Genomic DNA, 129,054 nt, shown 5'->3' on the forward strand with positions numbered 1-129,054 from the left:
ACAGAGAGGTCTATTAACACATAGTGAGTGAGAAAGGTGACTGGAAAGGAAAAACTCAATGCATCATGGGAATCCCCCGGCAGCCTACATCTATTGCAGCATAACTAAGGGAGGATTCAGGGTCACCTGGTCCAGCCCTAACTATATGCTTTAGCAAAAAGGAAAGTTTGAAGCCTAATCTTAAAAGTAGAGATAGTGTCTGTCTCCCGAATCCAAACTGGAAGCTGGTTCCACAGAAGAGGGGCCTGAAAACTGAAGGCTCTCCCTCCCATTCTACTTTTAAATACTCTAGGAACAACAAGTAGGCCTGCAGAGTGGGAGCGAAGTGCTCTAATAGGGTAATATGGTACTACAAGGTCATTAAGATAAGATGGGGCCTGATTATTTAAGACCTTGTATGTGAGGAGCAGGATTTTGAATTCAATTCTGGATTTAACAGGAAGCCAATTAAGGGAAGCCAAAACAGGAGAAATATGCTCTCTCTTTCTAGTCCCTGTCAGTACTCTTGCTGCAGCATTTTGGATTAACTGAAGGCTTTTCAGTGAGTTTTTTGGACATCCTGATAATAATGAATTGCAGTAGTCCAGCCTGGAAGTAATAAATGCATGAACTAGTTTTTCAGCATCACTCTGAGACAGGATATTTCTAATTTTAGAGATGTTGCGCAAATGGAAGAACGCAGTCTTACATATTTGTTTAATATGTGCGTTGAAGGACATATCCTGGTCAAAAATGACTCCAAGGTTCCTCACAGTGTTACTGGAGGCCAAGGTAATGCCATCCAGAGTAAGAATCTGGTTAGATACCATATTTCTAAGCTTTTCAGCGCCGAGTACAATGACCTCAGTTTTATCTGAGTTAAGAAGCAGAAAGTTAGTGGCCATCCAAGTCTTTATGTCTTTAAGACATTCCTGCAGTTTAACTAATTGGTGTGTGTTATCTGGCTTTATGGACAGATAGAGCTGGGTGTCATCTGCATAGCAGTGAAAATGTATGCTATGTCTTCTAATGATGCTGCCTAGGGGAAGCATGTATAATGTAAACAGAATTGGTCCTAGCACTGAACCCTGTGGAACTCCATAATTAACCTCAGTGTGTGAAGAGGACTCTCCATTTACATGCACAAATTGGAGTCTATTAGATAGATATGATACAAACCACTGCAGTGCAATACCTGTAATACCTACAGCATGTTCTAATCGTTCTAACAGGATATTATGGTCAACAGTATCGAATGCTGCACTAAGGTCAAGAAGGACAAGCACAGAGATGAGTCCACTGTCAGAGGCCATAAGAAGATCATTTGTAACCTTCACTAAAGCTGTTTCTGTGCTGTGATGAACTCTGAAACCTGACTGAAACTCTTCAAATAAACCATTCCTCTGCAGATGATCTGTTAGCTGTTTGACAACTACTCTTTCAAGGATTTTTGATATGAAAGGAAGGTTGGAGATTGGCCTATAATTAGCTAAGACTGCTGGGTCTAGAGATGGCTTTTTGAGTAAAGGTTTAACTGCAGCCACCTTGAAGGCCTGTGGTACATAGCCGATTATTAGAGATAGGTTGATCATATATAAGATCGAAGAATTAATCAATGGCAGGACTTCTTTGAGCAGTTTTGTAGGAATGGGGTCTAAAAGACACGTTGATGGTTTGGAGGAAGTAATTATTGAAGTTAACTCAGAAAGATCAATTGGAGAAAAAGAGTCTAACTTAACATCAATGGTACTAAGAGTAGCTGTAGATAATATTACATCTGTGGGATGATTATTGGTAATTTTTTCTCTAATGATAAAAATTTTATTTGTGAAGAAGTTCATGAAGTCATCACTAGTTAACGTTAAAGGGATGGTTGGCTCAAAAGAGCTCTGACTTTTTGTCAGCCTGGCTACAGTGCTGAAGAGAAACCTGGGGTTGTTCTTATTTTCTTCAATCAGTGATGAGTAGTAAGCTGTTCTGGCTTTGCGGAGGGCTTTCTTATAAAGCAACAAACTATTTCTCCAGGCTAAGTGATGATCCTCTAAATTTGTGACACGCCATTTCCTCTCCAGATTACGAGTCATCTGCTTTAGGGTACGTGTTTGAGAATTATACCACGGGGTCAGGTACTTCTGATTAGAGACCTTAGTTTTCACCGGAGCTACAGTATCCAGAGTCGTACGTAGTGAGGAGGTGAAATTATTAACAAGATAATCGACCTCTGTTGGGGTAGCGTTCAGATAGCTGCTCTGCTCTGTGTTGGTACAGGGCATTGACGATGATAACAGTGGCTGGATTATATTCTTAAACTTAGTTACAGCGCTTTCAGAAAGACATCTACTTTGATAAAGTCCACTCTCCACTGCTGCGTAATCAATTATTGTAAATGTAAATGTTATCAAGAAATGATCAGACAGGAGAGGGTTTTCAGGAAACACTGTTAAATGTTCAGTTTCTATGCCATATGTTAAAACAAGATCTAGAGTGTGATTAAAGTGGTGGGTGGGTTCTTTTACATTTTGAGAGAAACCAATTGAGTCTAACAACAGATTAAATGCCATGTTGAGGCTGTCATTTTTAGCATCAACATGGATGTTAAAATCACCCACAATAATTATTTTATCTGAGCTCAGAACTAAATTAGATATAAAGTCTGAGAAATCAGACAGAAACTCTGTGTAAGGCCCAGGTGGACGATAGATGATAACAAGTAAGACTGGTTTCTGAGTTTCACAGCTGGGGTGGACAATGTTAAGCATCAGGCTTTCAAATGAATTAAAAGTCTGTCTTGGTCTTTCATTAATTAATAGACTGGTGTGAAAAATTGCTGCCAAACCGCCCCCTCGACCTGTGCTTCGAGATTTCTGATAGTTAGAATGACTCGGGGGTGTTGATTCATTTAAACTAACATAATCATCCTGCTGCAACCAGGTTTCTGTAAGGCAGAGTAAATCAATTTGTTGATCAATTATTAAGTCATGTACTAACAGAGACTTGGAGGAGAGAGACCTAATATTTAATAATCCACATTTCACTGTTTTACTCTTTGGTTCAGATGTGGATACTGTATTGTTCTTTCTTTGTAAATGTTTAAGTTGTTTGTTGCTGGTTTTCAGTTTGTTTTTTGTCTTTTTGGAAGCAGACACAGTCTCTATGGAGATGGGTTTTTGGGGGGGTAGCAGGAGGAGAGAAGCTGCAGAGAGGCGTGTAAGACTGCAACTCTGCTTCCTGGTCCCAACTCTGGATAGTCATGTTTTGAGGGGTTTAATAAATTTGTCGATATTTCTAGAAATGAGAGCTGCTCCATCCAAAGTGGGATGGATGCCATCTCTCCTAACAAGACCAGGTTTCCTCCAGAAGGTTTGCCAATTATCTATGAAGCCCACATCATTTCTGGGACACCACTCAGACAGCCAGCAATTTAAGGAGAACATGCGGCTAAACATGTCACTCCTGGTCTGATTGGGGAGGGGACCAGAGAAAACTACAGAGTCCGACATTGTTTTGGCAAAGTTACACACCGATTCAATATTGATTTTAGTGACCTCCGATTGGCGTAACCGGGTGTCATTACTGCCGACGTGAATTATGATTTTACTGAATTTACATTTACCCTTAGCCAGCAGTCCAACAAGCGCATCCAAGAATAACATGCAGCTTATCTCAGAACTGTCGGTGAAAATTATTCTTGGAGCTAAGTTTAATTGAGCTGCATTTTTATAGAGGTGCAATTTCACAATTTGTGTATATTTTCTAAGTTCACTATTTCGTCATGTGTTGAGAAAAACAGAGATTTAAAAATCACATGGTCTAATATTTACAGTTAGCATATAACTGTAACATTCTTTTTTTTCGTTTTTTGGTTTTTTAAAGACTCGAAAGGACTCGAAATTCAAAGTTTCAGACTTGTGACTTTACTCGGACTTTTACACCAGTGACTTGAGACTCGACTCTGACTTGCCTGACATTACTTGAGACTTGACTTGTGACTTGAGGATAAAGACTTGAGACTTGCAAAACAATCTCTACTTTTAAGATTAGGCTTCAAACTTTCCTTTTTGCTAAAGCATATAGTTAGGGCTGGACCAGGTGACCCTGAATCCTCCCTTAGTTATGCTGCAATAGATGTAGGCTGCCGGGGGATTCCCATGATGCATTGAGTTTTTCCTTTCCAGTCACCTTTCTCACTCACTATGTGTTAACAGACCTCTCTGCATTGAATCATATCTGTTATTAACCTCTGTCTCTCTTCCACAGCATGTCTTTTATCCTGTCTTCCTTCTCTCACCCCAACCGGTCGCAGCAGATGGCCCCGCCCCTCCCTGAGCCTTGCTCTGCCGGAGGTTTCTTCCTGTTAAAAGGGAGTTTTTCCTTCCCACTGTCGCCAAAGTGCTTGCTCATAGGGGGTCATATGATTGTTGGGTTTTTCTCTGTATCTATGAAGCGCCTTGAGGCGACTTTTGTTGTGATTTGGCGCTATATAAATTAAATTGAATTGAATTGAATTGAATGACTTGGTCCCACCTCTGCTTCATAGAAAATAAAGTCACTTTGAGTTGGATTCAAATTCAGAGGAAATGTTTGGCCTCTTCATTTTGTTTTCACAGCCTATGAATTCTTTCTACATAGTACCGACAAAATTCAACACAAGCAAACAAACACTCAGAGATCAGAGAGAGGGTTTTTATGTTTGAGTAGAATTTGCAGTACCTTCTGCAAATACAACACATGTATATACTGTGTTTAGTTTTTATTGTTATTTATTGAATTATGTTAAAAAAAAAGATCGCCATCATCCTTTATTTATTCTAGGATTAAAAAAAGCTCTTCTGACATTCTATGTTGGGTGATTTCACACCCAGCAACTGCAGTCTTAAAATATCAGTGTTATTATTCAGTATCAGCCAAACTGTGGTGTTTGATTTACAGTGACCCCACCCTCTAGTTTCCAGTTGAACTGTCATCTATTGGAATGTATTAATAGGCTGGAGCGCACACTTTCCGGGTGGGAATGCCACAGGGTGGAACACAGACGACATGTTCCTTGTGGAGCAGCGGAAGAGGTGATAAAAACATTTCAGATAAGAAGTGCCCAATGTGTGTGGCACAGCTGTTTTTCTTCAGAATATCTAAATGACTTTATAAGTGTATTAATAGTGGGACCTTCTGACACCAGTAGGTGGGGATGTGGGTTCACTGTTGACTGAGGAGCCAGCGCTCCGACGTGTGACGGTGTTACTGACGTGGACAAACGCACGCTGACACTGTGCCCTTTTATTGACAACGGTTTGATCATCAGTCAGTTTACAGATACAAATGTACATGCTGTGTGAGGCTGAGTCAGTCCTGCACACCACACAGGAAATTGTCTCGTGTGTAAAAGAGAATGTGGTTTTTACCCTGAGATAATTACACAGTCAAATAAAAAAGATGCATCTGGTTACAAACTAAAGAGTATAACATGAAACAATAAAATGTAACCTCCTCTATAATAATACTGTCAGTGCTAGAATGACATCATCACTATTTTTTTGTGTGTTTTGAACTCATTTGATCAGATCACATATTCATAAATAATATACACAACGCTATGGAGGTCCAAAACGGGCAAAATAATAATGAAAAAAAAACCCTGATTACATTAATTTACGTAGTTTTGCTTTTAGTATATTTTATGAGATGGGAGAAAAACTTTTTTCTTTCTTTTTTTTTAATTGGAGAAACGCTCCATTTCCCCTTTGTGTTGCCCAGCTCTGTGGATATGTCACTAACATTTATCATTTACATGTGAAATATGCCAAATCACAAAAAATACCAAGTGAAATAAGCATACGATACCAAAATAAATATCCTTTATTTGATTTTTTTAATCTAAAACTATTGAAAGATTATTTTTTAAACTACACAAATAAAGGTTGAAATTGAACGATTTATACTGCTTCCTAGACTTCTGAGAATATTTGTTCTCATATATTCATTTTGTCAGTTTTGGACCTTATCTATGGAAAAGTGGCCACTACGCATCGTGTGATGTCACCACAGCCACATCACCATCCTGGCCGTTGTAGCATCTCCCTCTCTGTAATGTGAAAATCTCTCAGCTCCTGTGCTGACATATCAGTGAAGTGAGAGGAAAAAACAACACAATCTTACAGTTGTATCTTAAAGCCAGCCGAAGGTGCGAAACATCACCAAAAGGGTAATGAGGGAATAAACCAATAACCGAGACCAGCCAACGTCTACACACGCAGTTGAACAGACACTAATAGTGCGAGTGTATAAAAGCTAAATTATGTTTGCTAGAGTGAAGCTGAAAAATACATACGTAGAAATACAAGGTTTTTCAGGAAACATTACTTTCAAGGAAACACAGCAGAGAGCCTGCCATGATAGGAATAATTCAATCTTTGGCAATATTCTACAAGATTCCTAAATCATGCTTTAACCTTTAGAGGCATTACAAAAATCTAAACGCCACAAATGTTTAGCACCATATGAAATGTCTAGTCTCTGTCTGTCTCTTTGGCTTTACATAGTGCTGGTTGTTATGAAGACGTGAATCTTGGCCAAGAATGAAGTCAACGTCCCTTGCCTCACCAGCTTCATTTCCACGTCTATCAGGAAGTCTTTGGGCTCGCGGACCTTTCTCTGCAGGTAGACGGCGCCTGTGAAGCTGTTCAGCTTGCGTGTGCTGAAGTATCCCTCTTCATTCCCCTTCCTGATGCTGATGACAATATGATCTCCGGAGTAGGCCGGGTTAGGGCCAATTCGGAAGATCTGAGCTGGAATGATGATGTTGGTCTCATATGTGAGCTGGTAGTGAGTGATCCACAAGGGAGAGTTCTTACAGTCTAAGGAACTGACGGGACAGTTGATCCGCTCACAGCGTCTGAAAATGAGCCAGGGAAGATGGTGAGAAGACGTAAGCAAAACAATGTTTGGACACTGTGCTGCTCGCTGAACACTCAACACACAAAATGTCTTGACATTGCTTTTGTGAACTGGCATCAAATAAATAGAAGTGATCCTATAGAACCGATTCTAGATAACGCATCATCTGTGCAAGGGTGGAAAAGGGATATAAGACGGGAAGAGATGCCATTTCTACTGATGGCTTCTTGTTTATCATCACAGACCATCGCTGTGTCCCAATTCAGGGTCTGCACGCTTGAAGTACGCATTTTAAGTGCGATTACGTCACCGCCACGCGACGACGGCTGTCCCAATTCGAAGTGTACTTCAAATGCGTACTCCAAATGCGCCGTCGATTTCCCCAAATATCAAGCGTGGTCCGGTGCACGCTTCGTGGTCCCATATATCCCACAATTCATAGCGCGGCGGTGGGTGTGGATAATTTTGCCGCAAAATACGGCAGAAGGGAGCGGCCGAAAAGTGAACTGTCAAAAGTAAGTACTGAATATGACGTCACTTAATTATGCGCGAATGTTTAATAACGAAGAACATTAAAACATTGCTGTTGGCAACATGTCGGCAAAGTTATGTGACACTAGTGATGTTTGTACTTTCAGCATTAACTTGGTTTTATATATATGTATGTATGTATATATATATATATATATATATATATATATATATATATATATATATATATATATATATATCATAATAATCTGACAATACTATAATATTGGCCATATTATATTTACATTACCACAGTGAGATGATTTTAGTCTCGTGACCAACATCAGCTAATTGTTATTTACTAACTAATCTTTCTGTTCAGTACAGAAATGAAGCCCTTGAATCATGTTTTACAGTCCTGTGGTCTCAGCCTCAGATACTCAACTAATCACAGTGATGTCATGACAAAAATGAATGACCAACAAAACATTTTTCTCCTTCATTTCTGTCACACAAAGCTGTATGAAACGTTTCGCGCGGTTAGTAGCTATCATGGTTGCTAGGCAACCTGAACAGCGCGACGAAGGCTAGACCGTCCCATTTCACAAGCCTCTCACTTCTCGTATTTATAGTACGCACCGTACGTAGTACGCATAGTGCGCGTACTTGAAGCGTGCGGTCTCTTAATTGGGACACAGACCATGTCAGTAAGCTACAGCAGCCTCTGGGTTTTCAAGACTGTGGGGGCCCATAGAGGTGAAACTCAATGTAAGAAACCAGCAAATATAAAAATACTACAAAAGCACATAAAACACAGCAAAATTTGAAGAAAACAATGGAAGTAGAAAAAAAAACAAATGTCACAGAAGACAACTGCCATGTTTTTGGGGACGTGACGGACCACCTGGGAAAGTGACACAAGCCATATGAGGGATCCCACTGTGCTTTAACTACCTGATTCATATATGACTGTAGATATATGTTTGCTATGAGCTGTTTGCTGTCAGCTTGCCACATCTGCAGCTGTTCCATCACCTCAAAAACACTTTGTTGTGTGGGGTGTTTTGTGAGAGCTTTTGCAGCATTTTTCTTCTTCTGCATTTGCTGCAGTGCCTTTCCCCTCTCTACACTCCCTGAACATTTTGAACCGAGCTGCAGCGTGATGCAAAATCATTTGCTTCTTAAAGCACATGTGATTTTTCCATTGCTACTGGAGTGCTATTGAAAAGAGGTAGCATGTAGCAGCACTGCTCTTTCACATCACTGCCCCCTGCTGCAAGGATTCCATAATAACATAGATGAAGACTGTGGATGCCAGTGAGTTTGTGGGTCTTTCCCACAGTGCAATCTGAAGCTCTGTGACTGTTTATCCATCACACATCAGAATTTACAGCCTGGAGTTATCGTTGTAGTGCACCGTAATATTTGCACAACTCACATCAAGACAAGAGCGCCTAGGAACCTAATACGGGAAGACCAAGACACATTTTAATCTCAGCTGTCTGTCCGTGACTGCCAAGTCTGCTCATGAATGAAAGATGTCTCTCCATGGGGAGCCAAGAGATGTCACACTGAGGGTAATAAGGTGTCTCTAGGTAACACTGATAAGATGTCTCTTGTGGGCCGACAGGGGAGTGTGTGTGTGTGTGTGTGTGTGTGGTGTTGCTGTTCAGTGGAGCGTAGAGCAGGGAGAGCTGCAGAGACGGCTCTGGGAAGCACCGAGCTGATCAAAGCCATCTGACTTCTTCACACAGCGGATGTGAATCATGTTCAGTTAAACAAGCTCACAGCTAACAAGGCCCTTCTGTGCAGAACGCTGCGCTGTAAGCACATCGATGTATAACGTTTCACAGCCTGAGAGGATCTGGACAGAAACCGTATACACAGATATAGGCCAATGCAGCTGGAGACTGCTAATTTTATTGGACCTGTTTACAAAGACAGCTCAAATATGGAAACTTATAATACCAGATGTTCTAATGAGCCTTAACCTCTGAATACTTTGATGTAGTAAAAACCTGACTCTGAGCTAAAAGCGTAAAACTTTAGCAGAGGAGAAAATATAAATTTGACTCACGTGTTTGACACTTTCTTGTAGTGTTGAGGGCAATCAAAGGAGAGACACCTGAAGCCTCCCTGAAGGTTGTAGCAGGTCTGCCCAGTGGAGCAGTTGTGGGTGCCAGTTGTGCACTCATCAATATCTGGAAAAAGAGCCAACAATAAATCTAATAAACATCATCATTTTGATATGATAGGCTTTAGTGACCCAATCTGAATGATGCAGTGCCGTGCAGTGGTCAGTGGTTGTGGTTACCTCTGATGAACATGTCCAAGAATCCTCAATAGGAGACAGACAGTCTAAATGCAACGTGTCTGGATACACTCATTGTTCAGAATGACCTGCACTACTCTGAAACTGTGTGGGTGTCCTACTGGAACAGCCGCATGGCTGGGTGTTGGTACCAGTGCAGGCTGGAGCACCCCGTCCAGTCCCATTACCACCAAAAATGATCACAGTTGCAAATCTGCATCAACAGCCCAACCTCAGTCAACTTCAGTCAGTTGCAGCACGGTGATGTTGATGTTAGACTACAATGACTAAAACCAATCATAGAATAGATTTGGTTTTTCTACACAATGAAAACAATGCAGTGAGAAATGCATCTGATCAGCAGAGACTAAACATGTTTATGACATAAAACAGTGTTGTTATCTGTCATTGATGATGATTGGGATGCAAATACAGGCATCCCTGTATTTGCAGCCCCTTGGCACTGTGTATGTAATCATAAAGTGGGAAAACTTTGAGTTTGGTCTGCTGTCAAAATTCCACAAGAGTAACAAAAATTCCATTAACTTGGCAAGAAAGCAAATTTCCATAAATGTCTAACACCAAATTGAACCATTGTTACACATGTCAAACAATATCAGTTAATAAGGGCTAAAAAAAAGTTATACAGTAGTGCAGTTTGAATTTAAGGATTAATAAGTTAAGTGAAAATTAGGTAGAAAAGGGAGAAACTCATTAAACCCATTGGTATGCATAGGTAGAGCAGTAAATGTTCTCTCCCAGATTCAGATTTAGTGTGCTGCTGTTTGCGTAGGGCAGCGCGGTGGCGCGGTGGTTAGCACTGAGAAGAGTTTGACCAACTAGCCGGGCCTTTCTGGAGCTTGCACGTTCTCCCCGTGTTTGCGTGGGTTCTCTTCAGGTACTCCAGCTTCCTCCCACAGTCCAAAGACATGCAGTTAGTGGGATTAAGTTGATTGGAAACTCATAGGTGTGAATGGTTGGCAATTTCTATGTGTTAGCCCTGCAACAGACAGGTGACCTGTCCAGGGTGTACCCTAGCTCTCGCACTGTGGGTAAGTAGAAGAGAATGGATGGATGGATGCTGCAATTTGCTCAATCTATTCTTTAACAGCCTGTCACACTACGTGTACCCACTGCATTTCTATTAATGTAATAGTTACTACATGCATATAACAGCACTGACAGAAAGGTTTTCAATGCTCCAGTCAAACAGTACAAAAATGTAACCTGCATCAAGTCCAAGAAGACAATTACTGTATATATCAGCCTCACCTTTGCAGGTGCGTCCGTTGGCAGCCATGACATATCCATGAGGTGGACAGGCACACTGATAGCTGCCTGCAGTGTTAACACACTGGAAGGCACAGAGGTTCCCGATGCTCTGGGAGCACTCGTCAATATCTGTTTAAAACACACACACGCACATCTCGTCACTGCGATTAAACTGTGAGGAAAGAAAGGTTCAAAAGCAGTCGGGCTTTTCAGCTTTATCTCGAGCATTGTGTGTGTATCTTATTAGGGCTGGGTTTCGTCACTGATTTCTAGAATCGATTCAATTCCGATTCACAAGGTCCCGAATCGATTCGATCCACGATTCGATTTAATTCGATTCGATTCACTTCGATTTGAATCTGGGAAATTTTTTTACAGCCAGAAATATTATAATTCAGATCAGTGCATTTACATATTTTTGTATCTATAAAAAGGAAGCTGACACACGCAAGACTTTACCAAAGGTGTGAGCATCACAGCAGAGGCCTTTGTGTCAAAGTAGCTGAAGATAAAACACAGAAAAACATGAAGGCGATTTTCCTGGCCTGGATTTTATACAAATATTCTGCAGTACATCAAAAACAAAAGAAACCCATTAATCAACACATGAACATTACCTCTGAAGTTACAGCGATTTTATTAGAGACACGGCTAAGCGTTTTGCATTTTGCATAATTTTAGAAAGTTTAAATTTGTTCAGTATTGAACGGCAGAAATTAGGTTTTGTTTTCGGAAGTATATAAAACGAAAAAAAAAAACAACGGTCGACTTGTGCGTAACAAGCAAGCGAATAATGCAGAAAACAGTACAGAGTATGTGAAGCATAGTTTGGATCTTCTTTTGCTGCTGGTTCGGTCAATAATGTTTGGAGAGACATCAAACTAACAGCTTTAGAATCAGCGTAAAAAGGGAACACAAAGCACGGACCTGCCAACAGATCAGAATCAGCGAGCTGTCGGCTTTCAGCCCCGATCGTGAGAAAGGCGACATCTAACTGATTCTGATCCGCGGGTTTTGTCTTTGTGCAGAATCCGTGTTCTCATTTACTGTCTTAGCTGTTTGGTGGTTGTTGAAATTTTGTGAGGTTTCACCTGAGATTCTGGCATTTCGGGCAAAATAAATTTATATTAAAAAATCGATTCAGGATTTTAATGAATCGATTTTACGTAATCCAAGCCAGAATCGATTTTAATCGATAAATCGATTATAAAAACCCACCCCTATATCTTATGTGGAACATCAACTACAACTTGGCATCAGGAGAAGTTCTCCGGAGCTGGAACATCAGCTTTATACCAGCACATTTACCTCTGTTTTATAGAAAACCGTTCCTGGGTAGGTTATTTTGGTATTGATTGTCCCGTCTAATTTCATACATCACTCATCCGATTTCTCTACTGTGAAACTTACAGCAAGAGAACGACAATCTAATTTTAAAGGTGGTCTATGTATTCATCATTTGAAGCATGTTTTTCTGTTGTTCGCTTTCCTGAACCAGCAACTGCGTAAACCACTATAATGCAGCTATAGTGTATTATATATGTAAGTGCAGTCTGTGTATGGTTTTGGATAATAGAAACACTTCAGTAAATGCAGCTGAGGTTCACAACTCTCTGACTGAGTAAATCACAAGTGTTTGTGGGTAACTATTTGTTAAATTTCACACATGTATCTGATTAGATGTGTCTAAATGTGTTGACTGTAAATCACATAAACTGTAGGAATAGAGCAGTATGCAGTCTCCATCGATCTCTCTGAAGTGTTTCTACCACACTGGCAACCTTGGAAGAAAATACCTTCACAGGTGTGCCCATCATCTTTCAGGTAGTAGCCTGGGCGACAATAGCACTGATATGAGCCATAGATGTTGGCACACTCCTGGCTACAAGGGCTTTGGTCACACTCATTTGTATCTGAGCACAGAAACAGAAAAATACAATCATAAAATTAGACATAAACGTGTAAATATTTATGCAAGCTGTATGTTAGGAGTTAGATAGAAAAACAAATATTTGTATGTATATGTTGTAATGTTGCTGCCTCCCCAAACACCTGCTCCAGTCATTTATCCAAGACACTTTGTTCAAGACAAGTAACATGAAAAAAATCCATCTTAAAAGCGATAATCAAAACCCAATGATATCCTTCAGACAAGCGTTTATCTCATGAACCTCGATGAACGCTAAGCTTCACCTCTGGAACAGAAACATTTACATCTGGATTAAGTTCCTTCAGTCACGTCTGTGACAAGCTGGACATAACGTGACTCATGATCGGCTTTGCTCTCTGAAGCAGTCACATCTCCAGCACTGACGACTGACAGCACCTGAACCAGGAAACTATTATTATTACTCTTATCCCAGAGATGGAGACTAAATTAAATGCCAACAGAAAATAGTCTTTATTGATAACAGTGACTTACTAAGGAGACATAAACAGTTTCTCATCAATATACTTAATCTCCAAAGTCTGTGCAAAGACTGCTTTTGCCTTTTGATGCTGATGTTGTCCCTGGAGGCTCGCCTCTGTGATTTAAGTTCTTCATGAAAAATAAGACGGTCTGTCTAAACGAGGTGGCATTTAAATTTTCAATATGTCAGAGGAACAAACTGTCTAGCTTACCTTCGCAGTTCTTGCCGTCGAATGCGAGGGAGAAGCCGGCTGTGCATGAGCAGCGGTAGGAGCCTGGAGTGTTTTCACACTTCTGGGCGCACAGCCTGCCAGAATAGCGCCAGCACTCATTTACATCTGTCAGTACAAAAACAGGAGCTATTAGGCAGCAGATAGCCTTGAGGCCCACCAAGGACTCAACACACATACTCGATGAGCTTCCCTTGAAGGCCATCCCTCTTTTAAGCCAGCTTTCTTCTGATTGGCTGCCTCTCAGAAGCTTAAGGTTTGTCCAAACACCTATTGCGTGGGACTTTTGATGAATGGGAATACACACAATTGTAATACACGACAACAAAAACTAAAAAAATAACATATTAGGTCAACATTGAAGTAACTACAGCATACGCTCCAATTTCCTGAAAAATAAAACCCAGTTAAATATGACTGTTACGTGCCTGTGTTGGTGGGTTATCTGTTTCTTAATGTGTGTATGCAAATTCACCTGTGCAGGGGCTCGGCTGTGATTGGTGGACCTAAGGAACGGCCTGATGTAACTGGTTCCTGCTGTGGACGTGAACTATAAAAGGGCGACCGAACAGCTGCGGTGCGGGGGGTGTGGCAGACTTCCCGTGCACTTGCCTCAGGTCCAGACGGAGCAGCCGTAGCAATAGCTATTTGGTTAAATGGTCGGGCATGTGTGTGAAGTGCGGAGCAAGTAGGGGTGAGATGCCGATTATTTCGGGAAGCCTTCTTTTCTCCTGTGTTTTTAGACCAGGGAGGTCAGACTGTGTTATTCCTTTCTTTTCTTTTCCGTAAACAGGTCAGAGGAGAACCGAAGCCTAGGTTGAGTTTTGTTTGTTGTGTTGGCCTTAGCTCACCCCGAAATCATACACTCCCACTACCGTGAGTGCCATTGCTGTCAATAAATTATTGTTAAAAGTCCGATGCTGTGGCTGTGTCTGTTTGGGCGTGGGAAGTCACGGGACACCCCGCTCTTGTTACGGTCATCTCGAGCCGGGTCGTAACATGATTTGGGGGCTCGTCCGGGGTCGTAACAATGACTTTCTTAAAATAAACACTCAATGTTAAATATTATTGGCTAATTCTTCACAATTTGTTCAGTTAAATTCAGATCAATTCAATTTCAGTTATGTAGTTTAAAATCCCGTTCATTTTACCGTGTCATTATTTATTTAACAAAAAATGGAGCAAAATGCAGAAACGGTGAGTAAAAAACTAAGTACATCACATGATTCAGGACCTTGTAGAACCATCTTTAACAACAATAACTTCAAGTAATCATTTTCTACATCACTTTATTAGTCTCTCATATTCTTTTTTATGACGTTGCTTCAGTTCATTGAGATTTGCTTATACACAGCTCTCGTAAAATTACAGTGTGTAAAAGTTCTGCTTTCGTACTCTTTAGACCATTTAAGCCTGCTTGCTGACATCTGCCTGGAGACTGGACGGTTGCATGTGTAATCTGCTGACAATTAATAATTATGAGAATTATGAGAATATCAGGAATAAATATGCTTTATGTTTCGTCCAAGAATTGAAATCCACAAATAATAAGTATTTTTTACAAATGATAGGCTGAAAGTGTAGAAAGTGTTATCCAACCCAATTTGGTCAAATCTGACATCATAAGAGAAAAACTGTGATTCAGTGAGCGGACGTCTGCACCCGTAGCTTCTCTGGCTTCATAAAGTGCTCGATAAAGTGAACCTTCAGTCTGAACATCTTCACTTTGCAGACGTCACACAGTGATACGTACCAGTGCAGGCTTTGCGTAAGGCGTTATACTGGTAGCCTGTCTGGCAGTCACAGCGGTAGCTGCCGGGGAGGTTGTGACAGATCTGGCCCACTCCACAGCGGTGCGTCCCCATCTGACACTCGTCAGTGTCTACGCAGAAAGAAAGATGAAGCGCTTCAACAGTGACCCACTGAGCAGCCGAGAGGGTATAACTTAAACACAGCTAAGGCTTGTTACAGGGCCCGACAGTACAAAAAGACCAGGCATCAATGTTCTCACTCTCTGCGTATTATTATTTTGTTATTTATGTTTTTAAAATGATTTTTATTTTTAAATTATTTTGGAAAATAATTGTTGGTGTGTATCAGAATAAATATTTTCTTGGGAGAACAATTTATTAAAAACAACAATTACAGACCACTTAGGGTTAGTTTAGGGAACCAGTGAGTGTTTCAGACAATGGGCACAATAAAGCTTAATTAGTCAATTTCCTTATTTGTGTGTAATACTTTTAAAAATATGGGGGAGTGGTGTGAAGATAGAAAAATGAATGAGTAGGAAGCAAGATTTTAAATGGCAGGGACAACGGCAGGCCAGTGGGATGGGAGCTAAAACTGGATCTATTCAATACAGAATCACTACTATGGTAGAGTAAATGTTTGCAGACAAGTCGGCGTCTTCAACATACAGCACAGGCAACGACGGCAATCTGCCTGCGACCAAAGTAAAGTCACAAGGACTTTTCTGATACAGCAACCTCTTTGTGACCCTGGTCAGGAAATGCACTCTTGGCGGCGACATTTCCTCTTGCTCATCGACATCTTGATCAAACAAATCACTCAGTACTTGCATTGTCGTTTATAAGAATACAATTAAATGAAGCATATGTGTCAGGAGTATCGGAACAGTTGAGACGCATTTTTTTGAAACACCGGGTCTCTGTGGCTTTTAAACCCCAAAACACGCTGCGCCAAAAATTGGTCCACCCCAAGGATCGGGTCCCCCGACACAAACAGAGTAACATAGTGTACGCTGTTAAGTGCAGGAGGATTGCCAGGATTTATACATCGGGGAAACCAAACAACCTCTGGCGAAGCGGATGGCACAACACAGAAGAGCCACCTCGTTAGGCCAGGACTCTGCAGTCTGTTTACACCTACAGGCCAGTGGACACTCTTCAATGATGAGGATGTAACATCCTGGACAGGGAAGAACGCTGGTTTGAGCGCAGAGTCAAGGAGGCCATTAACGTGAAAAGGGAAAGACCATCTCTGAATCGGGGAGGGGGCCTGAGGGTACATCTTTAGCCATCTTACAATGCTGTGATTGCAGCCATTCCCCAACTCTCTGTGAACGGTACTCATGGCCATTGATCAGTGAGTTTTGATCAATGGTCATGAGAATTTGCATAATTATGATTAAGGAACTGACCTCCCAGCCCATTGTTCCTTCAGTGGGCTGGTTTCAGTCATTATGCAAATGTGCTGTTTATAAGATTGAAACCTGCAGTCAGCTGAGACTGAAGAAGTCACCTGGATGAGTGACGAAACGTTTCTCCCACAAAACGCTACGTCCAGATGAACAGAATCAACTTTTGGAGATAAATGAAGCATAATTTGACACCATTTAAGAACTGCATGTAAGCTGAACAAGATTTAGTTGTTCTCATTTGAAGTCTGTCTTTTTGAGCAGTTTTGAGTACCAAAGCAGCAACTGAGTGAGAACATCGATGCACGGTCTTTTAGAAAGACTCTTGTGCCACAACTGTACGATGACCTTTAACTGAAAGAATAGAAGTGATCATAAATAATATTCACTCTTGCATTTTTTCTGGTTGTATCTAATCGATTGAACCTGTGTCTTGGTCAACAACAGGGCCGTCAGTGCTTTCATTCACACCTTTCCACAACACCATCCTCCTGTGTGAGTGCTGCATGTTGTGCTAAACCTCACCAACACACTTGGCTCCATCAGGGCTGGCGTGGTAACCATGGCTACACATCACAATCTTCTTCTGGCACGTGTAGGAGCCAACAGTATTGATACAGTTAAAGCCTGAACTGCAGGGCTCAGTCAGGCTGCTGCACTCGTTTATATCTGCAGAGTCAAAAAGATCAAGAATGAAGCTGTGACTGCGCGGAGGATTCAATTCAATTCAATTCAATTTTATTTATATAGCGCCAAATCACAACAAATGTCGCCTCAAGGCGCTTCATAGATACAGAGAAAAGCCCAACAATCATATGACCCCCTATGAGCAAGCACTTTGGCGACAGTGGGAAGGAAAAACTCCCTTTTAACAGGAAGAAACCTCCGGCAGAACCAGGCTCAGGGAGGGGCGGGGCCATCTGCTGTGACCGGTTGGGGTGAGAGAAGGAAGACAGGATAAAAGACATGCTGTGGAAGAGAGACAGAGATTAATAACAGATATGATTCAATGCAGAGAGGTCTATTAACACATAGTGAGTGAGAAAGGTGACTGGAAAGGAAAAACTCAATGCATCATGGGAATCCCCCGGCAGCCTACATCTATTGCAGCATAACTAAGGGAGGATTCAGGGTCACCTGGTCCAGCCCTAACTATATGCTTTAGCAAAAAGGAAAGTTTGAAGCCTAATCTTAAAAGTAGAGATAGTGTCTGTCTCCTGAATCCAAACTGGAAGCTGGTTCCACAGAAGAGGGGCCTGAAAACTGAAGGCTCTCCCTCCCATTCTACTTTTAAATACTCTAGGAACAACAAGTAGGCCTGCAGAGCGGGAGCGAAGTGCTCTAATAGGGTGATATGGTACTACAAGGTCATTAAGATAAGATGGGGCCTGATTATTTAAGACCTTGTATGTGAGGAGCAGGATTTTGAATTCAATTCTGGATTTAACAGGAAGCCAATGAAGGGAAGCCAAAACAGGAGAAATATGCTCTCTCTTTCTAGTCCCTGTCAGTACTCTTGCTGCAGCATTTTGGATTAGCTGAAGGCTTTTCAGTGAGTTTTTTGGACATCCTGATAATAATGAATTGCAGTAGTCCAGCCCGGAAGTAATAAATGCATGAACTAGTTTTTCAGCGTCACTCTGAGACAGGATATTTCTAATTTTAGAGATGTTGCGCAAATGGAAGAACGCAGTCTTACATATTTGTTTAATATGTGCGTTGAAGGACATATCCTGGTCAAAAATGACTCCAAGGTTCCTCACAGTGTTACTGGAGGCCAAGGTAATGCCATCCAGAGTAAGAATCTGGTTAGATACCATATTTCTAAGCTTTTCAGCGCCGAGTACAATGACCTCAGTTTTATCTGAGTTAAGAAGCAGAAAGTTAGTGGCCATCCAAGTCTTTATGTCTTTAAGACATTCCTGCAGTTTAGGATCAACCCTGATAGGCTTAAGATTACGTCAACTCTATTTTATTTATACAGCACCAAATCACACCAACAGTCTTCTCAAGGTGCTTTATATATCGTAAGGTAGACCCCACAATAATACATACAGAGAAAATCCTCCCACCCTCAGTGACAGATCTGTGATGTATGTGCAGTCATCTGCAGGGAGACATTACCACTGATGATTACTTGCTCTGCTTTGGCTGTAGACCAGCTGAGCTACACGGGGCAGTTTTATGACATCAGGAGCACCCAGAGGTGAATATTATGTTTCGCTCATTTTGCAGTGATGTTGCCCTGCACGGTACTGAGAAAAGTGCAAGTAATCTAAAGAAAATTGGATTACATTTTGTTTAATCTTTGTGTTAGTACAGTGATTTGTGTTGAAGTGAGCTCAGGAACAAGAGAAAATCTGAAGTGCTGTCAAATACTTTTTCACAGATACAGCGTGACATCTTGCTATGATAAATTCCTGAATCCAGTGGTGAGCTCAGCTTAATGCTCTGAGGGCTAAGTCATCATCAGCACTTTCACCAACCCTAATGCTAACTCCAGAATATGTCACTTCTGTTACATTACTCTCACAAGAATCAAGAATTAAGAAGTAAATGCAAATCCAGTTTTTGGGTAGCCTTCCTACCAAACAGATACAGAAGTGAGCTAATTGCATAAAGTGCTCGGCAAAGGTAAGAGCTTTTACCACTCATGGACCACTGTGTCTTATCATGTGTGTAAACTGTGTCAGAAAGATGACTTTACTATACATAGACTGATCAAACGTATTGTTGTGCGTAATCACTGCCCCAAAAGACCCATGTTAGCAATCTCTTGATATCAGTCACCAGCAGTGTTGGTCAAGTTACTTGAAAAAAGTAATCAGTAACTAATTACTGATTACTTCCCCAAAAAAGTAATCCCGTTACTTTACTGATTACTTATTTTCAAAAGTAATTAATTACTTAGTTACTTTTTAAAAACACGATTTACAACCTGAATAGGTGATAAAGCGATAGATCTTCAGCCCAATTCTACTTTTTCTGCATAATCATCATACAAAATGTAATCAAATGGAAAAGTCTCTTTTTAAAACTTGTTTTATTAGTTTTAATATTTTAACTTTATGCATCAAGTAAAAATTTAATTATATGCACCATTCTCTGACTGGAAGAAATTAGTTTAACATTTAAACCTATTTTCTGCACATTCCAGGACTAATGTTTTTGTCCCTTTTTTTTGGAATCAAACTCAAAGTAAGGTCAGTACTTCCACGCTTTAAACGCTGCACGCTCATACTCTCTCTGCACTCGATATATGATCCATTGTTGATCTGCACACAGCTGTTGTCACGAACGTCGCACTTGCTTACGTCACTGTCATGAGACATTCTCGCAAAAAAATCACTGTTTTAGTAACGCAGTAACGCAGCGTTCCTACGGGAAAGTAACGGTAATCTAATTATGTCTGTGAAGGTTCTCAGTCATCCAGGTCATCGTAGTCAAAAGGAGCTTGCAAAGAAAAGCGTCTGGACTTCTTTAAGTTACTTGAAGACGTTAGGTAATCTAATTACCGTTTTTGCAATAGTAATCCCTTACTTTACTCGTTACTTTAAAAAAGTAATCGGATTACAGTACAGTACAGTGCCCATCTCTGGTCACCAGCAATGCCATCGGAGGTTAGGTGTATGTTCTTACTTTGGTTAACACTTGCTCCCTTTTAACCCCCCTTTCACCTATTTGGAAGACTCAGAAAGCTTTACATAACACAATAACTGTAATGCAAAAATGAAGAAAAGACACTTGATTTAAAATCTTTTAGTTTGAAACTCTTAAGAAATATCAAGATAGTTAAAGCCTGGTTAAAAGACGGTTAAATATCAAGAGTAGTACTGCAGCATGGAAAAACACACAGGCACAGGCACAATGCAGAGTAAGTTTGATGGATGGCTCTGCTAAAGAGGCTCATTTTGCTTAAGATTTGTCCTTACAAAGAATAGGACCAACTCTATCAGCTGTTTACTGGTCCCTGTTAGGATGTAATGCTACCCAGCCTGGAGAGTATGGACAGTCTCTTACCAATACAGTTGCCATGAGAGTCCTGTGTGAAACCACTGATGCACTTCTGTTTGGGATTACACAGGAAAGAGCCCACTGTATTCTCACACACAAAGCCCATGCCACAGTTATGAGTTCTCGTCGTGCACTCATCAGTGTCTGTAAAGAAGGAATAGATTTGCATTAGTTTATCTGCACAAAGCAATCTCTCAATGCATTATTCTGTTACAAGAGGCTCTGTAAATTTAGCTCAAGCTCTCCGGCTGTTAGCAGTACAGCAGGGGGCACTGTGACTCAAGCACAGAACATCTACACACTTTGACTCTGTCAGTGTTTAACTGGAGGGAAGAATTCAATGAAAACATCGCTTGATTCGACTCTGCAATTAACAGAAGTTGAACAGAACTTAAATGACAGTTATTGAATCTCATGAGCAATATGAGAGTTTTTTCTTTTTTTCATGCCACAAGTAGTTCATTTTATCCTCTGAGCAGGTCTTAATTTGACGTTTCTCTGTTGTTAATATCAGAAGGATACTCTTCCAACATTCTGTCACTGCTTTCATATAACTAATTACTTTTTTTGCCTGCTGGATGGTTGACTAGATACTACCTTCATGTTATGCTTATTGATTAGTCCTCTGTGATACGAGTCACATGAGCTTCAAAGTGCAGCACCACCAATCCTGCTCTTTGGTTGATTATCTTGTAACATATTGAACCTTGGTATCTGCTTAAACCCACACTTTACTGTTTGGGCCAAGGAAATATGAACTTCCTGTCTTTATGACGATTTGCTGAGTGAGCCTAAATTAGGTGACTTTGGGTAATTGTTTTTGTATTAAAAGTGGTCAAAGATGTTGTCATGTTGTTTGAACAAATCCTTGATATGAAATATTTACCTATTAACATACCAGAACAACCCTTTAAGTTGACACGTAGGTAAGGTCAAAAGTTTTAAAGGTATGCAAGCACTTGAATCACAGAGAGACAGTTCGGTTGGGATTAAATCCACCCAGAACTGTATTTATTCTGGCTTATGTTAGCGCTCGCTATTATGCTGACATAGACCATTTGCAAGACATGGATCATATGATACCCAAACAGTCTAATAAATAAGCTGGCCATTTTCAAATTATTGCGTTAGCTAATGAAATAACCATCACCAAAACCACAGAGCATTGTTAATTTAGAGCTAGCTAGCTAACGCTATACGAGCTACTGAAGGGCAATAAAAACAACAGCCAAATTAGGGGTGTGGTATTATTCAGTTTAGACAGGCTGCTCTTTGGTTGATTATCTGTTTGGGTATCCAAACAGTCTAATAAATAAGCTGGCCATTTTCAAATTATTGTGTTAGCTAATGAAATAACCATCACCAAAACCACAGAGCATTGTTAATTTAGAGCTAGCTAGCTAACGCTATACGAGCTAATGAAGGACAATAAAAACAACAGCCAAATTAGGGGTGTGGTATTATTCAGTTTAGACAGGCTGCTCTTTGGTTGATTATCTGTTACCAAACAGTCTAATAAATAAGCTGGCCATTTTCAAATTATTGCGTTAGCTAATGAAATAACCATCACCAAAACCATAGAGCATTGTTAATTTAGAGCTAGCTAGCTAACGCTATACGAGCTAATGAAGGACAATAAAAACAACAGCCAAATTAGGGGTGTGGTATTATTCAGTTTAGACAGGCTGTTGTCCAACATACACAACATAGAATACATAAAATACAACATAACGCTACCGTCAGTCTTGTGTATATCTTGTAATTATTTTGGTTGATGCAGGCTTGCACACTGTCTGTGAGTATATGCTGCATACCAATGTGACTAATGCTCAGTGAATGTATTTAGTCTCCTTTAAGATGCAGTTGACAAAGTATGGCAGGAATGTTGCAGTGAAAATGATTTTTGCATATTTCTACATCACTAGTGTTAATTTGATCTAAATAAGTGAGGAAACAAGAATCTAGGACAGTACAACAGCAGCAGCACCTATTGCATTAATAATGATGCACTACAGTACACTGCAGTCTTGTATTCATGGATTTATGACCCCCAAAGGATTTCCAATAATATGTGTTTTCAGTAATACCGCTAAAAAGATCAGTAGAGAGGAGGAGGTGACAAACAATAGGACCAGAAGGGCTTGTGTGTGAATCAATGATATACTGCCTCAGTTTGAACCAGCATGCTGGACTTGCTTGCTTCTTGTTTCTGGACTTCTTAAAATTTCTAAAAAAGTGGCAACAGTGAGTCCCACACTCCAACACAAACACGAACCCCAGCCAAAGGTGAGTGCCAAGATGTGGAATTACACCAGAGGTAATCTCACAATATGAAGACAGCAGCTATACCTTGACACACACAAATATGTGTTCGATGAAATGTTTAAATGGAGTATCGTTAATATTCAAAATGTCAAAATTATTTTCTGCACATCTGTAATTAGATTCCTGTAACTTTCTCTTTGTGTAATTTTTATTTTTAGTGTCTCATAATTGAATGTTTAAATGAAGCTGACTCCCTATACACAAGGCAGTTTCTGGCAGCCTCTGTACACAAGCCTTTATTAAATATATGACACTGATGCTGAAATTTCTACAGCTTCACAATAACTACATTAAACTATAAGAAATATGGCTCACCGATGTTAGTTTAAACAAAGCATTTTCTTTAGTAAAACTCCATTGCTTTTTGTTGTTCGTGCTTGTAAATGGCTACAGCACTTGCTTTATTGTTGTATTCTTGATGTGTAGCTGCTAAGTGAAAAGAAATGAGAGATGCTGAGTGCATCAAGCTCTCAGCAGCCTGGGCCTATTGCAGCAGAACTAAGGGGTGGTTCCAGATCATCGGAGCCAGCTCTAACTGTAGACTTTATTCCAAAGGAAAGTTTTACTGTAAACTTAATCTTGTCTGACTCCCAAATGCAAGCTAGGAACTTATTCTACAGAAGGGGGGTCCGAAAGCTGCAGGCCCTGCCCATCTACTTTTAAAATACCCCAGGAACCAGCAGTAAACCAGCAGTCTGAGAGCAAAGTGCTGTATTGGTGTGATATGATACTATGAGGTCTTTAAGATGGCACCTGATTGCGTGGCTGAGTACAACAATCTCAGTTTTATCTGAATTTAGAAGCAGGAAATTAGAGGTCATCTGAATGGCACTGAAAATGTATGCCTTCCAATAATACTGCCTAAGGGAAGCATGTATAATGTAAATATTGCTCTCAACATTGAACCCTGTGGAATTCTGTGATTAACCTTAGCGTGAGAGGAAGACTCCCCGTTTACATGAACAAATTGGAGTCTATTAAACAGATATGATACAAATCACTGCAGTGCCGTACCTTTAATACCTTTAATACAGAGAGGTCTTATCTCTGTAGTAAAATATAGTTATCACATACATAGTGATCAGATACCATGGGAAGAGCATTTGTAGCCTTCACTGGTGCTGTTTCTGCACTATGATGAATTCTGAACGGTGAAATAAACCAATTCCTCTGCAGATGATCTTGTTCATAAAAAGAAGATTGAGATTGGTCTATAATTAGTTAAGACAGCTGAGTCAAGTGATTTTGCTTTTATATCACTGTCCTTGCTTTTGTTTTTACAAAACCAAATCATCCTGAAAATAAAAAAATAAAAATCCTGCATATTATATTGAAGAAGACATCATTTCCACCAGCTATTTCAGAGGTTCTGGAAATGACTGCTGGGTAAATTGGTTTAATGAAACACATCAGCATCAATGAACTCACCCTCGCAAAGACTGTTCCGCAGCTGGTAACCAGCAGGACAAGTGACCTGCAGCTCGCACACAAATGAACCCACTGTGTTCACACAGCGCTGGCTGGGCTTGCAACTGTGGGCACCGGTCACGCACTCATCCACATCTGCAGAAAAAGACAACGGTGACTGTGTGTGAGACAGAGGGAGGGAGGGAAGATAACAGGGGGTGCAAGAATATGATGTGGAGGTGAGCTTGCTGATGGACGGGTGTCGTGCATAATTTTGCCCCCGTGCTCAGGCTCTCCAAGTGTCACAGAGATCGAGCTCAGTGAGTTGGCAACAGATGGACAGCAGCAAAACTTCAAATGAAAAGTCTCTCTTATGTGTAAGAATTTGTGGCAGAACAGGAAATTACAAGTTTTTGCTTTTGCTTACATGAAAACCATCTAGCTGGGAAGCTTCAGGTGAAAGTCATTCAGTGCTCCAGCTAAAAACCAAGAGTTGCAGTGAAATGTACAGCTGAGCTCATTAATACTTCAAAAACAACAAACAGAGGCTCTTCTACCAGAATAATTGGAAGAGAAAAGTTTGTAGACGGAGAGAAATAGGCCTTAGCTTGAAGAATACCTGTACAAAAGGGTTAGGTTTGTGTATGGGATTTCCTATGCCCCCTGAATGCACCATCGGTGTGCATGTCCGCAACTTCAGTTCAGACAAACGGCAGCCGAACAACGGACAGTGTGTGCGTTCATAAGACTGTAAGTTAATGTTTACTTCACTCAGTTATGTTGGTGTTCAGCCATGAGTGTATTTGATGACTTACCAGCAGTTTCTGCTTCTGTTTAAGTGACGTTATGTACAAGCGGCAGTTCGCTAGCATAACAGATTTGTTCGCTAATTAGCTTCTAGCAGAGAGATTCGTTGTTATCGTGTTGTTGATTCTGTGCTCTGTGTAACAGATGATAACCCAATGTAAAGTTGCCTTCAGTGCATAGTTGTATGCGGTGTGTTAATGCATAATGTCTGATTTTAAGTTTATGTAACCAGTCTGAAGTATAATGTCAGCTTATTTAGTTATATACTGTACTTGAGTACACCTCAGTTGTATCTTTATTATGTAATTTGATTTGTATCATTATGCTTTGTCTACAGAAACCACACACACACTCACGCCCAGCTGCGGGCACATTCTCAATTGGAAATACAAAGAATGACAACTTTATTCCTGGACTCTGCCTGTTTGTTCCTCTCACATCTGAACATTTGCAAGTGTTCTGACCCGACACTCTGAAGTGATTGCTGCCAGCTCAGATTTCTTTAACCCTTCTAAACAATACCACATCATCTGTCAAACATGGTGAAGGCAATGTTATGGCATGGGTCTGGTGTTTCTTGATTATGATGATGATATAAGTAGTAAGCTGAATGTTGAGGTGTACAGGTGTGCACTCAGATTCAGCCAAATGTTGCTAAATTAATTGCAAATTCCTTCACAGTCCAAATGGATAATGAGCCAAAGTGTTCTGCAAAAGCAAAATTGTTTTCAGGGCAAATAATCTGGATATTAATCAGTGGCCTAACCCTAACCCTTTTCTCAACCCAACAGAGCATGCTTTTCAGGTACTTAAGAAAACATTGAATGCAAAGAGACCCACAACCAAGCAGAAAATGAAGGCAGCTGCAGTAAACGCCTAGCTCAGCATCTCAGGGGAGGAAATGGAGCATTTGGTGATGTCCATGTGTGCTAGGCAGACACTAACTGCAAAAAATAGCAATCTTTATAAACTTTATAAACCTAAATGAACCAATAATCGATTAACTCAGCTGTATTCCTGCTGTTACTTTTGTAGGGAGGTGGCCATCACGGTGCATTGTAGGTAGGTATGTCATAAATCTAACACATTATTATCCTATAATTTAATTTTATCCTTCCACCACCCCAGACAACCTCATTATAAGAACTTTATTAATCTATCGGTGTCTTAACCCCCTAAATGTCACGATCCTGGGTCTTATGACCCAGTGTTTTGAGTTTTAGTTCTTTTGATGTTTATAGTGTATGTTTAAGCTTATTAGGTTTCCTATGTTCATTTGCTTATTAGCTCCCCCTTGTGTTTTCAACCCCTGTGAAGTCTCCCTTGCCCTTCGTGTGTTTCATGTCTGTGTGTTTTATGTTGTCATGTCTGCCTCTCATGTTTCCTGTTTTATTTTGAAGAGATCTCGTGTTTTTATGTTATGGATTATGTTTTGAGTCCTTTGTTGTGCTGTTTCTTGTTTCCCTAGATTTCAGTTATGGTTATCATAAGTTTAGTTCTTTGGCTTTGTAATACGGCTTCCCTGTGTTCAATGTTGTGTCTACTGTGACCTTTTTGTACCATGTTTCTGGTCCCTATGTTCTGTCTTCTCAGTTGCTGTTAAGTTTGCATGTTTAGAGTTCAGTCAGTGTGTTTCCTGTTTTACTTTGAAGGTCCACGTCTCATGTGAGTGTTTCTAGTTTTGCTTCCCTTGTCTCGTCCAGCCTGATTACTCCCAGCTGTGCTCTTCTTCTGTGTCTCATTCCCTCGTTATCCCTCTGTGTATTTAAGCCCTGTGTTTCTCTTTGTCAGTGTTGTAGTCTCTGTCATGGTTGTGTTTCAGTTTACCCATGTCCCAGTTTAGTTTTCCCATGCCATTCTACAATAAAGCAGCTTTTTGAGTTTATTTTGTTGTCGTGAGTTTTACGTTTGGGTCCTTCTCCTGCCTGTACCCATCCGAAACATGACACTAAATTCCCAGTTATCACTGGATGGCACTCATTCTAATGCTGTGCAATCTACATATGTAATGTTTCTTCTTTTTAAATTGTTCTCTCAAGTTTGGGCAAAAAACAAAGAAAATTGTGTAACTAACACGCAAGACAAAAATTTCAATTTCCCCCCCAAAAAGGGCTGTTTGTCCTTTCTCCAGCCTTTAGGGCTACAGCCGAGGTTATCACTAGTGATGTGTCCTGTGTGTCGAAGCGTCGAATCGTGTGTCGGGTAATCTCGGGGGCGTGTCTGTGAAGCGCGTATCGAGGCTTGCTTTGATTACGTATGCAGTGACGTTCGAGGCCTCGCGGGCAGTCCGTACCACGTAACTGATTCAGGGACTGGTTCACCGGTTTGCGCCAGATTCGAAATAAAATGGACAGAAAAACACAGCTGATTTCCCATCACACTGTGTTATGGAATTGGATTACGTACGTGTTACATAGTTACTTGAGCATTTCCTTAATCGATGGAACCAGGAAGGAAGAGATTTTTTATTTTATTTTATCTCTCCTAATAAAGTATGCACACAGTAATAAATATCACAAATGATAAGCACCATAATATAAATAAACAACACTACAGATCCTATAATCTGATTTCTGTCTTTTAGTTTATTAAAAAGTGAAGCGCCAAATACTAGTTTGTGTCATTATCCAGATGTACATAAGCATGATTACACAGGTACTAGCGGGTTTTGATTATCGATTAAAATCGATTCTAGCTTGGATAACGTGATATCGATTCATTAAAATTCTGAATCGATTTTTAATATAAATATTACTACATTTCAACAACCACCAAACAGCTAAAACAGTAAATGAGAGCAGGTACACCAATTCTGCACAAAGACGTGCAGACGTGCAAAAACACAAAGCGCTGACGCGTCAGAATCAGTGAAATGTCGCCTTTCTCACCAGACAGCACGGACACGGTCGGGGCTGAAAGCCGACAGCTCACTGATTCTAATCTAAGACATCTGCTGTGATGCTTACACATTAGATAAAGTCTCGAAAGTGTCAGCTTTCTTTTTATAGTTATAAAAATATGCAAATGTACTGATCTATGATCTGAATTATACTATTGACTGACTGTCTGAGGCTAACAGTTACACAAACATACCAAAACTCTGTCCTGATAGTTTCCACTTTCTCTTTTGTATCACACATACTGAGACAATATTCAGGATAAATAACCAAGAAAACAATTTATTTATTCAGTTTAGAGGTTTACACATCATTATAATCACAGAGCCTTCACTTGAATTGTCCACTTGATGGCGCAGTAGAGCAAATGAATCATCCCAATGCTTCGAACCATGAGTCGACCAATTGGGTGGAAAGCTTCAGTTCATCATGAGGCTTCATCTTACCATCACTAGTTATCACCACTCATGACTTAGACCTCAGAGGGTTAACATCCACCAGCTCATCAGCTACCTTTAAAGATTTAAGGTTAAAGTCAGGGTTCAGTTAACATCCCCCTCTTTTTAGAGGTAATAATTTAAACGTCTTCAAACTGGAACACCTGGAATAAACAAGCTTTACTTGAAAGATAACCTTTAAAAAATGTGTCTATTTACTGCAGCATGTGGCCAATAGATGACCAAGTTGAGTTTTTGTTTGTTCCTTTGTAATATTTGACTTTGAAGAAGTCAAATTGAAAATAACAGCACTTGGCAAAAGCTACATGATGTTTTGCTTGTTAAGCGTGTTTGTGTGAAATGAAAAAACAGTCGAGAGCCTTTAAATCTTTATCAGTCAAACTGTGCAGCAGCCAGTAAACAGGCGCTGTTGATTTATGACAGCGGTGGCCTTGTGCTGAGACAGTGGATCGCCGCTCTGCTGTGGCTCGTCTTTATCAAACGCCTGCATTCCCTTATCATGCATCACACGCGAGGCCGATTAGTTGGATGTACTGATAGGGTAACGCTGGGATTATTGTGTGTGTGTGTGTTTGTGTGTGTGTGGCAGCCATCCACATTTGAAGATCACCCCAAAATATGGTGCACTCCACAGGGAACCAGACAAAAAAGGTGTCGTACAAAATATGCTGGAGAAAACAAAAATCTGGAACAAGAGGGAACATATTCTCCTGTGCTCCCCGTGTGTGTGTTTGAGTGCCAGCAATCCCTTTTTGAAAAGTCTTTGTCGACTTTCAAAGTTTTTGCCGTGGGGAATCTGAATAAACCGTGTGCCTTACAACACCCTCCCACAGGCAGGAGTAAAAACACAGATCTGACGTTTTCAGCGTGGCTGGCTTTGTCACATCCTGCAGCTTTTTTCCCGTTAACCTCATAAAACTGCACCTCATCACCTCTCACAGCTCAGAGCGTACTTTATGGTATTATACGAGCCCTCTGTGGAGCTGCAGCAAATGCATTTGTCTAAATAAAATTAACAGTTTTCCCTTCTTGAGCAGCGCAGTGGTGACAAATTCTTGTTTGCGAGCTATCTTTGCAAATGTCTGCATTTCTTCCTCAACTGAGAGACATCTGTTATGAACATTGCAGGGAGGGATATTTCCAGGGGCAAAATCCTCCTGAGCTCATAGACCACCCCTTCCTCTGGGCGCTGCTGGCCTTCAAGCACACGGTTAGACAGGACTGTTTCCAAGGTTTGCGTATTGCCAGTGGTGCAGAAACTCTCCTTCCACCACAGCGCTCTGGTGACCAGCGTTATTTCCAGTTTGTCATTCAAATCCAAAAAAGCAAAGGAAATCAGGCCTAATGCTTCAATGTCCCTACACCTCTGCTGATTCGCCCCGTGGAGACAGCCTCATTACACAGTGAAGCGATCCAGTACAAGGTGGAAACAACTTATTTTTGAGAAATACAAATGCTTAGTTGAATGGACAAGAGAGACAGCAGTTTGAAAGGAATCCCATCAAGAGCGAGCACAGGGAGACGTCCGAAAGGCGCCACAGATGAGAACACACACACACAGTTTTTCCTACACACTTGACCCGGCAGACAATGAAGTATTTATTTATTTTTTATTTTTTTTAAGGTCAAGCTGCAGTGAATGAAGTCAGCCTTGGCTTATTCGCCGAACTAGTCTTAAACGTGGAGGTTAAAGTTGCACGCCGCGAGCCTGATTCCACTGTCGGCTGTGACAGAGGATAAATGAAGGCAGCTAACCCACACAGAGTGGAACAGATGCATTCAGGTGTGTATACCTGTTATTTGGGTATTTTTTTTCAGGCTTTTACAATTTGCACAGATGCAACTTTCGTTTCCAGGTTTTTGTTTACAGACACTGAAAATGATCAATTGATGAGCCAAAAGATCACTGACAGAAAATAAAGCCAATAATTTTGACTCAGTGTTGTCGACGTTAGTGGGTCAGAGCAGTGAAACTCGTCTTTACTGAAATATGTTAATATATGAAAAAGGACTGAAACAGTACGCCTCAGTTTTTCTAATGCTGCTCTAGTAAATGAAAGACGTATGTCAGCAGGACTCTTGGGGCTCTCGTAGCTCATTGCTTAAATTGTTCTATAATTATAAAATAGAAAGTTTCACCTCGACCCATCCAGCCACCAGAGGCTTCTTGCTGTTAAAAGGGAATTTTCCCATCCCACTGTTTTCAAGTGCATTCTCATAGGGGCTCATCTGTTTGTTGAGGTATTGTATGCTCTTTACCTTTCAGTATAAAGCCCCTTCAGGTAACAGTGTTGTAAACCAGTGCTATGTAAACTAGAAAGTGCATTTTCTGAAGAAACTGCGGTGTGAATGCTTGAATCTGAATGTATGCACTGAAATGAATTAATTGCTGAATTTGAAGTTAAAAAGTTTGAATGAGATCAAAAAAACAAAAAAAACAACAACAGAATTTAACCTGAAATCAAAAGTGCTGAAGTGCTAAAAGCTGACATTCATACAGAAGAAGTTGTAAAATAGCTGAAAATGTTTTAAATGTTTTAAAAGTTGAATAGTTGAATGTCTTGGCTTCGTTTTAAAGTTTGAATGGTGGCTCTACGTCAATGTATGTGGAAGAAGTTAGAGTTGAAAGAGGAGTGAGTTGAAGGAGAATTTGAAGGGTCTCCCCATTGAAATACATGGGAAATTTTTGTTGAAAAAAGAAAAAAAAATTTAAAAATATAAATATTAAAAGTGAGAAAAATACAAGCACACATGTCCAAAAGAAGAGGAATCTAATGGTGTTTGAATGGTTTTTCTAAGTTGAACGGTTTTGAAGGAGTTGGAGTCCAAAAAACATACGGATATAATATAATATATATATATATTATATTATAATATAATATAATATAATATAATATAATATAATATAATATAATATATATTATATTATATTATATTATATTATAATATAATATAATATAATATAATATAATATAATATAATATAATATAATATATATTATATTATATTATATTATATTATAATATATATATATAATAAGCGATAATAACAAAGATTTGAATAACAATACTGTGAATGCTTTTCAAGCATTCACACTAATAAAACTGAAGTAAATTTCATTTACATTCCTTTCCAGGCATAAACTGAATGACTTGATTGTCTGAGAAAAACACTAAAATATAAACCTTGAGAAACACCAGGAACGTCTGTATGGGATGATGATATTAGAGTCAGATTAGAGATTACCTTTAGCCTAGATTGGACTGATTCAGAAGACATCGTGGTCAATCAGTGTCATCTTCCACAAAGACAATCCTGACCATGCAAGTGTCCAGATTATGGCAGCAATGCAACCACAGAGATGATAACATAGTGGAGTATGTCATCCATAGTTATCATTCAAGTAATAACTCTGTAAGCTTTCGATCTCCACAAAACACTTGAAGGAATGCAAAACAAATCCAGTCCTGCCCGCATTGGTTTGTTTAGTCCCAGTTCAGAAAAGGGTGAAGGTGTCAGCCACATGCACTGGAGCCAACTGTGTGTGCATGTGTGTGTGAATGGGTGTGCGCCCCTGGGATGTTCATTTGTCTGAACCACATGAATCATTCAAGTTGTGCATAAAACCTTCTCTTAAAAAACAGTCTTTTCTTAAAAAAAACATCTCCATGGGAAGAACTGTGTGCTAAAATATTACCAGTCATTCACATTCATATGCAGCTGAAAGCGAGATCACGAAAAGCAGCTGTATTTACCCTGTAAACCTGCAAATTAAAATATAACAGTCTCAATAAGGGACGACTCACAGGTTTTCTGATGGAAGTGCTTCCATTTGCTAAACAAATTACAGGAAAGTGCAAATGATCCCAGGTGTTAATACTTTCACAGTCGGATGCACCCTCATTTCAAAAACACTCAGGATCATGTGCAAATCATTTAAAGTCTATATTCCATTAAAATGATAAACCTCTGTGTTGCATCACCTCTTCTTTAAAAACAGTGTTTTTGCTTCAGCTGTTCCTCCTTTTTTAATGTCAGCAGTCGTCTAATAGTTGCAAACGGTGGTTTGACATCGTCTTGCACAAATAAGCAAGTCCCTTCCTATGGCCCTGAAAAAGATGGAGGCATATGTTGCTTCAAAACCTGAACACATTTATGCACTAAAGTTTCCTTCACAGATGTGCAACTAACTCATGACACGTGCACTAATGTGCAATCCCCGTACCATATGTATATTTGAACTGTGGGCTGAAACCAATCAGGTGGTCCCTCCAGTTTTTAGCCCACAAAGCCTGGAGACCATAACCTCCAAAAATAAGTTCAGCCCCTTTATGAAATGTTTTGCTTGCATTAAATTCAAAATGAGCATATACTTTATTTTGCACAATATATTTTTGTTCATTTTACACACCTACCCACCCACCAAGCATCAACAGCAAGTACTCCAGAGTTTACTTTCAGTCTACTTATATATCTTTCAAATCCTCAGCACCCCCTCGCAATCATGACCTGTCACGGTATTTGCTTTGTTTCACTCCACTCTGCACTAAATGTTGCCCACCCACAAGTCCACATGTGGGAGCACTTTAGGGAAAGAAAGTGCTCACTTTGCTCACTGAATGAAATGATAGGAGGGAAAACACTTCCTTTAATGTGGTACTTGTTCATCTTGAGTGTTATCCTGTCTGGTAACAGACTCAGCACTTCCAGCACTCACTTTGTTAATTTTAGTGATTTTGCACCTAAAGCCTCCAACCAGTGTCCCGAGCTACCACACGAACATGCTGAAAGAAAGGTAGCTGAGTACATACACAGATGCTGTGTGTAGTGTGTGATGCAACGACTGCTCCCACAGAGTAATTGGCTATGGTTGAATCATGCTTGAGGCGACAGTTTCCACCACCTAACATTGGGAGCCCAATCAGCTGATGCATTGTTTAGTATCACGAGACCTTCATGAGTGACTGAATCCAATTAAAAAGTGCCCCGACCTATGGACAGACGCTTCATTTCACTGCAGCTCTGTCATCCGGCCTGTATATATTTGTTCCTTTATGCATTCACTGGGTTTGTTGTTGCTGTTAGGTTGCTTGTTACCTTGTGGTAACCAGGCTTGAGGGAGACAGCTTAAGGGATACATATGAGCTTTGTGAACCACTCCAATTACCGCCAACGGTAATGTGACAAGAAAGCACGGCGGCCCTTACCTTCACACATCCGTCCATCTGTCATCAGTGAGAACCCCGGGAAGCAGGAGCAGCGAGCCCGGCCTGCCACGGCCGCACACTGTTGACTGCAGCCACCATTGTCTGCGAGAGACAAGCAGCATGATTACAGTCGTCTCTGCATTCCACACAGCTACACCTCCAGGGCAGTCATCTGCAGTTATGTTTCTCATCTTTGTACTGTTTCTCTGTTCTCTTGCTCTCCCGAGGCTACGATGGACCCCACCTTCCCTCCCGCACACCGATCATTTGCTCCCTGCTGGAAGGAGCCTCTCATGAGCCATCGCAGTCACACACCAGAATCAATTCTCCCTATTTAACAGCTCAATAGCTCTGTCACAAAGAGGCATGGGCCAGGAACTGTTTCCCCACAATCTCTAACCAACACATTCCCCTCTAAAGCTCTGTAGCGGCGAGGGCGCTCTACACATCGATCAGGATCTTCTTATAGCTAACAGAGACACTTTGAAGGAGTGGAGGCTTTCACTCGAAGTTGGACTTTTGAGCTTAAGGGTTTGCAGTGCTCATCTCCCACTGACATGATGAGGATTCTGCTAATGAAGCTGCTGAAAGCTTAGATTAACTAATACTGATCAGTTTATTAGTGAAAACATGTTGTGAGGCAGCTCTTCCTGTTTTGACCTGTTGTAACTCTGGAGTGTTTTAATGTGAGCAGTCAGGAGGCGCTCACACACATCGTGTTAGTAAGAGCACAAATATATGACTTCTATAGACAGAGTTAGAAAGTGAATGCAATAGTGATGGCTTGCTCATTTCCCCACCATACATAAAGCCATAACTCATTCTCACCACATATTACACATGTTTGGACACATTTTGGCGAGGTCTCTCTTGGAAAATAAATTTTAAACTCAGTGAAAATTTTTACTTTTAAATAAAGGATATTTAAAAAAAGCTTTAACGTCTTAACATCCACCATGTCACTGCTCACCTGTTCAGAGCTAGTGTTGGATTTTGTTTTAAGCCTACAGGATGTGTTTTTGACGTGGCTTGCAAATGTATTTGAACTTTTCCACATTTTGTCACATCACAGTCACAAACATGAATCAATTTTATTGGAATTCCACATGAAAGACCAACACAAAGTGGTGAACACGTGAGAAGTGGAACGAAAATCAGACATGATTCCAAACATGTTTTACAAATAAATAACTGCAAAGTGGGGTGTGTGTAATTATTCAGCCCCCTGAGTCAATACTTTGTAGAACCACCTTTTGCTGCAATTACAGCTGCCAGTCTTTTAGGGTCTGTCTCTACCAGCTTTGCACATCTAGAGACTGAAATCTTTGCCCATTCTTCTTTGCAAAACAGCTCCAGCTCAGTCAGATTAGATGGACAGCGTTTGTGAACAGCAGTTTTCAGATCTTGCCACAGATTCTTGATTGGATTTAGATCTGGACTTTGACTGGGCCGTTCTAACACATGGATATGTTTTGTTTTAAACCGTTCCATTGTTGCCCTGGCTTTATGTTTAGGGTCGTTGTCCTGCTGGAAGGTGAAGCTCCGCCCCAGTCTCAAGTCTTTTGCAGACTCCAAGAGGTTTTCTTCCAAGGTTGCCCTGTATTTGGCTCCATCTGTCTTCCCATCAACTCTGACCAGCTTCCCTGTCCCTGCTGAAGAGAAGCCCCCCCAGAGCATGATGCTGCCACCACCATATCTGACAGTGGGGATGGTGTGTTCAGAGTGATGTGCAGTGTTAGTTTTCCGCCACACATAGCGTTTTGCATTTTGGCCAAAAAGTTCCATTTTGGTCTCATCTGACCAGAGCAGCTTCTTCCACATGTTTGCTGTGTCCACCACATGACTTGTGGCAAACTGCAAACCGGACTTCTTATGGTTTTCTGTTAACAATGGTTTTCTTCTTGCCACTCTTCCATAAAGGCCAACTCTGTGCAGTGCACGACTAATAGTCGTCCTGTGGACAGATTGCCCCACCTGAGCTGTAGATCTCTGCAGCTCGTCCAGAGTCACCATGGGCCTCTTGGCTGCATTTCTGATCAGCGCTCTCCTTGTTCGGCCTGTGAGTTTAGGTGGACGGCATTGTCTTGGTAGGTTTACAGTTGTGCCATACTCCTTCCATTTCTGAATGATCGCTTGAACAGTGCTGGATGTTCAAGGCTTGGGAAATGTTTTTGTAACCAAAGCCTACTTTAAATTTCTCAACAACTTTATCCCTGACCTGTCTGGTGTGTTCTTTGGACTTCATGGTGTTGTTGCTCCCAATATTCTCTTAGACAACCTCTGAGTCTGTCACAGAGCAGCTGTATTTCACTGACACTAGATTACGCACAGGTGCACTCTATTTAGTCATTAGCACTCATCAGGCAACGTCTATGGGCAACTGATTGCACTCAGACCAAAGGGGGCTTTGGTCTGAGTGCAATCAGTTGCCCACATATACATATATCTATATATATACAAATAACTATCTATCTATCTATCTATCTATATATATGCATGCCTGATTTCAAGACTGACATTAAAAAAATATATATTCTGCACACAGGGTCCAAAGACTAACAGAAAATGTGAGCCAAGTAAGGGATCAGTGGAGAAGCAGAGCCAAAAATCATGTTTCATATTCTGACATTGGTGATATTGATATATTAAGTAAATCTATGAATAATATAAGAGGCCAGCTGTGTTGACTGCAAATGTTCTCTCTTTGACTTTGGTATATTTATAACATTTATTGGTCCAATATATTATATTAGACTTCATTATTGCTTTATAGACCTACATCTCGAGTTGTTTGAGCTCCTGTCATAAATCTTTTCCAGATATGGCAACATTTTAAGGGACAATTGCATTGCAGGTTTTGCATTTGCCTTTAATATCTTTGCTGGCCTCCTTCATTATGTCTGGAGCAGTTTATCCAGTTAGCTGAATGATTAGGTACACCCAAAAAGGAGGTTACATTGTTTGGGGCTTTAATAAGAGCTTAATCTGACTGTGAAACACAAATAACATACAAAAAATGCTCACTAATAAAAAATATGTTGTCTTACAACTGAAGTTACCGTGACAGAAATAATGGAAGTCGTGTGTATGGATGCAATAAAAGCAGCTTGCATTCATCTCTCCAGGTTACACAGGCGACAGGTTACTAACCCAATAATTTTATTTTATTTTTACTGCTACACAGAAGGCAGAAAATCTAATATTATACAAAATAACTTTTAACACAAGAAATCAAGAAAAAGTTTGAAGCATCAGGAAAACATATGGACATCACCTACAAAAAAGTGTCCTTTCATCGTGCAGTGAGTGAGGAGCCACACTGTATGCTCACCTACAACCACATTTCCACTCTTTATCCCTCGGCTGCAGAATTAGACGAAAAAAACTGCTACGAAGCTTTTTTTATTAGTACATGACAGACGGGTGTGACCTGCCTGGACTATTGCCTTACTCAAGTTAATTATGCTACATGTGTGATAGCAGTCCTGTGGGTCTCAGTTAAGAATAGAGTTGAAAAATATTTTCAGAAATTCAACTTTCAACACAGAGGCCGCTCCATAGCCCACCTCTGAAATGCTGTACTTTAAGCCAAGTGCAGATAACGTGACATCTGTAATTGCTCTTGGTGCCTCTGTTCTGTGTAAAATAGCTGCTTTCTTTAAAAAAAGAAACCCCTATAAAAGTCTAGCTAATCTTCAGCCAGTCTGTTTCCTCCTACATTCACTGAATTTGGCGAGCTCGATGATCCATCACCATTTTCTTCATGTCCCTGTCCGCCATCATGTCACTCGCATCAAGCTCGTTTCCTGTAGTTGTTGTAGTTAGACACAACTACAACAACTACAATGCAGTTTTTGATATCTTATTGGAAATGTGGCAAAAAGGATCCAGATAGCACCCTTTAACCTGACTGATGAAGCTGATTCAGGGTCTACCTCATATGGGCTACAGTTCAGGTGACATTTGCTCTAACCCTTGAACCAAAGTCACAGCGAGTACGTTTGAGCCCAAGGGTTAGACTTCTCCTCAAAAGACTAATCAAAGACTGTTGCACGCCACAAAACACCTGACAGCACAGTTACCAAGATGTATGTTCCAGATTATGGTCAATCGTGTCTGCTCTCTGGGGATCAGTTGATGTTTCTGCCAATGGAGCGATTCTTATTTAGCACATTTCTTTTTTTCTTTTTTTCTTTTTTTTTTTATCAAGGTCTTTTTATTGAACAAAGAATTGCTTCCAACAACAATTACGGCAATATTAACAAACAGTCTACGGGCCAAAAGAGTGCAAAAGGCCAGAAGATCAGAGTGTGATTTGGAAAGACTGGCATCACAAGGCGTCACCCCAAAAATAGCTATAAACGGGCAGGGTGCAATTGGAACACCAAATATGTTGGACATGGTTTCAAATATGCTTTTCCAAAAGCTACCCAGTTTTGGACATGCCCAGAACATGTGAAATAGGGAAGCAGGCTCTCGTTTGCACGGGTCACATGTGGGGTCAAACCCATCCTTGATTTTGCTCAGTCTAGTTTTAGACCAATGGAGACGGTGAACCACTTTGAACTGAATCACCACATGTTTAAGGCAAATAGATGACAAAGAAATTCTATTGATTATCTTATTTATTTAGCACATTTTCTATGCAGTGCTTTTTATCTAACATTCACATACATTCAATACTGCAATGAATGCATCAGAGAGCAACTTGAAGTTAGTATCAGCAGCCCAGGATCGAACCACCAGCCTTCTGATTAGTAGACGACCTGCTCTACCACCTGACTTACAGCCACCTCACTGCACACACATTCTATGACTCTGTGGTGGCCTCTGCTATCTTCTATGGTGTGGTCTGCTGGGGTGGCAGCATCTCTGCTGGGGACAGGAAGAGACTGAACAGGCTGATCCGAAGGGCCAGCTCTGTTCTAGGATGCCCTCTGGACCCAGTGGAGGTGGTGAGTGACAGGAGAATGGCGGCTAAGCTGTCATCCCTGTTGGACAACATCTCCCAGCCCATGCAGGAGACTCTGACAGCACTGAGCAGCTCCTTCAGTGGGAGACTGCGGCACCCACGGTGTGGGACGGAGAGATTTCGCAGGTCTTTCCTCCCCACTGCTGTCAGACTCCACAACAAAGACTTTAACTGATCAAACACATCCACTAATGTGCAATAATCTTTTCTGGCATCGTTGTATTTTTACTCAGTTGTATATAGCATTTGTATTCTATTTTTTTCTTATTGTATATTTTATTCTATTTTATTCTACTGTATATAGTATTTTATTTTATTCTATTCTGTACAGTTGTGTACTGTATTTATTCTTATTGTATTCTAATTTTTGCTTCATAACTTTTGCACTGTCCACTTCCTGCTGTGACAAAACAAATTTCCCATGTGTGGGACTAAGAAAGGTGATCTTATCTTATCTTATCTTATCAGAGCTGCTTTCCGAGACAGGTTGTCCCGGTGATGTCATTTGCTTTGTGGTCCAGTGTTTAGATTACCTGCACATGGATTGAGGCTAAAGGAGCTGGTGGTGGTTGTAGTAGTTTTAGTGGTGGTGGTGGTGGGGGAAAAAGCTGGACCGTCAACTTCTCTGAGTCCATTGTCCTCCTTGAAGCTCACTGCAGAACAACAACAGCACAGACTGTGAGAAACATGTAGCAGTCCAGCTAACCGAGGCTACTGCATTCAAACCATTTAATGTTTCTAATACATGCAGCAAATTTGAAAACGAGCAATATTCCAAGAAATCATTTGACCCATGCTGAGTGTTTTTGTCATTATACTCTTTTACGGAGCAGAGAGAGTTCTATGAATAAATGAACATTTTTATTTGAGGTCGTAATGGGTGGATTTTTTATACTCCTCTTTAAATATCTTTTCCCCAAGGGCCATAAATATGATGGCGATCAAATCTGGTGTTGGTTTAACCACAGCACAACCATAGATTAGCTTACTGAGATTTCTGCATTTAAGCTTTTAGTGGAAGTAAAATACTTGAGGTTTTTTTTGTTATGCAGCTGCCTCATCTCGTGTCAGTGAATTCTGAACACGTGCAGTTTTTTAAGCTGAAGTAGCACAGGGTCAAACTAAATATGACAGGTGCAGAATTTCAAATAATGTGACAAATGAAGTAATTAACACAACTCATTATGTCCAGTGCTTGGAACCTTGGTTCCTGACATGCATGTAAATGTTACTTTACATCTACCACCCACCTAAGCACTGTTGCAGCCCAAGAGCCCCACACAGGCTCATGGCTGTGCAATAATACTTGAGGAACAGCTCAAAAAAACAGCGTTTATCCGGTTCTCAAACTCACGTGATCCCAAACAGCCTGACCTGTCCTTGAAGAACCTCAGAGACACTGCGTCCATGTCCTAACAGGTCATGGACGCAGTGGGCATGTGGTTTTATGTCATGGCTGATTGTTATACACCACTCTCACTGTGTCATTTTTCTGTCTGTTTGTTAGCAGTGTCGCATCCACAGTTTTCAAGATATCCTTTTAAAATTTTGTGCGATGGTAGATGCCAATAATAGCTTGAGCTGATTTCATTTTGATAAAAATCGGGTCAAAGTCACACCAAAAACTTTATATTACCCGCAGCTTTTCATGAATATTCTTCAAACTTTGCAACAAAATACTTGATCTTGGGGGAAATATGTACCTGTATTGACTAAGCATTTGACCTTGACCTTCACTGTTAGTGCCCAAGGTCAAAATTAGCCTTGAAACCTGAGCCTCGTTCTGCCGGAGGTTTCTTCCTGTTAAAAGGGAGTTTTTCCTTCCCACTGTCGCCAAAGTGCTTGCTCATAGGGGGTCATATGATTGTTGGGTTTTTCTCTGTATCTATGAAGCACCTTGAGGCGACTTTTGTTGTGATTTGGCGCTATATAAATAAAATTGAATTGAATTGAAAAAATATTTAAAGAAACCATGACAAGAGAGAGCTGCACAATACAATTTTGTTTTCCAATATGATGACCTAAGATGTCATGACGCCATAACAGGCTGATGTCATTAACCACCCTCATAAAACATCAAAGTTTTAGTAGAGCCCTTGCCCTTCGAGAGGAGTTGCGCTCTCTGAGTGCTCCACAGAGCTCTCTCTCAGCTCATATTCAATCAGCCTGCTAGCACCCCAACATAAAGCCTGTGCCTACAGTACTGGAGTAGTGAAATTCCTTTTGAAATAATCTTATGTCCATTTGTCACTTTCAGCTCTTCCTGAGATGTTTAAATGTACCTATACTACCAAACACATTGAAACCCTGTTCCTTTAGCCTCTATGCAGTTAGTGCATGTCACGTTTTTGTGTATTGTGCATGACAGATATGTAACTACATATGACACATTGTTCAGCATTTCAAACACAGCACAACAATCTTGTCAAGCCTTGGATTTCTCCAAATATGAAATTAAAATTATGATTTTAGGCTCCATTTTGAATCGATCTGCCAGGACGAGCTACTGTACCTGGTGCACACGAATGTCCATCCAGCTGCAGGATGTAGCCCTGGTGGCAGCTACAGCGATAGGAGCCCCAGATGTTGGTGCACGTGTGCTGGCACAGCTGGCCAGGGTAGAGCTCACACTCGTCAACATCCTCCTGCTCCTCCACAGTGTTGGCAGCTTCATCTGTGGACCTGATGGAGAAGGCTTCCTTGGGGAACTTATTGTCTGATACTGGAAGGAGTCCGTGGAGAGGAGGTGGGAGAAAGTGAGGGGAGAGGGGGGGTAAGATTAGGAACCAGATTTTCTGTATTTATTCCAAACACTTATCTAATGAAACTGACTTGAAGACACAAAACAACATCTGCTCGTCCCCCACAATTAAATTCAAAGTGTGTATGTGTGTTTATACAGTGCAGTTATACAAGGTGATAAATATTCCAGCAAGACTGCGCTCAATCTTGCTAAATATTTATGGTCACATGACTTGGCTGGTGCATCCTCGATCAGATTTTAAGGCTTTAATGCGGCTACTATACGTGCCACTTTGGGCTAAATTTGTAAAGCAAAGTATTTTTGGACTAAATAAAGGCTGACCGGAAAAAAAACGTCCATAAATGTTGTGCTCGGGATTCAGGTTATTACTAGGGATGAAACGATACCAATGTTTTCAAACCGATACGATACCGATACTTGGATCTGAGTACTTGCCGATACAGAGAACAAAAACCGATACTTCTACCACACACACACACAAATGCAATGAATTGGAAGACAGGTTTTATTTTATTCTCTGCCGATAAAAAATAATATCTTAATAAAAATGACCACAAAAAAATTTCAAGTGAAAAATAAGCACTTCTGTTAAATTGTTGCGGAGTCTCCACATTGTAATTTAACAAAATATCACTGAACTATTGGCACTGTCTCGAGCTTTCAGAATAATAAATAAACACTTCTGTTTATTTATTATATTTCATATCGCAGCTCGAGTATGCTGAGAAGACGGTGCAATCCTATGTTTTCCACGACCGGCATTGGCTGGTCATCCAGAGCGATAAAATGAGTCAGAGCCTCTGTTATTTTAACTGCCCGTGGATTTTCTCTTGACATTTTTCTTCGCTTTTCCAAAACCTGAGTTAAAGTTGGCTGTTCCACACTGCTGACATTTTGTTTAGCCTAGCTACAGCAGCCTCCAGTTTCTCTTTTTTATCTGGAGCCGCCAGTCTCACTCGCCTAACCCTGTGCCTGTTTAGCGCGGGATGTCCCCCTAGTGACCAATCTAAAAAACTACAGAAATGACAAGCCACCCTCTGATTAATGAAATAAGTTAGTATCGGTTCATGGTATCGGTTAACTTTTACGAGTATGAGTAAACACACATTTTACAGTATCGGCCCCGATACCAGTATCGGTATCGGTGCATCCCTAGTTATTACTGATGCATTTTCCCTTTGTAGAACAGAAGACATGGAGAGATACATTACGTCCAGATGTGGGTTTTAAAAAGTATCTCTCACAGTCATAACCTGGGGTTTAAATTCAGAGGATTACATGTTTCCTGTTTTAATTAAAAGGCAGTGAGTCATAAGACTCAAAATACCCCCCCGGAAATAATTACAGTTGCTTCTCATGCAATTTTTAAAATTCAAAATACACTCACAGTAAAAGCATCTTTGCTGTGAGGGTGTTTGTGAGAATTATTAAATAGACTCAATGGACGTCACTAGTTTTTGCAACCTTAAAACCTTGCAAAGCTTTCAGCAGGTTCATTGATTCCCACTTCAGAATGACATCATTCAGACTTTTTTTGGAAGCTAAAGGAAACGAGCTGCAGTGGGTTGTTCAAGCAGAGCCTATTAAAGGGCAGGATTATGTTATGTTGTGAATGAAATAACAGCCTAAAGCATTGAGAAGACCAACCTTACCTCACCATTGCACTAAAAAACAACTATTCCCATTAAAGGACAACCATGAAAATAATGAACTGCATTTCCATGCCGTGTGTCTGTTCCCAATATATAAAACTAAGAAGCCGGAAAAGGGTATTCCAAACCGCAAACTAATGATTATGGAATGATTCTTCTGCTTTTGTAAAAAGTTTTATGTCACTCATCACGAATCTGATGTCATTGATGAAAAACATGCAAATCCCTTCTAATAGCGCCTACAGCTGCAAACAAGGTATGTAGGTCATATTCAGCGAAATGTTAACAAGCAGTCATGTTTTTGCAGATGGAAGGTTTGCTGAAATGCTTGTGCATTAAACCTGAGCTTCTTGACAACCCGCTGGATCAAAGACAGAGGGAAACTTTGCTGGCCCAAGTAGAGAGACAACAGCCCGAGCTGCCATCTGTTCCTGATTCATCACAGCTCCGCATTACTCTGCACGGTAACGTGACTCCTGACCGATCAACCCTGAGCATCTGACATGGGCCTGTATGAGAATAAAATACTGATGGCTCAGATCTGGACTGCTTGCTGTCCCAGTGCAGGTTTGCCAGTAGCCACAAATACGTGAGAAGTTGGTGAGGAGTGTGTATGTGTCATAAACTCAACGTGCTTAACATGAAAGATAAAAACACAGAAAGCTAACCCAAACATGCAAACAGACAAAAGCTATTAAATGTAAGCCTATGAGATTAAAAAGATTGTGAGTCTGTTTGTGAATGCACACATAGATGTGACTGATCTAAGGTCAGTGTGTAGCTCGAGCCAAAGAACAGGACCACAGTAATAAGAGCACCTTCAGCACACTTAGATCCAATTCTGGGAGCAGTTAAATTATTTGCACATGATGACCTGAAAGGTCCATTTGAGTTATAGACACTGAGCAAGTCAGCGATATACCGGCGCACACCAGTGAATTTCCTTCAGACATGTACTCATGCTTCATGGATAGTCCTGGTACACTGAGCTTTACAGCAGCGGTCCCCAACCCCCAGGCCTCAGATCGGTACCGGTCCGTGAGTCGTTTGGTACCGGGCCGCGAGAGTTGAGGCTCAGGTGTGAAATGTATAGTTTTCAGGGTTTTTATCGGTTTTCAGCGTTATTTTGTTATCGTTTGTATCGTTTACTCGGTTTTCCTGGGTCTTTTCACGTGTGTTATGAATACATCTTCTTTTTTTTCAGTACCGGTACTAGTTTTATTTTGTTGTATTTATCCGCGACACCTTAAAGGCCGGTCCGTGAAAATATTGTCGGGCATAAACCGGTCCGTGGCGCAAAAAAGGTTGGAGACTGCTGCTTTACAGTATTGTAACCTGTATGATCTGCCTGCATGAACAAATTTCTTCAAGTCACTTTGAGATGAGAGTTTTTTAAATTCTTGATTCTGGTAGAAAGCACTTCCAGCAATCTTATTAATGTGATGCCATATTAATAAGATCACCATAGTTTGGATTCAGGAGAATCAAGATTTCCCTTTTGATAAAGCATAAAGCCCTCTAACCCCCAACCAGTCATGGGGGATGGCTTCCCCTCCCTGAGTGTGGTTGTGCTGGAGGTTTCTTCCTGTTAAAAGGGTGTTTTCCGTCCCAATGTCACCAAATGTTGCCCAAAAGCAGGTCGTTTGATTGTTTTCTCTGTAATATTGTCGGGCGAATTGAACTGAATGTCCGAACTGATGGCAACATTCCTGACTTGCTCACTGTGTTTCTGAGAAAAGGATGGTAAATATGAACCTTTTCTGTCTCTGGTTTCTTTGACCTGCAATGACTTGTCTCTGTTCAGTTCTAAAAAGTTCCTACACAGACAAAAGGTTTAAACAGACAGGAGCAATATGGGGGATGTAAAATTTCTCCTGTGAATGTATTTGTTTACTTTTTCATACTTAAGTAACTTTAAATATTCATAAAGAGTTTTACACGCAATCTCTGTTTCTTCGTATTTTGGATCACAGAACTGTGACTGGGAAACAAAGACATCCCCCAAATTTCTCTTTACTCACCATCACAAAATAAAAGCAAACGTGAAGAGAAATAAAATGTAAAAAAAAGATGAATTGGACTGATAGAATCTCCCCCGATTCATGTGGGAATAACAATGTGTTATTTCAAACCTAATTGTTGGACATACTGGAAAGACTGTCGGATGTTTGCTTTCGCTGCTTCTTGCAGCCTATTTTATAAAAAATGTGACATGCTGTGATAATTAACATAGCACCTGCTGAATTTAATGAGCATGTGGTAGGCCATGCACTGGAATGGATCAAAGGGCACATAGCTAACCCCGCTAACCTCACTACATGAATATTTTTGTTGAGACAGGAAAGAACAGTTCACAAAGGCTCTGAAACTTTCTGTCATAATTACTACATTTTTTCACCGGCCACTTCCTTTGCTTGTTTTTTATTATACATAATATAAGTGCTAGCATGTGCAAAGTGCATAACATGCGTGCTTTGCCAGGTGGAAATCGACTGTGCAGTGGGTTACAGATACCTTTCCTGGGAAGGGCAGTTGGTCTTGGCTTCTGCTTTCTCCTCAACAGGCTCAGAGCATCCCCTTCCTCGCAGCAAGTGAGGAAGATGTGACCGCATGGATAGCCCAGGTGCTGGTGGGCATCACAACCCCGCCCTTCACTGCGAACACGTAAGCCAAGAACGCAGCAGCTGCAGCACACCTGCCGGTCCGCACAACAATAGCATAGCCTGTTAGGAGAGTATCACCTCTTTCACATCTCTAATCATCACCTCACTTTATGGCCCTCTGCTTTTTGCTGGTTAGTAAACATCAGCATGAAAGAGAAACAGATGAGCAAGCCGCTTTATCGCATTGCGCAGGACTTCAGCTGCGTCATGTTTTGTAAAGAAAACCACATGTTAACCTGGTTTTTGCAACAATCCTCTAAAACCCAGCAAGCAGAAGACCTGATACAGGAACATTTAACTCAGGTGGATTAGCCACAGGGTAAAACTAGAAGACTAGAAAATGTTGCATTTCAAATTAAGGCTTCAAATTTGACATTAAAGGTTTTAATTTAAAAGCTTTTGCAGCTGTTTTCTTCAAATACGTCAAAATTCTAATGTGGTTTAAGTTCAGGATTCAACTGGCAAATGCAACTTTCACTGTTATTGTGACAGAAAAAAAACATAATTTTCTCCCCGTTTCTGTTAACAAAGCAAAACAAGAGTGAGCCTCTGGTCAGCCAAGTGCTTGCTTCATGGAGACCTTGGTGGATCTGTTCACCATCTGTCATGACTCAACTGCCTTCCTGTGAATCTTCCACTGTGCGTACCTGATAGGAGTCATCTAGACACGAGTCCCGCTCATCCACGTCACAGCTGTCTCCACCTCTGGCTGAGGTCACGCCTAGTTCACACTGTCTTTCCTTCACAGAGCTGAGACAGCACTGCTTCTGTGCAACACTGGAACACACACACACACACACACACAGCGAGTATTTTAGCACTTTCTTGTGCTTCATATTACTCCATATGTTAAAAGTAAATTATGCATATTAATGTCAACTATATAAATAATGGAGACATAAACAAGTTAGTAAAAGTGTTTCTGAGGTCACAGGTGCTGTCCTCATAGACTTCTATACAACCAGATGGCTGTTTGTAAAAAAGGAGTTGCAAAAAGCAGCTTTACTTTTCAGCCATCTTTTATGACCGTCTGATGTTACACAGAAGAAAAACAGTGTGCTCCATATAACCCAAGCAGCAACTCCTTATAAATTTTTATTTCAGTTCTTTGCTGTGAAAGAAACATCATCCATGATGAATTTACTGATGGACAATCCTGTGGCTCTGATGTTAACAGGTTAATCCTGTTAGGTAGATATGTCTCTTTCTTGTCAGATGTGTTTATCTGATCGTTCAGTCTGACGTCACTAGCCGTGTCTGGGCCTAAACTCCGCTGCAGGTCCATATATCAAACGATCACTGTGGCATTACTGAGAGTTGAAAAACTGTCTAAAGTCTTTCATCTTTAATAAAATGATCAGCGTTCTGCTCTACCAGGTGTAACAATTGAGTTTAACATCCAGGCATCCATGAAAACGGAATTTATGACATTTAACGGAGTTAGAAGTTAGCAGGAAGTTAGCTCGCTAGCTTCTATCTAAATACAATATAGCATGTCCTGACTGCGGGGTTTTGGAAACAAATTCAAATGTACAGCTCTGTTATCACTTCCAACATAAATGAAGACAGAAAACTAAACAGCAGTGACGTTTGTAGGGTTACTGAAGTTTGGCTAGCTGGTATATAATGTTGTGCTACGTGACTGCTAACGACACAGCTATGTTAGCATAATATAAACAAGCTAACTTTTTTTCTACTCGATAAACGTTAACGTGAGTGTTCTCGGTGGTCAGGAACAAATGTAATCGCATGGCAGGATGCTGTAAAAGGACCAAACTTCAGCCAGGAGAACAACTGAGATAATCCATCCACAATACGAGGTTAGTCATTAATATACTGCTGCATGGGCTGGGCTGTAGCTACATCCTAAGGTTTTAAAAACTGAGCTTAAATAAATGATTAGCGGTAATAAAAGCCGAGGGAGGTCAACAGTGATCACTGACTGTTTTAGGAGCTTTTTGAGATTAAATAGAAGAAAATACAAAACATTAAACATGTTAACAACACAAAAGCCATATTAAACGCAGACTACTTTAGGCCCGGAAGTAGGATTCGTCACGTCATCACTTAATAATCGGGTAGATAGAGAATGTGAAAAAGCTCATCTCAACACTTCAAACTGATGACAGCGGTCACAGCAGCTCACTATTTTTACCATTTCGTTATTTGTCTATGATAAATCAGTTAAATCAGCTATGATGGTATTCTAATATAGTTTATATAAGACAGCGTGCAGTGGTTACAATGTTATCAACATTCAACTGCAGTATAATCAAAACGTCTAAATTATAAAGGTAATAAAGGTCAATTTTTGCACTAAAATTTATTTTCTGTGGGGCAGTGTAGGAAATGGCAGCAGTGAGAGTTCAGTTATCCTGACTGTAACTCATACTTTGCATAATGTGCAGCACGATGAGTAAGTAGTTCATGTGTACAGTTAGTGTACAGCAGCTACCACAAAGAACATTTGTATAACTAAAAATTCATACTCTCATGTTACTTACCTGCAAACAGAGACATTGTCATTAGTGAGCAGAGGCATGTTCTTGCAGTGACCATTTTCAGATGCCCATCTCTGGCCAGCAGTGCAGCAGGTCTGCAGCAGGTCTTCAGAGGACACACCTGGATCTGCAGACAGCAGACATGCAGGTATGCATATGTCAGCACACACATGACTGATGGAATAAAAACAGTTCAGCAGTGTTCAGCAGTACTCCACATGTGTGCACAGCTACGCTGTATGGATCAGACAGAAGCCCAAAGAGAACGGTGAAAACGTTAAGCTGTCTGACAGAAACATTTAGTAGACTGCAGCAGCCCTCGACGGTGCCTTAAAGATTTCTCCAGCTGACTAAAGAGGTACAAAATACAGTAGAGCATTTTATTACTGGATTTTTTTCCTCTTTGGTCAGGTCTTGGATAACCTACTCAGCTATACGGCACAATTTTAAAAGCTGAATGAGAGTCCTTTGGTGGGGTTGTGAATATATACAGGACTCCGGGCAGTGTGCCAGAAGATGATGAGATTTTCTTTGCCAATAGCATATTTTTCCCTGACTGCTATTATAGTAAAAACTAACAAAAACACTATTTGAGAAGGTAGTACAAGAAAATCCATAAAGTATTTTAAGGAAAAGATTTGAAAGCAATTTTACTCTTTTGTGTCCTTTTGATGCAAATATTTCCAAAAGGTTTTATCAGTCTGTGCCTTTCAGAAACAAACAGGTAAAAGGACTGACCACTGTGTGATAAACTGCAGAGACACGTAGAGAAAGATGCTTTAAAAGTACATTTTTGGAACTACCTAGATTTGAAAGAAATCTCTGTACACGTGACACAAAACCATAGAGAAAATAAAACTTTGTAAACTCTGGATGACTGGTTGATGCCTCTGATGTTTGTTGTAACACCTCTCGTCAGTGATCAGTGGATCTACACATGTTAAAACCTTTCCAAGATAAAAATATTTCTGAACCAAATCCAGAAAAACTCCCACCGTCTGTGAGCTCATTAAAGTGGCGTGAGGCATCTTTTTTTAGAAGCCAGCATCTGTGATGGTTTAGAGGATATGCTATGGGTAACGTGCATATCTAAGAAGTCTCCATTAATACTAGCTAATATGTCCGAGTTTTTGAGCACCACATGCTGTCATCCTACTTTTTCTGGGGAGGCTATGGTTGTTTTGGCAAGACAGAGTTAAACCAAATTCTGAAGAATCTTCTTCTCTGCTTGGCTTCTCCCTCTTTTGGAGAGTCCATTTTTGGATTTGTGCCACATCTATGATTTGCCACTTTTAAACCAGAGGTCTTCTAATGAAAGCGCCTCTGACTGGAGTTAATAAAATCAAATAAACAGATAAAAGTGAAGGCCACGAGCTTGTAGTTCTCTGTGTTTGGGCGTGAGGATCAGAGATGTTCTCTCACGCAGAGCTGATTCCCATTGAGCATGGCATGATGGCTCTGTAAATTAAATCAGTTGCATTCCTTAACTGGCCATTTTAGTCATTCAGTGAGCGAATACCAAAATAAAATCCCAGTAATGGCTCCTCTTTAAAACCGTCTCGATTGCCATCCATTTAGTCAGAGGAAAAAAATGTCATAATTTCAATGCCATCAACTGAAGGAAACGAGCATAGAATGCATTTGAAACCAGGAACCAATTAAATGCCCACAATTGAATGAATGCATTTCATATTTCTAAACTTCACAGCAACAAATTACTATTGATGCTCAAAAGAGGGAGAAAAAAAAGCTCAATTTGTTGCCATTTAGCTGATTGCAAGCAAAGATTGTCTACATCAAGAGGATCCCGATTTGGCAGCCACTGATCATTGGCCATCTCTGCCACACCGCAAGCTCCCAACAGAGACTTCAATGCCCCCCTCTACCACCACCTCCCTCCGGTGAGCATGTAACAGCAAGCCTGGCTGCTCTGTGTGAAGCTTAGTTGGGGATGTACACACCATGAGACAAACTGCTGTTGCTGCCTGGCACGATAGAGAGCCAAGAGCTCGTCAGCCTCACCATCGCCTCCACGTCAGTCCCCAAAACCGTCTCACCCTGCTGCTTTTATCCACATATTAGCATGAATGCTCAAGCACACACACACACACACACACACACACACACACACACACACACACACACACACACACACACACATCAAACTTCACTCAGTGCCCTTTGAAGAAAAGCCACTGACAAAGAGCTTTTGTTTTTCAACTCAATAAACCTTCTTTGGCTTATTTACAGCACACAACATTTGCATATTCTTCACACTCAGGCCGCTGTGAAATGAAGCTTTGTTTTATAACTTTGAAGACAGGAATATAATTTGTCAACAACAGCAAAAATACATTTACAAAAATCAGCAGTAAAAACAACAGAATTTTAATAACGTTCATACTTTTCTATGCACAAAAGCATGTAGGCATTAAAAATGAGTGCTTCACACACACACGCACACACACACACACACACACACAGCTAATTACATTTCACTGTCTGGATTTGTGCTGAAACATGAAGCTTATTTCTCGTAATTAAAACCAGCTACATCAGAGAATTGGCTCCACAGAGTCAAATATAGCAGTTTGATAAGATTTAGCCATTTCCTGCATGCATGTAACATCCACCATATTCACCTCAAACCATAATTGGTCTGAAACTGTGCTAATCCCATTCTGCACGCTTGTACATTCGTATAGGGAAAAAAAAGAAATAGTTCCCGAGCTTCACTCTGAAATTCTATTTGAATTCACTCGCCTGCATTCAGCTTCATCCCAGTCCAACATCTTTTCAAGCTTGATAAAAAAAACTTACTGTGCATAATTTATAAGTATTGACATTAGAAAACAGCATTCACTTGTAGGATGCTTGAAAGTAAAAAATGGCTTTTTCCCCCAAAACATTGTCATTGTTAAATCTGTGAGATTTTACTGTCAGATGCACAAATGTCTTCTAAAATCTGTTAAATCTGTTTATTGTTTTGTTTGTTTGTTTTTTTCAAAAATCTCTGACTTCGTTGGGCACCTACTTAAACTGCTGTGTGGGCTACATGACAGTATTTCCATGGCCGTGCTCTTACTCTACTACTGACAAACAAAATAGTCGATTTACTGAAATAACTGAATAATTAATTCATGGCTTAAATAAGTTATGAAGCAAAAACAGTGGCTGCAGAGCACAATAAATTACACATTCACCTTACAAGTGATTCATGTTTGATTCTAGGCGGAGACACAAAGAGAATGCTGTGTAAAAATCAGCCAATTAAAACATGTGGAACCACCAGCTGTTGTGATGCTTTGTAAATAAGGAAACAACAAAAATAATCTTTTTTTTTTCATTAAGCGAAAATGTTACAAAAACATCTAAATAATGGTGCGATTTTCTTAAATGTGACAATTCTGGGTTTCTGTCAGTGTATTACAAGCCCTGTGGCTAGCCTGGCCCACATTTGCACCCACTGTATTTAAGCACACGTGGAAGGTATTCAAAGAAGGACATCAGTAACATCAACCTTTGATTAGTCAAGTCCTGTTGTGAAGTTTCAAGCTGAGCATTTTGGGTGACTGAGACTCTCTGGGACACAAAATGCTCTTAGGCTTGTATCTTGCCAATAATTAATGAAAGAACATGCTGTTTATAGCTTTTAAGTCTGTAAATCATTGAAGTCCAAAGGTTATTTCCCCATAGGTTTGCATACACTTACACTCAGCTTTCTTCACCACGATGGACCAGTACAGCATCTGAACCACTGCAGCCGTGGCCCCAATCCTGTCAGTGTCTCGCTCCCTTCTCCTCCCTCATAAACAAGACCCCGAGACTCCTAAACTTCTCCTTCACTTCAGTTGGGTACTCCACCCTTTCCTGGCTGAGTATCATGGCCTCAGATGCGGTGGTGATATTTCTCATTCCAGCCACAAACGGCAGTGAACCGGTCCAGTGAGAGCTGGAGGCCACCAACTGAATTACATCATCCGCAAAATGTAGAGATGAAATCCTGAGGCCACAAAGGTGGAGGCCTTCCCACTGCATGGCTATGCCTAGAAATTCTGTCCACACAAACTGTTAAAAGGATTGGCGACAGTAATTCAGACCAACACTTCACAGCAGTTGTACGGGGACTAAAGGGCTCATAACAGTGGGCCAGATTATATCTTTCAGCAGGCCTGGGAATCTCTATGTGTTTCCTTGGATAAGCTGAAGGAGGTTGCTGAGGAGTGGGAGGTCATAACCTCTCTGCTTAGGCTGGTGCCCTCGCAACCTTGCCCTGGATGTAAGGAAGAAGATGGACGATGGACTGATGGATAGATGTTCCCTGCCTCATTTAAGAATTTTAAGAATATTTTTTCATGTAATATTTCTGGATTATGTACGATATATAGCGTATAGATATGCAAAAAACATTATCCAAACCTGAGTTTGTATACAGACATTCATTGGGGCAAGTGGAAGGCAGCATAATGTCTCACTGTTATCAAAAATATGTTCCAAGAGTTCCTGCCAAAAGCCAAATATGATTTTCAGATGCAGGGTCAGATGGAACTTAAGATTTAAGAGTATTACGACTATTATAGCTCAAAACCACACTTCTGTCAGTACCTTTTGTTGAAATAGTCAGAGCAGCTGCTGAGATGGCAGTGCTGCCTTGCCTATCAAACCAGCTGGTCATGTAGCAGATGGACTGAAAATAAGAGACATCCGTCCACCTAAGGAGATCCCGCGGGGTTTGTCTGGACAGATTAGCCCAGGCTCACACAGCTCGCCCATCATTACTTTGTCTGGCCAAACACAGACCTTACCACCCACCCACTGAGACACAAGTGAACCCATCTGCACCACCTGAAAACAAATGACAACAACCAGTGATCGCGTGATGTCATGAGTGTCTGCTGCTAATGTGTCAGGAGTTTGGATGGTCTAGGACAGCGGTCGGCAACCTGCGGGTGGTTTGGGAAAATAAATGAGAAGTATTTAGCTGAAGTGTATTTTATTTGTGTTTAGTTCTTTTTTTAACTTGTTGTTCTAAATTGGAAGATTATTGTGATATTGAAATATAAAAATAAGATTATATTTTATTATTTTTCATCGCTCAAAATAAGCGTCACACTCCCGGAAGCCGGTGTAGCCGCCGAAACACCGTGCATTTATCGAGACTTTCAACCCCAGGTCGGCCAATTATGGATCTTCGGATCCACATTATGTCAGCAGCTGTTCTCCACCGTGAACTATGTTAAAAACAAACACCGCTCACGCCTCACAGATGACAGCTTACAGTCCTGCATGAAGATGAAAGCCCCGATCTGCAGACGCTGTGCGCAGAGGTTCGGGACCAGAAGTCTTATTGTAAACATATCACGACAGACCTGACGATGTTTCCATGAACATGCTTTACAGCTTCTCTTTATTGACCACTTTTCACACATGGCTGCTGACGCATACAGCCGGCTGTAGCTTTTCAGCTCACAGCCCGACACACACCAACACAACAGCAGAGAGCGCACAGACTTTAAGGTGGCGAGGCGTGATTGCGGGTGCCGCTCAGGTGCGTCCGACTCCCATGCAGCGGCGCTGCAGACCACGCCCCGCCACACGCATTAACCAGGTAAAATACATATTTAGGCAGAATTTTGCAAATATCTATTTTTTTTAGCAGCATAGTGCTTTTTTTTCCCAATTACTTTTTAAAAGTCAGGTCAAGGCTCCAAAAGCCCAAAGGCGATATAACAGTTTTTGTTTGCTACATGGATCATTTTAGTTCAGCTTTCCTTTCGTTATATTTCTTTAAGAGTTCAAAATGTGTTAATTACATAAATAAAATGTAATTTTCTCTGTAGCACTTCATGGATTTCATAAGCAACACACCTTAGTTGCTCTGTGGATTCTTTTAAAAAGCAGTTAAAAACTTTTCTGTTCAAACAAGCCTTTTGTTGATCTATGTATTTTATATTCTTCACATTATTTACATTTGATCTTTTACATTGTGTATAATGTCTATTGATTGTATTGTTTATTTTAATCTTTGTGTACAGCACTTTGTGACTGCCTGTCTGTGAAAAGCGCTTAATAAATAAACTTTACTTACTTACTTTAGTTGTTCACACAAAGCATAAAGGTAAAAAACAATATATACAGTGTTTTCTTCATTTTAGATTTCAAAAAGTATTTGCGGCTCAGTGTTTTCTTTTACGTGGAAACCGGGTCCAAGTGGCTCTTTGGGTGTTAAAGGTTGCAGACCCCTGGACTAGGAGCTCATGAAGTGATATATTTAGTCACTATATTTATATTTAGTCATCATGCAAATTCATGGCTCCCCAGAAATATCAGCCAGTTAGTGCTGATCACTGACGGAGCCAGTTCACGCAGGTAAAACGAGCCGCAATGTATCAATACATGCCAACATCCTCATCTGAAATATTTCCCATCTTCCCCTCTGTCTTGTCAGTGCCGCTGCTGCCCAGTCCCAGCATCCTCCTGTGAGCCACAGGGATGTTTATGAATCATTTCTCAGTTTCATGGGTATTTCCAGCAAGTGATGAGCCCAGAGCCTCGACACCAAACACTATTTGTATTTTTGCCGCTATAAGAAATCACGTCAACATTAGTAGTCTAACTTATTTTCAGTATATTTTTTTAATTCTAAAAATACTATACAGAAGTGCATGCACTGGATATGGCTTAAAGGTGCATTAATTTATTATGTGAAAGGGTAGTAGCAAACCAAATAACACTCAAATCAGCAGAACTCACTTCCTCATCGCGTCTTTAATCCTTTTTGATTGTCGTAAAGAAGAATTTGTGTGAAAAAACTTCACACCGGTTTGTGAGAAAGTCCTTTATCCAGGCACGTGTGAGAGGAGGGAGGCCAAGAGTGACCAGTTTGGTGATGACGATGTCCGGGTTGATTGTATTAAAAGCTGAGCTGTAGTACACGAAGAGCATTCGGATGTAGCTCTGCCGCTGCTCTAGGTGACTCAGCACAGCGTGGAGGGCTGTGGCGATGGCGTCTTCTGTGGATCTGTTTGCACGGTATCCAAACTGGCGGGGGTCGAATTCTGGGGGGAGGTAATCCTTGATGTGCTGAAGGACTAGTCTCTCGAAGCATTTCATGATTACTGGTGTGAGGGCCACAGGGCGGTAATTATTCAGGCTGGAGATGGGAGACTTCTTCGGCACTGGGATGATTGTGGCTGATTTTAGACAGGATGGGATGGCTGCCTGATCCAGTGAGAGGTTGAAGAGTCTGATGAAGATGAGGGTGAGCTGGTGTGCGCATGCTCTTAATACCTTGCCAGGTACTCCGTCTGGGCCGGCCGCCTTCCTGGGGTTCACTGCTAGGAGCACACGTCTGACATCGTGCTCCGTTACAGTGAATGGAGCGGTGCAGGAACCAGGTGAGGGTGAGGATGGGAGCAGGGCTGAGGCAGATGAGTGCTGCTGTTGTGGTGTTTCAAAGCGGGCGAAGAAGCTGTTTATTTCCTCTCAGGTTTTCTGTTTTCGCAGTGCTGCCTCGATGTTTCTTTTGTGGTCTGACTTGGCTTTTTTAATCCCCCAGGTCAGCTCGAGCAGCCCTGTACAGAGCTCTGTCACCTGACCTGAAGGCGGCATCGCGGGCTTTGAGGAGTGAGCGGATCTCGCTGGTCATCCAGGGTTTTTGGTTTGGGAAAACCCGAATGCTTTTGTCCACAGTCACATTTGCAGTACAGAACTTGATGCAGTCCAGTACTGATCCTGTGAATGTTCCTATAAGTCCTATATTTACTCAGTTTGAAGCTCCATGTTGGTCTCCACCAACCTCAGAGAACTATGTATGGTGTTTCAGCTGCTAAATGCTCCTGTTTGTTTATCAACCGAACACCACTGTTTGCACCCTTCGATACTCAGCAGCTACTGAACATTTTTCGGCTACCTGTTTGATAAACTAAAATGGGAAAGTTGTGCGATTGTAAAACAAAAACAAAGTAGTGAAAGGTGCTAAATCCTGTCATTAAGTAAACTAGTTACTGGTTACTGGCGATCTTTGTCTTCATTTCAGAAAGAGGCAGATGAATCTATTGATGCCATAACCCCGTTCCATGCGCCGCCCGCTAACACTACGCTCTGCATAAAGGCGACATGCTAGTTGCTTTGACGAAACTCTAATATTTCCCATAATATTACCACATATTCTGCATTTATACCAATATATGGAACCATTATGTTTATTATTGACAATCTTAGTTTTTCAAGGTTAAACATTGAAATTTCTCTCTTTTGTTACACTTGCACTTCTCTCCCGTAAGATCAGTCTACTTTCTTTCTGATGCGCAGTCCAGAGTTCAGAGTTAAAGGTGATTGTGGGGCAATATAAAGAATGTGAATAATAGAATAAATATTTAATAAAAGCTGCCATGCTTACCAAGTGCACAGTACATTTCTCTTAATAACGCTATAATAAATATTTGATTTACTGTCTAGAATGTTTAAGTAGCTTAAATGAACAGTGGCCTTCACTGACCAGGCACCACTGAAGTGCTTAATCCAATCCAATATAGTGATTTCAGAATCACATTAAGCCCTACCACAGACGATATTGGGAACATCAGCAGCGTTTTACTGGGAGTAGTTTGTCAAGTCTGGGCAACTTTTTAAATACATATTTTATGGGAAAAGTTGGGCTATATTCTACTAAAACAACCCCCCTCTCATCCTAGTATGCCTATGCCAGAGAGATGTTTAGTTCAGTAAGTCAGACTAGCATGCATTGATGGATCATACTTCATAAAAGACACCTCACATCCTGGCCACTCCCTGTTTGAACTGTTGCCCTCAGGCAGACGGTACAGGGCAATCAGCGCAAGGACTAATAGACTCAAACACAGCTGTTATCCAACTGCAATAACACATCTGAACGCTACAAAAAAAATGTCCATCGCGCCACTCTTGTGTTAATCTATGCATGGTCTGAAGCATGTGGGAATGTATGTGAATGTTTTACTGTTTCGTCGTATTAGTATTTTAAGTATTCTATCTATTTTATTTATTGAATTTTATTGTTTTATTTATATTTTGATATTGCTAGGGATGATGCAATGATCGGGGAACATTCTTAATTTCGTTGTAGCTGTGACAATGACAATAAAGTTTCTGATTCTGATAACTGATAATAACACCAGTTTATTGGAACCAACTCTGTGATAAAATACTTCAGTAAAACCCGAGAAAAAGGAAAAAGCTCCACGTGTTCAAAAAATGTCAGCATTTTATTCTCTACATTTTAATTTTCAGCTTCCTGTGGGAGGAAGACACCGCAGCCAAAGATCACACCTGTCGACCATTTCAAACCATTTTTTGGCAGACAAGCCACTTTTCAATTTCAGCTCAAGAAACAGGTGTGGATTTACATGACAGATTGTGTTTGTGCATCTTGTGGAAATTGCCAGTAAAGTTGGCGCATTATAGATGAATTGCTGCATCTCTTCAAGGTTACGCGATCAAAGGCCATGACCAGCAGTCTAAGACAACCTAAGACATTATTGTGGTCAATGTATGGATTGTTGAGTCAAAGGAGCTTGCAAAGAAAAGCGTCTGGACTTCTTTAAGTTACTTGAAGACGTTTCACCTCTCATCCGAGAAGCTTCTTCAGTTCTAAGGTCAAATGGTGGAGAGTCCCAGATATAAACCTAGTGGGAGTTTCCCCCCACAGAGGGACAAAAGGACCCCCTGATGATCCTCTAATCGCCTGAGCCAAGGTGTGGAACTGGGTGTGGGTCCCAATCAGCCAGAGTTTCGGGTGAGTTCATTGTGAAACCTGGCCCCACCTTATCATGTGATTTCCTGAGGTCAGATGGCCCAGGATGTGAGTGGGCGTTAAGGCGTCTGGGGAGGGAACTCAAAACTGGATTATAGATGGCAGAGAGTTGGTGTCGTAAACCACCGCCTCTGTTCAAAGATGGTCGCTCACAGTGGACATAGATGCTTCTTTCACTCCTCTTTCAAACCATCTGTCCTCTCTGTCCAAAATGTGAACATTGGCATCCTCGAAAGAGTGACCTTTGACCTTTAGATGCAGATGGACTGCTGAGTCTTGTCTTGGATGAGAGGTGAAACGTCTTCAAGTAACTTAAAGACGTCCAGACGCTTTTCTTTGCAAGCTCCTTTGACTACGATGAACCTTCACATGTGAGGTTTTAACATGACTACAGTGATACCAATATCATCCTCATTTCTTCTTGGCCTTTCTTCCCACTCAGCTTTACAGGGTCTCATCTGCAAAGCAGAAACTGCTGAGTTCAAAGGCCTATCCTTACACTGAGTCAGAGCTGCGGTTTGACAAAAATTGAAAACAAAAGCCCCGTACAGTACTGTGCTGCTCTGCCTTCCTCGGAGGCAAAGCTGGAAATTCTCTGGGTTTATCTCCAGCTGCTTCATGAGAATTAACTTCTGCTGTTTCCCTCTGAGTATGAGACAACAGGGCATCTTTAAATCCAAATTCAATGTTCCAAATTTGACCTAAAAGTTTAATTCCATCTTTGCAGGTCTACATCAAACAGACACAGATGTAATAAACTGCTGCAATACAACACCAATGTGGTGCATAAGCTCTAAACCGATTCACAGCAAATGTCCGTAATGAGTAATTTCCTTTATAATCTGGTGCATTCACATTCTGTCAGTGTGCATTATTCTCAATGGTGTCTGCATCACGAAGGCTCATTTTGTTGGGAATCCCACAGCAGCAACAGTCTGGATGAGCTATGGCCTTGAAAACAAGAGTTTGAGAGAGATGCACAGATTGGCCACAAAATGCAAACTTCTCTTTCAGATTGTCTCGCACATCTGTCTGTCACAGCAATCCCAAAGTGGAAGGTTTTGGTAGTGGCTGAAAATGTAAATATTAACATGGTAAGTTAAGTTTGTTGTGTGAGATCATTCTCACTATGTGCTGCTTACCAGGCATTAAACTGTACAACCAGGTGGAAAACACAATGAAACATTTAGCAGCTAAAATTCGATTCAGTTCAGTTTTATTTATATAGCACCACTTCAGAAAATCAGTCACCTCAAGGTGCTTTACATTGTAATGTCACCGTATCAATAACACTACTCCTATGAGCAAGCACTTGGCAAAAATGGGAAGGAAAAAGTCCATTTTAACAGGAAGAAAACTCCCCAGCGTAACTAAGGAAGGGTTCAGGGTCACCTGACCCAATCCCAGTGTTGGGAAGGTTACTTTTAAAATGTATTCCATTACAGAATACAGAATACATGCCCCAAAATGTATTCTGTAACGTATTCCGTTACGTTACTCAATGAGAGTAACGTATTCTGAATACTTTGGATTACTTAATATATTATCATGCTGTTTACAACTACATGAATGTACTATTGCTGTGATTTATTACTGTTACTGAAGGTCCGCGGCTCCGAACTGTAGTAAAGGGACCTCTGGCTAATACGGTGGGTTCTGTGTCGGCTCGTAGCCGAAAACTAGCTTTACTTTGTTGTCTGGGTCAACTTTGCCAGCAAGAGACAGAGAGAGGCGTTGAAAGGCTGCTCCAACAGAACTTATTGTTTTTGGAGGAAAACACGAACACGGTGTACAGTCGAGTCTTAATAGCTTACTTACAACTGGGCTCGTCAGGCTCTCTTCTTGGCTGCAGTGGTTATTATTATATTTACATGCTTCCAGCTCCCGTTTTTGCTCGATGACAGCTCGTACTTTTCCTTTTTCTCCCTCCCTCGCTCACAGACACATAACGGGTATGACAGTCCATTCTCCCTGCAGCACGGACTACACTGCCCATGATGCTACATTCTTTAGAGCTATACCTGTAGCATTCTGCCTATTAGCTTAGCACAACAACAACAAAAAGGCCTCTCTCACCCAGGAAACACGCAGAGAGAGAGCGTCACCCTGTAACCATGGCAACCGTAACGCTGCCGCCTGGAACAACAGAACGTAGCTGTCAAACAAAACCCAAACAGTCCTGACCCGCCACAATATGAAACAGGGAAGTACCGCCGTGTAATCCATTTATTTCAACAAAGTAACTGTATTCTAAATACCACCTTTTTAAACGGTAACTGTAACGGAATACAGTTACTCATATTTTGTATTTTAAATACGTAACGGCGCTACATGTATTCCGTTACTCCCCAACACTGCCCAATCCTAATTATAAGCTTTGACAAAAGGGAATCCTAAAAGTAGAGATTAATTATGGCGTTCCACAGGGTTCTGTGCCTGAACCAATTCTACTTACATTATACGTGTTTCCATTAGTCAGTATCATTTGAAGGCATGGTATACATTTTCATTGCTGTGCAGATGATATCCAGGTTAATTAAATGAAGCCAGATGAAACGGACCAATTTATTGTGTGTGTAAAATCTTTAAAGTCCCCCCAGGCTTACTGCTCATTAAATCTGAAAATTTAACATTCAGCCTTTTATATTTAAAATGACACAGAGTGCTATAACAGAGTTTATCCATATGTGCTTATAGTAGATCATCTTTATTCTTAATCAAAGATATAAATCTAATTAATATGTTGAATAAGAAATGCAGTTTGAGTAATAAAAATTATTCCAATCTCTAGATTTTGTGTGTGTAGACATGATCCAGCTTCGACCTTGGCAGATTAGTGTCTGTGTGTGGCTCCAGGAATCTGTCACCAACCCAGAGAATCATGAGCGAGTCCCCATCGGCTCCGTCTAAGCTGTGCACTGGGTAAAACTCATAGGAGTTGATTCAGACTTCCTGTATTAGGGTGCTGGTTTCACAGATCAATATTCTTAAAGACCTAAAAGCCTGAATGACCTCTAATTTCCTGCTTCTAAATTCAAATAAAACTGAAGTGATTGTATTCTGCCCTAATCTCAGAAACATGGGTTCCAATGAGACACTTACTCTGGATGGCCTTACCTTGGCCTCCAGTCCTGTGGAACCACAACACCCTCTCTACTTAAAACTCTCCTAAGAATCAGACTTAAAACTTTACATTTTGAAAGAATTCATAATCAGGGATTTATCGCATGACCCTGAACCCTCAGTTATGCTGGAATAGACCTAGACCAGGGGTGGGCAACTCCAGGCCTCGAGGGCCGGTGTCCCTGCAGGTTTTAGATGTGTCCTCGAACCAACACAGCTGATTTAAATGACTAAATTAGCTCCTCAACATGTCTTGAAGTTCTCCAGAGGCCTGGTAACGAACTAATCGTGTGATTCAGGTGTGCTGACCCAGGGTGAGATCTAAAACCTGCAGGACACCGGCCCTCGAGGCCTGGAAGTGCCCACCCCTGACCTAGGCTGATGGGAACTTCTCTTAATATTGTTCTTTCTTCATCCTCCATGTGTTTATACCCCACTCCGAATTTAATCAGTTATTATTCATCTCTGGCTCTCTTCCACAGCGTATCTTTGTCCTGCCTCCCTTCCCTCAGCAGATGGCTGCCCCCCCTGAGCCTGGTTCTGCTTAAAATCTCTTCATGTTAAAAGAGAGTTTTCCCTTACCAAAGTTGCCAAGGGCTTGTTCAGAGGGGGTTGTCTGATTGTCTGGGTTTTTGGTGTATTATTGAAGGGTCTACAACTTACAATATAAAGCACCTTGGAGCGTGATAAATAAATTAAACGGAAATTACTTGCCACTTAAAAAATGCTTGTCCCCTTATGCTCGCTCCTCTTCTATAGCACTAGCTACAGTCCTGTAAAAGTATCCAAAGTATTGCAGTAGTCACTGGCAAATGCTAGAGATCCAGCCAGGCTCACAGCCTCCCCACATGAGCAAAGGAATCACAATGAACAAAAGAACAACAAGCAACATAATTAAACAACATTTCTCAGAGTAGAAGGAAGAAAAGTTAAATCTGGCCAATTTGTGGTCCTTGGATTTACTTGGGGGAGAACTCTCTTGCTAAGACAGGATATTGGATAACAAGTTTATGCCAGCACTCCGATGTCATACTCTTATTCCAAAGCAGGCATAATGGATGCTCGAAGACTGCTCAAGAGTTCATCATGGTAAGATATGTAAGAATGTAAGATATGAGCAAGCAAAAGCCTAACAAATTGTGGACTTCATACAAGCTGTTGAGGACTGACACTAAACAGACTGGTCACTTCCTGATGTGAGGAGCCTTGGTAAGACTGTGCTTTTTAAATAGTTTTTAATTGGTTAATTTGGAGGTGCCCACCTCGTGTGATGCAAGTGTGGTTTCCATTATGAAAAGGCAACCAGCACAATATAATGTGCTACTTTTCATTCAGCTCGCTGTTTCATGTTTTCATTGTGAACCAATATTTGTGGCCTAGTTTGCTGCAAAAATAACAATCTTCTGTTTCCCCAATTACCCCTCCTCCTCATCAAGAGGTAGCAAAGATTTGAAAGCACTCAACAGTAGATCCAAGCGTTTGTTGACTCTGTCTCATGACAAAGTCCTAAAGCACAAACAAATGCAGTCTTCTGGATGATTAGCTGCTTGATGCCCCACTTTAGTTCTGGCAGGTCGCAAAGAAAGTGCACTGACTAGGGTGGTAACAAAAGCAAACTAAGCCATCTTTCTAAATTCATAGATAAGAACAAGGGAGCCACTTCTATATCATTATCTACTTTTTACTTAAAGGATTTACTTCCTGCCAATGAGGCTTCACAAGCAAAATTGCCCCGATATCCACTGAGAACAAAGCGAGCGATAGCTTGTTGAGAGATGGAAAGCTTTCACAGATCCACTCAAGATATGTAAAAGAAAGCCATCAAGCAGAGATGTGAATCAATATCATCCACTATTTACAACATCTATGCCAGAAGCTGAATGCAGACATCTTCAGTTATTGGGAATAAGAAAAGATTAAAAGAAATGTGTCTCTGATATTTAGAGCTGAGCTTTGTTCCCCTCTGTGACGAAAAAACAACAGCAGAGCAAGAGGAAACAAATGAAATGCGCGTCCTTTTGCGTATCCTTACATTGTGCTCTGTTGCTATGCCATGATGTGGGCCACTATGTAAATATTGGAACAACCATAACACCGGTATTCTACAAAGTAAAATATTTAGTGGACAGTATTCCCAGATAGTCATCTGTGCAGTCTGTGTTTAGCTGGAGAGAATGGAGTATTGTTTTGGTGATTGGGGTCATACAGTAGGTCGGGCAGCAGTGGTTAGGGAAGCGGACCTTCATAATAGCGGTATTACCCATGGACAGGGCTGTAGGGGTTTGTAGGGCTCTCTCATTAATGTCTTTGTCTCTATCTTTTCCTCTCTCTCACACACACATGCACACAGGGAGATGGAGACAAGTTTCAAACGAAAAACAAAAACCTGGGGTACTTAAAGCTCTTATGTTATATCAGAGGCCTGGAGACAATGGGAAGATGCAGGGCACCCGAGGGTTGGAAAACACTTAAATAACTGAGATTGTGTTCCTTTGTTTTGTTTGTCTTTAAATTACTGACTCTCTGTCTTGGTCAAGTTAATACTGCAGGAAGCACTATGAGAGAGCCAGATGATGTGTTGCTGCTGCAGAGCCTGGCATACTTCATTTGAAGGGTTTCCTTTTGACTTTGTGACTGCTTGATCTGGAAAGGGTCAAATGTCGACCTTCACGAGGCGACTTCAAGAAACTGGAGTTAATCCTGTGCTGTATTCATGCTGTTGTTATAGACTATTAAGGACATTTGCTCTGCCACCTTTCCCTGAATGAGCTAATATTAATTACTACTACTACAGTGTAACTATTAAAGTGGAAAGGACGTTATCAGACTTGTTTCCAAAACAGTTTTTCAAGAGATCAGAACATCTTAAAAATGGCTCAGAATAAACATCTGTAACATTATATCTATGTTGACCAACAGGAAACAGATACACACATAATTCTACATCTGAGCAATCAGTCATCTAAAGCTACGTCTACGATGAAGCTAAAACCAGGAAAACTGTCCTGCCTGAGAGCCGAAAGTGGAAATGCTCTGTGGAAATTATTTCAGATAATGAGACGTGATTGCACAAGCATCTAGGACAAACTGCTGTGTGTTTGCCACAGTGTGTTTTGACTGTTTCTTTTCCAAGCCCTAGCAGTCAATAGTGTTTAGAATTGGCTACCACAAAATACTGGTCAAACGTTTTGGCAGCGGCACCACTGCCTAAATGAAATTTTGAATTTTTTTTGCCAATAAAGTTTTTGAAAATAATAAAATGCTTGAAATTGTTCTTTACTACAGAAATGTAAAAGCAATCTAAATAAAACCTAAAGTATAATTTAGAATTTATGCCACTGTCAAAATTTTTCCCCATGACCGTATGACTTTGCCATGCTTAAATTAATTAATCCGAGGGGTCCTAACTATGTTTTCCAGTTTCTGGGAAGATTTAAAGGTAGAATTCGAAGTGTTTACACTGCCACTTCTGATTCAAGATAAAAGAGCAACAGTGGTCACCTACAAAAACCTGCATCCACTACTGATATATCCTAACCTAGCATGAATATAACCCTTACATAATTCATTATCATTAACAAATTTTCACCACATTACAACCATTAAAAACTGATAAAGACAGAATCACCTTATTCCATAAAACTGTGGTTCATGGTACAGCATTTAATCAGTGCTAGCATATACAAACTTTCTCATTAGCCTGTTTAGCTAACAAAGCACTAACACCCTGCAGCCAAATGATATGCTGTTATGTCCAAGCAATATATGGAATATCTTGAATCCAGTAGCATTCCAAGCAAGCAAGTCAAGCAGTGCTTGTATGGAAGTGAAATGTAAAAATATCATCAATAAAAATATATTAAAGTAAAAAGATTTCTCTACTTTTATCTAAAAAGCATTCTGTCATGAAGATTCTCTAATACCTGTTTATATGCGCACTTTTGATTACTGTCATCTTGTGCTTGCAGTCAGTGTTGCCAACTCCTCAGTAAGGAAAATCGCTATTGGTTGTCCTAAAAGTCGCTAGAAGTCGCTAAATGACGTCATCACCTAATTTGCATAATTGGTCATGCTAATGTAATTGTAACCTACGCTGCTGGAGAGAGAAATAACATCGTGGACGAGACATAAAGTGAGCAAAAAACGTCCTAAATGCATTTAGAATTTATTTAGAACTACAAATTAAATTTCTTTTAGCAATTATTGTTTTTTGTAATGTCTTTCACGTCTTTTTTTTAGCGACTTTTTTTAGAAAAAAAGTCGCTAGGGGGTCTGAAAGCTCGCTAAATATAGCGACAAAGTCGCTAAGTTGGCAACACTGCTTGCAGTTGGCTATTGTCTTTGGAAGCAAAATTTATTGCACTTGATTGCAGAGAAGCTGAAGTCTGAAGTGTTTTCAGAGGTGGTTCAGAGTCAGGCGAGCAGCTTTTTCTGGTTTGTTTGTGCATGTGCTTTGTGAATAAACCTCTGGTGTCTGATGGGAGGTGATCTAGGTAAGCTGCCATGGCTCTCTTTTTGCTGCTCTGAGATCATCATTAGGCTACCATCTGAAAAGTTAATTACTGGCCATGATAATGCCATACAGAGTTAGTATCTGGCTTGTTACCATATTTCTAAGATTTTTAGCGCCGAGTACGTCAGATTTATCTGACTTTTAAAGCAGAAATCTGGAGGTTGTTCCTAAAGTATCTAAAAGTAGAATGGGAGGCAGAGCCTTCAGTTTTCAGGCCCCTCTTCTGTGGAACCAGCTTCCAGTTTGGATTCAGGAGACAGACACTATCTCTACTTTCAAGATTAGGCTTCAAACTTTCCTTTTTGCTAAAGCATATAGTTAGGGCTGGACCAGGTGACCCTGAATCCTCCCTTAGTTATGCTGCAATAGATGTAGGCTGCCGGGGGATTCCCATGATGCATTGAGTTTTTCCTTTCCAGTCACCTTTCTCACTCACTATGTATTAACAGACCTCTCTGCATTGAATCGTATCTGTTATTAATCTCTGTCTCTCTTCCACAGCATGTCTTTATCCTGTCTTCCTTCTCTCACCCCAACCGGTTGCAGCAGATGGCCCCGCCCCTCCCTGAGCCTGGTTCTGCCGGAGGTTTCTTCCTGTTAAAAGGGAGTTTTTCCTTCCCACTGTCGCCAAAGTGCTTGCTCATAGGAGGTCATATGATTGTTGGGTTTTTCTCTGTATGTATTATCGTAGGGTCTACCTTACAATATAAAGTGCCTGATAGGTTGCTGGTGATCTGGTGGATAGATAGAGGTAGATACTATAAGCTGCTGGATGCAAGCATTTTATATTTCTACACTATATTGCCAAAAGGTCATGAACAGATAATTTAATTTGGGTGTTTCAATCACTTCCCTGGCTACAAGTGTATAAAATCATAGACATGCAGACTACTACAAACATTTGTGAAAAAATGGGTTGCTATCAGGAGCTCAGTGAATTCCAGTGTGGCGCTGTGATAGGATGCCACCAGTCCAGTTGTGAATCATCCTCACTGTTAAATATTCCACAGTCAACTGTTAGTGGTATTATAACAAAGTGGAGGTAGTTAGGAACAAAAGCAACTCAGCCATGAACTAGTAGACCATGTAAAATCAAAGAGAGACTTTGCTGCTCTCCTTGTGTTTGTGCATGTATGCACAGGTACACAATTCAGCAGCCAAACTTCATGCATAAGACTACATCCAAGCTCCAGGTGCTTTATTTTAAGCTACACCACCATATACCATTGAATCGGAGTGAAACTAAAACATATCAACAAAAGAATTAAATAGCAATGTGATTAATACAGTTATATAGGCATGAAAAAGAATGAGGATTGCAGCAGTTAATTTACTGAACCCTTCACCAAATGTGCACTTGCTTACCCCAACTAACATGGCAGACTTCCTGTTCTGGTTCAAGGTGCAGAGCCCAATAACAACAATTTACAAGGCACAGTGGGAGGCACCTAACACAAGGCAGAATAGAGACAATGGTGAGCTAGTTTGTGGTGCAAGAACTTGACTGGCCTATGCAGAGTCCTGACCTTAACCTGACAGAATACCATTGGCACGAATTAGAGCAACATCAGTGTTGGATGACACTCGAGACAATACTTCCAGCAATATAATGTATGATACCTTCCTGTAGTGGGAACCTATTACAACAAAACCAAGAAACTGGTGCTTTGTTGTTTAGAAAACACTGAAGATACTTGAATAAACAAATTCTTTATTTTATCAGACTTTGTCACCCAATTTTCCAAAGACGGATTGTCTATAAAATCTCATCACCATCTGTGTACAAGAGTGCTTGTTTGGAACTAACAAGCAGCATTTGTTGACTCACAACTCTTTTATATGAACTAATTATGAGTAAATGAGTAGAATGCAGTGTCAGTTGTAGAAAGATGTTGCTGCTTTAATTGTATGTAAATGGAAGCCATTTAAAATCCCGTGCTTCTCCTCCAAAACGATGGAATAAAAGAATGTCTCCCTCTCAGCCTCCAACACTAATTATTTTGTTCCGTGGTAGTCATCATAAATAACCATAATTCAAATGGCCCCAATCAATAGTGCTTGAGGAGGCGTTTGGACAATATAAACAGTGTTGGTTTAAACTGCAAGCAGCAGGGCCAAGGACAAATTAGCGTCTCTAACTTCTGTATATTTTTATTTCTGCAAGGAAAAAGAATAATTTGTGAGTATTTAAAAAAATATATATATCTATATATATAAATATATATTACTCCCATAGAGCCTTCTTTTCTAAGTCTTCATCCTTCAAGCCCCTCCTCTGAGGAATTGGAACACCCTCTACTTTTATGATTAGGCTTAAAACTTTTAGATAAAGCTTACAGTCAGGGCTGGATCAGGTGACCCTGAATCCTTAACATGATGCACTGTTTTTTATTCACTCACCTCTCTTCATTCTCTGTGTGTATAAACCACTTTGCACTTAATCATTAGTTATTATTGAACTCTGGCTCTCTTCCACATCATGTCTTTTTTCCTGTCTTCCACCCCTCAACCATAACCTGGTTGCGGCAAATAGCCGCCCCTCCCTGAGCCTGGTTCTGCCGGAGGGTTCTTCCTATTAAAAGGGAGTTTTTCCTTCCCACTGTCACCAAGTGCTTGCTTGTAGGGGTTTGTCTGATTGTTGGTGTTCTCTTTAATAAAAAGGGATTTGGGGCAACTGTTGTTGTCGTTTGGTGCTATGTAAACAAATAACATTGAACTGAATAGAAAGTGTATGTGATGCGATGTAATTTAATTGTTCACTCATTCAGTCTCAGTCCCTTCAGCCAAACTCACATGTGGTAAATCACCAAATCATCATGTGCCGTGCATAACTCATTTGGAACAGTTTTCATGGTAATTCCTTAAAGAGGTAAATCACTTCTACAAACCTGTATCTTCAAAGCTTTCTGTAACTACTTCACTGTTTGAATGCAGTCCAAAATTATGATCAAAGTCACTGTTTTTCCAAAAGAACTCAGGCTCAGTGTTTGCTATTGTGTATGGAAGACAAAGCCGGGTGATTAGTTGTGAACAGATGGAAATTTTGGTCTCGGATATTCTCAACATGTGCGGACTACCTCGATGCAGGACTGGCACAGTGTGCTAGATGAGCTCAGCACACAGAAGTGAAAGAAATTCTGTTAAACTGATGATACAAGTAAACGTGCTTTGGCTGGACAGCCATGAGCGCTCCAGATTGTGAAAAGCATATTCCATGACCATCCTATCTGTCAGTGCCGGGGAGTGTGACTGGCATTTTGATTGCGGTTTTTCTCTGGGGACTGTCTGAGACCTTGAATCTGGATCTCAAAACTGTTCAGTGACGACTCATGTTGGGCATCTTATTTTTAAAGGTGTAATAAAAATGATTGTAATAAATAATGTCTACGACATAATACAACACGATATATCTGGTTGATGATGAATAATAGCGACTCAACAATTACTTCACTCGGAGCGGAGATTTCCAATGTGTATTCCAGGCTGCACACTGGAGCAAACAGTCCCAGCTAGTACAGTGTCAAGATGTTCTCAGCTACCAGTGTTTCTGAAAGCAAGGCTGAGCGTTTCCTTTCTTAAGCCAAACAAGCAACGGACAAGCCAGCGTTGTTTTTCCACTCTTCCACTAATATACTTAACTGCACGCTTCTGTGATTCTTTAGCCTAGTCTCTGACTGGCTGCAAAATCTTTTGTAACTGTCAGCTAACACTTAAAACTGACTGACAATGTTTGCAAGGCGGTGTCTTTTTTTTCTTTCCAAATCTTTAAAACAACTTTAATACACAAAGGTAACGTGTTATATGTGTATGCTTTCTGCTTTTTTTCACCTTCAGTCTTTCCTCCTAGATAAAGTTACTTGATTCTCTTAAAATGAAAGTCAAGACAACATCCAGGTTAAGCAGATCTGACAGACTAGAAACTGACTATGTCGAAGTGTTTATCCATAACTCTAAATTTGCAATTTTGCACACCCATACACAACATAATACAACTGTAATCACCTCTAACCTGTAAATTTGCAGTTCTGTACATATCTCTACATATACACCTTAATATGTATATAGGGGTGGCTGTAGCTCAGGTAGAGCAGGTCATCTACTGATCGGAAGGTTGGTGGTTCGATTCCTGGCTTCCCCTAGTCTGCATGCCAAACATCCTTGGGCAAGATACTAACCCCAAATTGCATGCATGCATCGGAGTATGAGTGTGTGTGAATGTTACTTAGAAAGCACTTAGAAAAATGTGCTTGTGTGAATGGGTGAATGCACAAGTTGTGTAAAGCGCTTTGAGTGCTCAGAAGAGTAGAAAAGCGCTATATAAGAACCAGTCCATTTACCATTTACCAATATTGGTAGAGAGGGAGAGAAAGAGAGAGCTATTATCACTGTGACAGTGTTGCAACTACTTGCACTTTAAATTCTGTTTACACCCACATGTAAACTACAAGATCTACACAGCACTGTTTTACTGTTTTACTTACTATTACTTTCTTTTAGTCGTGTGAAGGGAACCTGCAAAGTAAGAATTTCATTGCTCTGCGTAACCATTTGTGTTTTGCGGTGTAGATGATAACAAACTTCTTGAATCGTGAATCTAGCTTTTCGTTCAAACTTATGCCAACTTATCCCTTTAAGTTTAAACCTGTCTGTCTATGCAAAAGTTTACAACTATATAAAAACCAAAAACTATGTGAATATGAAGATGATTTGGCTTTTCTGTCGAGTCCTCACTCTGCTCATCTGGATATTACTCCTGGCCATTATTATTATGTGTACAAATCTATAGCTACTGAGAGGCTGTCTGTATAAAGTTGTTTCTTGCTCACCCGTACACTGGCACTTTATACTGTGCAACTCTCTTCAAAACATATGAGATAAAAAATGAAGCAAAATGTCAAATGTGAGTATTTGGTGGCAAAAAAGTTTAAAAGTTACCAAATCCAGAAAAAGCATCACTAAGTTGGCAAAAATGTATACCCCTGGGAGCCTTTAAGAGCAAAACAGTCTCTAAGTCCTGCTGCTATAACTGCATACTCCCAAGAGCAACTCTCCATAACTAAGACAAGCCTGCAGAACACTAAAAGTATCACGACTACCACAGCTAACACAATGACATACGTGGTAGAAACTGGATTTACATACCAGGTTAGTGAATAGTTGGCATCTACATATTTATTTATGTGTTTATTATTCATTAAAATGAATAAAATACATTTTTCTGTGTTTATAATTTAAAAGACTTCATCCAAAAACAATATTTTTGTCAAGATCTTTCTTTTGATCCTTTCTCATTATTGTAAGTCCCGTTTTCAGCGGGTCCTGTGTGGATTGCCATTCTTTCCTGTTTTCTGTGGTTTTCTGTGTTTTTACTTCCCTCCTTTGTTCTCTTTAATGCATTCCCCTGCACTTTATTACCCGTCTGTCTGTGGTGAGTGTATTTAGTCTGTGTCCATTCTCTCAGTTTTTATCAGGTTGTTGTCTGTGCTTTTCCTCGTTCCTTGCAAAATAAATGACCTTTACAGCAGTGAGAGAGTTTTCACTGGTAAAACAGCACTTCTGTTCTTCCCTGTGCTGGATTAGCAAGTGTTCTTTCATTATGCCAGCTATAAAAGTTCAGTGTTTCTCGTCACATTTACATTACACAATGTCTCTTGGCTTTCTAAAATGAACTCCATTTCCATCAGAATCTTTTACCTCGGGGGAATCCCAAATCCCATCTGGAAGTGGGGATGTAACAGATGGCGACTTGAGCCACATTGCTGTACACAAAGACAGCTGTTGTCGTCATGCCTGATTTATCTTGACAGTAACCTTTAAAAAGCGACTTCAAGACTGACTCACCTGAGTCCAGAGAGAGTGTGAAGCAGCTCGCTGACAGAATAAATCATCCTTTTTTGACTGATCAGCCACTCCGTCTCTCTGACAGACTGTTTAGGATATCTGAATAGCTGAGTGAAACTTTTACGACTCACTGCTTGCAGAGGACACTTACTTCTTTAAAAAAATTAAACTTTTGCGTATTTCACAGAAAACTGATGGTGGAGCTGCATAATGCAAAATTGCTTCTTTACTGTAATACTTAAACTCACGGACTGTTGCCACGCTTAAATCCTGCAGATGCTACATTTTTCTATGAAGTTTTAGTCAACAGAAATCGCTGCACCTAAGTACCTGGTGCTTAACCAGCAAAAGCTATTTGTAACGTATTTGTATAATATGATTTTATGTCCATATTAACTGTGTTGAAGACAAACATCAAGTATGGTTAAACTAGCTAACCTTTATTTAACCAGACAAACATATTCTTATTTACAGATGAATCCTGGGAAAAGGTAAAGCTTCTTAAGGATGTAGAAGCATAAAAAGAAATATCAAACTAGAGTTCCACTCATGTCTGCATACTGAAACTGACTTTCAGTTTCACTAGCTATTTATTTTTCTTTTCACTTCCTGTTTGATTAAGGTTTCCTAGGAAACTATGATCTTTTTTGGGCTGGGAGGTCGAGGAGTCCTGACTTATCTGTTCAGTTTTCTGAAAAGAGCAACAATAAAAATACAAGAACAACTAGTGTTACCATCTGTTTATCTCAGAAAACAAACATTTATATATTCGTTTATGATTACTTTATGACGCTATCAGAGTAGCACTCACTGCTCCAAAATAATACACATAGTTTCTGCATGCTCTGAAATTTAACATTGATTCTATGCTGGTTGTTTGAATGGGTTTCAAAGTGAATGAAAGTGAGAAAAAAGGCAGCAGACACATAGCAGAGGGGACGTTCATTCTCAAAATTTGATGGAAGTATGTTGCCAAATTTTAAAGTGCTTCAAAACGGAGCCTCTATGCTATTCCATTTTAAACAGGACAGCACTCGTGCGACTGTGTAGATTGATATAATCATATTTAATATGTGACACCATCCAGAGTCTGTAAAAGCTTCTGTTTGGCATGTCACTAAAGCATAACCTAAACCCTTAAATGAGTTGCTGGTGACCGGGTGGACAGTAAGGGACTAACAATTGCCTAATCAGGTATTAATTCAACAGTTTTATTTATATAATGCCAAATCACAACAACAGTTGCCACAAGACGTTTTACATTATAACCATCTACTGCATAGCGTTGCCCAGGCAACAAACCACATTTTCATGCCTCACACGGGCCCTATTATTTTTTTCAAATAATGCTACCAGGCACATCTCCTTCCAATAAAATGATGAGTTGAAGGTGGTGTGACTTTCTGCAAGCTGCACTACATGAGAGATGAGAGTAGGGCTGTGCGATATGACCAAAATCTCATATCCCGATATAAGAATTCTATCGTCCGATAACGATATAAATCACAAAAATGTAACATTTTCTGTAAATTCTGTGAATCGAACTTGCGGGAAGTGTTTCCAGCTGTGTGTCATGTAGCTGGAGTCGAGTGTTTTAACCGATGCATGAAACTATACATTTTTAGACTTAAGTTGTAACGGCCGCTGTTTTCTTTGTGAGTATTTATTACACGGCGTGCTGCGGGGAAAAGCCTGTTCTAACGTTTGAGTCTAAGGTTTATTTTTTAGCACCTGGCGGCTCTTTTTTACTTCTCATCCGTAAATAATCTGCTCTTTCACGTGATTCAGTTTATTTTGAAAAGGCTCAACAGGATCTTGAGCTTTATTGTGAAAGGTTTATGTGGAACATAAACAAGCGTTTATCGTTGTTGCTAACGACAACGCATAAAAACAGGCGCTTGTCCATCCGTAGTGTGGTTATATTAAATATAAGCGAAAGAGAGAACTTTAAGAAATGAATATAACCACTACAGTGACCATCAAAACGATGAAAAAATAAACAGTTTATTTTGCGACACCACGAAACAAACAATGGTGTAAAATGAAACGATAGACGTTTTTATATCGTCATCCGATATATATCGTTATATCAAACAGCACTACATGAGAGACATCTCCATTAGGAGGTAAGATAAAAATCGCTATTTTACATTTATAGTGAAATAAATGTATATAAAAAAATATACATTAATTGCCTCAAGGCAACACTGCGCAGTTAGCCCAGTTTTTTTTCAGGCAATATAATGCATTAGCATATGTGTGTAGAGATGTGTTTGTGTGCATTTATATGATCATAGTCAATGTTTTTTACTTTACAATCTACTCATAATTACAGGACATGGACGTAAAAAGCTTTTATGAAAGGAAACCAAGGGAATGTGCACTTTCTGTCCTCAGAAAGTGAGGACAGTGAGCTTTCAGGGAGTGACAGTGAAGTAGAGGAGTGGATCCCTGAATCAGGTTTGAGGGACACTTAGGAGCTCAGGGGTCAGGGGTCAATTGGTAAAGTAATTGTGTCTGTGTGTGTGTTAGTGTGTGTGTGTGGTCGTGTATTACTTATTGTTGTGGGGACACAAATTTGTTTACACACTCACATTGTGAGGTCTCACCTACTTTACGGGAACAAATTGCAAAGTAAATCATTCAATTTTAGGGTGAAGGCTTGAGTCAGGGGTAAGGTTAGGTTTAGGATACGGTCAGGGTTAGGTTCAGGCAGGGACTTGTGATGGGTAGGGTCAGGATAAGTCTCCAGGAAATGAATGTAAGTTAATGCATAACTGGGGTTATGCATTAACATGTGTCATCATGTGAATCATCATGTGTCAATAATGACATGTTATGCAACATTGTCATTATGGTCAAATGTTGGATGTATTTTGGTGTTTTATTGTTCTGTGAAATGTTTACATTGTTTATTTGTTGTTTATTTATTTGTTCATCCTTGTTGTACTAATAAAACTTATTATAGAATAACTTGGTGTTTGACTGCCCTTGTTGCACAGTGTTGCCTTGAAGCAACAAACCAATATCTGTTTTGGGGGGAGGGCAGGGGGTCAAATTTTATGATTGATATACTATTAGGGACCCTAAAGCTCCCCCAAAATAGGGAGAAATGTTTTTTTCCCCAGAAATTAAAAAGTCATGCAGTAGAGGGATAAGGTAAAGACCCTGCAATAATACAAAGATAACATAGAAAATTCCCTCACTGAGACGAGCCCCCCCGTGAGCTTTGGCAAAGGTGGGAAGAGAAAACTCAATTTTAACAGGAAGAAACCTCCAGCAGAACCAGGCTCAGGGAGGGGCGACCAGCTGGGGGTGAAGGGAGGAAGACAGGACAAAGACACACTGGTCGAAGCATAGGTGTAACCTACTGGATAAGATGTAAAAGTTAGCAAGAAAAGATGGGCTGCAGGTTTATTATGACAAACGAATGATTTTCCTTCACTTCCAAATAATTACTTTATTGTGATTAATATATGAGTATAGTAGCAAGCTCTAAGGGACAGCGAAATCCATTTAAGTCAGGGTGACTCTGAGAAAGTCACAAAGCACAACAAATGCTTAAACATAAGCACATGATTTTGTAACACATAATGTGCAAGAAAAACTTGGACTTTACTTTTAAAAACATTACCACAGTGCCCGTTTTTGAAAAAAGAAAAGAGAAAAAAATCACTCCACTCGAGCCAGATGTTAAAGAGTTGCAAAATCGTTCATGCCTTTCTTGTGCTATCCTGATATGATATGCCAGGCTGCTGATAAACTTCATTATCAGCAGCCTGTCGAGAAGCCCTGCGAGAATCTCCTTCTATCTTTGCTTTACGGTTTTCAGAAGCTACCTGTCTGTAGTCTGCAGTGTTTCTATCTGAAGATAGCATGTTATCTGGAATAAGGGCACTTTCACACCCCAACACATAACTTCTCCTTAGTTTATCCTACAGTACATATGCTTCAGAGGACATGGCAATGTGTCATTTTGGGGAGGAAACTTTGGGATCAGGTTGTGATCCACTGAAGAAAAAATCCTTCCCTATTATAATGAATTACTTTGCAAATGGCCTGAAAATAAATCAAATGTGGTGCACAGAAATTACCTTGTCACATTCTTTCATCAGAATACTTATTAAAACCAGCCTCCTAACAAATGAACATTTTATCATCCACATGCTCAATAAAAATGAAATGTGCTGAATGCACACACACACACTAACAGAGTAACCCTCTACAGTCCTGCATGCTAACATCCCTCATTCGTAAAAGGCCAAAAGTATTTAACACAGGGAGGAGTAACAGGAAATGAATGAAAAAGAAAATAATGTTGTCCTCTATGGATAGCTTCCAATCTCAGTCAGGAGTATGGCCACGTTGATTGGCAGGTGACACAGCCAGTGTTTGGTAGGCCTCTTGCACTACTCTGAATAATTAAAACTAAACTTTCCTGAGTGTGTGCGTGAGTTTTTAATGAATAACCCTGGCTATTATCATGGCTTCTAAGCCATAATATTATGCTTCCTGTGGGTGGCTGTAGCTCAGGGGGTAGAGCTGGTCACCTACTGACCAGAAGGCTGGTGGTTCGATCCTAGTCTGTTCCAGTCTGCAAGATACTAACCCAAGCTTCTCTTCGATGCATCCATCAGAGCATGAATGTGTGTGGATGTTAGTTAGGAAGCAGTAGACAAAAGTGCTCGTGTGAAAGCACAAGTTATGTGAAGTGCTCAAGATAGAGTAGAAAAGCATTATATAAGAACCAGTCCATTTACCATATTGTTGGGGTCTCTAAACTGTTCAAACAATAAAACTCAATTTCCTATGACATAACTAAATATAGCACATCCCAAAAGGTCGATTCTGTTCATCTGGACGAAACATTTCATCGCTCATCCAAGTGACTTCTTCAGTCTCAGCTGAGCACTAAAAGTAACGACTTTTGTGTTTAGTCGATTACTTGTTACTATTTTTGAGGGTAAAACCCACATACTAAACTCTGCTGCTCAACCTTACAAATGTGGCACCATTTAAGAGGACATAAGCAGACTTTCCAAACGTATAAGATTTAGATAAAGTAATAACCAACCCCAACTCCACAACATGGGTTGGTTGCTAACATATTTTCCTAATAATAGACCCAAAGTTCCTATTATAAAACTGCTCATTTATGGAAAAAATGAAATTAAAGAATTTGGTCATTATGTTTAAACTGGTTGTGTGCACCCCCACCTCCCTTACTTGAATGTTCCCGGTCACAATGTCAGTTTTAACAACTCTTATATTAACATAACAAACATTTTTCACCACCAAATTCAGTTCAGAGGGTAGTTCAATGAGTCGTTCATTTATTTGGTCATTCACTGGGCCATTCAGGGGGTCAGAGGCCAAAGGGGGTGGGGGGTGGGTGGATTCCCATTCATTTCCTATGGTGGTCACTTTTGACTGGGAACACCACAGATGAAGCAAAGTTGATTAAATAGTCGATTTTAAATCAAACCCTTAGTCAGACTATACAATACATTATAAACACAGAGGGCGTGTCTTATACAGGATCATTTTATCGATTTACAGTGTTCAGGTCATGCTATTATTTGTCACAATGCTTGTATTTTTCAACAGTGTAGCCACTGCACATGTAACTCTGCATCTCTAAGGCCTTCAGGCCACCAGTGTCTGGTTGTGTTGCTGCCTCGTGCTACACACATCCTCAAAAAGAAAACAGCTCACGTGCACCAGCAATAGATTATTTATCTCTCAGTCCCATATGAAAGGCTTTGACCAGCTAAATATAACCGAGTCAGCAACGTTGCGGTCTACCATCTGTGTAACTACCACGTACTGTCATTCAAACTACAGCCACATTCTTGTGTCTTTCTTTTTCAATGCTATGACTTTTTTGAATGTAAATAAATACCACAGAGATGTTATTTCTAAATCTTTGAAACAAAAACATTACCAACAAAGAAACACATCTCAAATCAAAGCAGCTGACGCAGGTGGCCAGAAAGCGTTTATGAGGTCCTGCGAGGGAGCTGAGCGAGCTCAGGGTGAAGGATGGTGGTGATGGGTGGGAGACTGCTGTGAGCGGATGTTTGCCATGGGAGGAGTGTTTGACTCCTATTGCAGACACATCCTGGACTCACTAGTTTTGTGCCTACACAAAGGGACATGTGCCTGTTTTTTCCATACACATGTGACATGACTGGTATTTAGAGAGGGACAGAGAAAGTGCAGGCAACTTTGTACAGCTATACATCAGGAAGGCGGTCTTAAATGACTGTAATAAATGAATAGATGAATGTGGTATTTAAAATTATTTATGAGGTACTACGAATGTTAGCTCAAGCATATGCAATTTACATCACAAACATCGTCAACATAAGGTTTCTAGACTCTCAGGAATAAACGTCCAATACAAGAAGATGCCGATGTGTCCGCAAACACTCGACAACACTCTTCAAAAGGTGCGACTTTTATTTCAAAGGCAAGCTACTGTTACTTCTCCTGTTTCCAGTTTATGACACACTTTCACAGTTTTACTACGACTTGGAGAGCAGTTGGTCAGTGTTTGCAGACACGTCAGTGTCATCCATTCAAACTACAGTGAATACAGCGTCAAAGGTTGTATCACATCAATACAACCGGCAGAAACCTCAAACAAATATGCACGTGATGTCAAAGAAACCAGAACAGTTATATTAGAAATAAAGTTTATATTTCTGCATTAATGTAACGCAAAGAATGTCTGTGAAGGATGTTTTCATGTAGCAGGCGTTCATAAATAGGTCTGCTTTTCCCATACATGTTGCAGGTAACATTTCCCAGATGATTCTGCATAAACCCAGTAAAACAGGCCCACTGGATTATTACTTCTAATGGATTTCACTAAAATACTTTGCTATTGCATGTTTAGTAATACAGTGGAACCCCGACTTATGAAATTTAATCGTTCCAGAGGGTCTTTTTGTAAGTCGAAGCCTTTTGAGTGAGGCGATGCTGGCTGAAGACGAAGTTCTTGGTGGAGGCTGAAGAAAGCGTACGTATACATGCATACATACGTACGTGTACATGTACATAACATTATGGAATTTAATTCTAAACATACTAAAACTTACATTTATGTTAATTAATGCACATGCGTACACTCTGCAATGATATTTTTTTTACATTTTTTAAAACTCGCTCATATTTATGCCTTATGCCGGCCCCATTATGAATGAACGATAGGCTAATTGCAAACGAAAAGCACACGAAATAGCGCACAGCAACAACAATACGTCTTTCACGTGGAACAGCAAAACGCATTTCTCAAACGGATTTCGTTACACGGGCATTTTGCCGTACCACGGGCAGAAATATTGCCGTTAAGTGCCTTCGTAACTTTAATTTTCTATTAACCTCCTAAGACCCGAACTCTTCCACGGCATGCATTTTCAATTTCTCTTTGATATTTGGGCTGATTGGGGCCCGATGAATGTAAAAACAATGAATTACCAGATTTTTTTTTACCTTATTTTTGTTTTTAAGAAAAATAAGAGCCACATATGAGGATATTTGTTTAAAATCTTGATAGAACAGTAGCAGTATAATGTCCTCGTAAGTGAATATCAGGCCCATGTAAAATTGAGTATTTTGGTCTAAATCATAGGTGTCAAACTCTACATTTGGCCCGTGAAGCCATACCAAATTACTATTAGAGCTACTGGTATTATACAGCTAATATATATATTGTTTAGTATTAAGCTTTGCTTGTTCCATATTCAGTTCTCCAGCAAAACTTATTTGAGTCCATAAGAAAAGATTCATTCTTATATCTGGAGGAAGTTTTTTTTTTCAATAAATATTAATGTTAGCTCGCGACTTTGTTCCAGTTTTGAATTTTGGCCCACTGTGTATTTGAGTTTGACACCCCTGGTCTAGATAACCCAAAATGTGTTGTCCACATGTGTGGACGCCAGGTCCTAGGAGGTTAAATGGTGTCTTCGTGAGCCGGGATTGTACCAGCATTGCTACACAGGAGTGAAACATATAGAACGTCAAAAGTGCCTTGAAAGATCAACATTGTCTTTGAATCATAAAGAGACAAAGTACTACTAATATAATTTACATGTTAAGATATGCTAAGATATTTCAGGTTATTTATCTTTTATTTTTGTAAATTGATTGTTTATTAAATGTGAGTGCTGCATGGATGTCAAAGTACTTAATTACATTTAAAAAACAATTTTCAGTATAGTATATACACGTATATCTTACCCATGAAGTAAAATGGGTTTTAGAGCTGTGGTGTAAACCGACTGAAGTTATTAAAAAGGGGAAGTGATTAATCTTACATATCTCTACTGCCAAGGTTAATTTGCTACAATGTAATGGAAAATGTTACGTTCAGAAAGATGACACCGACCCAGTGAGGAGCAAAGCAGTACACGTTATGAAAAATTCCTCCTCTTTAGGACAAGAAACAAAGTTGCTCAAAATGTTCCTGCTTCAGAAGTTTACTTTTACTATTTGATTCATGATAATAATGTTTTTTTTTAAAGTTACAAGGCTGTCATTAGAAACAGAATGAAACAGAACATTTTTACACTTGGCTGAGGCAGACATGAGACACATCTACATTTTTGCCAGGTCTAAAAATTATTTTGTACGAGCTTTTTGTTAGTTTAACCCCAATTTTAATCCAAGTTTCATATGGAAATTGTCCGTGTACTAAAAAATCCATGCTGCCGTTTGTTTGTATGCTAAAAAAAAGCACAAATTAAACATGAAGAAGAAGAAAACATGCATAGCAAGGCTTGTGTAATCTTTTTGTTTTTTACTTACCCTCCTCGGGTTTGATGGGTAAAACAGGGCGATCTTCCTCCTCTTTCACTCCTTCCTTTTCCTCCTGTCTTCCTTCACTGTGAAGGTTAATCGCCATCTGATTGGGCTCTCCACTAGGCTGACTTTCTTCCAGTGTAACTCTCATTGGTGGCTGGGTGGTGGTGATAAACTGGAATACAGGTGCTGTCCGGGATTCAGGCCTCCTTTGGGAAGGAGTGACGGGCTCAGAAATAGTCTTTTCATAAATGCTGGTTGGAAAGCTGCTCTCCGAGTCCTCCTCGCTTCTCTCTTGCACTGTGTCGATGGTGTAAGGCACATCCTTTCCTTCAGGCCCAGACACATTCTGAAAAGGTACTATTTCTTCCTGCTTCTCCCCCTGCATCTCTTCCTCATTCAACCTTTCCTTCTCATAAACTGTGAGTAGCTTCTGCGTTTCTTTTGGACCATTTGAATTTTCCTCAGGATGGATGGGAACCTCTGAGCTTTCCATGGTGTACAGTGGAAAATGTACTGTATCTGATCCTCTTTCTTGACTGGATTGGATCTCTGTACCCCTCTGTGGAAGACTCACGTTGGTCTGACTGATAGTACCCCTCGGTGCCACGCTATCTGATGTATTTTTGTTATGTGCCTTAGTTTCAGCGCCTCTCTGAGGATAAATGGCACTTTCTGAACCCGCATTTTCACTTTCTAATTCTCTGTGTAATGAAAATACGACACTACCCAAGCTCTTGTGGCCATGCAATGAATCGTCTAAATCTGTCTGTGGACGTAAATTATTAAAAAGGACACCTTGCAAACTTGTTAGACCCTGCAAGAACTGCCAAGAAGATGTGGCACGCATATTTGGCATGTCAGTCGTCTGCTCTAGTCTCAGGGGACTTTCTGTCACTTCTTCTCTGCCTGAAGGATGGTCACGAACTCCATATCGTTCTCTCAGCGCCTGCTTGCCTTGCCTGTCAAAGCTCTGAAGAGAAGAGATGCGGTCAGCTTTGACAGAGCCTTGGGACACAGATAGAACTTTTTTAAAGGAAGAGGAAGATGGGGTGGGAAACAGCAAAGACTGTGGGTAGGTCTCTGGAAAGTCTGTAGGACCATAATCATAGTCTTCTGGTTTCTCTTTATCAAGCGGTGACAATTTAAAGAGAGGAAGATTTCCATTAGGAAGGTGATAAGGAGTGGCCAATTGATCTGTGTGGCCTTGTTGATCAAACCTGTATGGGAAATTATCATGCCTGATGACTGTATTATCCTCTGTGGGTGCAGCTAACATGGGTTTATGAACTTGCTGCGGATCACAGTCTGGTACCGGGTAGCACATGAGCTTCCCCCCTTCATTAGGGCAGTGGCAAACACGGCAGGGGTCAATGTGGAAGGAGTATCCAGCCTCGAACTTTTGTCCAGCATGAACACATCCAACTCGTTCGCACTGCATGCAGCCATCTGCAGGCTCGGAAACCTCGATGCAGTTTGGTGGCATATCAGGACAGCTGATGAAGTGGCAGCTGATCCGGCCCCCTCCTACGGGACAGGAACACTCGGTGCTACCATAGTCAACAAAGTAGGAGTCTCCCTCGGGCACCTTGCCATTCTTGAAGCCAGCACTGATGCAGTCGTAGTACTGGTATCCCTCGCACGCACATCCTTTTTGTGAGCACGAAGCACAACAGGCACCGCTCTCCAGGACTTCTTCGATACAGTTGTCCAGCAGGGGACAGTTTGTGCCAGTGCAATCAAGCTGGCACAAACAGACGCTCGAGTAGAAAAAAAACAACGCACACTGCAGTAGTGCTACTTCAGCTTGAGCCATGGCACCTGGTATATGTTCAGTAATGATGAAGATCAAGTCTTTAGATTATCTTTCAGATTATCTAATCACCTCTGCTCTGCAAGAAACAGGGAAAAAAGACAGAAAGACGGGTTTATTTCTCAAAATGCAAGCAAATCAACCTCTGGCTTCCCAGTTTAGCGCATAAGAGTCCAATTTTTACAGCCTTGCCATCTTTTTAACATTAAGACTACATACTTGTCATTATCATCAGCTGGAGTGCACTGTTACGAATCATTATGCAGGCTGTCATGATGAAACCTGGAATCTGCCCAGCTTCTAAATTTCTAGTGCATCTGTGATTATCTCCACAAAAACATTCCTCTCATAATCTTGTGTTGCAATCAACCTCTAGCAGTCTAACAGCTGAACATACATGAGATGCCTCATAACAGTTTGGCTGCTGAGTTTGTTGGAAAGTCATTACACTTTAAGAAAAGCACATTCTCCGAGGTAATTAGCAGGGTAGGGACCAAAGTGCTTGGCCTCCTTTAAATAATGATTCTCGTTGGAAGTTTCAGACTCAAAGTGATTTTATTTACTTCATTATTTCACTTCATCAGGAAGGAAAAATCTTTCACTTATTTTATCATATAGATTGTGCTGCCTTACACTACATGTTCTCATTTTGAGAGCGTTCCAAAAACTACTTATTATGCTTTTGTAAAAATGCTTTTGGACTGATCTAATTCATCATCAGCGATACTAGGTATATTTTCCCCTGACCTTTAGGTCATCTCTGCAAATAAATACACCCTCCCTTCTTGGACTGACATTACGTTTCTAAGCACTGAATTCCACAGAGAATTCCTATGAACATTGTTGTCAGGAAAAAAAGAAATCCTGCTCCAAACAAGGACCCGCATCGTCTGTTAATCCCACCTGAGTCATGAGTAATATCTGATGAGGAAAACAGCTCATGGCCTTAACAGATTTGAACTCTGGGGCGACCGTGGCTCAGGGGGTTGGGAAGCGGAAGGTCGCCGGTTCGATTCCCGGGCTTTCTGTCCTGGTTGTTGTGTCCTCGGGCAAGACACTTTACCCTACCGCCTACTGGTGTTGGCCAGAGGGGCCGATGGCGCGATATGGCAGCCTCGCTTCTGTCAGTCTGCCCCAGGGCAGTTGTGGCTACAACTGTAGCTGCCTCCACCAGTGTGTGAATGCGGGAGTGAATGATGTAAAGCGCTTTGGGTGCCTTGAAAAGTGCTATATAAATCCAATCCATTATTATTATTAACTGCTTAGCTCATTATATGTTTTAAATTAAAAACGAATTTCTTTAATTTGTTTTGTTTTCTTGTTTATCTGTTTGTTTGTTTGTTTGTTTGTTTTCCTCATGCCATAAATTCTCAATATAAAACTTAAAAACACAAATCAAAATCTTGGCATTATAGCCAGTGTCAAGAAACTATCAGAAGCATTTATCACTATGATTTTTCAAAAAAGTTCCCGGAGGTTTTGAGGAAATTCCTGTCAGAGCCTGCCATAAAGTGAATCACAATTAGGTGGTTAAAATCTGACTCCATCATAATTATATGGGTCCAGAAAGTGGGGAACTACACGAGATCGAAGCCAAATTTATATAAAGTAGAGACCTGTAATGAGCCAATTATTGCAACGCTGTTATTCACTCTGTGGCTACTGTGTATTACACTCTACTCTCTTTTCACCCTTTTCACCAACACAGTACTGGTGCCTAATCCAGAGCATGTTTCCATTCGTTTTAGCTGCAAACATGAGTGGTGCTAGTGTCGAAAAGCAGGCAACAGCACAGGTCCTTGAAATTTCTGGTTTTAAACCACCAATGTGAACAAGTGTAGTTGGAGCTACCGCAAGAAACTTTCCCCCATTTGCTGGAAATTGTACCGACTTTTGAAATGTGATGCTAGCAACATTTGCCTCTTAAATGCAGGCGAGTTCTCAAAAGGCATCAAGGCTGAACTCTTTCCATCTCACAACATCCTAATGGAAAAGAGGTGCACAATGCTAGCCCCTTTTAACTGCCCCTTTTCATACAGATGCATCCGATGTAATGCAATAGCAGCTTACTTCATGCTATTCTGGAGGCTTCCTGTTACCAAACCTACAAGTTGGCTCATGACAGTGTGTCAGTGAAAGTGTCATGCACCTTTACTGCAGCAGACACAATAAAAGCTGGCAAGGAAGGGCTGCAGAGGAATGGAAATACAGCAGCCTGGTGTTTCCCAGAGCTGTGAGGGAGGGGGGGATTCCTTCATTTCTGCCTGCCAAAACACACACACACACCTATACACACGCATACACCTACACACACACATACACCTATACACACAGCCGAAGTAAATAATGCATCGCTCTGACAAGGCCTGACAAAATAGTGTTTACTTTAAAAAAAGTTTTCAGTACCAGTCTTCATCTGTGCAGCGCAAACTCGCTTTGGAGAGCAGGCAGAAATATTCATTTAAGAAAAGTCCCTCTCAGTAAACTCACGACCATATGGTGCAAACAAACTGTAAGCAACTCTACAATTTCGCCGCTGTTTTAATCTGTCTTCATCGCATCTGTAACTTTGTCTTGATAAATGAGTGCGGCTACAGCGGATTCAAACAGAAGGCTTTCCAAAGACTTTTTGCATCTTTTCGCACAAACAGCAGCAACCTGTCTTCACCTGATAACTGTGGGAAAAAAGTTGCGGCAACACCGCAGTCAGAACAAAAGTGAACACCGGAGAAAGTTTGGAAAAGCTCATCTGCGCTGAGCGACGCGTAAAAGTTCTCAGCGCAACATCCACGGAATTAAGCTCAGCCTGATTTTAACGACGGCGCACAGGCTGTCGGCGAAAAGCTGCAAATACTGTTTAAGGAATAAAGCCGGGCAGAGACGCTGCTTTGTGTTACCTTGTAGAGAGCCGCCGGTCCTCTGTGCGCCTCCAAATGTGAACCTTTTGACCATCGACGTGCTGTTGGGACCAAGCAGGCAGGCTGAGGGGGAGGTACAAAAAGTTTCCCTGCTGGAGACTCCGGAGGAGATCCCATCCTGATCCATAGTGAAGAGCAGGCTCTGCGGGCATGGGCCCACACAATACAACTGCTAAAGATTTGATTTGGCAGGACAGGTGTTAAAAATAACGAGTTGTTATTACAGTAATTAAAGAGTGAATTAAAACCTATAAAGCAGACAGACTCTTTTAAGGAGGACAATGCCCCAGGACTTGTTAGCAGCACAGTGAGTCCAACGGGAAATCAAAACATTTAGTACTGGCATCGATTTTCACGCTCAGTTTGCTGCTAATAATCATACTTGTGTAGAATTCATGCTTTATGAATGAAGCCCCCTTTTTCATTTCTATATTGAGGAGACTGACAAAAGTCTCACATTGACAGGTGACAAAGTGAAGTAAAAACCTAAACCACGGAGCCCTGCAGTGAGGGCTGCTCTGGTTCTGGTTCTGGTGGTTTGGATCCTTGTCCTCTTACAGGGAAGCAAACCAGTCAAAGGCAGTTCTGAATGATCGCTTTTATTCTTGTATGAAACATCTGGTTTCTTCGAGGATGACATGCACAGAGCACGTAGCATCACCGAATGTTTAACGAGACCTGAAATAATGTCAGTGCACAGTTTTATATATCATAGACATGTTATGTCTATGATGTCTTGCTTTTTTTGCTTTGAGTGCTGATATTTGGTTATGTGCATGTAAACAGTCAACATAAAGAGCAAAAACAGTTGACTGCATTGGCATAAATACAACCTGGAAGCCATCAGCGTAGGAGAATGACACACAGGAAGTGGTCCACAGATGAATCAAACCCAGGGCCAACTGAGGTGCAGTGGCACCCGGGCAGAGGAAAGCACTGTTTTGGTTTGTGTCTGATTAAACCTAACAAAAGAGTGTTTTAACATTCAGACAGGCGATATGTACCCACACAGATTTGTTATGGGTCGTTCCAGAGGTTTAACTGATCAAATAAAGCTTCATAATCAAGACACTGAGAAAAAGATCGATGCGTTCACGTTGTTCTGTAAAGAGCCCAGCAGTGAGTGCAGTCCTGCCCACCTGTCTACCTGCCTGCATGGCATCTTTTAGGTCGTTCTCTTTAACAATTTATTTTCACACTTTTTCTCCTTCTAAGGCAAAAAAAGCCCTCGAGTACATATAGTAGATCACAGTTCATACGTCACTGTTGCTGCAAACTGTCTTCAGGTCAGTTGTTTGGTTGGTTCGCTGCAAATTTAAGCTGATATATGTTCAATTCACCAGTAAACAGTCTGTAAGCGGCTCACAGTACAACATTAAAACCATCTGGGTGGGTTTAGGGTGTGGATTCTGTGGATACAACTTGTTCCACACGACATTTCCTGGGATAAAGTTGGGTTAATGCCTTGGACTCTTTGGTGAGTTCCTCAAGATGTTCCTGAGCAGTGTTTGGGAATGCTGCTGCTGTCAGAGAGTGTCGTGGAGTGCATGTGTATTACAGGATAACATTGTCTCTAATGAGATGATCGTTTTTATGATATTATATTCATATTCTTTTTATTCAAAAGCATCTGTCAGCAGTTTCTGTCTTGTTTTGTGGTCTTCCAATGAGGACGCACCGCTGCTAAAAGCTACTGATGTGTTTAGTGACCAAAGATGATTTAGTATAGTCGGTTCGTGTCGAGAACTTGTTGTTACACATCTGTTTTCTGTTGTTTGTCAAGAAATCTAGAGTGGTGGCTTGTCATTTCTGCTAATTGTAGTGTTTACGTTAACCTCTTGACATCTACCAGATCACTGGGATGGGGAGGGTTGTGTTGTTGTTTAACAACATGCTAAACAAATATAGTTTTAGAAACTTAAAGATCAAACTTGTTCAACGCACACTTGTTCAGCTTCCTTACTCTGTGTTGTAATTTTGCCTTCTGGGTATTCCAAATATGGGTGGATGTAAATCGAATCCTAGCCCTAATCAGGTTTCCAGAAACCCATTGGAAATTTCTCAAAATGTCCCTTTTGTGGAGATCAAGAATTTTGGCAAATGCACAAAATGATTATTTCCTAATATTCCACAGATACCAGAGTCATCATCTACTTTGACAGGAAGGTGCTGAACTGAATGCATTCTGCTATCTTTCTCCTCTCATAGCTTGCTTTGTGCAGTAAAACATTATATGAGCAGTGCAACTGTGTTTCTGGACTCCCTCATTTTTCTTTCAGAGCCGTGTTGTTGGTCCCCAGAGTAAACTTAAGTGTCCGCTGCTGCATCTTGAAGGGTCTCGCATGTACCTCTTAAATTGAAGGCTGTAACCTTGGTTAAACAAGAACCTTGTGCTCACTTCATAACTCATGATGCTGTCTGTCTCCCGCCAGTTGCACACCATTCATGACACAAGGCCATGCGCTATCTTGACTGCACACAATGGACCCAATCTCCCTCAAACACAAGTCTGTTTTGGATTACCTGTCTGAGTACACGACTCCATGGAGGCGTAAATATACATGTAATCCATCTGAGCGTGTCTCTGCATTCACACATGTTAAAGAACTAACTTAGCTTTAGAGCTTTAGCCAATTTTAATATGTTCTCAGGGAGCATGACCCTTAAACAGCAACTGGGATAAAGCTAAGCAAGTTTACAGCTAGGCCGATCTTGTGTCTTTTATTTGAAGTCATTTTAAATTTATCATAAATTAGGAGTGTGGGTTCAAAGAGCACAGGGAGACCAAGTGTTTGGGTGGAAATGTGGCATGCATGACATTTGAATGGACTCACTCGTCATGCTGCAGCAAAGTAACACAATCGTAAGTCTGGACGACACCCAGCAGCTCATATAGAAGTCCTAATTAGGAACTGTCAGGGCCTGAGGTGAAGTGGTGTGATAAACACATCGGCCCTGATCGCAGATAAGGCCGCTGCCAGGGGAGTGGGCCTGCTTTCAAGTGGAGATGAAAGATGAGGTAAAACAATAGATTCTGAGTGTTCAGAGCTGGGTCAGTGGAAGGACATGTCAAAACTTGCTAATAGGTCTACTTAAAAAAAAAAAAATCTGCTGTACCCTGGCCCAGCTGTCTTGTTTTTCCACATATTAAAATAGATTTGTCTGTGACACTCCTTTGAGTTAAATGCAGCTTTGTGTGATGTCGTACAGATGACACAGTGTACGATAACAAGATGAAAAACAGAGCTTGCCATGGTGTCGAGAACAAACTTGGGTTTTGCATGGACATAACAAGATCAGGCTAAGCCTGCTATAAAACACTGAGTGGGACTTCAAAACACATGAGTGAGATTTGTAGAAGCCCAGTGTGATGTCCAGGCAACGCAGCCAGACGCAGACGAGCCTTTAGAAAGGCTGGAGCTGAGGCTCAGACAGACATGCTTCACATGTGGGGTGACTCGTGAGCATCTGGCTCAGGGTTTGCTGGTGTCCTTGTTGTCTGTTTATTGATCACATGGGGGCCAAGCTGTTAGAACCAAAGGTTAAAATGACCCAGGATGATGTGGAATAGCAGGTTTAGTGCATAATGTGCTCAATTATCAATAGCTCATTTTTCATATACTGCAGCCTGTCACTGCTTTTAGCTAATGGTGCTACTCCAGAAATACCCTTTTTTGTCTTTCTCCTCATAAAAAGTCAATAAAGTTGTCACGTTAATGCTGCTTCACTCTCAGAGTGTCTAGAAAGACACGAGAAAAACAGGAGAGGAGAGGAAAATGAGAAACTGTCTTCAAAGAAGAAGAAACGTGACATTCAAAGAAGAAGAAACATAACATTCAAAGAAGAAGATACGTGACATTCAAAGAAGAAGAAACGTGACGTTCAAAGAAGAAGAAACGTGACGTTCAAAGAAGAAGAAACGTGACGTTCAAAGAAGATGAAACGTGACGTTCAAAGAAGAAGAAACGTGACGTTCAAAGAAGAAGAAACGTGACGTTCAAAGAAGAAGAAACGTGACGTTCAAAGAAGAAGAAACGTGACGTTCAAAGAAGAAGAAACGTGACGTTCAAAGAAGAAGAAACGTGACGTTCAAAGAAGAAGAAACGTGACGTTCAAAGAAGAAGAAACGTGACGTTCAAAGAAGAAGAAACGTGACGTTCAAAGAAGATGAAACGTGACGTTCAAAGAAGAAGAAACGTGACGTTCAAAGAAGAAGAAACGTGACGTTCAAAGAAGATGAAACGTGACGTTCAAAGAAGATGAAACGTGACGTTCAAAGAAGAAGAAACGTGACGTTCAAAGAAGAAGAAACGTGACGTTCAAAGAAGAAGAAACGTGACGTTCAAAGAAGAAGAAACGTGACGTTCAAAGAAGATGAAACGTGACGTTCAAAGAAGAAGAAACGTGACGTTCAAAGAAGAAGAAACGTGACGTTCAAAGAAGAAGAAACGTGACGTTCAAAGAAGATGAAACGTGACGTTCAAAGAAGAAGAAACGTGACGTTCAAAGAAGAAGAAACATGACATTCAAAGAATTCTCAAAATGAAATTAATGAAGAATTCTGTCACTCTAAAAGTGGCAGCCTGTCACCAAAGAGCCAATAGAGATTGAAAATGTGACGTCATTCAGGGGTAAAACCGCAAAGGATTCTGGGAACTCGTGGCAAGAGGTACTAGCGCACACAGGCTTTCAATTGAAATCAGTCACACAGCGATAAAAAGAAACACAAAAAATGGCAAGAAGCTGTTGTATTATTAACTGCAATAGCCGGTCGCATGACAGCCACGGGAAGCCGACGGGTAAAGAGATCGGTTGTTATCGGATTACGTCGTTGAAGAGAAATTGTTCGAGCCATGTTTCCGAAGTAACAAAGAGCCGACGGATGGCCTGGATTGCAGACCAAATATAACGTCCCAGAACACTCCAGCTCACGTGTTAGTCTGCTCCAAGCATTTCCACAAAGGTCAGTCTTCTGTTGTAGTTAATACGTCATTTTTCATAACATAATTGGTGATGTAGGTTCAACAGCTCAAACAGGAAACACATGAACTCTCTAGTGGGCTGACGTGGAAAGTGTAGCAGCAGGCGCATCCACCCTCACTGCTACAACATGAAGTTAGATTTGTTGCGCTGTCTGGTGGGAGACACCAAAGATGTTGCTCCTGTTAGTGTGTCTTCTGTCATGTCTCCCTCCCATCACCTCCAACTGGTTCCAGCAGTTGTTCGCCCCTCCCTGAGCTTGGTTCTGCCAGAGGTTTCTTCCTGTTAAAAAGATGTTTTTCCTTCCCACTGTCACCAAGTTCTCGCTCAAAGGGGGGCGTCTGATTGTTGGGGTTTTTTTTGTATTATTGTCGGGTCGTTACCTGACAATATAAAGCACCTAGAGGTGACTGTTTTTGTTATTCGGTGCTATATAAAAAACTGAATTGAATTAAATTTAGTGCCATTTTGTTCCTACACCTGCTAATTGCGTTGTTTAATCGCCATGAAGCCACATTTAGTGAAAAGCAAACAAAGCATATCTGCACAAACACCTCATAACAACTATCATGCATGGTGGGTGGTGGAGGGACGATGATTGGGGCTTGTTTTGTTGTCACAGGACCTGCGTATCCTGTAAACACCTTTGTATACTAAATCTTTCTAGAGGCAAATATGAAGCTTGACTCATGCAAGAGGACAATAATCTAACGCTCACCAGCAAATCTGCAAGTTATTGTTACTTCTAAAGGTGATTGTACAAGCATCGGGCACATTTACACAGTTTCAGCATTTTGGCCTCATTTTTATTGAATAAATAATTAAATTCAGTTCAATTTAATCAAAGCGCACACCGCACACATATCAGCACACATATCAGCACACATATCAGCACACATATGTGTTGCTGAGGTTGTGAATAAATAATCATTTTAGAACCTGGTCAGGACCAGATGTTAGGATGACGATGATGAGTAATAACAACAATAATAATATTATCATGTCTTTTAGTTTGCTTCTTTGGCTACACATGACTCCCTATTATTGTCTTTTCAAAATTTTAATTGCGAAATGCACAAGCTATCTCAGACCACACCAAAAGACAAGCTGGTTCACATTAGCCACCTAATCATGCAGTCCCCTCATTACACAGGGCACACAGTGCACCTCAAACACCAGCATCTGCTCAGGAGTTCACACACGGGTCACTGAAACGCTGCATGTGACGTGATCATCATGCAAATGACCTACACATCCTGTCTTTATCATGTGTCATTGCTTTCTTAATAGTTTATACGCATTTCTGTTGATGTCTCAACTGACTCTAGTTTGCCTGGAATGGCATTATTTAATTATGGGTGGAAATACAGTGAAACATAATGGAGATATTTAATTTTTGGAATGTTCTTGATTCAGTCCGTCTGCGTGTTTCTGGCTGAAAGAATAAATGCATTAAATTGCTTCCAGGCTAACTATGTTCAGAGTGTAATGTGTACTCAAAGTATAAATAAAATATTATGGGAACATTTTTTCCAAATCACTGACTGACAGGGAGACTAAAAGGTTTTGGGAATTTCTGCCAAAACCTTTTAATCTGCAAATTCTTCACGAAGGATTAGAACACGTATCCTCTGAAGTCAGTGACTGACAGCATCATGGCAGCACTATAGAAATATGTAGCCTGCGCACAAAGAGTCAGCACATAGCCTCAGAAGATGGAGATGACTGACCTTCACATGGGCCTCAGTCTGCAGGCTGATTTGCAGGACAAAAGTGAACTGTGAAGAGAGGAGGGAAGTGGGTGTTGTCATGCTCTGGAATCTCCGTTAGCCAGGCACTGTAGGGGACAAAGCAGCCCTGCCCCATATCTCTAACACTGGGTAAAGTAGCTAAAGGCCATTTATAAGTAAGTGCAAAGCATGCTGTCAGTGGACTGTTTCATAAGAATAATATGTGCTGAAATCTAGACTCTAATCCCTGCATAGAGTGGATCCATGCTGAGCTCCATCTGTGTTTGGATTTGCACATGAATGTACCGAGCACGCACAAGAGCTATGGCTCGAGCTAAATCAAAAACTGTCACCTGGGTGGAAGAAACAAAAGCCCACTGTCTGACCACCTTTCTACCCAAAAGGGTGCCGATTTGCACAAAACAGAATGAAGCTTTCCACTTATATTGTTAAAACAGTGTCACCAAACACAGTCAGTTTTGATGAATAAAACTGGACAAATGAGCATCACAATGCCAGCTCTGTGTTTGTGTCAGCTTGTCTGTGTTAGTGGCTGACCTGCCTCGTTTGGCAGTGCGGCTTGTTTGTGTGTTTGGACGGAGCAGAGCGAGCAAAGAGGAAGCACTGACAGACATGTGCTCTGACTGCTGCCTGTGCCAGTCAACAGGATGTTACACTTTTCTCCTCTGTGCACTGATTGAGTTTAATAGCTTCATGTTGACTACTGAGGAACAAATAAGCAAGTAGGGAATTTAGCATTTAGGTCAAGACTAGAATTAGCAAATGTGGGCTGATGCATGCGTGTGTGAATGAAATAGTATTCAAAGAAATAAAGTAATTGTGATGCATTGTGAGTTGCATCTAGCCTATAAATTACTGACTTCTTGTGGTTGACAATCTATGCGTGCATATATAGATTCCCATGGAATAGAATCAACTTGACTTCCAACTTTCTCATTTTCAGCAAATGCTAGAGCTGGACTTTTGCATAGTGTGGATAAACTTGTGGTCTTTGATGGGAAACAGACAGAAGACAAATGTGTTTAATGTGTGTTGGAACAGAGGTAGAACTACGAGTTAATGAGCAAATTACTGTAAGATTCATCATCTCAGCAGATAAGTTTTCTCTTAATGAGGACCTTGGTGATGCAGAGGAAACACAGCGTATCTAATTTAACACGTTAGAAATGAAGGCCTTCACAGAGAAACAGACATCAGCTGCTACCATGTTGGTTGTGATAAATGCGGCTCTCTACCAGGCAGACATGTGACAGGTCATTAGCGTCCTTAGTCATGAGAGCGTTCTCGAACATTTTGGACTTAATGTGGCATTAAGTATAACCCAAAACTAGCAACTGAGCCTTTAAACTCATCGGACTTTTATCCAATTTCTTTTGTCAACTGCGAGGTCTGCTCCCTCGTGGGGCCATTAAGTAGAACGCAGGTTTAAGACACTCTTCAGAGCTGGAAGTTACATTCATCTGTTGCCCTGCCTATAGGAAATAAGATAACAATAATACTGGGTACTGATGTGAAACTCATGAAATGTCTTGCTCGTGTAGAACTGCTGCAGAGTCTAACAAGTAAACCAGAGAAGAAAAAAGTTTTCTTGAGAGTTAGCGAACTAAGATGATAAAGTGATGTACTTAAAAGACAGATAACCTCTGTTCTTATTCATCTCTTATTACAAAAAGTGGAATCAGTTACCTCATAGCTATCCAGTATTTTATTTTATTTTATTTTATTTTATTTTATTTTATTTTATTTTATTTTATTTTATTTTATTTTATGTTATTTTATTTTATGTTATTTTATTTTATTTTATGTTATTTTACGTTATTTTATTTTATGTTATTTTATGTTATGTTATTTTCTTTTATAGAGAATTTTATTTTATAGAGAATTTTCCTTTAGTTCCTGCCAGTTAATGAACTGTTTTTGTGCACTGCAATTATAAATTAAAATATATGCACAATGTTATAAAATGTCATGTCTTATCTAAAAGGTAATTTCGCCTATACTAAAGTAAAAAGATCTTTATATTAAGTGATTATTTTGATGAATCTGACTATTCGCACCCATTCAGTTAATCAGCCTCTGATTTCATGAAATATGCATGGGCGAGTAGCAGGCACTCAGCGGGGAGCTTTGGATTCCAGGGGATGTTGCTCGATACGGAGGAGGCATCCAAATTATGCATTGCTCCAAATTGGCTCCCCATGTCTTCACACAGGAAGAAAAAAACATGGCATTACAGCCCAAAAGTTTCAACTGTGTAATTCTGACATCACCAACTGCAAATTGCCTGAAATGTTCCTTCATCCTCTTAACCCGCACGGTTAGAAAGACCGGCTGCAGCAGAACTGATTCAATCCTGCACTGACAGAAAGATGTGTTTCTGTTCCGAGCTGATGAATGAGCCCTCGAGTAAAGCAAACATCCACAGCCTCAGCCTGTTATCGGCCTTTGTTGTGATGGAAGCTGGGACTGAGCTAATGCTCAAAGCCTACCTTTAAACACAAAGCCACACCTGGAGGAGAGTCAGTGAAGCTGTGGCACTGAGAACGTCATCATGTCATAACACTCTGAACTTTGTCTTGAATGAACATCGCTTCTGTTAGACAAGGTTTATAAATATTACACATTGTCCTTGTTTACTCTGCCTGCAGATTTCTGAATCCTCATCCAGCTATTGTGGTCATGTTCATATTTTTATCAGGTCAGCGGTGCACTTTATGTTAAATATATATAAAAAACAAACAAACTGAGAAGCAGAAAGGCTAATTCTGTCGAATTACAAATGTTATGATTTATTAAGCATAGCTGATGCTTTCAACAAACAAGCAAAAGCAGAATACTCAAACATTCTAGATGGCATTAAAAATGCAAGGTGCAAAACAGAAAATGAGAAAAACAAAGACAAATGAAAGATGAATAGCAAGAATGGATAAAAACGATAAACTGAAAAAGGATCGTGACAGTAAAAGATGGCATCGTAGGAAACTAAGTCTTATTTCTTATTCTTGGGCTCCCCAGAAGTCAGCTGTGGAACCTTCACATTAACAGTTGTTACAAATACTATGTCGACCTCTTAGCATCCACCACCATTAATATAAGAACAAACATTTGTTTTAGCTACCTGCCAAATGGGCAGTCATAAAGTTGCACTACTTGGAAATAAAAGAATAAAAGTGCTCAGTGTGTTCTTTCTCCAATCAGTTTATTACAACAGCTACTCAAACGAGTAGCCCTTGAATTCTGCAAATGTCGCCCCAATCAACAGTCATGCTGAATGTCAACAGTACACCATTGTTTCATGCAGCCTTGAAAGAGCAGTGGTTTTGGAGAAACTACAAAAAAAATGCTCCTACTCCATATGGACAGCAGATTTGGCCGAGTCTGGGGGGCTCAGGGATTGCCGGGACAAAATAATACAATGTCTTCTAAAGGTTGTTGAGGAATGCGACTGTCATGTTGCATCACCACATCGAGCCCCTGAAGAGGTATTCACCTAGCGTCTCTGTTTAGGAATGCACCAAGCACACTTTTTAGTCTCACAGTAAAACCCAATGGGCCAGATCAGTTGTACACCACTGGTCCCACAGGCCAAAACCTCCATTTGTGTTCTGCTTAGTGATGTGTGTGTTGCTTAGCCGCTCAAACAGACAAACGGACCAGAATAAAACATCTGTCAGGTGGTGCTAATCCCGTGACATTAAAGGAGTGTTAGGAGTAAATGTGAATTCTAAAGAGGCTGATGTGACACATTTGCTCCAGGACATTCCAGCATGATGATTAAAAGGGCTTTCAGGTGACATAATCCACCCCTTGGGCCGGGGTGTTGGAAGTCTTAGGCTCTGTGGCAATAAAACACACAACATGTGCTCGAGTCTCTAAGTGAACATCTCCAATGTCTCAGCAACTAATACACATGCTTCTTCAAGCTCAATGCAAACTGGATTTATACATGTTTCTGTTACATATCTTGTCTCACTGTATTCATGTTGCCATGTTAAAAAGATGTTTTACACAATCCTTGCCTCACCCGATGGCTGCAAGAAGCTGTTGCAAAAAAATCTCTGGTCTGGTTTAAAACAGAAAACGGAAACACGAGGTGAGAAAATCTCTCGTTTGAAGTAACCAAAATGTTTTGAACAGCAGAAAAAAAGTTTAATAGCCACATAATCACCATCACCGTTATTGGCCACAAAAGGCTAACTGAGGTCCTCAGAGTCTATAACATATGACTTGAAACTGAAAACAGCTGTGCAAAGAAAAACGTTCCAGATTTCATTCGGACTACTTTTTATTCAAATTTGCAAGTTAAAGCAATAAGATTATCAAGCAATACGTCTAGACATCGGGGCTGCACCTAAATCGTTTCACCATCCCCAAAGGTGGAGGCAAGAGCCTTAGGCAAAGTGCCAGCCCAGTGTCACATTAGGAGGAGAGTTTTATGCATTAGTCATAATGGGTCATTCCACTCTGACAGTGCTAGCCCGTCCAAGTAAGTGAGACACTAATAACCTTACAGACTGGCTGTAAAACTTTACACATTTCAAATGTGTGTAAAAAGTGTCTTAATAAAATGTAAGAGTATCAAGGTGTGATTTTGTTGAAAGCAAAAATTCCTGAACACCAAACTAAAACAACCAACGTCGACACTTTAATGTGCGTTTGGCCTCATGCCTTAATGAAACTGCAGGCAATGGGGTAACCGTGGTTACTTAAGCAAGCAAGCCAAGCTTTGAGTGACATCATACATTTCTCTATTGGACACGTAACCCTCACCACATCCCACTCCCTCAAATATCACATCATTCACACCTTGAGAGGCAGGTATGTCACCCACAGGCTGGTGGGCGGGGCTGGTGGGCGGGGCTACTGAAGTGGCTACAGCAGTCCAGCAGTCAGGTTCTCAGGTCACATCTATATTTAGTCCACTTGTGTCATTAATGAGATAAAGACACATACACGATGTATGTATATATATATATATATGTAAAATATATTTGTCCTCTTCAAAGCCGACTCCTTGAGAGGGGCTGAGACTATTTCACATCTCCTGTTAATATTTCAGACTGACCATCTGTGATTTCACCGCTGACACCAGGAGGGACTGGCGTCTCTTGGATTTATGTAAGATCTTGCGTGTAGTTAACATAATTGCCTCATGCTTTAAAGTTAAGTGTAACTATATAGTGTAGAAACTACATGATATACAGAGAGATTAAATTGTTCATATCATGTTCAAGTGAAGTAAGTCAATAATAGAGCAATGTTAAATCTTTATCTTGAACCTAATAAAATCATGTAGGATCTGTATGAAATTCAACAACTTAATTTGTTCTTGTTTAGATGACATGATACAATCTAGTGAGAGCAGTTAGTTGCTGGACTCATGAAATTCACAAGATCACACGAGCTCTCAAACTGCAGGGAAATCACCAGGGTTATAAGAGGCAGACAACTACACACACACCACGTGTATGCTATCGCTATTTATTGTGGTTTAACCTGTCAAGGACAAAAAAGTACAGAAAATTCAGCATCAAGCCTTGAAATCATAGCTTTCCTACTTTTGTTAAGCCTGGATTGGTGATTAGTGCTGTTGCCTCACAGCAAGAAGGGCCTGGGTTCAAATCCACAATCTGGCTGGTTTGCAGTGGTTTCTCTCTGGGTATTCAGTTAAAAGTCATGCAGTTATTAGATTTAGGTTAATTGGCGATTCTAATTTGAATGTGACAAATGGTTGTTTGTCTCTATGTGATAGACTGGCGAGCTGTCCAGGGTGTACCCTGCCTCTTAACCTATCACTTCGGGGTTATGCCCCAGCCCCCCCTGCAACCCGGATGAAGATAAGAGGATAGTCGTCCATGCAATTTTTAGGTTGACCAGACTCTAGACTTTGTTGAACATTATGTAATATAAAGACAACATGTAGTATTTAAGTGACCAAGTAGTACTGGTGTAAAAGTTATTGAATAGTGTTGAAATAAAATGACAAAATTGTGAAGCATTACAATATTCCTAGAGCTCAACTTACTTCATCTAAACCTGTTTCAATTGTGTTTTATCAACACAAAATGCACATGTTCATTGAATATGAATAAGTTGTGTTGATTTCACTCAGTTGTTTAAGTTTCTGCCAAAGCAAAACAGTTGTGTGCAACCAATGTCCACTATTGAATTAAGTAAATCCAACATGGCCTTTCAGTGTAGAATAGTTTACCTTTTTGGGGGCAACACAGTGGGGTGGTGGTTAGCACGGTTGTTCCACACCAAGAAGGTCCTGGGTTCATCCCCACCATCTGTGCGGAGTCTGCGTGTTCTCTCAATGTCTACATGGGTCCTCTTTTATTTGTGCCAAATCACAACAACAGTTGCCTCGAGGTGCTTACTTCAGCATCCTCCCACAGTCCAAAGACGTGCAATATGCGGTATTAGGTTAACTGGTGATTCTAAATTCCCCAGAGATGCAGGTGGTTGTCTAACACTCTGTGTTAGCACTGCAACAGACTGGCATCCTGTCCAGGGTGTATCCTGAGCTGGGATAGGTTCCAAATCCTGTTACCATGATTTGGATAAGTTGGAGAGGATGGATGGATACAAGACTTTATAGTTCAAATGAACTCTCGTGCATTTTGGCATTACAGAAGAAGTGTAATGCAAAAATGCATAAGAGTAATCTGTCTTTGCATTTCAGTGTTCCAAATACAAAAAGAGGTGGAAGCTAACCAAGCTGTGAAACCTTTGCTCACACCTTCAATGAATGGTCAGTGAGCTGGATGCTAACAGGTTTCCATTCCAGGGTTCGGACTGTCAATACTAAGTGGGTCAGGCTTGCAGACTTCTTTGGCTACACTAATACACATTTCAAATTAAATGTCTATTTGGCTCGCTGCGACTTTGCTTCCCAGAATAAAATTCCATTAAAAGGGCAATAGGCTTGACACAGTGGAAGAGATCCAGCACTGAAAATGTACCAGTACATCTCACCATGGTTTTATTTTTCAGCCTTCTGGGCTGAAAACTCAGAAATGCCAAAAAACAGTTTTGTGTAATGACTACTTGACCACAGGTATTTTAGGACAGAGATGTAGCACTCTCAGACTCTGAATTTCAGTCTATGGGAGAATTTGGTAGCAGCAAATATTAAGTTTAATTCAATTTTATTTCTACAGCACCAAATCACATCAACAGTTGCCTCAAGGTGCTTTATATTGTAAGGTAGACTCTACAGTATTACATACAGAGAAAACCCAACAATGAGCAAGCACTTTGGTGACAGTGGAAAGGAAAAGGAAAGAAAAACTCCCTATTAACAGGAAGAAACCTCTTCAGAACCAGGCTCAGGGAGGGGCGGTAAAATATGGCGGTAAGAGTATAACATCCTGGGGAAAAAAGGAAAAAAAAAAAACAGCTTTTGAACCTTATTTTGATACAGAATCACCAAACTGAGTCATTTCATCTGAGGATACAACAAAGGTTAACTTTAAGGACATGACCTCTTTGATTAGCATACACCCCAACAGAACCCAACATTGATGGTAGCGTTTTGCTGTTCTTCAGCTCCTCTTAACTGTATCACTGAACTGGACCTCACTAGCATGTTTGTTCTGTTGGTGCCTTTTTGGAGCTGCAATTACGAGTCAAGTAGTATCACCTGCTGTATGGAACAAACCATCCAAGACCATGGTTGTATCCCAATTCAGGGTCTGCAGCCTTAAAGGCCGCATTTTAAGGCCGATTACGTCACCGCGACACGACGAAGGCTGTCCCAATTCGAAGGCTGCTCGAAATGCGGCCCTCAAATGCGTCCTTCATTTCCCTGAATTTTAAGGATGTGGCGGTGTAGACTTTGTGGCCCAACATATCCCAGAATGCATAGCATGATGGTGGGTGTGGATAATTTTGCCGAAAAAAACGGCGGATGAGGGGCGCCCGAAGAGTAAACTTTAAGTAAGTACTGAATATTATGTCACTTATTTATGTGCAAATGTTTAATAACGAAGAACATTAAAACATTACTGTTGGCCACATGTCGGCAAAGTTATGTGACATTAGTGACGTTTGTACTAACTTGGTTTTAAAGCCTTTACTTTAAAATATACGCCGTTCAATAGCTGACCTTAATCAGAGAATGATCAAAGCTCATGTAGAAACAAACAAACAAATGAACAAAAGATTTTCTCCTTCATTTCTGTCAAACAAAGCTGTATGACACGTTTCCAGCTGTTAGTATCATGGTTGCTAGGCAACCTGGGCAGCGCAACGGAGGCTAGACCGTCCCATTTCACAAGCCTCGCACTTCCGGCCTTAGCGGTCTTTAAGTACGCGGCCCTTGAGGATCGTTGAGGCTGCAGACCCTGAATTGGGATACAGACCATATGCGCTCTTGGATGGTCACACAACTAAAACATCATTAGCTGATAACTTGGCATCCCACACATATGGTCACTGGGTTTGCTGTAGAGCAGGAGGAAGGTTGCTGGTTTGACCCCTAGGTATTCCAGTCTGCATGCCAAATATCATTAAGCAAGATACGTAACGCCCAGATGGTCTCTGATGCATCCACCAGAGTAAGAAAGTGTGTGAATGTTAGAAAGAAAGTAGTGCTTTTAATGAGGCATGTTGTATGAAGTATTTTGAGTGTTCTGGGTTATTAGAAAAGCAGTTTATAAGAATGAGAATTAATTCTGTGAGTCTGTCATTATTTTATTACTTTCTTATCTTTTATTTTACTTTTAAATTCTGATTATTTTATTGTACAGTACTTTGGTCAACAGTTGTTGTTTTTAAAAGTGCTATATAAGTAAAATTGATTGATTGATTGATTGATTGGTTGAGTCCAATTACCATTTACCACTGCAGACTTAAAAACAAACAAACACAACACAGACAGAAGCAGCCAAAATACTACAGTTGAGCTTCTGGTGCTCGGTATCTGTTATTTATACCTGGTACCAGATCATGAGCAAACGTGAGCACAGATTGGATTTTGTCTTGTCCTCAAAGTAAACCTTCAAATCCAATAACCACGGACACCACTTGTAAAGGTGTGCAAACAACAGACAGAGGGCATCAGTGAAGTTTCCCTGGGATTTTCCTTTTGTTATTCTTTAACATCTGCTGTATCTTTCTCTGTCTACATCGAACACAATGAAAACTTTTGCTCATTTATGCGCTTCGTTATTGTTTGTCTCCGTGACTTCGAGCTTGCTAACTGTATGGTGCTCATTTGTTCGAATCATCCTGAACCCTTAAGGAATCAGTGCAATCTTTTTCTATTCATGAAGGGGAAGGATGGTTTTTAGGAAAAAGATTCTGTCATTTTTGGGGTGTGAGCAGGAGATTGATGCCACCTGGCCCTGGGACATTTCCTGATCAAAAATAGCTATTCCTGTACAGGGAGGAGTATTTGTTATTTCCAGAAAACATGGGTTATTTTTATGTGGATCAAAATATGAAATAGAACTTCACAAGTAAGGAAGAAGAGATATTAAAGTAAATCTTGTGCTGGAAACCTGATTTTGGCTGCCAAAGTAAGGGAACTTCCCTGTGGCATGTTCTCAGGGTGCATCTTATGTGATCCAGAGCTCTGCTGAGGCCTGTGGGAGCCGCGGCTGTGGGCAGTCTGCTGGATTTCACTGGAACACAGTTAACGCCATCTGTCTCAGCAGCTAATCAGTGTCTCACAACTTCCTGCACTCTCCTTTTCTGTCTGCAGCTAGTGGGAAGCAGAGACATGCAGGAAATCTGCAGAGGCTTTTCTCTCCTTTAGGTGCTTTGTTTCTACAGATAACATCTGTTTTAGCTTATAACATGACAATATACAGATCATCTGCAAGTCTTTATTGAACTAAAACTTTATTTATCCTCTCTGCTCTACCTTATGGGGGAAGGTTGTGTTACAACTGGGGCGAACTGTGCCACAAAGAGAAATTCAGACAGCACAGAGGATGTGTTGCAGAATGACAAAAGCACTCAAAGCACTTGAAGGACTTGATTTTCAGAACAAAAGCGTATACTTTTCCATTTGATCTTCCCCTTAAAGTATTCAGGCCTCTGCACAGACTCAGATAACCCCTGTAGAAGTCTCTTTGTCTCAGCCAATAGAAAGGATTTTTGATGGTAGACACTGCAGGGTGCATGTGCTGCTTGAAAGGGCTTCGTGGCAGGGACAGTGTGGCTGCTGGGAAGGGAGCACCTCAGTTTTATACCTCCATCACTGTCATTTAATGAAGATGCATGTGTATGCAAAACTACAACAGAGCCCGTTTTTTAAATGACACAGACGCTTACCTTTTGACATGACTGTGAAATAAGCAGGAGTCAGAAATTTCAATAAAACATACATTACAGTAAGCTCGTTTTAAAGCCTCACGCAGCTCTTATTTTGGCATTTCGATCCCTTTTTACGTTGGGACAAGCATCTCTGTCTATCTCAACAACTGTTCATCTACTTCAAACTGATCAAGTGAACTGTTAGTGCAGCGACTCGTGACGTCTTTCAGCAACAGTTAAAAGCTCTCAGCTTCACAACAAAGAACATCTACATCCATCTTTATATACAGTCTGTGGCTGTGACCACAACCAACACACACACACCTACACACATACACACTCACACACATACACACACACACCTACACACACACCAACACACACACACACACACACACACACCAACACACATACACACCAACACACACACACACACACCTACACACACACACACCAACACACACACCTACACACACACACACCAACACACACACACCAACACACATACACACCAACACACATACACACACACACACACACACACACACCTACACACACACACACCAACACACACACACACCTACACACACACACCAACACACACACACACACACACCTACACACACACCTACACACACACACCAACACACACACACACACACCTACACACACACACACACACACACACCAACACACACACACCAACACACACACACACACCTACACACACACACCAACACACACCAACACACACACACACCAACACACACACACACCCACACACACACCTACACATACACACACACACACACACCTACACACACCAACACACACACACACCTACACACACACCTACACATACACACACACACACACACCTACACACACACCTACACATACACACACACACACACACACACCTACACACACCAACACACACACACACCAACACACACACCTACACATACACACACACACACCAATACACACACACACACACACACCTACACGCACACACAACACACACACACACATACACACACACACACACACACACCTACACACACCAACACACACACACACCAACACACACACCTACACATACACACACACACACCAATACACACACACACACACACACCTACACGCACACACAACACACACACACACCTACACACACCAACACACACACACACCAACACACACACCAATACACACACACACACACACACCTACACGCACACACAACACACACACACACATACACACACACACACACACACACCTACACACACCAACACACACACACACCAACACACACACCTACACATACACACACACACACCAATACACACCAACACACACACACACCAACACACACACCTACACATACACACACACACACCAATACACACCAACACACACACACACCAACACACACACACACCTACACGCACACACATGTACATAACAGTGGAGTGGACCCTAAGTGTAAGTTAAGGTTTTATATATATTTATGCTTTTTGTGAATTTGGTGTCAGCAACAAGAATCACATTGCGAGCTGCCGTCTCTGTCACTTTGCCGACTCTCCGCTGCAGAGTTCGAGTCATGGCCAGCCTGATCCATGTAAACCAATTTAACATGACCATTTTGATGGAGTCGGACTGCACGCCTGTTTTTGATTAAAACACTTCAAAATAATCCCTCTGTTAGTCAGAATGCATCGAGCGGTTCACGTTCAGCTAAATTCAAATCCCAAGCCCCGCTTTGCCTCATTTATGAGGCCTGACATTATGTAGCTTTAAGTCTTCGCAGGCTTTTCTTTGCTCAGGTTTCTTCTGTTTTGTCCTGCCAAGAATTCCTGAGATGGAAGTTGTGAATCAGTTGCAGCAGGCAGAGTGTGGATGGGACTCCAGGCGACATGTGTTTTGCTCATTCCTTCATGTGCCATCAGTGAAATGTATAATACTAACTGTAAGAATAACATCCCAAGGTTGAACCGGGATTTCGTGCCAATATGTGGATCAACTGAGATGGACGTGTAAAGGCAGACTGACTTCATCTGAATGCAGATAAAGGTGAGGATATGAGGACTACCTGCCTTAGAGAAGCTAGAGGAGTTATCACACTGGCCCAAGTATAATATTTAATGGTAAATTACAATAAAATTCACTTTGGAAGATTCTCTTCTCACTCTGGGATAACTTTAGACTTTTCAGGCTATTCCACTGACTGAAAGTGGCTCCTTAGATCCTCCTGATGAGCTCTGCCATGTGAGCTACAATAGTTGTAAAAAATTTTAAAAAAACCTTAATAAATGATCCCTTGTTATGAAAGACCTATTGTGTTCTGAGATCTTTGGTCCTGCAGTAATTGACTGTGGCAGCTTGGATGTGGACAGTGGTTTCTCCACTTGTTTGTGGTGGTTTGAGAGACTTCCTGTGAGATGGCTGAAATAAATGCCTGGCTTCCATCCGAGGCCCACCAGCAGGTCGATCAAATGAAGGCTAGAATATGATTTCTTCGCTGCCTGCACAGCAAGAGCAGCCGGTTTCCCAGAGGAACAGTTTTAATGGGTCAGATAATCAACCTCTGAGTCTCCAAACATCTTCCCCGGTGTGTCTCCTGAACTTGAACACCACTCTTCCATGCTCTCTTTCACCAAATGTTACCACTTTGTCTCAGATATTCAGATAAATACAGAAAATAAAAAATCACTACCTGTAGCGTTCCACTGGAAAATATGTTTTTGACTTCCTTTGAGGATATTTTAAGTCTTTTTAAAATAGTTTTCTACACTCTAATAAACAAGGATACAGTAAGGGTCAGATTCTGCTCCTAAAGGTATAACAAGTGCAAATGTCCCCTGTAGGTACAAATGTCTATAAGGTGGTCACTAAGACCTGAAAGGTGTCATTAAAAGTGAGTCTGTTTTGAGAAATGAATAAATAGAATTGGACGAATGTGTTGATACCAAATCCTGCACCATTCAACACTACGTACAACAATAATAGCTTAAGGTACCGCAACATTCACATTTTAACAGCTGATGCCGTTTGGTGTCACTCCTCCTGATAGTAAAGTAACTAAACTCATACTTAGAAGAGTACTTTTCTACTCTAACTCAACACTCGCGTTGTTTTCGTTACACCCATATTAATATTCTCTGCATTTTGAGTGCTTTTCCAACTATCTTGCCCACAGTCACTCTGATGGGGAAATTTAGGATTCAGTATCCTGTCACCTTCTGGGCACTTCAGTCAGAGGAGCCTGGGATCAAACCACTGACCTTCTCATTTGGAAATGACCTGTTTTACCTCCTGAGTAGGGAAGGAAGGCATGACAGCATGCACGCAAGCAGTTGTGGGATATATTACTGTGGGGGTGCAGAAAATGTACGATTATATAGACGGAGATGCTGCAACAGCTTGAAAGGAATCGGCTGCTTTAGACAACTTTAAAAAAAACAAACTAAAATCTTTTTCTTTTTAAACTGTATTTTCTGAGTTATGACAACTGGTGTTCAGAAAAAGACCTCAGTGAGTTTCATGTGTTTTTTTCAGACCTTGGTTCTTTATTATTGTGGTGATCTTTGTTTCGTAGTCTTGATTTGTGCTTCCCAGTTTAACTCTTTATATTTATAGTTCTTATTTACTTGGTCATGTAGTCTGTTCCCTTCCCTGTCCCTAGCCTGTTATGCCTCCCTCGCGCTCTGTCTCTTTGTTGTGTTTCCTGTTTTATTTTGGTAGTCCTGTCTCATGTGTGTTGTGTTTAGTTTTGCTCCGCTCCCATCTCGTTATAGCTGATTTGTTCCTCCTGTATTCTTACCTGTTGCCCATCACCTCTTATCCTGTGTGTGTATTTAAATCTTCTCCCTCTGCTTGTTGTTGTGTCATTCCTGCTTGCGGTGTGTTTTGGGACCCTTTGCTTTATCCTAGTTGTAAATTCATAGTTGCAAAATTCTTAGTTTCTAGTCTATCTTTTGTTTGTTTTTATCAGGGTTTTTTTTTTTTGTTTTTGTATTTTCATTTCGAGCACATTCTTACAGTAAATAACGCTGCCTCCTTTAGTTCACTCAAAGCCAGTATAAGTGGTTCCAGGGTTGTGATGACATAGGCTACGTTCACACTGCAGGCGAAAGCGCATCAAATCCGATTTTTTTGACCCTATGCGACCCATATCCGATCATGGTGTGACAGTGTGAACGGCACAAATCCGATATTTTCAAATCCGATCTGGGTCACTTTCGTATGTGGTACTGAATCCGATACATATCTGATGTTTCAGAAAGCGACTGCTGTTTGAACAGTCAGGTCGCATTAAATCCGTCTTTTACGTCACTGACACAAAACAGACGCCAATTATCAGCGCCGGAGAAGACATGGTGAACACTTCCTGACCATCCAGTGTAGATGTCAGTGAAACTGTTGAGAAGACAACGTGAACATTTTATTTGTACTGTATAATCTGCAGATTCTGACAGAAATCTGCAACTATCCTTTGAAGCACCGCTCCTCTAAAACAGCAATAAGGATCATTATTAGGTTATTTACATTATTATGTAAATAACAAAATAACTTAAAGCAAAAATTGGGAAACGTAAAGTCCGAAGTCTTTATAGTCCCTATTTTCCTTCGGGATTAATAAAGTATTCTGATTCTGATTAAGGGCCATCAGTCAAACAATACTGTTGCTCTGGGTCTAAACAGAGCGCTTTGTGTGTGACGTCTTCTTTTGCGCATGCGGGCCGCTTTGAGCGTTCACACTATTGAGCGTTTGCTGTCGCATTTTATTTGTAGTGTGAACGAGCAGACAAAAAAATCGGATTTGATCAAAAAATCGGAATTGAGCATTAAGACCTGCAGTGTGAACGTAGCCTTAGTCTGCACTAACAATGCAGTGACCAGAAAACTGGTAAGATACTTCATCCTGTGAGAGTGACTCAACTGAGGTTGTGCAAGTAGACAAAACATTTTACAAAGCTTGGTCATTAAACCTCAGTGGATGCTGGACTGACTTTGGTGTCTTGGTCTTGTTTTTCTGTGATTTTATTGGCATAATAAAAGCAGCTCTATATTTTCATTTATTTTATATATTTTCAGAATTTCAACTTATTACAAGCTGTACTTCCATAACACAACTGATCCTCCTATTAAACAACCTTTTTAAGCTTCTAAAGACATAAATAGAAACGCTTGTAGGAGAAAAACTGTAATGCCAAAATGCATATTTGAAATGTGAAAAATCTTCTCTTTTCTGTGGATAACAAAAACTAACCACAACTGCACCAATCAATCTAGAAAGCCTGAACTAGTGGATGTTAAAGGTTATGTAGCTGCTGTCTTATAAGCTAGCTCCAGTTTTTTGCAGTCGACTTTAGCTGGACAAAATTTCAAGGTGGCGCTTACAGTTGTTTGTTTTAACTTTGGAGCAGAGAGTGAGTTAACAGGCCAATTGATTCAAGGATCTTTCACATTTAATCCCGAGGCATGTGGAACTTCCCTCCTATTTCTCTGTTAGACTGAATGTCAACAAATTTCCACAAACTATTTCCTGAACAGCAGTTAAGGCTCAGGCCAAAGAAAGCTGCACTCAGCATCGCCTCTTTGTGGCTTTTCAGACTTTGGTATAAAATCATCGCTTTCACATCACATGATTTCTGGGTATTGAACACCTCACAGACCTGAATCATATGAATGGAAAAAAAAATGTAAGAGATGATTCAAGCAAAATACCTTCAAAATCTCTCCAGAGCAGAGCAACAACACACCGCAGACACAGTTAAAGAGACACAGACACAAACTCATCACTTACTCCCGTCACTTCTTGGTGCAATACGTCAACAGCTTGATTGATTACTGTTCGGTTTGCGTCCAGGCTGAGGGCCACGTCTCTGCGGCTGTTAGTGGACTGAAGGAGGAAAGCTCAGTCTGGAGCCCTGTGTGGTCCAGCGGCTCCAGAGGTCTCTGGCTTGGCAGGATTTCCCTGCCTTGAACACACCTACAGAGATCTTATGAGATAATAGGAAGGGGAATACATCGTTTTATGAGTAGGAACTGGACAAAAAGCAAAATTTGGGGGAATGGGTGGAATTACTGACAGCTGAGAAATCTTTTCAGGGTACATTGTCTGCTGTGATTTGTAGCCTTGGAAAGCAGGAGACTCATCATGCCAACAATCACAGCAAGGGCTCAAGGAATGTTGGATGTAACTCCTGATCCTTACAGTGTGATCATACGAAAACTTAACCGCACCGTGAACTAGACTCTTATTTCAGACACTACTTATTTTATTGCCATTTTGCTATATTTTAGCAAACTTTTAAAATAAAAAGCTTCAATTAGAGATATATGGTCATTTAAATGAAAATCTGAGAATATGACAGTCACAGCCGACTGTGGATTTCTTAAGTATGCTGTTTTCTTAAGAGACTGTTCACCTAATGACTCAGAAGGCCATCTAGTGGCTGTGTTTAAAACTGCATGTAAAATGTGTGCTAGTCGAGATGCAACATCTGGAACTGAAAAATGAAGACGTGTCGCTGGTAGCTCCTTTCATATTTCCAGGGGAAAACTTGTCAGATAATTAGTTAGGGCACTGCTATGGCTTAAAGTTCGGGGTCTGGCTGCTTTGACAGATTTGTCAGTGACCTCACTTCAGAACAAAACATTGACGCGATCACTTAGATCAAGGACTAAGGAGCCTTTGTTATCATCTACGATGATTCAATTCAATTCAATTCAATTCAATTTTATTTATATAGCGCCAAATCACAACAAAAGTCGCCTCAAGGCGCTTCATAGATACAGAGAAAAACCCAACAATCATATGACCCCCTATGAGCAGCACTTTGGCGACAGTGGGAAGGAAAAACTCCCTTTTAACAGGAAGAAACCTCCGGCAGAACCAGGCTCAGGGAGGGGCGGGGCCATCTGCTGCGACCGGTTGGGGTGAGAGAAGGAAGACAGGATAAAGACATGCTGTGGAAGAGAGACAGAGATTAATAACAGATATGATTCAATGCAGAGAGGTCTGTTAATACATAGTGAGTGAGAAAGGTGACTGAAGAAGAAAAACTCAATGCATCATGGGAATCCCCGGCAGCCTACGTCTATTGCAGCATAACTAAGGGAGGATTCAGGGTCACCTGGTCCAGCCCTAACTATATGCTTTAGCAAAAAGGAAAGTTTGAAGCCTAATCTTGAAAGTAGAGATAGTGTCTGTCTCCTGAATCCAAACTGGAAGCTGGTTCCACAGAAGAGGGGCCTGAAAACTGAAGGCTCTCCCTCCCATTCTACTTTTAAATACTCTAGGAACAACAAGTAGGCCTGCAGAGCGAGAGCGAAGTGCTCTAATAGGGTGATATGGTACTACAAGGTCATTAAGATAAGATGGGGCCTGATTATTTAAGACCTTGTATGTGAGGAGCAGGATTTTGAATTCAATTCTGGATTTAACAGGAAGCCAATGAAGGGAAGCCAAAACAGGAGAAATCTGCTCTCTCTTTCTAGTCCCTGTCAGTACTCTTGCTGCAGCATTTTGGATTAGCTGAAGGCTTTCAGGGAGTTTTTTGGACATCCTGATAATAATGAATTGCAGTAGTCCAGCCTGGAAGTAATAAATGCATGAACTAGTTTTTCAGCGTCACTCTGAGACAGGATATTTCTAATTTTAGAGATGATAAACTAATGTTTGATTAAAGTTAAAGTTCAAAGTTCTTAAAGTTCGGGGTCTGGCTGCTTTGACAGATTTGTCAGTGACCTCACTTCAGAACAAAATGTTGACACGATCACTTAGATCAAGGACTAAGGAGCCTTTGTTATCATCTACGATGATAAACTAATGTTTGATTTAAACTCACGACTGGACAAAACAAGACTTTGAAAGCTTGGGTTGTGGGACATTTGGGCTATTTCTGGTAGACAAAACAAGTGAGTGAATCCAGCAGACAGACTCGCCGATGATAAATCCTCGTTGTTTAAATGTTGTGGTTGTTTCTTGCTGACAGTTGCTGGGTGCTCTTAGAAATTCAGTCTGCAGCTTGATGTAATTTTACTGCGATTTTATACCCCTCTCCTGCACAAACCTCTTAATGTTTCCTCTGTTTAAAGCCAATTTCAATTCAACACCACCTTCCCCAAGCACCACCAATGTCCAATCATATGTCACATTCATCTCCAAGAAGACCCGTTCGGGACAAGCTGAGCGCTTTGTGCTGCTGTGCACGTTTTTGTTGTTCAGTCCAGGCTGACGTTCTCACGGCAGACATAATGAGCTCCTTTTCAGAGAAAATCTGTCTAATGATCACTGTGAACAAACGGAGGTGTACGGTTAACAGAAGCGAGGATCCTTGATTGCTGTGTAGCGTTTGCATTTTGGGAGTGTAATCCATTATTCATACTTCCTGCCCGTGTTATTGTTGCTTTCTGTTGCCCAGAACACTCACACAAACTAAAAGTTAAAAAGTCTCATTGTTTAAGTGAGAAAACATGTTCCAACCCCAAAGAGTGCAGCGTTATAGCCAGCAAACTGCCTTCTCTCATCACGGGGCCGCCTGTTGGTTAGGGGCTAGAATTACAAGTTCAGCTTTTGAATAATTCATGGCCATTTGTGAGGGTGCAGGAACTTCAGAGCGAGCCAAACAGCGAGGCAGCCTGAGTCATACCGTTCAAGATATCAACAAATCACACACAGCTGCCAGCTTCGCTCTTTTGGCTCAACATCACATATCACAATACAGACTAGCAACAACTGTTTGAACGACAGTCTTCGCCACAGGAGGCGAATGCACTAAGTGAGATATGATAAAAGAAGACGCCGGGTGAATTGCCCTGAGGGGAGATGTAAAATCTTCCACGCTTCTGTGATGAGTTGTGTTGTGTTTGACTGTCAGGAAGCAACTTCAGTGCGAAATACAAAGTTGGGAAAGGTGTAGTGTTTGCTATTGAACACTTGGGTAGTGGGACATATTTTAGACTGAGATCATTAGCTTAAATCCCCGAGCACCTCTGCAGGCACAGATGAAGAGTTTTGACATTTTTACAGAATAGACTGAATTTTAATTGAATTTCCAAAAATGCATAATGAAAAAGATAAACATGTCTATAAAACCAGAAGGCAAACATTTATTTTTTTCAGGCGTATGTAGAATTTTAATTCAGCACTTTGCAGTAAAACCCCTTTGGCAGCAATTACAGCTTTGAGTCTCCGGGGGTGAGGCTGGATTTGAGCAGTTTATTCACTTCTTCCTGGCTGATCCTGTCAAGCTCTGACAAACTGGCTGGAGATGTCTGTGAACGGCCATCACGAGGTTTCTCCACAGACCGTCTGCAGGATTGAAGGTTTAGCTTCGGGTGGGCAACTCAAGGACGGTCAGAGATTGTCCTTTGCTCATCTTGGCCGTTTGATTAAGATTGCTGATTACCCCAATGAACTTCTATTAACATCTTCACCCTCCTCTTCCTCCTCTAAACCCTGTGCATTGAGGTTTTTATCCAGCATCTCCTCAGTGACCAGCTCTATATCTGAGTCCTCTCTCGTTTGAGGCTCCTTTGCTTTCCTGGCTGCCTCTTCTGCCCTTCTCCTTGCTGCTTCTTCTTCTTCCATTCTTCGCCTTTGCTCCTCTTCTGAAAAGTTACCTTTTCATGCCTTGGTTAAAACGTTGGATTACAGTGTTTCAGTTTTATATTGGAGGATCTTTTTTTTTTATTAGATATTTCAGTCAGGATGTTGTGACTTGCGTCAACATCCAACGACAGATCTCTGTACTTTAGACCAAGTTTCCTTTACCAGGCCTCTTTCAATAGAGGGCTACCTAGGCTAATTAACCTAGCTTCAAGCTTCAAAGTGATGTCCAGTGAGTGAATCACTCCTGTCTCCGCAGCTTAAATCTGCTGCTGGCAATTTAATGTATATAATTATAAATTTCAGTTAAACCCACTGCATTCGAAGTGGCCTTTTAATTATTTTATTTAGAACCTAACAAACTGTAACAGTTGTAACAGTAACAGACTGTAAAGTTGTAACAGTAACAGACTGTAACAGTCTTGGTCTCTTTCAGCCAAACGTACAGCACTCAACTTTATTTTAACATATCAGAAATAAATGCTCCCTTTGACAAAGCAACATCTGGCCAGGCATGCCAACATCAATATTTAATAAATAATCTCAAAATGCAACACACATGCTGTTAATCAAATACATGAATAAACAGGAAGCACTCTGAGAGCGCAAAACTGTGCCAAGGCAGCTCACTCGCTCAGCTGTAATTACTTTTAAGGCACTTTTATTTATTTTTTTAAACATACTTTAAGAAGTTTGTAGTGCAGTAAACATCAGACAAGGGTAGCATGACAGGTATTTACTTTGATTACACAAGCATAATGTAGGAGTAGGTCACGATGGGTGTTGATTTGTAAATAACTGGACACATATAACTTGAGCTCACTAGAGAATCAATAATATGTGATTATTATGCTACAGTATGTTTTTAGACACCTCTTTCTCTTGACAATACTTTCTTTAAAGATAGAACGCAATCTGTGGCCAACTTGAAAGGAAAGCAGATGTGAAATGTAAAAGTGAGGTCAGAGGTCAAATGAGACATGATATTTGGATGAAAACTAAAAATTGATTCCCCATATCCCAGTATCATTCCCTAAATGCTGCCAAACAAACAAAGGAAGCAGAAAATTGAAGCTAAAGATAAAAGCCATACATTTAAAAAAAGATAAATGTTTGAGCCTGAAAAACGTAAGAAAGTGAAGCCGTAGAGTTGTTATTAGTTTGTTGTTTTCCAGAGTGCGTTCCTCCCCTGACCCCTCCATGTGGTTTAGCCTTGTCTTGCTGAAATTTGCAGGCCCTTTCCCGAAAAAAAGACGTCTGGATGGGAACATGTGCTGCTCCAAAGCTCGTCTATACCTTTCTGCGATGATGGTACCACATGTACAGGCTGCCGGTTCCATAGGCACTAATGCACCTCCATACAATCAGATGATCGTATGGAACTGAGTGCTGTAGCAAACTGGATGGTCCTCCTCCTCTTTAGTCCAAAGGCCGCATTATTCATGTTTTTAAAAAAAAGAATCTCGAGAATTGATTGGTGTGACCACAAAGCAGTTTTCCACTTTGCCTCAGTCCATTTTAAACGAGCCTTGGCCCAAAGAAGACAGCTTTCTGGATTACGTTCACATACAGCTTCTTTGCGTGATAGAGCTGCTGATTTTTGGTGTTAGAGGGTGAGATACTGAAAGTCTTCATGGTGAGAAACATTATTCTGAAATTCAAACATTTGTAGAGGCTCTTGATGCATTCTCAATCATCCAGGAAAATAAATCTCCAAAAGTTGATTCTGTTCATCTGGACGTAGCGTTTTCTGGGAGAAACGTTTCGTCACTCATCCAGGTGACTTCTTCAGTCTCAGCTGACTGCAGGTTTCCCCAAGCTCCAGCCGATCCAGGAGAGAAGGACAACCGCTGCCCAAGCGAAAACCTGTAGTGATTCCATATGTGTCAGGAGTATCGGAGCAGCTGAGACCCATTTTTTCGAAACACCGGGTCTCTGTGGCTTTTAAACCCCAAAACACGCTGCGCCAAAAATTGGTCCACCCCAAGGATCGGGTCCCCCGACACAAACAGAGTAACATAGTGTACGCTGTTAAGTGCCAGGATTTATACATCGGGGAAACCAAACAACCTCTGGCGAAGCGGATGGCACAACACAGAAGAGCTACCTCGTCAGGCCAGGACTCTGCAGTCTGTTTACACCTACAGGCCAGTGGACACTCTTTCAAGGATGAGGATGTAACATCCTGGACAGGGAGGAACGCTGGTTTGAGTGTGGAGTCAAGGAGGCCATTTACGTGAAAAGGGAAAGACCATCTCTGAATCGAGTAGGGGGCCTAAGAGTATATCTTTTGCCATCTTACATGCTGTGATTGCAGCCATTCCCCAACTCTCTGTGAATGATACTCATGGCCATTGATCAGTGGTCTTTGATCAGTGGTTGTTGATCAATGGTCATGAGAATTTGCATAACTATGATTAAGGAACTGACCTCACAGCCCATTGTTCCTTCAGTGGGCTGGTTTCAGTCATTATGCAAATGTACTGTTTATAAGATTGGAAACCTGCAGTCAGCTGAGACTGAAGAAGTCACTTGGATGAGTGACGAAACGTTTCTCCCAGAAAATGCTACGTCCAGATGAACAGAATCAACTTTTGGAGATTTGTAGAGGGTTTTTTTTTGCAGGTTGGTGAACCTCTGACCATCTTTATGTCTCTCTAAGACTACACCGGCCACATCACTGACCTGTTTCTCTTTGTAACACTTACTTTTCCACCTTTTTGTCCTCCCATCACAAGTTTTTTGACTCATGTTGCTGCTGCCAAACGCAAAGTGATAACAGTTTTCTTAAAATATAAAAATCAAGTAAACATATCAATTATTTTGAACATTTAATGTTTTCTGTGTTCTATTGTGAACAAAACTGGGTTCATGAGATCTGCAAATCATTGTGTTCTGTTTTTATTTACACAGCTTCCCAACTGTTGTGGAGGCGGATCATAAAAATAACACCAGGTAAATGGAAAATGCCTTCAGTGAAAATAATAAAAGAAAACAGAGTGTCAAGCAAATACAATAATCTCACCTTCATAAGGCTGTGTACTCACAGTCCTTGTCTTTCACTGTAAGTGAACAAAGGCTTTCATGCACAGCAACTCTGCCCGTTTCATTAAATGTTATACAGCAGCCCAGTGGGTGTTACCCTTTTGTTAGCGTTCAAAGAAAAACGTGTACAGGGATCGCTTACATTTCATTAACAAATCAAAAAATGGCACCGTGGAATTTGTTGCTGAATAAAACCAGCATCCAAACAAAAGGACGAGCTGTGTAATTAGAGTGACATAATGGCTGCTGTGTTCATTGTGGCACGGTGGAAATGTTCCTTTATTGTTATTATTATCTGGGTTAAAGTGATCTTTGGCTGGTGGGGCAACACTATGATCGGTATAGCAGCGCTAAGAAAGTCTGGCCTGACTTATAATGTGAGCTTTCTTCATTGAGGACAGGCTGTGATCAGCTGACCTGCGCTGCTGCTCTCAGCTTTACTGCTCTTTGTGCATTTACACACTTGCGATGATTGTGTAACCTTTTAACAACATTTAATTGTTATTATCAAAACCTCCCTTAGTTATGCAGGCCTACACTTCCCATGATGCACTGAGTGCTTCTTCTTCACTCACCTTTTGTCACTCACTGTGTTTATACACCATTCTGCATCTAATCATTAGTAGGAATGGGTACCGGTGTCGGTTCTGACATAAACGGTAGTAACCAGACCGAAAAGCAGCGCACATTTCTGTGCTTTATTTCGGTGCTTTTTTTTCTAAGCTGGGATACACTTTAGATTCTAGCCAATTTTACGTTTCCGAGGATAGTAGGCGGGTCCAGGTGCTTACGTTCGACAGATTAAAAATGCCCAAGGCGAAGCGGTCAAAAGTCTGACTGTACTTCACAGCAAAAGATACAAACTCAGCAGCTGCAACAAGTGCTTTAAGCTGATACTGTGATACTGTCAAAGGAGGTAACACCTCGAATCTGATGAAACACCTGGCGACGCATAGCGTTTTTTTTAAAAGCAGAGAAATGCGCCGTATTTGATAGCTTGCTGCAAGACCTCACACCGAGCACATCTACTGCGGGTGTGGTGCCTGTTATCGGACCCGGAGTTAGCAACATCCCCCAAAAACACGAAGAGGAGAGTCCTGGCCCCTAGCCCTGCCAGTGTAGCAGAAATGATGAGGATGATGATGCAGCAGCAGCCGTTCTTCTCTGCGTGAGTAGCTTAATGTTGTTCTGTGTAATTTACGTTGAGTAGGCTAACCACGTTATTACATTAATGCATGTAAGGTGAACTAGCAAACATCATCATAGCTACATGCAGCTGTCTTCTTGTTTGATGGCAGATACTCCCTTCACCCTGGACAAAAAGACTAAAATGACCAAAGAAAAAGTGGAAAACAGTTAAACATGAGAGGTTTTTGGACAAAATTGGTGTTTTTTCCATTGTTTAAGCACTGCTTCCAGCCAAGAGTGATACCATATATGCCCCATAGCTGCAGAAAAGGCTAACATTAGCTGTTTTTTTGTAAAAAAAATAACAAACATGAGAGGTTTTTGGACCAATTTTGTGTTCTCCATTCTTTAAGCACTGGCACCGTTTCAAAAGTACCGGTTTGGCACCGGTATTGGATAAAACCTAAACAATACCCATCCCTAATCATTAGTTACTTTTAGTCTCTGGCTCTCTTCCACAGTGTTTCTTTGTCTCAGTCCCCTCACTCTGAATCAATCGCGAGGGTCATTGCATCTCCCTGAGCCTGGTTCTGTCTGAGGTTCCTGTTTCCCACTGTGGCCACATGCTTCCTCACTGGGAGTTGTTCAGTTGTTGCAGTATTCCCTGTATCGTCTTCACCTTACAATACAAAGAGTTGCTGTGAATGCGGTTGAGGTTTGCAGCTATATAAACAACATTGAATTGAAATAACCAGATAACTTTTGCAGCACATTGTGTAGAGGTCCACTGCACATAAACACGACTGAGCAGTCCTTAAAGGTCAGAATAATATAATAATATTTCCTCATCTTTCTCTGCTTCTCTTTTTGTGTCTTTCTTTATCTCTAAGAGTCAAGTTTGTTCTTGGAAAAAACAGCAGCTGCACTTTCAGCTGGCAGACACAATATGATCCAAACTGCATAAAAACACCAGTTTGGTTGTATTTGGTAAATGGTTGGTTCCTATTCTAATATATATGTGAAACACATTTGCAGTTTAACCCTGACTGACGAAGCTGATTCAGAGTTAGCCATGTAGGCACTAATGCCTATGTGGCACCAAGGTTAAGCCTAAAATTCAGGTGACATTTGGGTCATGTTTGGCCCTCACAACACTTGCTCTAGCCCAAGGGTTAGACTTCTCTTCAATCTAAGACTGTTGCACGCCACAGAACACCTGACAGTACTGTTACCAAGGTGAATGTTCCTGTCTCTGGGGATCAGCAGTGTTGGGAAGGTTACTTTTAAAATGTATTCCATTACAGATTACAGAATACATGCCCCAAAATGTATTCTGTAACGTATTCCGTTACGTTACTCAATGAGAGTAACGTATTCTGAATACTTTGGATTACTTAATATATTATCATGCTGTTTACAACTACATGAATGTACTATTGCTGTGATTTATTACTGTTACTGAAGGTTCGCGGCTCCGAACCGTAGTAAAGGGACCTCTGGCTAATACGGTGGGTTCTGTGTCGGCTCGTAGCCGAAAACTAGCTTTACTTTGTTGTCTGGGTCAACTTTGCTAGCGAGAGACAGAGAGAGGCGTTGAAAGGCTGCTCCAACAGAGCTTATTGTTTTTGGAGGAAAACACGAACACGGTGTACAGTCGAGTCTTAATAGCTTACTTACAACTGGGCTCGTCAGGCTCTCTTCTTGGCTGCAGTGGTTATTATTATATTTACATGCTTCCAGCTCCCGTTTTTGCTCGATGACAGCTCGTACTTTTCCTTTTTCTCCCTCCCTCGCTCACAGACACATAACGGGTATGGCAGTCCATTCTCCCTGCAGCACGGACTACACTGCCCATGATGCTACATTCTTTAGAGCTATACCTGTAGCATTCTGCCTGTTAGCTTAGCACAACAACAACAAAAAGGCCTCTCTCACCCAGGAAACACGCAGAGAGAGAGCGTCACCCTGTAACTATAGCAACCGTAATGCTGCCGCCTGGAACAACAGAACGTAGCTGTCAAACAAAACCCAAACAGTCCTGACCCGCCACAATATGAAACAGGGAAGTACCGCCGTGTAATCCATTTATTTCAACAAAGTAACTGTATTCTAAATACCACCTTTTTAAACGGTAACTGTAACGGAATACAGTTACTCATATTTTGTATTTTAAATACGTAACGGCGGTACATGTATTCCGTTACTCCCCAACACTGGGGATCAGATCCTGTTTCTATCAAATGGTAAATGGACTGATTCTTATATAGTGCTTTTCTTTCCTGGAGGACTCAAAGCACTTTGTGCAACACGCCTCATTCACACTATGCTATGCCAAAGTCCTTTCTATCTAACATTCACCTATACTCCAATGGATGCACCAGAGAGCAGCTTGAGGTTAGTATCTTCCTCAAGGATTTTTGCATGCAGACCGGGGATCAAACCACCAACCTTCTGATTAGTAGTTGACCTTTCCTGATCAACCCCAACCCCCATTTGTGGAGCTGTTTGTAACACTGCATTTGAAATTAATTGCCACTTCAAAATAAGTAACGCCGCTTGTAATTATTCCTCCTCCGTGGCTAAACTGATGGGTGAAGAGTGTGCAGGGTGAACCACGGGGTGAGACATTCTTTTGTCTTTATAGATTTGTTTCGAAGCATTCAACAAAACTGAGTTGCATCAGCAGGAAGCGACCCTAGTTCGCAGCGCATAGTGAATGACCTGATACTGACATCACTATGCTTAAAACTTCGTGTTAAATGCTTATCAGCTGAAGGTGCCATGCTGTTTTGTTCTGGCACATTCTAATATTATTAGGTTGTCCTGCCACGTTCTTACTTAAATTCTGTCTTTTTACATTGATCGTGTTAGCTGGCGTACATTTATACAGCTACATTAAATGTACTCAGATCTACCTGTTTATAGCTGAAAATGATGGATCGCTGCTTCTGATGTTTGGCTCTGGAAAAATCCGACAGTCTAACCCAGTTACTGCAGCCTTGAAGTCAGTGTGATGTGGGAGGACCAGCCTCGCTGCTTGTGCACAACAAATCTGTTCTTAAACTGCCAACTCATGGACTGCCTGCATATTAATACAAAGAAAATATCCATTTAATGTCTTTGAAGATGGCTGCTAAGTCCTTGTGATTACATTCGAACCACTGGGAGTTTAAAAAACAGATACTACTCACCAGCGTGTGGGAAGTCTCACAACACAAATCTGACAAGGAAGAGTGCAACAACTTAATATTCCCGCTGCATTGCAGGAGAAGAATTGCGTAATTTGTTACCCATTAGGTTGTAAATAAGTTCCATTGTGAAGCATTCAGTGAACTGGTGGGAAACAATGACAAAAAGTCTGTCTGCCACAAATATCTCACTGACTCTGAGCTCACAGGTGACTGAATCACTGAACACTAACCCGGAGGAAGGGAGGAGGGTAACGGAAAACAAGATTTGTTGAGATTTCTGTGGGTTTTGTTGTCAGACATGTCACCTAAGCTGTGATAACATAACTAGTCTGTCACAGCTGCAGCTCACAGTTGTGTCACACTGGGATCAGAAGCTGTTAACTCAGAACACAATTCTCCCCATTCAGGGTCTCAGTTAGATTTCCATTCAGTGACATATTTCCCAGGAGAAACTTGGTGCCACTGAGTAATTGCAACACCGTTTCTGGATGTTGCTGTTTCTACCTTTTAATGACACTGACTGATACTTTGACCGATTAGAAATGAACTCAGAAACATTTTTTAAAATCTGGCAAAACCGAACTGCTTGAGGAGAAATCTTACAAAAGGCATAAAAGATGGATGTTTCTATCCAACCATGAAGTGACCCAGTGATGCGTGGTGCATGCATCCAAGTGAAACGGTGAATGTCTTCACACATAATGAGGAGGAGTTGGATTAGACCAAGATCATGGGGCAAAGGCATACATGTTGAGATCTGATCGTAGTTCTAGGTTAGAAGTATTACTTTTTATTTAGTTTCCTTAAATGTGTTCATTCATCGGACTTGACAGGTAAACAAATAAAAGAACTTTAATGTGCATTTTAGTAGGTTTCACCTCATTGTCTCAGTTTTTCCTGCTTTGGTTCAGTCTCAGTGCTCTCGTCAAATACATTTTCAGGTTAAACAGGCAGAATTTTTTCATTTAAAAAATGGATAATTCACTTGTTTTCTTCATAACACACCCAGGGCAAAATGTCAGGAAGAAATAATAAAAGTTTAACTGATGATTGGATTGAACAGCAAGACTGATTTCTGACTCTAGGAACTGCTCAACGCAAACTTTAATTCTGATTTATTTTTTAATAACCATAATTAAGTTTACATTCATTAACACGACTTGAAAGCAGCATATGCAACAATCACCACTGAAAGATCTCGAGCCGTTTTTGAACCAAATATCACCAAACGTGCTTTGTCAGATGTTTTGGATGTTGAGCTCTGGAAGCTAGCAGCTAGTGAGCCATAAATAATTATACCAATAAATAATAATTTTGAAGTAGTGTGCCCAAACTTAAATGCTGCTTTTTAATAAGGGTCATATTAAGTTCACCAGGTTAAAATAAACTAATTATCCTTCAAACCCGTCTCTGGCTAAAATAATAGTCTGTATATAAAAGATGGCTACAGCTACTGTGACAACACCCACAGGTTTTTCTACAACACGTGTTTTGGCCTCCACCAAGCACTAAACAGATATGTGTTTAATAGTGTGGAGTAAAACGCTAATAAAATAACTGACATTTCCACACTGAAGCACAGACTTCTGTTTTATACAGTAAGACATATTATTTATGAGATAATTGTGTTGCACAAACAGCACATATATGGTGAATCACTGCAGCTCAGTGAATAAATTGGCAGAGATGACACCTAGCAGACAGCTGATGACTGCAGGTTTTGTATTGGCACGCCTGTCAGGGTGGCCATGTCTCTAACTTTAAACCTTAACCCTTTAAAACCGGTCAGAGCAGGCACGCTCCGTTTTGCGTAACTATTTTTAAATCCCGGTAGCTCTGCAGCCACGTGAGCTAGCGCAATATTTTTTTTGCATATGAAACCGGAGGAGTTGTACTTACATCTTATGCCATCAGCTTGTCCTCGGTCACAGTTTCCTTCCACATACAGCTTTGCAAATATTGCATAAAAAGCACTTGCAGCAACAAAAACATAATATTCCAGAAACACGTTTTTTCGATCCGATCAGCTGTTCATAACACTTCCTAGTCCATCAGCACGAACTATCGCATGTCCGCCATGACCTGCCCGAAACCAGAAGTGACATCATTTCGCGGAAAAGTAGTTTTTTACCATCAAGGCCTCATGAGCCTATACTGGTGTTTTTAAAAGTTATGTTTGACTTTATGACTTTCTGTGTCGTTTCTGGGATGCTTAGGACTCATATTGCACTGCTGGAAATAGTTTATTTTGATGCATATGCTGCTTTTTTGCAAATTTGCACTATAATATTTATTTTCGTTTTTCCTGCAGTATATAAAAATTGGTGTATTTCAAAAATAAAACTATGAAGACACTCAAAATAAATTTCCTGTGGTGGGAAACTATTTTGTGCAACTTTTTTGTATTTACAGTTTTGAGGGATAAGCCTCTAAAATTTCTCTAACTGGAAATATATGTTAAAAAAACCAAAACGATTTTTAATTTTTTTGTAGTTTATTGCACTTTTTTGCAATTTATGTAATTACTATGCACTTAATGCATGCATATTATTAAATTTTAGGCTGTAATGGTTGTATTGATGTATAGCAACTTGAAATGCTCCCAAAAATGGCTCTAGAGCATGTAAAAATATAATATAAGCTCTGGCGGACTTGGTTCTGTGGTAGGTCTTAAAGGGTTAACAGTGGTATGCACCTGTACTCGCTGTGGCTCAGGATGTAGAGCAGGTCTTCTACTAATTGGAAGGTTGGTGGTTCAGTCTCCTGGCTGCTCCAGTGTGCATGCCAGATATGCAAGATGGGCAAAATATTTAACTTTGAGTTGCTCCTGATATGAATGTTCGATATAAAGCGCTCAGGTGTAGACAATGAGTGAAAGAGACTTATTGTGTGGAATGCTTGAGTAGAAAAGTGCTACACATTTAAATGAAATTCTTCCAAACTCTGGTGAAAAGGGTCAATTATCTACCATCAACAACTTTTAATGAACCAGGTTGTAAACATGCTCACAGTCTATGGAGACGGACTCAACCTTCACAGCCAACTTCACATTAGCTTTTCTAACTAATTTCCTGAACTTTATATAGGGATGCAAATCAAGCTTCATCCACCTTGGCAAAACTGTCAAACAGAAAAATTGAAACTGATATTAGTCAGTCCTTCTGGAAGTGGTTAGTTTAATGCATACTTTAAGTGACTGATGAAGCCAGAGTCTGTTTGAATCTTCCCCAACATCCCTCTGATACGTTCAGCTTGACCAGAGACCAATGGCCCAAAGGTCTACCAACATTTACTCAATGTTTGGCCAATAACCCAGAAAACGAGGCACTTTCATGCAAAATTTGCTCTCAGCTATCTTATGGCCAGAAACTCACTTTGATCTGCAGATATAAACAGTCATTAGGAGTACTTAGTGAAACTCTCTTTGCAGAAGGCTTTGTTGTAAGATGGCCGAGGCACCAAGTCTGTGTTCTTTAAAATATCGCGTTTCTCTGTGACTCGAAAGGTCAGCACATGTGGCTTAGAAAACAGTAAGGGCTGACCATGTTTTTGCAAATTTCTCAATGACAGATCGGATAGACTTTGATCGGACGCAACGGCAGACCTGACATTATGCAAAACACGCCAGTAATTGATGACTTAGTGTAAACACCTGAGAAAACCCCAATACAACTGCATGATCACATTCCCATTCCTGTAAGATCTCCTTCCCGTTCTGCTGGCTTGATCCATTTATTCTGACAGCACAGCCAGTGAACCTTGATGTTTCTTATTCGTGGTCTTTTTTAATAATTTTGCTTTGATGGGCATGTAGGGAGATGTTATATTTACCACTATAAATCATAACCGGAGGGGAGGTGAGCTTGTATTTCGGGACAAATAAAACCATTTAAAATCTGTGAAGCAGGTACTGGATCACTGAATACAGAATGAAATGGATCTCCAGACAGCACTGCATGGGTATCTGAAAACAGCAAGAATGTCAAATGTAATACACAAAACGTTGCTCTATTCAATTTAGGGTTCAGCTTCCAAAATTATGGACTCAAAGGTTAAAATCAATCTAATAATACTCCTGCACTAATATTCATTAGCTTAGCATCGTTGTGGATCAGCTGCCCTCCAGCAGATTTTGATACAGATGAACAATGCGTGTCGAGTGTCGTTATTATAGAACAAAAAACAAGTGCAATCCATGATTCAGTCGTTTGTATTTTAGCACTTTTAACTTTGTTTATGCACAGCTCTCTTAAGGTCCCACCACAGCATCTCAGTCAGGTTGTGATCTAGATGTCAACTCCACACGTGTTTACTAGGGGTGCAACGATACACAAAATTCACGGTTCGGTTCGATACTTTGGTGTCACGGTTCGATATTTTTTCAATACAAAAAAAAATGTTCATGCCTTTTTAATTTGTCATTTATTAAAATTATAAATATATATTTTAACTCAAACGTATAGTTTTTAAATTTAATGTTGCTGAAACAACAAAGGGATAAAATAATAAATCTATCTGATGGAGAAATCACTCATCTTTGGAAAAGAGAGTTTATTACAGAGAAATGTCTCTTTCCAAAATAAAAGCTATACTATACGCTTCTTCTGGGCTATATTCTCAGCAGCATATTAAACATATCAGGTCCCCATAAGGAGAATCATGTGCTAACGGCTGTCTAAATGACTCGGGTAAAGTTTGTAGCATGCGTGCTTGTTGTTTTTGTCTGCTTCCACTTGTCTTTGCACCAGGATGATGTCGGAGTAAATGTGCAGTCATATTTGTTGTGTTCCCACTAGTGCTGTCAGCGTTAATCTGAAATGACGTTACAACACGGCAAATCTCCGTTAACGAGCTACCGCGGATCGCCCCGTGCGTGGGGCTGGACGGCCAACACGTTAACGAGCTAACTGCGCTAACACACTAGTTCCCACCCATGTAATTGAGCATTGCTGGCACATCCAACATACTGTTTTACTTTTGTCCATGACGCGCTTACCTTCAGGGTCATACGTCACATGAAAACCAAAATAGTTCCACACGCCAGATCTGAATGACGGTGGGGGAGGTTCAATTTGCCATGTTGCAACGAGCTTAACTTCTGTCTGCTAGCTTGCCCTGCGCTCAGTGAATCTGTGTTCGACTACTCTGCCTAGGCTGCACTGTCGAGCGCAGATCCACTGAGTTGTCAACACAGACAGCATCGTCAGAAGAAAAGTTGATGAAATAAATTAAAAATTTTGTATTGTTCGATACATATGCGTACCGAACCGAAAGCACTGTATCGAACGGTTCAATATCGATACGAGTATCGTTGCACCCCTAGCGTTTACCACACTATGTGTTACACAGCGTGTTACCAGCTTAAAACAACATCACCCACCTTTACTTTAGAACAATCACTGTGATGTATGACTGACCTATTTCAACAAATGAGCTCATTAGTGATGAAGTAGGAAAGCTATTGCAGTAATGAGTGCACCATTAAGTGTTATTATACTTACTGAAGGAAACTCTGAAATACAGTCATACAGAGTCTGTGGTATGGCTATCTGGTATTGTTATGATAACATATGTCTGCTCACAGGCAGATTACATCATTTCCTGGAGACCATGTACCGGTGCGCTAGGACAAAGAAACCTGCAGGAAACCTCATTAAACCGGATTCCCTGGCTGCGTGCCTGGCCCCTGGGCTGCGTCTTACCTCAGATGAACTGCTTCAGGAGTTCATCAGGACATGCGCCGAGACAGCCGAGCAGTCCTCGGCGGTGCTGCTTTCACCTCTCCACATGACCCAAGTGAGGCATGAACAGCGCCCAATCAGCTGCCCCGAATTAGGTTAGACTAAAAACAACATCACAACAAGAACACTCTGCTCAGCGTGTTCTGCTCTCACATGAGGCAATGAGAATTGTATGGTGCACAAACTGATATTACACATGAAGTTCACAAGAAAGCCAGTGAAACTGAACTTTTATGACTCTGGAGAGAAATCTGTATAGTTCAGTCTGAAGCATATCAGACAGATGCTGTCCTGATCGGACTACCTCAGCTTGAAAAGGAACAATTTAAACATGAATTTTGTCACGTGTGCTTAAATTATGAACTTTTTATTTATTTCTTTTTTTCTGTGAGCCTTTCGAGCAGCATGACTGTGGGATGGAAAAGTTGGGCTGTCAGCTGATTCATCAGGACTGTTAGACGGATTGGGGCAGAAATGATGAGTAATAAGTAACAGCACAAGCTATTGTAGTCATCATGTTGGTCGTTTTGGAATCTAAAATAGAGAAAGGTTTAAATCTTAATACAGAGTCCAAAGTCAGCTCATTTTATTCCAGTGGCTAAATTCATCTTGGATATACAGTGATTAACTGCATATGAGTAAATGAAAACATTGTAGAGCACTTTGTAGTGCATAACTAGGTTAAAAGGCATTCTTTAAGAGCACAGCATTTAATTCAATTCAATTCAATTTTATTTATATAGCGCTAAATCACAACAAAAGTCGCCTCAAGGCGCTTCATAGATACAGAGAAAAACCCAACAATCATATGACCCCCTATGAGCAGCACTTTGGCGACAGTGGGAAGGAAAAACTCCCTTTTAACAGGAAGAAACCTCCGGCAGAACCAGGCTCAGGGAGGGGCGGGGCCATCTGCTGCGACCGGTTGGGGTGAGAGAAGGAAGACAGGATAAAGACATGCTGTGGAAGAGAGACAGAGATTAATAACAGATATGATTCAATGCAGAGAGGTCTATTAATAGATAGTGAATGAGAAAGGTGACTGGAAAGGAAAAACTCAATGCATCATGGGAATCCCCCGGCAGCCTACGTCTATTGCAGCATAACTAAGGGAGGATTCAGGGTCACCTGGTCCAGCCCTAACTATATGCTTTAGCAAAAAGGAAAGTTTGAAGCCTAATCTTAAAAGTAGAGATAGTGTCTGTCTCCCGAATCCAAACTGGAAGCTGGTTCCACAGAAGAGGGCCCTGAAAACTGAAGGCTCTGCCTCCCATTCTACTTTTAAATACTCTAGGAACAACAAGTAGGCCTGCAGAGCGGGAGCGAAGTGCTCTAATAGGGTGATATGGTACTACAAGGTCATTAAGATAAGATGGGGCCTGATTATTTAAGACCTTGTATTTAGGATATCAATTACAACTATTGAGTTTTTTGAATGTGTTTTAGCCTTTAACAAATTAAATCAAATAAAAATACCTTTAAATGAGTAAGCAGGTGTTTACCACACTATGGATTTCGAGGTGTGCTGCCTGCTTAAAACAACATCGCCCACCTACTTTAGAATATTCACTATGAGACGACTATTTCAACAACAGCTCCTTACTAATGCACGTTGCTGTAGTATTAATGAGTGCACTGGAAGTATTATATTTACTGTGATGTCCATAGGACCTCCGTGCGCAGGCTATTTATAGTCCAAATGTGGTCACTGTGTGTTTTTAATATCAAACGTAGACTCATTGTAGACGTGGTTTTTATACTGCTTCTATAGGCTCTGTACGCCTGTTTTCTATTGGTTAGTTTTTCTGCAGCTTTATTTACACTTGTATGCGTCTCCAGTTATCATCTGTGGCTGAGACAATCAAAGGAAGTTAATGGAAAATGATCTGGAGCAGTATGCTACCTTCTTCTGACATCTTCAGGATGTCTACATCTATAAATCAGCAAATATCTATATGATCTTTACATATCACGAATCCCAATTTGTTTGATAAATTATTGATATATTATGCTAATTTCACCATCCACCTCTGAATGATTACGATGTTTTCCATTTGCATTGTTGTTTCATACATCACACTGTTGTCCGTCTGTAACGTGGTCACCAAAAGCTGCGTCTGGAACAGAAGTTTGTTCATCTCATTGTTAAATGGAATCAACAATTTGAGAAACTGCAGGAGGCCTGACTTAACATTTTTGAATTGCATCATTTATGTAAGACTGGAGTTACTGGAATTCAGAGTGTATCATCCAACTGCTGTCCTCCTTAATGTGTCAGTAGCAGATTTAGCTAATGAGCTAAAAGGTTTGTAAACTGTCAGTTATCAAGCTTGGAGAGCTTTGTTTTGCTTCTTCATTTTCTTGTTTTTGTTTAATAAAACGGTGCACAATATTAAACAGCCAAATGTAGGTGATCAGTGACTTCAACGGCAATTAATTTGAATTATGTCAAAAATCTTGTTGACCCATTTTTTCCTTAAGGACGACTATCTTTTGGATGTTGCTTTGTGCTGTCACCGCTACTTTTAAAGTCCATGGTCATTTTAGCCTCTTTAATAATCGGCTGCAATAATTAAAACACTGACACTGTGATTGTGTTTTTAAATCTCACTGTATAAAGTGATAGTATAAATGGGCTGCTTATTTTCTGAACTTGCAGAGAATTAAGAGCTAATTTAACAGCTTGTTGATGGTGGGAATCATTAATTTTCGATTATATAACCACCAGTCACCACTGTTTCGTGAAACGCACTGCTAGCTGTAAACAAACAAAAAAACAAAAACCATAAAAAGAATTCAAAGCAGCTGATTGTCCTATTTTACAGGAGTCTTGCTAATTAATCCCACAAATATTCCTGCTATCAAATACATGATAATCATCAGCATTTCCTACAAAAGTCACATCTGCAGCTCCTTATTACAACTTTACGTTTATCACCTGGACAGCTTTCTGTGACATCCAGCTACAAAACTAATATTCATCTCAATTTAATTATAGATAAAAAAAAATATTCTGTTATACTAATTATACTACAAATGTTACATTGATACTAGTAATAAATAATAAACACAGTAAAAGCCACCAAAGTATGAAGGCACACTGTGGTTCTAAATTATTTTCATGGAACAAAAAAATCTCTTCCCCTCCTGTTTTAAATTATCAGCATCTTTGTGATGTGTTAGATAGATGACATGTTGACAAGCCAGCTCATGGACTGGACCAATCTGCAGAGCAGAAAGAAGAACTCTCAACAGAAGAGAGTCTTATACAAAACACATATAAAACACTAAACTACAATGAATTTGGCCTGGACCGTATATAGCAGTTTTAAACCCACATTTTTTTAATGGCCACTAGGGGATGAAATCTGTGGTTTGAAAAAGGGCTTCATGTCCTATAGAGGTCGACAGCATTTAGCCAGTGTTAGGAAGGTTATTCCACTACAGATTACAGATTACTTGCCCCAAAATGTATTCTGTAACGTATTCCGTTACGTTACTCAATGAGAGTAACGTATTCTGAATACTTTGGATTACTTAATATATTATCATGCTGTTTACAACTAAATGAATGTACTATTGCTGTGTGATTTATTACTATTAATGAAGGCTACTCGCCACCAGGCTAACATTGTTAGCTGGTGTTAGCGGAGGCTAGTTCATAGACTGCAGACTGTTAGACTTGATGGATAGCATTAACAAGCTGCTAGCTGCAAATAATCATGTGCAGGTCTGAAAGCAGTACCAACTAGATTTTTAAATCTTAATAGAAAATGAGTAACAGTAGGGTGGACATAAGGTAAGGCTGCACCTTTTGCAGTGATCTCATAAAGAAAACGATTTCTGTACCAGTAATATGTTTTCTTTCTGTCTGCTTTCAGAACTGCACATGATTATTTGCAGCTAGCAGGTTGTAATGCAGCCTTCAGTAATAGTAATAAATTACACAGCAATAGTACATCAAAGATGCTGAAGTGGCACATAACCCAGGTAGCTACCACAACCAAAACAAGGTAGCTGCAGTAGGCTAATGTTAGTTTTTAAACAAGAACTTACTTCCAGATGTTTCTTTAGGTTGGAGGTGGAGTCTTTTGACACTGAGAGCAGCTTGGTTGCACGGTCAGATTTCA

At 40.7% G+C, this 129,054-nt stretch overlaps 1 protein-coding gene across 3 annotated transcripts; it reads right to left on the reverse strand.

The window, feature by feature from the left end:
* Positions 1–5,238: 5,238 nt before the first annotated feature.
* fbln2 (fibulin 2) lies at positions 5,239–85,241 on the reverse strand. Of its 3 annotated transcripts, none has more exons than XM_087840475.1 (17): positions 85,177–85,241; positions 80,473–82,353; positions 48,395–48,518; positions 46,538–46,667; positions 45,742–45,922; positions 41,324–41,533; positions 39,345–39,464; positions 33,840–33,941; positions 24,492–24,626; positions 20,745–20,882; positions 17,250–17,393; positions 15,318–15,446; positions 13,547–13,672; positions 12,721–12,837; positions 10,925–11,053; positions 9,419–9,542; positions 5,239–6,868 (listed from the first exon to the last, which is right to left on the reverse strand). In XM_087840475.1, the coding sequence occupies exons 2-17, from the start codon at positions 82,280–82,282 to the stop codon at positions 6,508–6,510; spliced, it is 4,080 nt and encodes a 1,359-aa protein (XP_087696601.1). In that variant the 5' UTR covers positions 82,283–82,353; positions 85,177–85,241; the 3' UTR covers positions 5,239–6,507. The 3 variants fall into 3 exon arrangements, with proteins under 3 accessions (XP_087696601.1, XP_087696600.1, XP_087696602.1); XM_087840474.1 differs by having other exon boundaries at positions 80,473–82,358; positions 85,177–85,215; XM_087840476.1 differs by lacking the exon at positions 33,840–33,941 and having other exon boundaries at positions 80,473–82,358; positions 85,177–85,215.
* Positions 85,242–129,054: the final 43,813 nt, after the last annotated feature.

Source organism: Neolamprologus brichardi, chromosome 5, assembly GCF_056152115.1.
Source record: "Neolamprologus brichardi isolate AB-2024 chromosome 5, ASM5615211v1, whole genome shotgun sequence".
Classification (NCBI taxonomy): domain Eukaryota; kingdom Metazoa; phylum Chordata; class Actinopteri; order Cichliformes; family Cichlidae; genus Neolamprologus; species Neolamprologus brichardi.

Excerpts from the sequence above, each read along its gene's own strand:
- fbln2 (XM_087840475.1), bottom strand. The coding sequence starts at position 82,282 with ATGGCTCAAGCTGAAGTAGCACTACTGCAGTGTGCGTTGTTTTTTTTC. Across the intron at positions 33,942-39,344 it reads TAGCCTCAATCCATGTGCAG|ACAATGGTGGCTGCAGTCAA; the intron begins GTAATCTAAACA and ends TGTCTCTCGCAG. Across the intron at positions 12,838-13,546 it reads CGACGGCAAGAACTGCGAAG|ATACAAATGAGTGTGACCAA; the intron begins GTAAGCTAGACA and ends TTCTGTGCTCAG.